Source organism: Scyliorhinus canicula, chromosome 27 (assembly GCF_902713615.1).
Source record: "Scyliorhinus canicula chromosome 27, sScyCan1.1, whole genome shotgun sequence".
NCBI classification, from domain to species: Eukaryota; Metazoa; Chordata; class Chondrichthyes; order Carcharhiniformes; family Scyliorhinidae; genus Scyliorhinus; species Scyliorhinus canicula.
This window is the reverse complement of record NC_052172.1, coordinates 11473643-11617821: the sequence shown is the minus strand read 5'-3', so window position 1 is coordinate 11617821 and position 144179 is coordinate 11473643. Positions and strand designations below refer to the sequence as shown.

The 144179-nt window shown below is 49.2% G+C and overlaps 4 protein-coding genes across 5 annotated transcripts in view; 2 read left to right on the top strand and 2 right to left on the bottom strand.

Annotated features, from left to right (window-relative positions):
- Positions 1-1246, top strand: part of LOC119957827 (basic phospholipase A2 PA-9C-like) — a 39125-nt gene extending 37879 nt beyond the window's left edge. The window contains exon 5 of the mRNA XM_038785962.1: positions 728-1246. Coding sequence (XP_038641890.1) covers positions 728-888 — 161 coding nt within the window. The 3' untranslated portion in view covers positions 889-1246. The remainder of the gene's footprint in view (positions 1-727) is intronic.
- Positions 1247-3803: 2557 nt separating this feature from the next.
- LOC119957705 (eyes absent homolog 4-like) lies at positions 3804-5820 on the top strand. The gene is given in 3 exon segments (XM_038785770.1): positions 3804-3922; positions 4845-5395; positions 5398-5820. Coding segments are annotated over 3 exon segments (921 nt in total). The 3' UTR covers positions 5649-5820.
- Positions 5821-32872: 27052 nt separating this feature from the next.
- On the bottom strand, positions 32873-87809 carry sympk (symplekin). Of its 2 annotated transcripts, none has more exons than XM_038785890.1 (26): positions 87656-87809; positions 83169-83234; positions 81422-81475; positions 80728-80801; positions 80511-80637; positions 76869-77118; positions 73049-73219; positions 67402-67641; positions 62266-62417; positions 54276-54426; positions 53485-53695; positions 52345-52492; positions 49854-50089; positions 48771-48852; positions 48406-48519; positions 46890-47037; positions 46288-46448; positions 45100-45208; positions 43815-43915; positions 42839-42929; positions 42577-42684; positions 41261-41448; positions 40104-40280; positions 37342-37431; positions 34888-35673; positions 32873-34148 (listed from the first exon to the last, which is right to left on the bottom strand). In XM_038785890.1, exons 1-26 carry the CDS (start codon positions 87767-87769, stop codon positions 33843-33845), a joined length of 4455 nt encoding a protein of 1484 aa, XP_038641818.1. In that variant the 5' UTR covers positions 87770-87809; the 3' UTR covers positions 32873-33842. The 2 variants fall into 2 exon arrangements, with proteins under 2 accessions (XP_038641818.1, XP_038641819.1); XM_038785891.1 differs by having other exon boundaries at positions 42577-42681; positions 87656-87769.
- A 25556-nt stretch (positions 87810-113365) lies between these two features.
- On the bottom strand, positions 113366-126990 carry LOC119957997 (basic phospholipase A2 homolog 1-like). The gene is made up of 4 exons (XM_038786247.1): positions 126907-126990; positions 124508-124661; positions 121729-121835; positions 113366-113750 (listed from the first exon to the last, which is right to left on the bottom strand). Exons 1-4 carry the CDS (start codon positions 126986-126988, stop codon positions 113599-113601), a joined length of 495 nt encoding a protein of 164 aa, XP_038642175.1. The 5' UTR covers positions 126989-126990; the 3' UTR covers positions 113366-113598.
- Between the last annotated feature and the right edge of the window lie 17189 nt (positions 126991-144179).

The following is a 144179-nucleotide window of genomic DNA, read 5'->3' as shown; positions in this document are numbered from 1 at the left end:
ACTCCTTCTCCGCATCCAGTGCCGCCACCACCTCCAACTTCCTTCTGCCGGCGGAAGCACCACATTCAAAAGATGCGCACATTCAACGACTTTACGAAAACTGTCCGATCCTGCCCAGTCACCCTCGGGAGGTACTGCTCCAACCTTTGGGGAAGGGAATCTGTTGTCCTTACCCGATCTGGCCCACATGTGACTCCAGACCCACAGTAATGGGGTTGACTCGTGACTGCCCCTCTGAAATGGCCGAGCGGGAGCGAGCCCACTGAGCTCATGGAGGGGCAACAGACTCTGGCCCAGCCAGCGATGCCCATAAAAGAATAAAAATAACTCCTGCAACCTTTATCGGATTGTGCCCTAAAATAGTTTGTTGCATCACACTGCCGATGGCTGCAACAACATGAGGAAGATTCAGCAGAAACCTCCAGAATGAGCAAACCCCCAACATAATATTAAAAACACACAGCTGGGACAACACATGCCTAACATGAGGCAGCCCACAGCATGATGGACCCCAGCTTACAGTATACAGAAACTCTTATTGCATTAGGGGCCGCAGAACATTAAGAGGCCAACACAAAATTAGGGAAAGTCCACAACTTTAGTACTCTAGGGGTCATTCCCCCAAATATTTTGGATCTCCACTTGCTTGATGAACACCCACAGCAATAGTGTATACCAGGTGTACATTATATATATATATATATATTTACAGTCTCCTCTTTTGCAGGTGGGCCCTGGTTATCGTGGTTCCCGTGCAGTAACAAGATGTGTGAATGTGATGTCGCAGCTGCCCTGTGCTTCAGGAAGCACATCGACAAATTCAACCAGACATTTGTGGATTATGACCAGGATCTGTGCCAGACCATTCCAGGCTCCAGCTTGCAATGAGGTGGCGGAGATGTGGCTGAGTCACCCACCCAAGTGGCTCTCCAATGGAATATTCCTGTTCTACAGGATAGGATTCCTGTTGGGTCGTTTCACTGATTATTTGGTCACCGAGTGTCACTGATCTCTAGGTTTTGTTGCTGTTTGACCATTAGCTCATTTAAGGATAAGGTTGAAGTGAAATAAAGCAGAGTGAGCTAGCCTCTCTGCTGCTCTCACTGGTTGGAGCCTGCAATGATGGGAGTGGGAATGTTTGTTAATTACTGATACTGAAAGCGCTCGTCTAAGGTTGTCAGGACAGCAGGGGAGATGAAAAACAACGTGGTCATTTGATGAAATAAAGTAGACTGTTAGTCAGTAAGAAACAAAATGGTCTTTATTTGCATCATCTTCACTATTTAAAATTGTCATTTACATCAACTGGAAACAGGCAGACCCAGTCAAGACCTGTCATTTGAATTTGTTATCCTAAAATTTCATTGCCAATTCCACAGCACACACCATCATTTCACACATATGCATACACACGCATGCACACCCAGATATACACGTTCAAACACACATAGAACTATGTACATACACATAAAAATGCATACATGGCGGCACGTGGTGTAGTGGTTAGTCATGGTGCTCAGGACCCGGGTTCGAATCCTGGCCCTGGGTCACTGCCCGTGTGGATTTTGCACATACACCCCGTGTCTGCGTGGGTTTCACCACCACAACCCAAAGATGTGCAGGTTAGGTGGATTGGCCACGTTAAATTGCCCCATAATTAGAAAAAAAATAATTGGGTACTCGAAAAAATATTTTTAAAAAATGCATACACATGTGCACACAAACACAAAAGCATCTCCTCAAACTCCTGACAAATTCTGAGTTCAGCTCCACACATGACAACATTCCGTATACCAGTGATTATTCTTCACATGAGCTACAAGTCCAGGTTTTCTTTATCAGCTTCTGTTCCTACAGATGGTCAACTTTTCTGAGATCCACTTTCTGCATGTGCTGACTCTCACTGGGGTACAGTTCCTGAAGGTGCTGACTCTCACTGGGGTACAGTTCCTGAAGGTGCTGACTCTCACTGGGGTACAGTTCCTGAAGGTGCTGACTCTCACTGGGGTAAAATTCCTGAAGGTGCTGACTCTCACTGGGGTACTGTTTGTGAAGTGCTGACTCTCACTGGGGTACAGTTCGTGAAGGTGCTGACTTTCACTGATATACATTTCCTGAAGGTGCTTACTCTCACTGATGTATAGTTCCTGAAGGTGCTGACTCTCACTGGGGTATAGTTCCTGAAGGCGCTGATTCTCACTGGGGTACAGTTCCTGAAGGTGCTGACTCTCACTGGGGTACAGTTCCTGAAAATGCTGGCTCTCACTGGTGTACAGTTCCTGAAGTGATAAAGCCGACCGTCTGCCTCGAAAGCAGTGTATGGACGGTCCATATTACCGTCCTGATTTACGGATGGGGAGCTGGTGGTAGGCTGATTTCAGGTCAATTGTTGAGAAGACCTGTTACTGCGCAATCTGATTGACCGTATCAGATATGCGTGGGAGGGGGTACGCGTTGAGCTGCGTGTACCGATTGATGGTCTGGCTGTAGTCCACGACCATTCTGTGTTTCTCCCCAGTTTTAACTATTACCACTTGGGCTCTCCAGGGGCTGTTGCTGGCCTCGATGATACCCTCCTGAAGCAGCTGCTGGACCTCGGACCTGATGAAGGTCTTGTCCTGGGTGCTGTACCGTCTGCTCCTGGTGGCAAAGGGTTTGCAATCCGAAGTTAGATTGGCAAAGAGGGAGGGAGGTGTGGTGATACGCATCACTGTAAATACACAAGGGGTTAATTTAAATACATGTACACTAGCTAGACACTAGAGGGAGCACCAGAGACATGACACACAGACACTCAACCAATAGATCAGTTAGATAGGACACGACCAATGGGCATTCACGATACACACAGAGGTGACATGACCACAGGAGGGCATTACACCAACCCATATATAAAGAACACAACACACATGATCTGCCTCTTTCCAGTGGAGACAGTCAGTGAGTAGAGACACAGGGTTGATTCAATATCAATCCCACCACGTGGATTGTAGCAGACTGGTTAGTCAGTCAGGGTAGCTATGGAAGGATTAACAGTAGTTAATAGAGTAATAGAAGAGTAAATAGTTTAATAAACGTGTTGAAGTTATCTCCACGTCTGAACCTTCCTTTGTCAAGTGCACCACAAGTCGCTTATGCTACGCTTAGAGCATAACAAGACATGGTACCCGGAGTGAACTGTTTCAATCCATATAGCCATACCTCAGCGTACAGTGACAACCAGCAACAATACCCAGGCGAGATGTTTGAGATCCCGGTTCCGCAGCAGCTCCAGTGCCACGGCAATCTCCGCAAAAACTGGCGGGCATTCCGGCAAATGTTTGAAATCTTCCTGGCAGCAGCTGACCTACAAGACGTGGCCAATGCTGAAAAGACAGAGCTTCTGCTCACCATTGCCGGCGCCAGAGCAGAAGAAATCTTTTAAAAATTCAAGTTCCCCAAAAGGCAAACCAGCGGAAAACGGTAAGAGAAGCGCCAGTACTCACCACGAGGCCGAGATCCCGGAGCAGAGAACAATTTTGATCGGCGGCCATCTTTCTAAAGGTACTGCACATGCGTAGTTGCGCGAAAAACGCACAGAACAGGAAGGTCCGTTTGCGCATGCGCGAGAAGCCACCCATGCGCAATCACGAAGACGCCCCCAGTGCAGGAACAGCGATATACGCATGCGCAAACGCTTCCTACATCTGATGTCAAATGCGTCATGATGTCAGAGGCCCAGGACCATGCCCATTTAAAGGGGAAACATCCCAAGTTAAAAATAAAATCTCTTAAAGCCGTAAAACAACCTTCTTTCACCTGGAATGACAGCACAAGGCCTCAAATTCAACCAGGACCTGAAAGAAACCTCCAAAGAACCCTGCAACAAGCAGTTACCTATGCCCAAACCGATGATTCAGACCTTGAATACTTCAACACGACCGTTATATTTTCTCTGGACCTCGCGAGCCCAATGCCAGCTCCGACGCAGTGATGATATGGTCCTAGAGGACTATGACTCGGACGAAGGTTTTTTCATTAGAAATGGTGACCCCCATACTGAATCCAACGCAGACGCGAATTTATTCTTCGGATTTGAGGATCTTCAGCCCAGCATATACGGCTCGTGAGTGCAGGATTATGCTGCGGCCTGAAACCAAGAGACAGAGAGCGGTACAAGCCCACAGTAAGCGGCCTGCTGCCACCGCTAAGGGTTCCCGACTCCACGATAGAAGACATGCAAAACTTCGAAGCGCAGTCCTTGCAGGAACAAGGCCATGCGGGTATAGCAACCTCCTCTGACCAACTAGCAGCAGACGATGCAAGTCTGCCATGCTCAAGTAAACAGCAAGAAGACTATGACAGTCTACCACGCTCCAGTGCACAGCAGGACGACCATGACGGTCTATCATGCTCCAGTGAAGGACAAAGCGACGATGACAGTCCAAGCCCAAATGAAGGACAACAGCAAGACAATGACAGTTCACCCACATTGTTTGCGCCACCAGATGAAGACTCTGACAATTTACCCAGCCCAAGTGAACAACAAGAAGCTACTGAGGCTCTACCCACGGTATGTGAGACGAGTGACGACAGTATCCCACTTCCCATGCAAGATGTGCAAAGTGACAGACCTCAGCTAGTGTGTACAGAGGGACTCGACGATCACTGTGAGACCACTGGTGACTCCGGTGACACCACGATACTTCCAACCTCATTCGCTCGAACCTCTCCACAAGTCAATGCATTCCTGCATGTTCCGACTCCAGACATGCAGCTTTAAGAAATCTCAGCTGACTCCAGTGAACCTGCTAAGACTCCGGACGGGGAGTACCGACAAACCAACACTGACTCAGGTGAAACAGACCAGTCTCCAGATGGGAGCAATCAAACACCGACTCTGATTCACGTAAGCCGGACTTTACTCCAGACAGAGAGTGCCACAACCTCAGTGACGGCACGCTCAGGGTGACAGCAGATGCCAAAACGACAGGAGATGGATCATTTGACAATTACACTGGGTCAGTAATAACAAGTAGTGGCTACAGTCCAAGAGGAATTCACCAATATTCACCACAGCTATATCCTTCGAAGCCATACCCACATATTCTTTCCACACCAGCAGTGCAGTCAATGACAGCTTATGCTGGACAAACCCAGTATTCAGGAATGCAGCAGCCAGCAGTCTATGCAGCATATTCTCAAACAGGCCAGCACTACGGATTTCCCACTAGTGGAATCAAGACCCAAGGAGGACTACCGCAAGCGCAAACTGCACTACAGACTGGATGCCTTAGTTACAGCCCAGGATTTGCTGCACCCCAGCCTGGCCAAACAGCATATTCCTATCAGATGCAAGGTTCTAGTTTCACACCATCACCAGGTATTTATGCGAGCAGCAATTCTGTTTCCAATTCGACAGCTTCAACAGTTCTCATCAGGATTACCCTTCCTACACAGCATTTGGCCGGAACCAGTATGCACAGTATTATCCAACTTCAACATGTGGCACATACATGACCTCGAATGATACTGTTGATGGTACCTCTTCAACGTCAACAACTTATCAGCTACAAGATACCATCCAACATCACCATCACAAACATCGAAAAAAAAAAGGACTCCAAATCAGACAGCAAAGTGATTTGACCACTTCTTGGTTCCTGTGACACAGGGACATTGATGGCATTCACAAGGACATGCCACCATCAAATTCACCAACCCACTCAGAAAGACATTTGACCATGATGATTGATGGATTTTGGACTCACACAAATGATTTGGACTTATTGTTTAATCACTGTTTTCCTGACTTGTACATACCATAACTTATCTGCCTGTTTTTTGTTCAATTTTCTTTACGTGGAATGTTTGTATCGAAAAATTTCAATAAAAATTATTTAAAAAAAAAAAAAAAAAAAATTTTCTTTACGTGTACAGAAAATATGTGACATGTAAAAAAGGGGGGATTGTGGTGATGTGCATCACTGTAAATGCACAAGGGGTTAATGTAAATACATGTAGACTAGATAGACACTAGAGGGAGCACCAGAGACATGACACACAGACACTCAACCAATAGATCTGTTAGATAGGACACGGCCAATGGGCATTCACGATACACACAAGGGTGACACGACCGCAGGAGGGCATTACACCAACCCATATATAAAGAACACAACACACATGATCTGCCTCTTTCCAGTGGAGACAGTCAGTGAGTAGAGACACAGGGTTGATTCAATATCACTCCCACCACGTGGATTGTAGCAGACTGGTTAGTCAGTCTGGGTAGCTATAGAAGGATTAACAGTAGTGTCGAACCCGAGTAATAGACGACTTGCAAGTGGCGGCGTGGGCTGGGCAGCGTTGGCGGGGGTGCTTCTGTTGGCCGCAGAAGTAGCAGCGGGAACCCCCGGGGTGAGCGGATTGGCATGCAGAGCAGGCATATAGGCTAGGCAGGGCCCCAGCTGGGGGGGTCGTTTGCGGGGTCCAGGAGGGATAGGAGGAATGGGCCGCGCAGCGAGAGGGATAGGCCTGAACATTACATGAAGAGACCGTCATGGAGAGCGCTAAAGTTTTTGTCTCCGCTAGGTCGAACGTGGTCCCTTCCAGCAGTCATTGTCGGATGAGGTCCGACTCAATCCCTGTTACGAACGCATCGCGCATGAGGAGATTAGAATGTTCGGTGGCCGTAACAGCCTGACAGTCACAGTCCCGGACGAGTGGGATTAGGGCCCGCCAGAAGTCTTCGATGGACTCACCAGGGAGAGAATAAATTATAGTTTCACAGTCATCATTACTGAGACAAGCTTTCATTTCTCATAATTTCTAAATTATGAACTGAACGTTTAAATTTCACAAGCTGCCGTGCTGGATTTGAACTTGTGTCCCCAGAGCATAGTCTGGGTCTCTGCATTATTAATCCACCTCAACTCTTGATCTTATTTACCCAATGACAATTTGTCTGTGGATCAGGTAATCATCCAGAGATATTTATTTACACACACAGTAATATCTACTCATGCACAAAATACCATAAATTAAACTATCTCTAACGCTGACGCCTATACTTAACTTCGGGTGCCCACTCAGTCAGAGGAACAATGGCCGTTGTTCGGATCTGAGGCTGTTGGGTTCGAAGGTGTAACAGGAGAACAGCTAAGGTCGTCCATCTGATGGCGAGCGTTGATCTTGACTTATTTGCTTCTGGTGCAGCTGGTGGACGGGTCTCTCCGCTTCGAGAGCCGAGTCCAAGAGAGCGATTCTCTCTTGGGGGCTTCTTCTTATACCTGAAGGGGCTTCGCGCGCTTTTGGGCGGGCCTTGAACTTGGCCTCAATTAATTGGGCCGTGTCTTGATCACTCGTATTGATTTTGACCAATAAAGGGGTGGGTGCCCTGATGGCTGGGCGTGTCTTTGGTGGCCGTTGGCCTTGCTTTGTTTTGTCGTTCGGGCGCCGGGATGTCTGCAATAGTATCGGTTACTTGAGTGTCTTTCCTTTGTTCCCGGAGATGGGCCATCAATATGCTAATTGCCTTACAGATTCAGTCTCGTCTGGGAGTTGCCTTCTCAATATGCATACCGGCTCTGTGCCTGCTTGCTTTCTTAAGATTGTCCATATTTCCCTACAGTCATTGCGATCATCCATTTTGTATTCTGGAAGTGACATCCCAGATGGCTACAATAGGCAGAGAGGGTTAATAACTTATAGCGGAAGAATTCAGTTGTTGTTGCATCGATGGGTACCAACCAGTCCTTAGCAGATATGACTAAGAAAGAGGCTCTGAGAATCTCGGAGCTCAATTAAAAAGTGGAACCACAAAGGCAACAGTCCATGAAAATAACGGCGATTGCTCAAAATCCGGAAAATCGTAAAACATGATTCTCTCTGGATCCCTCCAGGGGCTCAAAGGTAAGTGCAGAGCCTGGGGGTCATGAACATGCTCAACTGCCAGGTTGGCACTGTCAGGGACTGACAGATTGCCATTTCTTGGTAATATTCCGCCCTACGACATTGAGTGGCCTGTACATTGCGAAGCTTCAAGTAGATTATCGAGCTCCAAACAATTGTGAATCATCCACGATATTATTGTTGTTGATTCCTTAATGATTTTAAAAGCATTGCGGATTCTAACATCTTTAATCCCACCCATCACATTAGTGTATACATTAGTGTGTTTTCGAGTGTGTGTATCCATGTATGAAATGAAAATCGCTTATTGTCACAAGTAGGCTTCAAATGAAGTTACTGTGAAAAGCCCCTAGTCGCCACATTCTAAACTCCTGTTTGGTGAGGCTGGTACGGGAATTGAACCGTGCTGCTGATCTGCCTTGGTCTGCTTTAAAGTATACTATTTTATTTAGTATACTATTTAGTATACATTGCAGTCCATATTTTATAGAGATAGAGAAATACAGCACAGAACAGGCCCTTCGGCCCACGATGTTGCGCCGAACTTAAGTCCTAGGTTAATCATAGAATTTTGGACAATTTTTCATGGCCAATCCACCCAACCTGCACATCTTTTACACTGTATATCGGTAGTTTTCTCCTCTTTTTCAGCTAAGTCGTGGCTGCCACACTCCAACACAGAATGTGGTAAAAAAGATGTGCAACTGTGATGTTGCAGTTGTCCTGTGCATCAAGTAGCATAGAGACACATTCAACCCAAAGTTTGTAGATTATTACCGAAACCTGTGTAAGACCGTCCCATAGCTCCAGCTCGCAATGAAGCGATGGTGATGTGACCAAGAGTCACACTGACAAGACTATTCCGGGTGTGATTGATAGGTTTTCTCTCTCGCCATCTCACTGATTTCTAATTGCTCGCTGAGTGTCTCTCAGATCTCGCTTTTGTTGCTGTTTTACCTTTAATTCATTTAAAATGTACTTTACAATTCTGGTGAAATAAAATACACTGATTCAAGCGTGCAATGCTGGGAGTGGGTGTGTTTATTAATTATTGATACAGGGGGGCATGTCCAATTAGTTTCTGCACAGACATTATGATCTTTCAGACAGTATGGGATCCTGCTGTTCTCTTTGTACTTCATGGAGCAACACTGACACCTGCTGGTGCAACATCAGCAGCAGCCATCACGACTCTGCTCTCAAATGATGATAGAGGCACCCCTGGTGTCACAGTCTGCCAACTTCATTGAGCCAAATGCTGCAACTCGTGGGATAATTTCTACATTGCCACAATCAGTGTAAATAAAAATTGGGAGAGATATAAAGTGGGCTATCACACCCAGGTCAAAATTAACCCCAGGAAATATTGTTAATCTCTCATTTATTCAAACTCCTGCCCCAAGTTATTGCAATGTGTTAATTCTTTAACAATGTGAGACCAAACTGTGTTCACCACAGGGCTTCCTTACCAGACACTGTTGAATATCATAAAAACATGAGAAATGGGAACAGAAGGAGGCCACTCGGTCCCTCGAGCCTGCTCCGCCATTCAAAACGATTATGGCCGATCCTTGCCTCAATTCCTCTTTTTCACCGGCTCCCCACATCCCTTGATTCTCTGAGTGATCAAAACTCTGTCCATCTCAGCCTTACAACCAATGTGTACAGGAGAGGCACCCAATAATGTCAGGGTGGTGACCTCCTCCCCTGTTGGTCACCCTGCTCCAGGGAGCTGGTTAGTTTACCTCCTGCTGAGGGTCATTTCCTGGACCTTTCCAAACTCTTGCAGAGCTGAGGCTGTGGGTGGGTCAGGTGATTGAGATTCATTTGGAGGGTAAAGACATCTTCCACGTGATGTCAACCTCCCAGCTCCGGAATGTCACCATGGCAGCCGGCTCAGAAAGAGCTTGCTGTTTCTGGGGCCCGTTTAGAAGTTGAAACTATTAGAAATTGGCTTTGCAGAGTGAGATTCTACGCGATTTACCTAATCTCATAAGAGTTCAATCCTGTACAGAACATTCCAGTTTATGAAAAGACACAAATTTCTTACACTTCAATTGGTGCATCGAACAACTTTAGCAAAGTTCCACATTTCGGCCCTGAAACCAACTCACTGTGCAGGGATCCACATTGCTATAAGACAACAACAAAATAATAAGGAAAGCCCTGTACAGAGTGAGCAGGAAGACAATTTAACAAGACGAGGATTCAAAAACCAGAATAACATGCAAAAGAATATTTGTGAATGCAGCGGTAAGTCTCAAAAACATGCAATTTGGTCTAAAAATTCCTTGGGCTGGATTCTCCGATTCTGAGGCTATGTCCTGACACCGCTGGCATGGGGAAGGTGGCGCTTTACGCCTGAAAATCCGGCGCAAAACAGCCACCAATCCTCCTTTTGGGTGGGGGCTAGCATGCCGGCAGTGTAGAGCACCCACTCTAGCTGCTGATATGGCCTGGAGAATTGTCGAGTCCATGCGCACGGCATGGCCTGCAGCAGATACACCATGTAATAAGGTGTCGGCCGCGCGAGGACTCGGCCTGCAAAATAGTGCCCCCCCCCCTTTGACGGGCTCGCAAACTCCAGACCATTCCCCAACACTGCTTCCAGCCTGACAAAGCCCCCCTGCCCGCGGATTGTACCTCCCCTGACTGTGGCGGCGCTGGGCTGAGTCAGCAGCCGCCACGCCAAGTTCCCAATGGATGATAGCACACACGACTGACGCTGTTGGAAATATGGCAGGTCGGGGGCAGATCATTGGGGAGTGGGCCTCAGGCAACATCCTCAGGCTGTCGAAAAGGCATGCCACGGGTCTACTCTGCGAGAATGCTGCGTTGGAGGGGGCAGAGCATCGTGAAAGTGGCACCGCCCCCGATTTGGTCAGAAATGGGTATTCTCCGGCTGATCCCCGAACACGATTCCGCCGACCGGAGAATCCCGCCCCTTGTCTATGTTCCACATCAGGTTCCTCCCAACCCTCTTCAGCTTAAGCTCACAGCATAGCTTTCCATTCCTTTCTCCCTCATGCACTCACTGAGCTTCCCCTCAAAGTCATCAATAATATTCACATCAAACATTCCTTTTGGCAGCGTGTTCACAATCTCACCACCAAACACTCCCAGGACAAGTACACCTTTCCCACGCTGGACTTTGATACAGAGTAAAGGGTTGTGGAGCGAAACCCATGGGAAGAATGTGCAAACTCCACACGGACAGTGACCCAGAGCCGGGATTGAACCTGGGACCGTGGCATCGTGAGACAGCTGTGCTAACCACTGCGCCACCATGCTGCCCTTTACAAAGGACAAATCTTTTTCTTTTCTTTTTCTTATAAATTTAGTGTACCCAATCATTTTTCCAATTAAGGGGCAATTTAGAGTGGCCAATCCACCTAGCTTGCACATTTTTGGGTTGTGGGGGCGAAACCCACGCAGACACGGGGAGAATGTGCATACTCCACACGGACAGTGACCCAGAGCCGGGATCGAACCTGGGACCTCAGCGCCGTGAGGCCGCAGTGCTAACCCACTGCGCCACCGTGCTGCCCCTACAAAGGACAAATCTAATGGCTATGAATTAAAATGCACATACAACAAATATAGAAGATAAACTGATAGTGCAAATAGAAATGAAGGAAAATAAAGAAATTAATAAGTACGATCTAATAGCCATTACAGAAACATGTACTACAAATCTGGACCAGACCCCAATAGTGGCTTGGATACTGGACAGAATCCCCAACATTTAATTTTAATTGATTGTGAGGAAACGATACCTCGCTTCAGGAGTGATTTCACAAACAAATTGGGTTGTGGTATATTAAAACAAACTTTATTACTAACACGGTATTAAAATAGGGCAGCACGGTAGCATGGTGGTTAGCATAAATGCTTCACAGCTCCAGGGTCCCAGGTTCGATTCCCGGCTGGGTCACTGTCTGTGTGGAGTCTGCACGTCCTCCCCGTGTGTGCGTGGGTTTCCTCCGGGTGCTCCGGTTTCCTCCCACAGTCCAAAGATGTGCGGGTTAGGTGGATTGGCCGTGCTAAATTGCCCGAAGTGTCCTAAAAAAAAGTAAGGTTAAGGGGGGGTTGTTGGGTTACGGGTATAGGGTGGATCAGTGGGTTTGAGTAGGGTGATCATTGCTCGGCACAACTTCGAGGGCCGAAGGGCCTGTTCTGTGCTGTACTGTTCTATGTTCTATCACAGCAGAAAATAGCATACAATTGCCCCTAAAACAATGTTAAACAATATAGTGACACATTAACCCTTAACTGCTGTCTTTATTCGCACTCAACCAAAGGCCACCTCAGATTTCAATCCACTTTTAAATAGTTAGCAGACTCAGGAATACGTGATGTACAGAGATGTCTTGGATACTCCGCTTTGAGAAAGACAGATCTTTTGGGATTACTTAAAGATAGAGATCCAATCCCCTGTCCAAATCTCTGGCTCACCTTCCAGCCAGACTAAAACTGAACCTCAACACCTGACTGCTTTAACCCATAGCTCCTCCATTATCTGCATCATCTCACCAAACCTAATACAGTGGGTGCGATTCAGTGGACTCAAGTTGAAGTCCGGAGAACGGCCCGTTTAATGGGGAGTTTCCCGACGGCTGCAGTGCTGAGAAACATCCCTGGTCAACGGCACATTGCTGGTTTTTCTGACCGGGGGGGCGGGGGTTCTTTCCACCCAGGCTGGATTTCCTGCTGTAGATCGGGTTGGCATTTTGGAAAGCTGCCCCAATTCCCACCCCCACATCAGGCTCCCCCTGTTTTCGTGATGCTCCCCTCATCCTGCAACCTTGGAACCTCCTCCCCATTCCCCCTTTACCTGGCAAGGCCCTCACGGGCCAGAACATGGTCACCAACCTGGCACCAAGGCACTGCCAGCCTTGCATCCTGATTGACTTGGCAAGCAGCCAATCGGTGAGTCTGGGATTCTGAGGCATCGCCTGTTCTTGCTTGCAATTGGTGGAGCCATTTGGAACATTCTGGAGGAAAGGCGAGTCAGGTGAAGAACTCCATTTTGTCTGGAATTCTGTGAAGATTCCACCAGGAAGCAGCTTGAAGGCACTCTCTCTCTGCCAGGTGATTTAAGGGGCTCCCAGCCAGACCTGTGAAGTCACTGCTATTTAGAAGACTGCAGACAGCAGTCAGATCCGTGAAGGGAACTACTGGAGTGAAAGTTGGTGAGCACGTCACCAGGTCGATAACAGTTTAATCCTCTGACTGAATGGCTGGTGGAAATCCAAACTGAGGACTCTCTTCATGACACAGCCAGAAACTCTTCAGTGCGATCAGACCAGCAGAAAGGTCCGTCAATTTTCAGGTATAGAACTTCAGTAATATCTCCACCTGGTAGTTGAAGGAAAGAATTGCAATGACCTGAATTTCCTGTGTCAGGCTCAATCTGGTGGTTGAAGGGTAGAATTACACTGGCCAAAATCTTGTGTATTAATCAATTCCCCAGAGGGTCGCATTCGGGGAAGACTGACAACGGCGGAGATCACAACCTCAGCAGAGAAGATCCTCAAATCTCCCCTTTCTCTTAATCCGTTAATATTTTAACTTTTCCTACTCCTTACTGTGTGCTGTCTTGGGGTTGGAACAGGATTGTGGGAATGGGTAGATCATTGTTCTGTCATTGTGTTTTAATAAAAATAATAATCTTTTATTGTCACAAGTATGAAGTTACTGTGAAAAGCCCCTAGTCGCCACATTCTGGAGCCTGTTCGGGTAAGCTGGTATGGGAATTGAACCCGCGGTTCTGGCGTTGTTCTGCATCACAAATCAGCTGTTGAGCCCGCTGAGCTAAACCAGCCCTATGTTCACCTTATACTCTTGTTATAAATAAACTTTTGGTAATGTTTTACTCATAAATGTATGTTAAATGTTATACTTCGGTAGCACAATGTTTAAAACTGTTGTTTCACATCGCCAGGGGTCTGGGTTCGATTCATGGCTTGGGTCACTGTCTTTGCAGAGTCTGCACATTGGGCAGCAGGGTAGCATGGTGGTTAGCATAAATGCTTCACAGCTCCAAGGTCCCAGGTTCGATTCCCGGCTGGGTCACTGTCTGTGTGGAGTCTGCACGTCCTCCCCCTGTGTGCGTGGGTTTCCTCCGGGTGCTCCGGTTTCCTCCCACAGTCCAAAGATGTGCGGGTTAGGTGGATTGGCCATGCTAAATTGCCCGTAGTGTCCTAATAAAAGTAAGGTTAAGGGGGGGGGGGTTGTTGGGTTACAGGTATAGGGTGGATACGTGGGTTTGAGTAGGGTGATCATGGCTCGGCACAACATTGAGGGCCGAAGGGCCTGTTCTGTGCTGTACTGTTCTATGTTCTATTCTCCTCTGGGTGCTCCGGTTACCTTCCACAAGTCCCAAAAGACGAGCTCGCTAGATTGATCGGACATTCTGAATTCTCCCTCAGTGTACCCGAACAGTCGCCAGAGTGCAGCGACTAGGGGATTTTCACTGTAACTTTATTTCAATGTAAGCCTACTTGCGACACTAATAATGATCATTATTATTAAATCTGGTGCCTGTAACTCACTGAAGCAGCCAAGGAATAAAGATCTCAGGAAAACAGACAAATTATTGGTTAATTCACTTGTGTTGGGACTCTGGGATTTGTGGGGCTGGAACTTCCAGGTGCGGAGCTTTGTTAATAGGTGTTTTTTGATTTCCTGGTGCCGCCGCCATCGTTCTTATTGGAGAGGATTTTCGCTTTTTCGGGGTTGGAGGTGGGCAGTACGTCCGGCGTGTTTGAACAGATCTTAGAAGAAGAATTGAGAAGGGGTGAAGGCTAAATGGGTGGAGCATTTCTGAAGAAGGGATGGAGTGATGGGCTGCGGAGGGTAAACGCCACATTGTGTGCGATACTGAGCTTCATCCAGCTGAAGGTAGCATTTCAAGGGCAGCTCACAAGAGCGAGGATGTCTTTTTTTGATGTGGAGATGCCGGCGTTGGACTGGGGTGAGCACAGTAAGAAGTCTTACAACACCAGGTTAAAGTCCAACAGGTTTGTTTCAAACACGAGCTTTCGGAGCGCAGCTCCTTCCTCAGGTGAATGGCGAGGTATGTACCAGAAACATTTATATAGACAAAGTCAGAGATGCTGGACAATGCTTGGAATGCGAGCATTTGCATGTAATCAAATCATTACAGATCCAGGGAGAGGGATAATCACAGGTTAAAGAGGTGTGAATTGTCTCAAGCCAGAACAGTTGGTAGGATTTTGCAAGTCCAGGCCAGGTGGTGGGGGGTGGATGTAATGCAACATGAATCCAAGATCCCGGTTGAGGCTTCCTCGTCACAATGGATGTCTCGGCACTCTACATCAGCATCCCCCATGACGACGGCATTGCTGCAACAGCCTCAGTCCTCAACACTGACAATTGCCAATCTCCAGACGCAATTCTGCAACTCATCCGCTTCATTCTAGATCACAACGTCTTCACCTTCGACAACAAATTCTTCATCCAGATGCAGACAGCCATGAGGACCAAATTTGCACCTCAATATGCCAACATCTTCATGCACAAGTTTGAACAAGACTTCCTCACCACACAGGACCTGCAACCGATGTTATACACCAGATACATCGATGACATTTTTTTCCTTTGGACCCACAGCGAAGAACCACTGAAACGACAACACGATGAGATCAATAAATTCAATCCCACCATGGACTATTCTCCAAATTCTGTTGCATTCTTGGACACACTCATCTCCATCAAGGACGGTCACCTTAGCATTTCGCTTTACCGCAAGCCCACAGACAACCTCACGATGCTCCACTTCTCCAGCTTTCACCCGAAACACATTAAAGAAGCCCTCCCCTATGGACAAGCCCTCCGTATACACAGGATCTGCTCAGACGAGGAGGAGCGTAACAGACACCTACAGATGCTGAAAGGTGCTCTCGTACAAACGTGATATGGCGCTCGACTCATCGATTGACAGTTCCAACACGCCACAGCAAAAAACTGCACCGACCTCCTCAGAAGACAAACATGGGACACCACTGACAGAGTACCCTTCGTCGTCCAGTACTTTCCTGGGGCGGAGAAACTACGACATCTTCTTCGCAGCCTTCAACACATCATCAATGAAGTTGAACATCTTGCCAAGGTCATCCCCACGCCCCCACTACTGGCCTTCAAACAACCGCGCAACCTCAAACAAACCATTGTTTACAGCAAATTACCCAGCCTTCAGAACAGCGACCACGACACCACACAACCCTGCCAGGGCAATCTCTGCAAGACATGGCAGATCATCGACTTGGATACCACCATTACACATGGTAACACCACCCACCAGGTACGCGGCACATATTCGTGCGACTCGACCAATGTAGTCTACCTCTTACACTGCAGGAAAGTATGTCCCGAAGCGTGGTACATTGGCGAGACCATGCAGACACTGCGACAACGAATGAACGGGCATCGTGAGGAGGGGGTTTCTTTTCATTTTGTGGGTTTCACGGGTTGAAAAGTTGTGTTGAGGATTTGTGTGTTGCAATGCTGCATTCCAAGCATTGCCCAGCATCTCTGACTTTGTCTATATAAATGTTTCTGGAACATACCTCGCCATTCACCTGTGGAAGGAGCTGCGCTCCGAAAGCTCGTGTTTGAAACAAACCTGTTGGAATTTAACCTGGAGTTTCTGGAGGTCCTTTTTCAACACCGCGTTAGCGATCCTAAATATTGAATTAGAGCTCGGCCCTTTGGTGGCTATTTGTGGTTTTGGATGTGCCGCAGCTACGGACGAGTGCCAAGGACCTGTCCTTCGCCTCGGTGCTGACGCAGTCGTATTCTGCTGGGCTGCAGGTTGGCAACACCGCCGAGTGCTTCGGCATGGCTGGGGGATTTGATGTGAGTTTTTGCAACTCGAAAAAGTCAAACACACACACCGTCAGGGGGTCGATTGAAGGGTTCAACTGGAGATGGCAGCCGTTTATATTGTATTTCAGAGACTTGGTCTTTTAGCAGTTGAGGAGGGGGTTTCTTTTCATTTTGTGGGTTTCACGGGTTGAAAAGTTGTGTTGGGGATTTGTGTGTTGTGAGGATTTTTTTGTGTTTTGTAATCTTGTATAAAATGTTAAATATTTATTAAAAATATTTTGAAAAAAAACAATTTCACATAACAACATGCCCGTCGCCAATATCCCAAAACTTCTATCATCCCGTGCCAAGCCCATGCTTCTTTAGAAAGGAAATCGCCTCCTCCAGTACATCAAAAAATAGTATTTTCCCTCTTAGCCGTGCCAAGTACACCACTCCAAACTGCACTCGTTTTTATATAGGGCGGCTTTGGCCTTGTTGAACGCGGCCAGTTCTATTCCAGCTCCGTTTCTTTTATGGTGTCAGAGAGAGTTCACACCAAGTTGTATCAAAGAAACTTTAGCTTGTTACAAGGCCACAATACACAGCTCCCATTAAGTCCCAGCCGGGTCTTAACAGGTCAGTGCCAAATTGACTGACCTTATATACAACATAGATTGAGTTTCCCCCACCACCTTAACGAGTGAACTCGTACTCTGCAAGGGAAAGGAGGAAGACAATCATTTCCACCCCATATGTTCTGTGCGGGTTATGGCAGCTCCCACATCTGATAAAACCTGATGGTGTGGACTTGCAATTTGTAGTCGTGATGTTCCTTTGTCATCTCAGGGCCCGCTCTTTTTCTTGACAGGAGTGGGTCGTGGGCGGGTGTCGGGAGGGTCGCGGAGCCGTCTGTCAAGGTGCTCCCGATCGCGAAAATCGGCACGCAACAGCCGGCTTTTAATAATGCCGGCTGCGAGTGGCCTTCAAAATGGCCAGGAACAGATTGAAAAATTTGGCCGCACTGTGCATGCTTGCCCGATCATAGGTGCACATGCACAAAACTATGCGCATGCGCACCGATGATTGGGCACGCATGTGCAGTGCGGCCGCATTTTTAAAAATATGGTCGCAGCCTTTTTTTTTCAAGTTGGGGGGGCGGGGGGGCAAAGGTGACCCAAAACCCTTTCCTCCATTTTTGTCAACAACAAACGAGGTAAGAAAAAATGGAGGGTCGCGCAGGTTGGCCGGGTTGGGTCGTGAAGGTCGGCCGGGTTGGGTCCCGAAGGCCGGCCGGGTTGGGTCGCGAAGGTCAGCCGGGTTGGGTCGCGAAGGTCAGCCGGGTTGGGTCCTGAAGGTCGGCTGGGTTGGGTCGCGAAGGTCGGCCAGTTTGGGTCACGAAAGTTGGCCGGGTTGGGTCCCGAAGGCCGGCCGGGTTGGGTCGCGAAGGTCAGCCGGGTTGGGTCGTGAAGGTCGGCTGGGTTGGGTCGCGAAGGTCGGCCAGTTTGGGTCACGAAAGTCGGCCGGGTTGGGTCCCGAAGGCCGGCCGGGTTGGGTCGCGAAGGTTGGCCGGGTTGGGTCGTGAAGGTCGGCCGGTTGGTAAAAATGAGACCCCGGAAAAAAAGTATGAAAAACAGTTTTAATGAATAACCTCTTGATGCCCAACTTGGGGACATTATAAGGTTTTGCTCTTTGTTTTTCAGCTCCGAAGGGCATTAATTAATCCAAACGCACAGCAACTTTCCCCTTCCATCCCCAATTGCTTGCAGGGTGTTGTCAAACGTTCCCATAGTTTGAAGCCACCCTGGGGCTGAGTGAAGCTGTTGAGGCGAGGCCCACCCCCCTCCTCCCCGCTGAATGTTTTTAAGGCAAAGATAGACGGATTTTTTGAACAGTTGAAGGAATTCAGGGTGACGGTGAGCGGGCGGGTAAGCGGAGCTGAGGTACCCCAAAAAGCTCATCCTTGATCTTATCGGATGGCGGAGCTGGTAGGGCTCGGGAGGCCGGCTCCTGCTCCCAGTTACGTTCTTGTGAGTGCGGCGCAGCCCTTTACCTGCTGGCGGCCAGACACGATCCTCGCCATCTTGAGGGCCGACCTGTGCTCGCCTTCCCGCCTTTTTGCAAACTCAACCGCCAACGGCACGCGGAGAGGCCGCGCGAGGAGGGGGTACGTCATCCGACCCGGGGGGACAACCAATCGGAAGGCGGCGGGGAGGGTTGGGGGCGGGGAAAGGCTCCTGATTGACAGCTCGGGCCGGCGGTGCTGGGATTTGAGGCTTGGCGAAGCTGGAGCGCGGGGCTGGTTGCGCGGACGCCGCGTTCAGCCAGTCCGCCCGGAGAAGCGCCGTGAGGCCCTAGGGGATTCAGTTCACTTTGATTCAGGATCCCCTTTCATGAACCGCATTTTAAATTTATTCCGGGGCTCTATTGACTCAGCTCATCTTGTCCTTTTAAATAGAATTTACACTGCAGAAGAAGGTCATTCGGCCCATCGAGTCTGCACCGGCCCTTGTAAAGAACCCCCTACTTAAACTCCACCCTGTCCACTAACCTCACTGAACCTTTTTTTTGGACACTAAGGGGCAATTTAGCATAGCCAATCCACCTAACCTGCACATCTTTGGACTGTGAGGATACTGGGGCACCCGGAGGAAACCCACGGAGACACGGGGAGAACGTGCAAACTCCGCACAGTCTCCCAAGCCGGGAACTAAACCTGGGACCCTTGTGTTGTGGGGCAACAGTGCTAACTCATGTGCTACAGTGCCGCCCTTTGGTGTTCAAAACCCTGAGGGATCGAGACATAGTAGCAGAAGATACAGATTGAAGGCGATTGACCAAAGACACAATGGCGATATGAGGAGAAACCTGCGCAGCGAGTGGTTAGGATCTGAATTTCTCTCCTGAGAGTGTGGAGGAGGAAGATTTAGGTGAGGCCTTTGAAAAAATTGGATAATTATCTGTTCTGTAACCATTCTGATTCCATGAACATCAATCAGTCCTATCGCTTCAAGGACCACAAAATTCAGCTGGTCAGTGCCCCCCCCCTAAGCACTATGCATGCCTTTGGCAACCTCAACACCCATGCATACAGAGGTGCCAGTATATTCTTGGTGAGGGCATATGCCCACACACAGGGAGCATGTGTTAGAAGAATGCTGAGGATGTAAATCGTGAGATCACCTCAGTATGTTGATTTGATGTCATTTCGGAGCTTGAATCTCCAGCTAATGACCTGTCTTAACCTTCCATAGCTTGAATATGTGTTTAGCGGAAGAGGAAATCCACACCAACACTATTTAATGGGATCACTAACTACTTTCAGGTTAGTTGCTGATTGATTGCGATTGGCTATTGTTGCATTCATAGACACGTTTGGTGGCGAGTACCTCCCCTGACCCAATCCATGCAACCCAACCCGAAACCCTCCTGACGAACCTCCCCCTGACCCAGCCAGACCCCCAAACCCGAACTAGGTTGCAAAGCCCCCTGCCATCTGACTCCCCTACCCTCCCCCCAACATCTCAGCCCCGACCTCTGTTCTCCCCACCCCCTCATCCCCGACCTCCTCCTACCACCCTGCCACCCCACTCGAACACCATCTTCCCGCATACTCCAGTCCACCCACCCAAATCCCATCCACTTGGCTCGGACACATATCGTCTCCCTGAGCTGTCAATTTCACTCGGCCCTTTAAACTTACCTGCTTTACAGTAGTTAAAGTGAGTGTGGACTTCCTGAATCTGACGCTGCTTGATTACACTGATGCCTGCGTGAACTCTTTCAATGCTCCAGCCATTGGAAATTTCAGCGCAGTTTTCAAGAGCAGGTAAGTGCACATTAAAGTCTTGTAATTCTAGCGCCCCAACCTACGACGCAAGTTGGACGTTATGGTCCATGATGTGGGAGTGTTTGATGGAGACAGGGAGCTTCATTCTGTATCTACCTCTGTGCTGTACCTGTCCGGGTGAGTGTTTGTTGCGGGACAGTGTAGATGGTTCTTTACTCTGTATCTAACCCCGTGCTGTACCTGCCTTGGAAATGTTTAATATGATGGATTTAATATGTTTTGCTGCTTATAATCCATCAGTCTCATTGACACAGGAGGCAGCGAATGTTTTCAATATTCAGTTCACTTTACCTCCTCAAGCCCAATGATATTTTCCCAGATATAATTTCTGCTGAATTCACGATTATTCATTTGCGGGTTTTTCTATTTTCAATCCACGTCTTGTTAAATTGTCTACCTGATTCAGAGCTTTCTTGGTATGATGTGTTTTTGGGTTGTCTTCTTGAAACAATATGGATTCCTGGCATTATAATTACCAGAAGAGGCTTGTTTTTCTTCAAAAAGATTGTTCATTGCGCCAATCAAAAATATACAATGGGTGACCTCTATCTGTTTATGTAAGTTCGGAAGAAATGGAAACCACCCATTGGATGACATTGACAGGTAAAATGAGACGATACTTGTGTAAATAAACTCTCCGTGAAGCCAGGATGTGGATGTTTGTGCTGTCTGAGAATCAGCAAGGTTTTTCTTTGGTGCAAAGCAGTGAGAAGACATTCCTTAGAAAAACAGAACTTGCTTCTCTATTGTCCTTATCACTGCCTCCAGATAGAATGCAATTTGTACACAGCAAGATCTCACAATAGCTGTGATATTACAAACAAGTTGCTCTGTTTTACTGATTGTGGTTGAAGGATAAATACACATTGTGCTGCTTGTCACTGACACCCTGGGTTCCAGTGCAGTTCCGGAAGAAACATCCCTCACAATCCTATAAATTGAGCGGGATTTATTCTGTAATTTATAGACATTAGATTTATGGGGGTTACTTGGGAGTTAATAGCAGTGCCTGGGAGTAATTTATTGGATTTACAGGGGCTAATGTATAAGAGATAATGGGAGTTAATTTATCAGGGTTAATGGTGTTAATATATAGGGATTAATGTTGGTAATTTATGGAGGTTAATGGGGATAATTTAGTGGGGATTTTAGCCCCAGACCACATGGGGCCGGAACAGAATCCATCTCTGGATGACAACAAGATTCCGCCAATCGTTGTGCAAGGTCGCAGGCAAGTCATGGCACATTCAACCAAACTTCTCATTGGAGGACTGGGTGCTTTCCTGCACACAGCTCTGGTGGAAAACAAAATTCTCCCACAATGAGATTTGTTAAATGGATTAAACTCCAGCTTCTGACGTGAGGACCCATATGTAAATGAAAATAATTGAGGCTTTTAAAAGGAGATTGGTCTTTTCCATTGTGTACTGCACAATAACGCTGGAGCAGAATCTGCCTGGAATCTTCTGACCAACAAAAGGTGCCGATAAACACCCCGCTATTCAACAGCATTTTACTGTTGTCATGTGAGAATATGTAGAGATGTACCATGCGGATCTAGTGGCACTTGCGAACACTAAAACCCAGTAGAAATTTTAGTTAATACTTCTCGGGTGCAAACAAGAATCGTTTATTGTCTTCTATTTGATCACAATTGAGAATCACTTAAATCTTATTCTCTAATAAGTCCGGCACGCAAAAGGACCCAAAGAGAAGTAATTTGTACACAATTTAACTTTCAAATGATACAGAAATGATTTTCTTGCTTACGGCAAACAGCTTGCATTTACTTCAAGAGTTAGAGTGGAAAAGTGAAAACATGAAAAATAGAGACAGTGAGTAAGTTAGATCAAAGTATAGAATGATCCAGGAAAAAGATGGCTGTACGGACTATCACGGTTATACTAAATCATATCAGTCTTTAGCCATCTATCTACACCCCTATGTAATCCTAATTGGTTTGTGTTAAAATCAAATGAGTTTGATTTGATGGTTAGCTGTCAGTCTTTAATGTGCAACATTAAGAACATAAGAACTAGGGGCAGGAGTAGGCTATATGGCCCCTTGAGCCTGCTCCGTCATTCAATGAGATCATGGCTGATCTTTTGTGGACTCAGCTCCACTTTCCGGCCCGAACACCATAACCCTTAATCCCTTTATTCTTCAAAAAACTATCTATCTTTATCTTAAAAACATTTAATGAAGGAGCCTCAACTGCTTCACTGGGCAAGGAATTCCATAGATTCACAACCCTTCGGGTGAAGAAGTTCCTCCTAAACTCAGTCCTAAATCTACTTCCCCTTATTTTGAGGCTATGCCCCCTAGTTCGGCTTTCACCAGCCAGTGGAAACAACCTGCCCACATCTATCCTATCTATTCCCTTCATAATTTTATATGTTTCTGTAAGATCCCCCCTCATCCTTCTAAATTCCAATGAGTACAATCCCAGTCTACTCAACCTCGCCTCGTAATCCAACCCCATCAGCTCTGGGATTAACCTAGTGAATCTCCTCTGCACACTCTCCAGCGCCAGTACATCCTTTCTCAGGTAAGGAGACGAAAACTGAACACTATACTCCAGGTGCGGCCTCACTAACATCTTATACAATTGCAGCATAACCTCCCTACTCTTGAACTCCATCCCTCTAGCAATGAAGGACAAAATTTCATTTGCTTTCTTAATCACTTGTTGCACTTGTAAACCAACTTTTTGTGACCCATGCACGAGCACACCCAGGTCTCTCTGCACAGCAGCATGTTTTAATATTTTATCATTTAAATAATAATCCCTTTTGCTGTTATTCCTACCAAAATGGATAACCTCACATTTGTCAACATTGTATTCCATCTGCCAGACCCTAGCCCATTCACTTAACCTATCCAAATCCCAATGCAGATTTCTGGGATCCTCTGCACTTTTTGCTTTACCACTCATCTTAGTGTCGTCCGCAAACTTGGACACATTGCACTTGGTCCCCAACTCCAAATCATCTATGTAAATTGTGAACAATTGTGGGCCCAACACTGATCCCTGAGGGACATCTTCATAAATGAATTCTTGTATGTGTTATGGAATGCGATTCTATGCTGTTATCGCGACAGGCGTGAACTGACTTCTTGCTGACTTAGCTGTTATCAACATTGAGAACAATGCCGCCTTGATATTATCACGTTGTTGCTATACTGTTGCCATAGAGCCTGCCCTGTCCTTGGACAATGTCTTATCAAAGTGTTTGTTTTAATCTATCAGGTTCTTCTGTGTTTCTGTTGAATTATGTGTTTTTATGTTGTAGAATTTGTGCTGTGTCGTGCTGTTTTGTAAACTATGTTTTGAGATGACCTGAGGTTATGAGTGAATTTAAAATGGGTATTTAGTAAGACAGGGGCTTAATATTTATCTATCTTTTACCTATTAGGTGTGTTAGAAAACAGTTGGCTTCTACAGAATATCTTTAAGAAATGGGTGTTTTTTAATAGAATAACTGTAGTGGGAGTTTTAAGAAATGGGTGTTTTTTTACTGCAGTGATGTCAGAAAGTGGGTAGAGCTGGGCTGTCTGTCTGCTTTACTTTCGTTTTTGAGCAGGCTGCTATAGAGTGAGGTTTTAGTTTCGTTTTCAGAGAGAAGAACTGCAGTGAAAGCCAACAGATGTGCATGAATCTCTCTGCAAGCTAAAGAGTGATCATTTGGGTGATTTCAAAGGGATAACTGTGGGGAAGATGTGGGAAATGCTGTTACAATCAAACGACATCCATATAGACTTAACCCTTTAAAATTGGCACAGGTTAACAAAGAGATTGAGTATGCTTAAAAATGGCATAATTGAAAGGGGTTGCAGCCAGTGGAGCTCACCCATAGCGATGGTACCTAAACCAGACGGTACCCAACGGTTGTGTGTGGACTACAGAAAGGTTAATGCAGTTACAAGAATGGACTCTTATCCTATCCCACGTTTGGAAGATTGCATTGAGAAAGTGGGACAATCAGCTTTTATTTCCAAATTGAATTTACTTAAAGGTTACTGGCAGGTACCTTTATCCGAAAGGGCGAAGGAGATTTCAGCTTTTGTGACTCCAGATGGTATGTACCAATTCAAAGTTATGCCATTTGGCATGAAAATCGCCCCAGCCACATTTCAATGGTTAACTAACAAAGTCATTTCAGAATTACCCAATTGTGCGGTATACATCGACGATCTGGTAATTTTCAACCAGACATGGAAAGAACATTTAAAACATCTGATGGAGTTATTTGATCGACTTCAGGAGGTGGGTTTGCTGGTAAACCTAGCCAAAGTGAATTTAGAAAAGCCCAAGTCACTTTCCTTGAGGAGTTTCTGATACCCACAAGACGAAGGGAGATGATGTGATTTCTTGGCATGAGTGGATTTGATCATACATTTGTGCAAAATTTTGTAGCGTGGTTGCTCCACTGATGGACTTGCTGAAGAAACGTCAAAAGTTTTAGTGGACAGCGGACTTTCAGCAGGCATTTAATGGCCTGTAAACTGTGATAACCAATGCTCCTGTGTTGGAGAATTACAAGGGACTCTGTGATCAGATTGAACTAAAGTATTTGACTTTAAAGCGAAATGCTGAGGCAGAGAGAAATGGAAGGATCGTGCAGAGACCTTCTTGTTCAAAGAGACTGTCAATCGAGAGGGATTTCAGTTGGAGGAAGAAGAACAAAAATGGACGATATTATTGTACATGTTTGCGTGTTTTTTTTTAAACGAAAAAGTATATTTACTGTGCATTTCTTAAAGGATAGTGAAAAGGTGAAAAATGAAACAATCTTGAAGTTGATCGTTTATTTTTTTTCTTGGGGAGGTGTCATGTGAGAGTACCTTTAAGAAATGGGTGTTTTTTATAGAATAACTGTAATCGGTGTACCTTAAAGAAATGGGTGTTTATTACTGCAGTGATGTCAGAGAGTGGGTGGAGCTGGGCTGTCTGTCTGCTTTACTTTCGTCTTTGAGCAGGCTGCTATAGAGTGAGGTTTAAGTTTCGTTTTCAGAGAAGAGCTGCAGTGAAAGCCAGCAAATGTGCATGGATCTCTCTACAAGTTAAAGTGTGTTCATTTGGGTGATTTCAAATGGATAACTGCTCTCAATAGAGAATTTAAACCTGATCTCTGTGTTAAAAGGGTATTTTGTCTTCTGGATGTTGTTTGGGAATTTATTAAGGATTACTTAGTGTTGTATTCTTTGGGGGTTGAATTTGAACTAATGGTTGCCACAATGTTCACTGTATGTTTTAAAAAGGTTAACTTGAGTTCATAGAATAAACATTGTTTTGCTTTAAAAAATACTTTTGATTTCTGCTGTACCACACAAAGAACAAAAAAGAACAATTAAAAGTACAGCACAGGAATAGGCCCTTCGGCCCTGCAAGCCTGTGCTGACTTAGCTGCCCGTCTAAACTAAAATTTTCTGCACTTCCGGGGTCCATATCCCTCTATTCCCATCCTATTCATGTATTTGTCAAGATGCCCCTTAAATGTCACTATTGTCCCTGCTTCCACCACCTGCTCCGGCAGCGAGTTCCAGGTACCCATTACCCTCTGTGTAAAAAAACTTGCCTCGTACATCTCCTCTAAACCTTGCCCCCTGCACCTTAAACCTATGCCCTCCAGTAATTGACCCATCTACCCTGGGAAAAAGCCTCTGACGATCCACCCTGTCTATGCCCCTTATAATTTTGTAGACCTCTATCAGGTCGCCCCTCACCTCTGTCGTTCCAGTGAGAACAAACTGAGTTTATTCAACCTCTCCTCATAGCTAATGCCCTCCATACCAGGCAACATCCTGGTAAAATCTCTTCTGCACTCCCTCTAAAGCCTCCACATCCTTCTGGTAGTGTGGCGACCAGAATTGAACACTATACTCCAAGTGTGGCCTAACTAAGGTTCTATACAGCTGCAACATGACTTGCCAATTTTTATACTCAATGCCCCGGCCATTGAAGGCAAGCATGACGTATGCCTTCTTGACTACCTTTTCCACCTGTGTTGCCCCTTTCAGTGACCTGTGGACCTGTACACCTAGATCTCTCTGACTGTCAATATTCTTGAGGGTCCTACCATTCACTGTACATTCCCTACCTGCATTAGACCTTCCAAAATGCATTACCTCACATTTGTCCGGATTAAACTCCATCTGCCATCTCTCCGCCCAAGTCTCCAAACGATCTAAATCCTGCTGTATCCTCTGACAGTCCTCATCGCTATCTACAATTCCACCAACCTTTGTGTCGTCTGCAAACTTAATCAGACTAGTTACATTTTCCTCCAAATCATTTATATATACTACGAAAAGCAAAGGTCCCAGCACTGAACCCTGCGGAACACCACTAATCACAGCCCTCCAATCAGAAAAGCACCTTTCCATTGCTACTCTCTGCCTTCTATGACCTAGCCAGTTCTGTATCCGTTTTGCCAGCTCACCCCTGATCCCGTGTGACTTCACCTTTTGTACCAGTCTGCCATGAGGGACCTTATCAAAGGCCTTACTGAAGTCTATATAGGCAGCATCCACTGCCCTACCTGCATCAATCACCTGTAGAGTGGGCCATGTGCCCCCCATACCACAATCTATTAAAAGTTGTGGGTCAGGTGAACCTCATGATACACTTTGGGGTTCTCTAAACCCTGGCCCATAACACTGTTTCTCCCTGACGAGGCCTCACACAGAGTGATTTCTTGCTGCCAAGCTGAAACTCACCAGAAGGAAAGGCTCCACACAGATTAGGGTGCCGTTTTGACCCTTGGTTCTCACCGATGCTCCTCCGCCATGATGTACCAACTCCAGCTCCACGTTGCCTGGGAGGCTGTTTGGAATTCCTGGCAAGAAATATTGAGCTTGGTTCAGAATAAGTAAATATGAGTGGAGTGGCAATGCGGTGACCGCCATTTCTCAGACGATTCGGTCCATTGAAATAAAAGTCTGTCTCTCATAATCGCTGTCTTCAATAATTGGGAGTCTTTATAGGATTAACCAATTCTGACTGGACTTATCCGGATTTCATCACCTCCTACCCTCAACTGCACCTCCCCCAGACTCCTGCCATTGGCCACTCAATATGCGCATCATCTCAGAGCTTTGTGATTTGTTTGCGTAATAAACCTGAGACCCACAGGAATGACCCAACTGACTCCCTGTGGGACTTGTGCAATGCAGCTCCCCGCTGAGAGGCGGAGACCTGGCAGCTGGAGCCCATGAATTTTGTACTTAGATTGGGACCGGGCGGATCGAGTCTCAGATGGGATGTACGTGCTATGTCATGTTGCGGCTGTTCTCCATGTTTGGTGTGGGCAACGTTCCATGTTTGTCGTGGACATGATGTTATTTTTTTAAAATATAAATATATTTATCAGAGGTGTTCCATTTTTAAAAATAACATAACAAATCCTCAGGATTGGAGAACAACAATGCAGTTGGTTCAACTTAATCATTGAACTAGAATTATTCTCTGATGATTCTAACTTGGTGCCTCCATGTGTGTACTAATTGAGCTCCCAATGCGGTGGGGAATCCAGAATTGACCAAAAATGGGATCCGTTGGGCACTGGATTCTACAGGCCCGCATGATTCTCCAGCTCTTTGGGCAGAATTCACTTGGGCTGAATTTGGTGCAGGTATGTTTGACCATGGCTCTGGTGCAGTGGATCTTGCTGTGGGTCAAGGGAATAGCTGTTTAAGAGAGTTTCCCCCAAAGTCCATCAAGGTACCCCCCCTCCCCACATGCAAATCCTGACGCACCCACCCAAACCCCCATAAGAGATCCCCACCTGTGGATACCCATTAGAGACCCCCACCCGAATGTCACCATAAGAAAGACCCCTACCAGAAAGCCCCCCCATGAGAGACCCCCATTACAGAGACCACCATCAGAAACACCCCCCATAAGAGAGGCCCCCATCAAAGACCAGTACAGAGACCCTTGCCTGAAAGCTGTCCAGAATGATAGACCACATCAAAGGCAACTAAGTGCTTCCTACACAGAAAGAGGAAGTGAGAGCACTTAACTGCTTTGGATGTGGTCCAATTACTGTCAATCATCGCCAGATGTTTAGAAACATTGTGGTTAGTTTCACAGCTGAGGTCCATTCTAGCTGGAAGGGAAATTAAATTAAACAATCCAGACAACTGGCTGTGAAAAAGCTGTCAATCACAGCCTATTAAAACCAATTCCTATTGAAAGCCTTGCAGAAAAAGATCTGAGGGGGTTTAAACCCAGCTGATGTGCTTTTTGCTTTCTAATATATAGCAATGAGCATATTGTACCCTGCTGCATGCCCCTCACCACAAGACATGAAAGGAAAAGGCTGCTCATTCAAAACCTCGCACTGCCTCCCAGACATCCAGGCCAAGAAGGTACATCCCAAGCAAAGGGCAGTGACAGAACGCTGCCCTCAGTACAAGACATGGCTTGGCATTGTACACTCGTATGCAGGAGCCAGTAAACCAAGGATACCTACACCATACCAAGACTCGCTACACAACCAACTTACTTCTCTTCAGCCACATTATGGGGAAGGGTGCCCTACTCCACCACCCAATATAACCTCCAGCCCTGTTGACACTGGAAGGTTTACACCATCCTCCACTGAGATAACCCCACCAACGAGCAGAAAAATTGTCAAAATACTTAGAATGGGTACTATTCTCGCCTGCTCGCACCCCCTCCCCCCCCCCCCCCCCCGGACACGGTAGGGAACACCTCGAGGTACATCACATCGTCTGTATCAGCGACCGACTCACCCAAGCAAGTAACCCCATGAAAAGAGGAACACCAGGATTAACTAAATAACATCAGACCAGGCCCAGTGCTGTACATCGCAAAAAGGACACCAAGGCTGAACAGCAAAACCTCACCTGAAACAGGACACTCTCCCTTTTAATGTAAAAAAAACTTTATTTTTATTAGAAAAGAAAACAATGAAATACACCTGATGATTCTAACAGTTGACCTATTGCCAGGATTCTTAACTGGAACAAGGGAATAACCGACTCAAGTCACTATTGAGATCACTACTTCATAAGCACCCCAAGGAAGCAGTTTTATATGTGGATAGATTATGTTTTCTCCACTAAGTATAAACACACGCACCATAGACGAGGCAAGTTGCTGTTTCATGAAGAATCCACAGCTTGTAACATCTCAAGAGAATTAAGCAATGTTTGACATGGTTTGGCAGAACAACCTGTTCAGTTTGTACCAGTGGAGCCAAAACCACCTGAACCTCGTTCGGGTTAGGTGGAGGTTATGTTGAGTAGTGGAGTAGGTCATCCTTCCCCAGGTTGTCTCCTTTTGGGGCTCCAGGTCTGCTCCTCTTCTCGTGATAGGGTTCCACTGGGGAGGTAGTAACCTGTGGGCTTCAAGGCCCGAGTGAGAGTTTGAGTGCTGTAGATCAGCACTGTTGGAGATTTTCTTTGGTTGGAGGATAGGTTGAGTGGAGGAGTTTGGCACCCTCTTCCAAGTTGTCTCAGGGACTTCGAGATTGCTGTCCTCCTTGAGGCCTGTGCCGCCAAAGGGAGAGTGTCCTGCCCCTCCCCTCTCTCTCCCTCCCGGGACCATGCCGTGTTCTGAAGCCTCCAGCCCCGCCGCGGCCCCGGGCCGAGAAGCCGCGGCTCCGCTTCGCCCGGCTGAGTGAAAACGCGCGAACACCGACCCGGGGCTCGGAGCGGGTGGCCGGCTTCGACCGTTACAGCGCCTACAACTATGTGGTCCCCGCACAGGATAAAGTTATTGTGAAGACCGACATTCAGATTGCAGTTCCCTCTGGATTCTACAGCTGAGTGGCTCCAAGATCTGAATTGGCAGCAAAATACTTCATTGATGTCGGAGCTGGTGTTATTGATGAGGTTACAGAGGAAATGTTGGTGTGATTCTCTTTAACTTTGGCAAGGAACCGTTTGAAGTTAAAAAGGGCGATCGAATAGCGCAACTGATCTGTGAACGTATCTGCTACCCCCTATCGAATCAAGTGACCACTGACTCTACCCATGCATAGAACCCCTACAATGCAGGAGCCCAATTGAGACTGCACCAACCCTCTGAAAGAGCACCCTACCAGGTCCACTCTATCATCCTAGCCACGTAACCTAACCTGCACATCTTTGGACTGTGGGAGGAAACCGGAGAACCCAGAGGAAACCCATGCAAGATATGCGGTGAACATGCCAACTCCACACAGTCACCCAAGGCTGGAATCGAATCCGGGACCCTGCCATTGTGAGGCAGCAGTGCTGATCACTGTGCCAACGTGCAGCCAAGTAAATATTGAAGACCAACCCATGGAAGACTTGCCAATTAAAATATTAACCAACCACACCCAGGCATGCACCATTATACATTTCCCCTGACTGCAACAACACCAGAGACGCCAACCACAAAGAAGAATCATAACAAACCCAGTCTTTACTAGCATTCATGATCTGTCCAGACGTTTATAGGAGATAAGCAATGATTCCATAATCCTAAATTAACATAGAAAGAAAACACATGGTTCTAACTGGGGGCTTTCCTCACCCACAATGAGGATTTACATGGCCATACCACCCATCGCCATACCAAACTATCCTCTCGTCACTAATGTGGCGCTACTCATCCTCTCCATGAATTAAGTGACGGGTACCAAAAACATACGCCTGCTTTGTAAATGCAAGGATTAAAGAACATAAAAAAAACAAAACTAGGTAAATACTGAAATCTCATGTCACCGTAACAGTATAACAGGCAGCAACTGCCTCGGTGCTCATTTATCGTACATCCTTGTGAGGTTAGGTGGATTGGCTATGCTAAAATTAGCCCTTAGTATCCAAAGATATGCAGGTTAGATGGCTTGGCAATGCTAAATTGTTCCTTAGCGTCCAAAGATGTGGTCAGGTGGATTGGCCATCCTAAATTGCCCCTCAGTGTCCAAATAGGTTGTTAGGTTGAATTACAGGTGGGGTTATGGGGATAGGGTGGGGCGAACAAGCCGAGGTAGCCTTCCAGAGGGTGGGCGCAGACCTGATGGGCCAAATGGCCTCCTTCTTCACTGTAGGGATTCAATAGACTTCGGGGAGATGTAAGACACAAGGTGGAGAGTTTTGGATAACCTCAGGTCCTGGGGATTTAAAAAAATAAATTTAGAATACCCAATTATTTTTTTCAATTAAGAGGCAACCCACGCAGACAGGGAGAAAATGTGCAAACTCCATACAGACCAAGCCCTGGGTTTTTTTGAATTTTAGACCCTTAAGTTTTTAATAGTTTTTCTCTGCTGCTACTAATTACTTTAAGTTTCTTGCTCTTGTTAGCCCCTTGTTACACTCTATTTATCGCATGAATTTTGTGCCTTCCACTGTGAAGACAGAAACCAAATATTTGTTCAGTGTCTCGACCATTTCTTCACTCCCCATAATTTTCCCTAACTTTGCCTCTTAAGGACCAACTCTTACTTTAGCTACTCTCTTTCTTTTTATGTATTTGGAAAGGTTCTTAATTTGTTTTGATATTTCCCGACTAGATTACTCTCATACACTATTTTTCCGTATCAATTTTCTGATGGCCTTTTAGAGGTTTCTAAACACTCCAGGATCCTCAGGCTCAGTAGTAATTGTTGCAACATGGTAAGCCTCTTCTTTTAACCTAGTACAATTCACAATTTCCTCAGTAAACCATGGATGGATGTTTTTTGTTTATTTTGCTTCTTCGTGGGTGTAATTTTGTTTTACATTTTGGATTGTTTCTTTAAATGAATCCGACTGTTTATTCATCCCCATACCTTTTAGTCTATTTAACCAATCCACCTGAGTCACCTCTCCCCTCATACTGTTTTGACAAACAGTCATCCAGATCCGAAACATCAGCTCTCTCATCTATGCACAGATACTGTCAGACCTGCTGTGATTGCCTGGTAATTTCTGTTTTTGCTCCCCTCATACCGATGTAATTGGCTTTAGGTTTTCCAAATTGAGTGTTTTTTAAAAAAAAACATCTTATCCCCATTACCCACACCTGCTTTACCATCCATCCCTCACACTCTTCACCTTCCTTCCCTCGCACACCCTTCGCCCTCCTTCCCTCACATCTCCTTTGCCCTCCATCCCTTACATACCCTTAATCATCCTTTTCACACGCCTTTCACCCTCCTTCCCTCCCACCCCTTAACCCTCCTTCCCTCACACCCCCCTTCCCTCTTGGGAAGGAGAGGGGAGGCCTGGGGGGAGGGGGCGGAGGCGATGCCAGGGATCAGCAATCCGACATCACCATTCTGACATACAGCCCACACATATTTAAATTCGGACACTGACTTCCATTTGGAAATTCGAACACTCCAATCTTTTATTCATTTCACATTCTTACAGCTTCAGATGTAAAGTTTGACAGCACACTGGTCTCGCTCCACAGAGAATTGACAGAAACTGAAACCAGCCTCCCCCCAATTTTTAATATTTTTAAATAAAAAACAAAATGTTTTCACTTGAGTTTAAAAGGAACCAAGACTCTTCACAAACATTTTAGGATCGAACTGCAACAGGTTTTAGCTAAATTGGTTACAAATGCACATGGAATATAACCAGCTCCAGAGTGGGCAGAACACAAATTGATCAGGCTGAACATAACAGGAGGAATTCGGAAGCAGTTGGTGTGCATGTTTAATCCAGAATTGACCCCGACTCCCAAGACCCACGAGGATCAGTTCTGCATTTTGCACCGGTGTAGAATCGGCTTGGTGGGATCACCCACATCGAGTCGACTGGAATCCCCTGGGATTAGAGCCAGTCCAACATTTCAAAGAAAGCTTATGCTCACGATCGGTCTCAAAGGGCATCGAGAGTGAACTGGGTGATGGCAGTCGAAAGGTTGTGGGTTCAAGCCCCCATTCCGGAGGTCTCGAACCTGTAATCAGAACACTTAGGTGCAGTGACGAGGGAGTGTTGCAGTGTTAAAGAAGCCTGTCCCGTTGATGTGAACAATTTCAGACCATCTAAAGAGGAACAGTACTGGAAGACGATCCTTCCTCAATCAACACCATCAAAACAGACAGACATTTATTTAACTGCTGCCGTTTGGACCTAGCTGTTTTTTAAAAATAAAAACTTAAATTGGTCCTTGCATTGATTAAAGTCTGGGAAAATGAAGATTCACTAAGATCACAGGTTTCAATTGCCTCAAAGTGTGGGGTTTAACTGTCTCAGCCAATATTTGGTGCTATCAATAAACAAGCTGAGACGAGGCAACTATGTAAACACTAATGGTTGAAATTTCTGGTCAATTTCTTCAGCTGCTTTTCCGCAAAGCAGATTTGCGTTTGGTGATGGGCAGCTGGGCATCATTTTCAACTGCCTGCTCCTCGGAGTCCTCGCCAACCTTCTCCTCAGACACCTCACCCTCAATGCCTTGCTCCATCTGCTCCTCTGGCAGGTTAGCCGACTGATCGGTGCCTGGCACTGGCTTGTCCGCCGGCACTGGCTCATCCCGGACCAGAATCACCTGCTCGGTGATGTCCCCGTGGTCTCGTGCCACCAGATGTCCCACTTCGTGGAGTACTGGCTGGTGACTGGTGCGCTCTCCTGTGACCGAATCCTGTTTTGGAAGCAAAGAACAGCGTCACCAAGTTGTGAAAGTCAACTCCCTGCTCCCCGATCGTAACTCAAGTGCCACCCGCAGTCCCTGGGCACATCCCAGGCAACAAACTCTTCCCCCCCCCCCGCCCCAGGAAATAACCCAGGCAACATCCCAGTACGGAAGGTATAAAGTTGCCCCAGACTGAGCTGCGAAAGCACAAGGGGGTCAAACAGTATTTCCTAGAGGTGCACTAAAACAAAGCAGACTGAGCTGCCCTTTTGATAAGACTGCGGTCTGCATCCCTGGAATCAAGCTGACCATCATTGTCTGCCTGTGCTGGAATGTGCTAAAATTATTTCATGGGAAGTGGACATCACTGGCAAAGCCATTAGTTTCCCACCCTAGTTGACCTTGAACTGAGTGGTTCACGCGGCTATTTCAGAGGAATATTTTAGAGTCAACCACATTGCTGTATGACTGGAGTCACATTCGGCCAGAATGGCCCAGGACAGCAGATTTCACTAAAGGGACATTAGTGAACCAGATGGGACCATTGATAATGGTTTTATGGTGATTACACTTTTAGTTTCAGATTAAAAAAAAATTTAATTCATGTTTCACCAGCTGCCATGGTAGGATTTAAACCTGGGACCCCAGAGCATTGCAGTGGGTCTCTGGATTACTTGTCATGTGACAATACCACACAACCACCTTTCCTAAGTGCTGTTATCTGAACTACAATCTGTCCTTCACGTACAGTATCCATGATGACCATCCCGTGGGATGTCTCATCCAAAGCCATCGGTCCTTCCTCCTCGTCCTTCACATTGATGATGATTGTCGGGTTCTCGGTCTCTCTGCTAACAGCTAGATCTGAAACACTGCAGCTGACGTCCATTGGTTCATCCTTTTGTGCTATCGCAGAGGTTGTGATTATTTGACTTGGGACTGCCTGGCTGAGGGAGGTCAAAATGGCCTGGGTGGGAGACTTGGAGACAGCTTGGCTTAGGGGGGCTGAAATAGACTGGGTGGGAGACTTAGAAGCAGACTGGCTGGAGGTCCCTGGGGAAATTAGGCTCGGGGGGGCCGGCACAGTCTGGAGAGGGGGAGCCGGTACCGTCTGGAGAGGGGGGGCAGGGACTGTCTGGAGAGGTGGGGCAGGGACCGTCTGGAGAGGTGGGGCAGGGACCGTCTGGAGAGGTGGGGCAGGGACCGTCTGGAGAGGTGGGGCAGGGACAGTCTGGAGAGGGGGGGCTGGAACAGTCTGGAGAGGGGGGGCCGGGACAGCCTGGAGAGGGGGGGCTGGGACAGTGTGAAGTGGGGGGGCCGGGACAGTCTGGAAAGGGGGTTCTGGGACAGTCCGGAGAGGTGATTCTGTGACAGTCCTGAGAGGGGGGGCTGGGACAGTCTGAGAAGCCAGCTGCTGCTGTTGTTTGAGTTTCTGTTCCTCCTCCAGTTTTCTCTTCAAGGCCTTCTCTTGTGCTAGGCGCATGGTGATCAGATCCTTCTGTGTATGAACAATGGTCAGATGCTGCACTTCCTCCTGTAACACAGCAAGTAAAAGCCCAAAATCAGGACATTCATGAATCAATTGGGTTTTAACGACAATGAGGAAAATGTCACTATTTTATTTCCTGCCTTCAACACACAATAGTTCAGGTCTTTTTCAATTCATAACTTGTCATAGTGAGGTTTTAACTCAACCTCTGGGCCACACTATATGTTGTCCTGGCTTAATGTAGGACACACTGTGTCAGATGCTTCGGAGTTCAATTCCCACCCCAGAGACTAGAGCATAAAATCTTAACTGACCTTCAGTGCAGTACTGATGGAATGCTACACAGCCAGAGGCACTGTCCTTCAATGAGACATTATATATAGACACATTAGTCGATGATAACTGCAACTGCACTCCAGAAGTAATTCACTAGTTGTGAAATATATTTGGCTGTCTTGAGAAAATAATATGGTCAAAATTAAAAGTTCTTCAACAACCAGAATGGAACATTCCAGCTTCTCACACTGCCGAGTGTGAAATCTTAACTGCCCCTCACGCCCAGAGCGTGAAGTATCACAGTCCCTCATACACAACGCATGAAAACTCTGAATCTGATGGCATGTAAAAAATGTTACAGCCTCTTGTACGCCTCACCGCGTCAGGGACCCGGGTTCAATTCCAGCCTTGGGCGACTGTGTGGAATTTGCACATTCTCTCAGGGTCTGCATGGGTTTCCTCTGGGTGCCCCATTTTCCTCCCACAGTCCAAAGATGTGCAGGTATGGGGAACTGGCCATGATAAATTGCCCCTTGGTGTCCAAAAAAGATTAGGTGGGGTGATGGGCCCAGATAGGGTGCTTTTTCAGAGGGTCAGGGCAGACTCGATGGGCTTAATGGCCTCCTCCTCCACTGTAGGGATTCTGTAAGTGTGAAACGTGTTGCCAGAAACATTAACTGATAAATAACCATTTAAAATTAGGTGGAATTAAAAGAGCAGCAGAAGTGGCTGAATTTGTAAACGTTAGTTGTGACTGAATTATTTTGAAAAGAATAATTCAGTCTAAACCGCATCACAGAACAAACTGAAGGAAGTGTTTTTGTCTCGGACTCCAATTCTTTCCATGACCAGGGACCTTTGAGTAGGTGGCCTTGTGACACACTGGGTAGCGACCCTGCCTCTGAGTCAGACCTGCCGGCCAAGAATGTTGTGTACATAACGCGGCCAAAGACAGAGCATCAACATATAAATCCTTCTAACACACACCAATGGCAAGCAGGAGAGATTCCTGGTCAGCATGTGATGGAAAGCGGTGCCACTACCGTCACTATCCTTAGTAGGGGTGGATTTGTGACCTGCCGCCTTGCCCTACCCCTGGGGAAGATAACTGTCCTGTGGGTTAGATCTCAAGATGATGATGATAATAATGGATACCCAACTCTGCTCAGCCTATTTCCGTAGTCACCCTTTCAAAGTAACCGCACTGGTATTCAATTTCCAACTATTTCAACAAACACTGACCCTCAGCCATCTTGTCTGAAACTTTGGAAAAATTATAAAATACCAAGGGATTCAAGTGCCATACTGTCCCTACATTCCGTCTGAACAGCGCATTACTATTCATGGGAATTGACAAATTTAGGATGATATATCCAGTTTCATTTAATTATTTTAGGAAAGTTAGGCCAAGTTAATAAATCTTTGTCCAGCACATACCTCATTCATTGGCTTAGGCTCCATTGTCTCCATGTCTGGCTTTGAGTTGACCTCCAGCACAGTCATTATCGACTTCGGAATGTGATTTTGCTGGAAATGAAGGATAAAAGGAGTGAAAAGTGGCTTCTTCAACAGCAGCAGCCTGTGTAACCGACAAACACTGCCACCGAAACCTGGGGCTTGTCCCTAGCAGCTGATCAGTTCAAATTGGCAGCAGTGATATCATTGGTCTTGTGTTTCTGCCTATCCTCCATGTTACTCAACAATTAGACCCCCGTCCTGACCATATTTGCTGAATCTCTGTCTACAATGAAGTTTGTTAACGCAAGCACTCCCCCACTGCATCAACCAGTTTGCTCCTCCCCAACCAAAGAAAGACCCGGCCCCGCCCCAGGAAAACTCTCAACCTGCAAACTCGAATCATTCACTTCTAAATGAACCAGCTAGGGGGTGGGAGAACCCCATAGATTACATGCCCCAAGGAATGCATTCATTCACCTAAGCCCTCCTTACTCCAGGGCATTACACTATTTCAGAGTTCCTCTGCGAAGCACCGAGAGGGTTTTCATGTTCAGATTTCTCTACCAAATATGTATTGTTTAATGCATTGAAGAGTAACTTAGGTGCGGAAAAAGAGACAGGGTAAAGGCTGTTTTTGGAATTGGCCCTTTGTAGGTGGTGATGAAATCTGGGTTCTGTGCTGTGATTCATTAGCCTGTACATTTCAGTAAGATTACTGTGGTTTTCTAATGATGCCACACTGGAGGATGAAGCAAACGCCTCAAAATATTCAGATCTCCAAGATGCAGCAACGGGTCAAGGCTTAGAGAGCACCACCCTATCAATGTCTATCACCGAGGGGGCAAGGGCACTTGCTCACTTTCTCTTCCCGCTCTCTCACCATCCTGACTTGGAAATACATTGCCATTGATTTACATCGCGGCGAGGTCAAAATCCTAACAGCACTGCAGGAGCACCTTCGACACACGGAGTGCCGTAGTTTGAAGCAACGGCTCACCAATATCTTCTCAGGAGCAATGAGGGATGAGCAGCGAATGCTAGCCTCAGCCTCCATTCTAAGAGTGAATAATTGGAAAATCACCCAGAAAAAATACAAGCGGTTGCAACATTAAAATATTAGTGAAGAGTGGGTGTGGGAGCAGATAGGTGGCAAGTGCACTTCCAGAAATTGAATATATAATTGGTCTTTAACCCAGTTAGTTGATCCTGTGTTATGAAGGAGCTGCCAACCACACTTGATGCAACTCTTTTGGAGTTGTTGACTAATCATAGCAACTAATTAATCCAAACTGAATCCAAACATGACATGAAGTAAACCGCAGCAATAGACTGCTTAAGTCTAAAATCACAGTTTCTCTTCCAAGCACACTACCCCACCACAGATCACATCTCAAATTGTTCAAGTGCCAGTCAATGAAATAGGAATAGCACATTTTAGGAAAACAAGAGGAAGAGGAATTATTCCCTGCACAGTACAGAGCAGAGAGAGATGCAAGGGTGCAGGTACATCAATCTTTAAAGTGAGGAGTAAATCCATGGTAAATGTCACTCTGGATTTTATGCATAGAGAGTTCCAAATATAAAAACAAGGGAGTTATTCTGAATGTGCAGAAGGGTATTGGTTCAGTTATTGCATATTAGTCTGGGTATAACATTATAGGAAGGATACTGCCTTGAAAAATAATGTTGTTTATCCCACTTGTAAGAGGCAAGTCTTGGTTGTGGGGCATGAAACTTTTAAAATGTTCACATTTTGAGAGGATAAATAGCAAGATATGGTTTGCATGCTTGGCAGACCAGTAACATGGCAGTATATTCTGAAGATTATGGATGGAAAACGAGACAGAAGTCAGAGACTATGTTTTTTAAAAAAAAAAAGGATTATTCAACTTGAAATGCTTTGGCCCAAGTGAGGAATTAGGTCAACTAAAAAAGGGAATTCTATTTTCTTCTTCTTCGAATTCTAAGGAATGTGGAAAGAACAGGGAAACAATTAGATAAATAGCTCCAAATGAAAAGCAAACGGCTATATGGGTGCGATCGGCCAACTGTGCTGCAACTTCTATGACCTAATTCAAGCTGCAATGGAGAATTGGTCCTCAGATGGCATTGCCAACGGCTCCGTGCAGAAGGCAGCAAACGCCCTTGAGAGGGTGCAGAACAGATTTACCAGAATAGTTCCACGGATGAGGGGATTTTAGCTACAAGGTTAAGGTTGGAGAAGTTGGGGGTTGTTATCTTTGGAGCAAAGTAGGTTCAGAGGTGAACAAGATTATGACAGCTTTGGGTAAGATTGACAAGGAAAAGTTGCTCCCATTAACTGATGGTACAAGGATGAGTGGGGACACAGATTTAAGGTTTTGTGCAAGAAATACAGGGATGAGGCGAGAAACATTTTATTAAAAAATGCAATGTATAGCAATGGCCTGGAACCCAAAACCAAGAGGGTGGAGGACGAAGAGAGAATCAATAATACTAAAAGTGAATTGGATGGAGAGGGGAAAGCATCTGCAGGGCAATGGGACTGACTGGATTGCTCAATAGAGAGCCAGCACAGACTTGGGTAGGCCAGATAGCTGCCTTTTGTGTTGTAATGGCTATAACCATCAACGGGGATGCAATGTGACATTCCAAGACATCACTGTTGAATGGACAGGGGAAACCTGATGGTGAATACTGTAGACAGGTGAGAACTTGATTAAGCAGGAAGGATGTACATTCTGCCCACAGCAACCACATACCTGGTGTGGTGTGAAAGATCTCACATGCGTCAAGAGTGGTTCACGGAGCTCCGGACATTTCTCAAAAACATTAGCGAGTTGAGTGGGTGGGAGTTGCAGCAGCACCTGGAAGGACTGAGGTTTTGTTCGCTGGCAGCATTTAATGAAGCCTTCCCATACCTTGGGATATTTCCAAACCTGCAGCACCATAATCAAGAGAACCTTGTTATAGAGAGGCCCGTGAAGAGACAGCACCAGAAACATTGGAAATTATAATCAGAGTTTGCTAAATTGTACTGTTACCTTATCAGCTAGCTCACCAACGAGCCAGAAAAGTTATCAGGTTACATGCAGAGTGAGAATCGCTCTAACCCACCACATCAAATGCTCCAAGGTTACATAGGTTGGATACAAAGTACATCCCTTGCGTACTTCCCCAAACACTGCCAGAGATGCAGCACAGGCTAGATTGCAAGTAAAACGGTCTATACATTGGGCTATCAAACATTCCCAGGGCACGTTAATCTAAGTCTTGGTCCCAGAGATGATAGCAGAGAGTACTACCCAATGCCTTTTTATGCAGTCCTCGCTGATAATTCTTACCTAGACATCCTGCCACCATTCTAACTTGGAAACATTTTGATGCTTCTTCACTGTTGCTGGGTCAGATGCCCTACGTAACAACACTGTGGGAGTGATTTCACTACACTGACATCAGAGGTTCAGGAAGAATACTCACTAGCATTGTTGAAAGCGCAGTGAAACACTGGCCCGACCAGTGACTCTCGTATTCTGAGACTAAACGAACAATACTTTCACATGGTGACACTTCGTCACAAGAGACAATTGACTAACTCTTCCGTCAATCTTAACTTGAAACTGTGCTGCTGTGACTTGGATTGATTTTGCGTTCATAACATGTCTGATGTAACTATCTTCCATTCACTACACTTTTTTGGAAGTGGTACTGTAATTCATAAATACTCTCTTTATACAGACCCAGCTTGCTGTGGTTTGTAGAGTCTCTGGTTAAATAGACTGCTTGCTGTGTGCCCTGCCACAAGTCCTGTCACCCACCCGCCCCCACCCAGCTCCAACTCATTGATCGACATATTCACTCCATTTAGAAACAGGACATTCAGCATCACTGCCACATAGCTTTCTTTCCTTCTCATTACCTGTTTCATTATGAGTCGGGACAGGATGTTCATGACAAAACCCCCAAGCCGAGGGTACATCGTAAGCGACTGAATCACTGTCCGCATCAGCAGCATGGGGAGCGGACTCTGCTCCATCAGCTGCTGCATCACAACAGCAAGGACCTCCGATGTGTACACATTCCTCTCCGCGAAGCACAGGTTTGTAGCTTTAAAAAAAAAATGCCAGCCAGTCAGATCAACTTCAAGGAACCAATGTTTCAACAAGGCGCATTTAATCTGCACCTTTTATCATAATAAAGCAACTCAAAGTGCTTCACAGAACTTGAGACCGAACCATGGTAAGGAGATATTACCCTAGGCAACTAAATGCTTGGTTAAAGATTTGAGGAAGCGTCTTAAAAGGAGGACAGAGAGGCAGGAGAATTTGTGGGGAGAATTCAAAAATGTCAACATACCATTGAAGCCACATTTATCGATCTAATGCAAACTCATTGAAACGCTTTGAAATACTAAGGAAGGACATGGTAAGCTATTAGATAAATTTAAGCCCCATAAGAGGAGAAGTGGGTCCAATTGGATAGTCTTCCCAAAGAGCTGGTACAGGCATGATGAACCAAATGGATTCCTCCTCATTCCACAATCTTCAGAGTAGCCCCTCCCCCACCCACGAAGAAGCGGTCATCTGCTTAAGCTGCATGGAACACAACCTGTCCAACTCTCTGCTCAACTGGCTAGCAACTTGAAATGCAGAATGTTCTTTGAAATACAATAAAAGCATTCAACCGATCACATAGATGAGGTGGCCGTTGATTTTCATAAAGGTCTGCTGACTGCCCATAAAAGCCAAATCTGTCAAAATCTCAACCTGTGCTCCTCCACATTTACATCAAAGAGAAACATTGTCACCCAATTTGAGATTTCTCTCAGATCTCCAACCTCTCACACACACTTACTCCCATGAACAAATGTTCTGATTTTCAACCCATCCTGAAGATACCAGGTGCTCTTTCTTGTGTGGAATTCAAGACCTGCCCATCCCCATCCCAAGCTTGCTCTTCCCCTCCCCTGTGGAGTTCCACCCTCCATCTCAGAATTGTTCCTCCTACAATTCTCAGACTTTGAAAAGCCAATCTAACAACCACCCCTCTGATTAACGTTTCCTCCCATGTCCACATCCAACCCAGTGGGCCTTGAACCACCAATACAGGCCTCCCAGATTCCTTCCTGGGGGCTCTGCAGTCAGAGCCGTGGGGTTGAGGAGTGTGTGTGTGTGGGGGGGGGGGGGGGGGGGGGGGAGGATGTGAGGGAGGTTGGTTACTGTAGATATCTGTTACCTTTAATTATTGACTTCATGTCACATTTTGTTGAGTCAATATTGTGCAGCGCTATCAGCAGGTCACCTGGGGTCAGAGGTGAAATTGCCGCCGACACACCCTCACCTACTGAGAGAAAATAAATATCTCATTGCAAGTATGCCCAGTTTTTGAAATACTGAAATAATGAGAACCTCCCTCCCAGTAACATCCCATTATCGCCACCAGGTAGTATTCTCCTGTGGCCACCTGCAAATCCATTGTAAATGGCACCACAACTCACCGTGTGTGGTCCCCAGGAGCCGGTTAAAAACCTCCTTCACCACAATGGGATTGAGTTTAATCAATTTGGGCAGTGCCTGGATTACCTCTTTCTGTGGAAGAGAGTCAAGATGCTAATTAACCTGAAGTTTAAACATTATACAGGAGCACAATGAAAGAAAGTTTACATTGCAGCCCTGCTGCTCCATCAGTTTTATATAAAGAGGGACTTTGCCTTTCCTCCCACTGTTTTGTTGAGGGGTTGCAAGTGGAGTAAGCTTACTTCAGCCTCTGCTTAAAAGTTTAGTGGCTACATACATCACCCAGTGTGGTGCTTCACCACATAAACCAAGGAGGGCCAGGTCCCAGTTTATCAAAATAATTATTTCCAGTCAGGTAGTAGCAGGCCCTGCCAGTTTGACCATGCCATTGGGTTAAGGAGTTGGGTCATATCAACCAGGATTCCTTCCCTTGATCAGCACCAGGTGCCTCCTGTTTGAAAGATGCGTGCGAGGACAGGATCAGGCTCATGGTGTGAGATTCTCCACCTCTTCCTTCCCCTCACTGCCCCTGCTGTTGGCGTTATTTTGCACCCCACACCAGCCAAAGAAGCTAAGTTGCCCCATCACAAAGTCAGGGACTGGAATCTCATTCAGCCCCATCATACCGAGTCTAGAACAGGAATCACCCCCCAATCCTTTCACACTTTGTCAGGTGTGGAAATTTTCCCTCCTCACAACCTGTCAGTGTCAGGGATGGGATTCTCCCCCCTCCCCATCGCATCTCCCCTCACACCCTCCTCCCTCCACACACAACCACTCCATATCCCACCATGGGCCAGAGTCTTTCCCCCACCCAACATCTAATTTCTCCTCGCTACCCAACTCCCCTTGACCATAGCCCATCAGATACAACTCCCCTCTCCTACTCCTGACCACCCCTTCCCTCAACATGATGACATCAGCAGCAGATATTACCACAATGACATGATTCATTACCTTCTCAAGGCCGTTAAGCACGGGGATCAGGAAGCGGACGTCTGGGACCCTCTTATGGTAGAGATCACGGACTCGTTTTACCAGCTCGGGTGATGGAGGAACTGGAAACACAGCGGCATTATTTGATAACAGGCGGGGCTCTTAAAGCAGAATTTTAACCAATGGCTATTCGCAACTCAGACACTGAAGCAGTCCACTGCAAGTGCATTAAAACCTGGACTGACTTGGGCTGACAAGTGGCAAGTAACATTTGCAACGCACAAGTGCCAGGCAATGACCATCTCCAATAAGGGAAAATCAAACGATCGCCCCTTGACATTCATTGGCATTACCATTACTGAAACCCTCACAATCAACATCCTGGGGGGTTACCATTGACCAGAAACTGAACTGGACTAGCCACATAAAAACTGTGGCTACAAGAGCAGATCAGAGGCGAGAAATCTTGTGGTGAGTAACTTATCTCCCGACTCCCCAAAGTCTGTTCACAACCAACAAGGCACAAGTCAGGAGTGTGATGGAATACTCTCTACTTTCCTGGATGAGTGCAGCTCCAACAACACTAAAGAAGCTCAACACCATCCAGGACAAACTGCCCTGCTCGATCGGCACCGCTTCCATAAACATTTGCTCCCTCCACCACCAACGCAGTGGCAGCAGTGTGTACCACCTACAAGATACACTGCAGGAATTCACCAAGGCTCCTTCGGCAGCACCTTCCAAACTCAAGGCCGCTACCATCTAGAAGGACAAGGGCAGCAGACCCATGGGAACACCGCCACCGTTAACTTTCCCTCCAAGTCACTCACCATCCTGACTTGGAAATATATTGCTGCTCCTGCACTGTCGCTGGGTCCTGGAACTCCCTAACAGCACCGTGGGTATACTACAACAGATGAACTGTAGCAGTTCAAGGCGGCAGCTTACCACCATCTTCTCAAGGGGCATTAGGGATGGGCAACAATTGCTGGGCCTAGCCAGCGAAGCCCACATCCGGTAAAATTAATTTTAAAAAAGGACACGCATGTCGGAAGGGGAAAGAGTTCCTTTATGAGAATCCTGTTGCGCACTTGGGTACATTGCCTGATGGGGTTTAGGCAATGGGTCTGGTATCAGACAGATTCTCGGTGCTCTACAGCTCAAAATGTTCTCTGGACAGAAGGGAGATGACAGAATATTTCATCAGCGCATTGTTAAAACACGAGAGAGAAAAAGGGAGCTGCATCCTGTGGACAAGGTTTTTAAAACCAAAAGAGGTGGAGAGCAACATAAACCCCAAGATTACCTTTGTCCGTTAAGATGTGTAGGCAACGAGTCACAAGGGTTTCTGCTCCTTTTGGACAGTTCTCCACCAGCAGGAGAAGCTCAGGCGAGTTCATCCCCATCCCTCGGATCTGAAGTAACGCAAAACAGGTTACAGCGCAAACACACACCACATGGACACATGCTCTTCGCAAGACTTTTTCCTGCATCACACCATCAGCTCCACCACTGACTGCCAATCCTGCCGCATAACCCAATCCAGGAAACATGGGGCAGGACCAACAGGCAGGGATCAAGAGACTCAGGAAAGGGCCTGGCGAAACCTTCGGGCCAGCCATGCAACCCTCCCTAACAGCACTGTGTGCACCTACACCACATGGACTGCAGCGGTTCAAAAAGGCTCACCACCACCTTTGAGGGTAATTAGGGATGGGCAATAAATGCTGGCCTAGTCAGTGACGCCCACATCCTGTAAATGAATAAATAATTTAAAAAATAGTTCCACATATAAAAAGAATATGACGTCTTTCACAACCCGAGGACACCTCAAAGGTACTTGACAGCCAATTAAGGTGTTATGGGTTCAAATTCCACTCGAGAGACTGGAAAACAATTTCAGCTGTCAGAACTTCTTCATGTGGGAAATTTAAAAATGCTGCCAATTACTACACAGCCAGATCCAACAAACATCAACAAGATTACATTTTCTTTTAATAAATTCAAACAAAATTTTCAATATTACAAAAATAACCCCCAACACATCCCCTCCGGTCCCCTAACAAGGCTGAAGCCTTAGGTGGCACTAGAGACCTCTACCAAGCAAGAGTCGCCTCCGAGCGATTAGCAAGGTGAAGGCCAAGACATGTGCCTTCGTCCTCACCTGCAACACTGGCGAGTCTGACACCCAGTGCTGGCCACCTGCAACGCGATTTTAAGCAGATAATCAGTTTTAATGATGTCTATCAAGGTATAAATCCTTGCCAGGCCACTGAGGAGAACTCCCAGTTCTTTGAAATAGTGCCATGGAAACTTATGGCCATCTCGTGAGGGGCAGACAGTGCAGCACCTCCTCAGAACGGCACTGGGAATGTTGACCTAGTTTGTATGTTCAAGCATCTGGAGGGGGAAACTAAGCCAGCAATCTTGTAACTGAGAGATAAGAGTACTGCCCACTGAGCAACAGCTGACACCTCAGGGGCCTTGTACTCACCGGCTGCTCGATGACACGCAACACAGTGCGCTTAATATCAGCGATGGCCTCTGTGTAAACAGCAGCGAGTTCGTGAATGAGTTTGTGGTTCTGGGGAAGCAGCGCAAGGTACAGGTACAGACACTGTTTCACAGTTTCCTCCGTCCAAGGGGCTGCCACCTCTGTCAGTCAAAAGAATTACAAAGATATTCAACAGAGAAGTTACAGATTCTGTTCAGACATAGTCCAACCCAGGCAACTGATCCAGACCCTGCCTCGACACCCCTTCAACCCTGACAGCTGACCCACACACAACATTTAGACACTCTCACTCAGCTAGCTGACCTCCGCTTCTACAGATGGCACACCAACAACTCCCACTCATGGCACACGACAAAATAATTAAATCAAACCCAATTCTGTTCGCCAAAACCCTATCCAGAGAAACCAATGTCGAGATAGCCAATCCACACTCTGTCCATACTTAGCACACCCAGGCACCCACCTCACACCCAACCAGGCTGCTATACAATACGCCTGACAGACAATAGGCACAACCCCAAAAATCCCCATTCAGCGACCCTACATTCTGAAGGCTGCACATCTGCATAGTGAGCTCTTACCTGTGTCTTTGTCAGCACCAAAGAGGACGGAGGGCGGGTTGGGATGAACCAGAAGCTGCAAGTAATTCAGGGCAAACTTCTCGATATACTCACGAAGCTGCTCCTTGTCGTACATTCTTTTAACAAACATCAGCGCCTGCGAGCGAACCTGGTGATAAAAGGAACCGGACGGTGAGAATCTTGGTGGGAGGCGCCGAGTGCCTACTTTAGATGCCCACAACTTGTATTGCAGTGATTTTCCAATGGGTAAATGGACCGCCTGCCGTAATACAGAATCCTATAGATCAGGAGGGTCCCAGCTGCCATAAGACAGAGGAGCAGAATTTGGCCATTCTGCCCATCGAGTCTGCTCTGGCATTCAATCATGGCTGATATTTTCTCATCCCCATTCTCCTGCCTTCTCCCCATAACCCTTGATCCCCTTATTAATCAAGCACCTATCTCCGTCTTAAAGACACTGCCCGCTTGTGGCGCTGTCAATCTCTGGTGATGCAGCAGTTATGGCTACAACAGGGCTCTGCCTTCCTGGTTAGTGAGAAACAGATAGAAAGAGCATGCAATTACACTCTGCCTTTCACAACCTTCGGGATGTGCCAAAGCATTTTCAGAGCGGAGCCGCTGTTCTAATGCTGCAAAATATACTCAGCACGATCACACAAGCAGTATGGGGACAACAATAAGATAACTGGGTTGCTTTTTCAATGGCAGTTGTGGGATTAAATACTGGCCAGGCAATGCAAGAAAGACACCCTGCTTTTCTTCAAGGAAGTAGCATTGCATCTTTAGCATCCGTATCAAAGGAATGACAGGGCCTCAATTTAACTGACAGATGCACATCCGACAGTGCAACACTCCCACACTATTGCACTTTAGAATTAACTTGATTTTTGTCCTCAAAGCTCTGAATTGGGACCCGAAAAACAAAACCTTCTGATTCAGAGGCAAGCGTAAGCCACAGCTCTGGTGCAAATCAGGCCCGGGTTCTCTCATTCAAAGGTCCTGTATTAGTCAAATGGAGACAGTGCAACAGCCAAAGGGTGAACAACTGGCCTCAGTACTCTTTGGGTTAGGAAGAAGTACATTAGCCAAGATTTATGCTCCATTGTTCTCCCAATGCCAAGCGGTTTAGCTCAGTTGGCTACACAGCTGGTTTGTGATACACGGCGAGACCAGCAGCGCGGGTTCAATTTCTGTATCGGTTGAGGTTATCCATGAAGAACCCGCCTTCTCACCCTTGCCTGAGGTATGGTGATCCTCAGGTTAAATCACCACCAGCCAGCTCTCCCCCTCAAAGGGGAAAGCAGCCTATGGTCATCTGGGACTATTGAGGCTTTACCCTACCGATAAGTTCGCATAGGTGGTTATTGGGAGGGAGTCCATGGAACCTCCACCCAGCGAGAGACAGAGCATGAGGAGTGAAGTGTGGGAGAGAAAGGAGGGATAACAGATATGGAGATTAGTTTTGGAAGTGGGAAGGAGTCTCATCCAGGGAGATGGGGGCATTTTGTATCTTCACCTTATCCTTCTCGTGAGAGCTCAAATCAAGTAGCACGTGAAGGTACTGCAGCTGTTTTGAGGGTCGTTTGAAGATCAGATCCCGGACTGTTGACATTCCCAGGTAGATGCGAGTCTGCGAGAAAGACAAGACGTCAACATCAGAGCTCTTAATATAATATAGAAACAGAAAATGCTGGTCTGGCAGCATTTCTGGTGAGAGAAACCGAGTTAACATTGAGTTTGTATGACCGTTCTTCAGAGCTGAAGAGAGGGAGAAATGTGGTGAACTTTATTCTGTTTAATACCAGTGTGTTTAATGTGATTAAAGGATAAATTAAGCCAGACTGCACTGGAATGGATCCATGTCAATAGCGTGATGCATACCTCATCCTCACAATATCTGCGGATCACCTCTAACGCACTGTCAGTTATGGATGGAGCCTCCAGGACCAGCTTGGTAAACAGTCTAATAAAGAAAGATGCACAGTCAACAAAAATATCATTGATAAATTACAGCAGAAAAATCCCACTTGCAGGAACTGGAAGGATGCACCAATACTTGTTTCTTTCAAAGTGTCTGCTGGTGCACAAACAGCACAGGACCACAACACTGGTTAAAAGTATCTTGTATTGGCATAGCACAATTATCACAGTAAACTGGCCTCAAGACACTTCATGGGAGTAATATCCCAAAAGGTTTGATACCGAGTCACATAAGGGGATAAAGCTGACCCAAAGCTCGGTTGAGGGGCTAAATTTTGGGTTGTCCCAAAGAGGGGGGGGGGGGGGGGGGGGGGGGAAAGAACAGACAGAGAGATCCAGGAAGGGAATGCCAGACTTTAGGGCCCAGGGAGCTGAAGGCACGGCTGGTACGAGCTGTGATATGGGCAACAGTGTTATCGATGAGCTTAACTATTCAGAGGTGGGAGGCTAGCAAGGAGAGCATTAACTGTTCCCCTCCTACAAACTCACTGAACTGAGGGAAAATCAAGTACAACCCAACTTCCTAATCACCAAAATCATAATTTTTCTAAAGTTCACTTCCGAGTGAAGCCACGGGCTCTACTCAGGCCAGCATCCCCAGTTCTCATCTGGACAAAGGGCAGATTACTTCCATTGTCTATTTAAAACAGAGTGCCCAAAGGCTCACAGGATATAAGCAGTGTCTGCTGTACCCATGAGCCATACACACCACAAGGGCCCCGGAATCCATCCCCAATATCCATCAGCTTGACCAATGGAAAGCTTCGGGATAGCAATTGAACAGGACTGAACAGCGATACAGCCCACAACCTAATAACCCGCTGATGCTTGCTGTCCAGACTCAACCAAGAATGGTAACTTGAGCAAACACTACAGAACATTACCTCAGCACCTCAGGACTTGAGGAGCAGAGAAAGCGGAAAAAGCAACTAGCGGGTTTTTAGTACCAGACGATGAGTGGATTCCACCAATATAGTTACTGACCCGTCCTTTTGGTCTGGTTTCTCCTGCAGCCCCGACAGTAAGCTGGTCAGACACTCATCGTAGTTCTTCAGACTGCCACTGGGCCACTGACCGAGATACAGGTTGTACTCCTGGTACAGCCAGGCAAAAGCAAGGTCGACACGGCTCCGCATGTCCTCCAGGATAAAGTCCATCATCTTGCCTTTCATCTTCCCATCAAACTGCGTCACAAGGCGTGCCAGAATCTTCACACGAATCTGGATTCGAAAAGGTCAACACATTGCAAAGTAACAGTCATGCATCTGGCCGGGGTGGGGGGGGGGGGGGGGGGGGGGGGGGGTGGTGTAATTTATTGTCAAACTGAGTATTTCTAGCTAAACAACTGCTGCTGCCCATCACTCCCAATGTTGCAAGTTACCAGCCAAGTTATGTGGTCCAACAAGGCCAGCGATTTAGCAGGCAGGGTCCTCACTCTAGCCTCCTTGGGAGTGGTAAAGTCCATTAAAATGATGCTCTGTAGCTCCACCAGGGAGGCTGGTGGAATTTAAACTCATTGAATAAAAATCTGAAGCTAGTCTCAGCAATAGTGTCCGTGAAGCTATCTTTGAGGGTTGTGAAAATCCTAATGTCCCCTTTAGGGAAATAAATCTGCCGTCCTTATCGGGTCTGGCCTACATATGACTTCAGACCCACACCGATGTGGCTGACCCTCAACTGCCTCTTTAAAATGGCCCAGCAAGAAACTCAGTTCGAGGATAATAAAGGATAGGCAATGCTGCTCTTGCCCAATGAACCAATGCAATTCATGTGGTGTAGTCGCTCCCACATCCCATGAAATCATTATCATAAATTAAGTTTGGGGATCCGATGACCAGTGTACAAGTGAACTGTGCCTTTTGAATTGCACAGCCCAGAATAATCCCTGCAGTCTTATAGCCAGTGGTTCCAATTGTACATCCTAGTATAATTTAGTGGCTAGTCATATGAAAACATCTTGGATAAATAGGAACACACAGCAATAACATGTACCAGTACAGCAAACCGTTATTATTCCAAACAGTGTTGTAGTTTTTAACAAAGCAGACTTGGGGTATAACAGCAACAAAGTCTTTAATTGCTTTTTCACTCTTTCACAGGTTGTACAAGTTGCTGGCTAGGCCATAATATATTCTCCACCCCAAATCTCCCTTGAGAATATGGTGGTGAGCTGCATTCTTGAACCAATGTAATTCATGTGGTGTAGTCACTCCCACAGTGCTGTTTAGGGGCAGGAGTTCTAGGTTTTTGACCCAGCAACAGTGAAGGAATGGCAGATATATTTCAAGTCAGGATGGTGTGTGGCTTGGAGGGGAATTTGCAGGTGGTGGTGCCCCATTCACCTAATGCCCTTGTCCTTCCAGGTGGTAGAGGTTGTGTGTTTGGAAGGTGCTGTTGAAGGAGCCCTGGTGAATTCCTGCAGGGCATCCTGTAGATGGTAGACATGGCTGCCGCTGTGCGTGGGTGGTGGAGAGAGTGAATGCTGAAGTTGGTGGATGGGGTGCCAATCAAGTAGGCTGCTGTGTCTTGCATGGTGCCTAGGTTCTTAAGTGTTGTTGGAGCTGCATTCTTCCAGGCTATTGGAGAGTATTCTACCATAATCCTGAATTTCGTCTTGGAGTCAGAAGATGAGGTGCTCGCCACAGAATTCCTAGTCTCTGACCTGCACGCACTGTCACCGTATTTATATGGCTGGCCCAGTTTAGTTGCTGGAAAATGGTATCCCCCTCCATAATACAGATAGTGGGGGATTCAGGGATGGTAATGCCATTGAATGTTAAGGGGCGATGGTTGGCTTCTCTTTTATTGGATATGGTCATTGCTTGGCACTTGTTTGGCGCAAATCTTACTTGCTATGTATCAATCCAAGCCCGAGTGTTGTCCAGATCTGGCTTGATACGGAAGTCTACAATTGTTGCAATTACATAATCTTGCTAACTGTAAGACCACACTTAAGTACTGTGCACAGTTTTGGTCTCCCTGCCCACTGAAGGATATACTTCAAGAGGGAGTGCTTTGAAGAGAGAGGAGTAGCATGGGCCCAGATTCTGCAGTTTTGAAGAATGAGAGGCGATTTTATTGAATGGTATAAAATTCTTTGCTGGTTTGGTAGGTGTCAGCCTAGAGGCTGTTTTCATTGGCTGGAAAATTGAAAACTAGGGTGCAGTCTAAGGAGAAGGGGTCGATCATTTTGGACCCGAGGTGAGAAGAAACATCTTCATTCAGATGGCTGTGAATATTTGCAGTATTCTAGCTCAAAGGCAGAGGTGCTCAGTTGTTGAGTATATTCAATATTGGGAGCAATAGATTTTTGGACAGGATGGGGAAAAGTGGAATTAAGCCAATTTATTGACTGGCACAGTAGGCTCAAGAGGGATGCACGGTCTTGCTCTTCATCCTAACATTATCACCCCTTTCCCCAACAACACAGAAGCAGAAAGGGGCTGAGGCCACAAAGAGAAGAAATACACAGTACCGGTCCAGCTCCGCCTCGCGCCACTGCTTTCTCCGCTTTGAGGATGCGCTGCACAGCTCCAAGCTTCAGCTTGTCTATCTTATCCGCAGGCAGCTGCTGAACAACGTCTCCCAGTCGGAAAACCTTCTTCCGTCCACTCTGCCCTGGCCTGAAATCGACATATATCCAATCAGCTGGAAAGGTCCCATGCCCAGGTACTGGTGAAAACATACATAGAATTTACAGTGCAGAAAGAGGCCATTTGGCCCATTGAGTCTGCACCGACCCTTGGAACGACCACTCCACTTAAGCCCACATTTAACCCTATCCCCGTAACCCAGTAACCGCTCCTGGCCTTTTTGGACACTATGGGGCAATTTATCATGGCTAATCCACCGAACCTGCACATCTTGGACTGTGGTAGGAAACCGGAGCACCCGGATAAAATGCACAAAGACACAGGGAGAACGTGCAGACTCTGCACAGACAGTGTCCCAAGCTGGGAATCGAACCTGGGACCCTGCAGCCATGAAGCCACAGTGTTAAACACTGTGCTACCGTGCCGCATTAGGTAACTTGCCTAGCGATTGCAAAACGCTTCCGCTCACAGCGGAATCATGTTACTTAGGACAGTGTTCAGTTAGCTGATTTTTGCCAGAGCTGCAGGTGGCCTCAATGTCCCGTGACTCGTAACTGGGGAAAGAAAGTATGCCCCGATAACACTACCAATAGATTGGAGGCTCGCGGCTGAAGGCCATACCGATAGTATTACAAATGCACAAGAGCCTTCCAAGGCCTCGGCCTACCCTATCCTTAACTTCAGTCTTACAACTTTCAGAAATCTCTCTGCTCCACCTTGGATGGCCATCCTTTCAGTTGCCTGGAGTTTTCAGCTCTGATATTCCCTCCCTAAACCTCTTCCCCTCCAGGTTGCTCCTACCTCTTGGACCAAGCTTTTAGTCGCCTTGTCTGAGAGTCAAATGGTGCCTTATAACATTCTCCTGAAGCACCCCTGGGACGTTCCACTACTTTAAAAGGCGCTATCTAAAAGCATGCTATTGTTGGGCTTGTCTGTAGGACACATCCCAATTCATAGTCAAGTTCCTGCGCAACCCACTAGATTGAATGTCCACTTCTCAATTTGGCGCACTGACCACCTACCTTGGCTGGTTTGACTGCAAAATGGGTTCCACCCGACGCTTCGCTTGCATCTCCTCTTCCTTTGTGGGTTGTGTAAAAGGTGCTCCAAGAACAGAGATAGCTTGGCCTTGCCTCAGTGTGGAGTAGCGTCGTTTGATAACCAGCCCGTCACTTTTAACATCCTTCCCGTGTTTCAGGTCATCATCTGACTGGAGCTTCATCTGGTCAACTCCTGAGGGAAAAGCAAGCGGACAATGAGAACAGCCACCTCCTCGAATTCCAAATCCACCCGTAAAACTGTCACCTACCCGCCACAATGAATCCAGCCAGCGCTGCTACAAAATTCTGGCAGTTTCTACTGCTCGCCCAGACTTGAGCACAAAATCCAAGTTGCATTCCAGTGAAGCAATGGCAGAGAGTGCTGTGCTGTCAGACATGCGACCTTGCAAGTAAAGTCACCATAGTCCCAGATGACCAGAGGTTGCTTTCCACTTTCAGGGGGAGAGCTGACTGGTGGTGATTTAACCGGATGATCACCACACCTCAGACAAAAGGCAGGGCCCTTCATGGATAACCTCAGTTGGTACGGGAATTGAACTCACAATGGCGGCCTTGCTCTGCATCGCAAACCAGCTGTGCAGCCAGCTGAGTTAAAGCATCCCCCTTAGAGGTTCCATCTATCCTCTGTGGATGTTAAATGTCCCACTGCATTACATCAAACAGCAGGAGGATTCTCCCTGGTTAAAAGGATTCTCCCTGGTGTCCTGGCCAATATTTAACTCTCAAACCCAACATCACTAAAGGCAGATTACCTGGTCCAAGACCTGCTGATGTCATCTGCGTGGCCATGAGTCGGGCCAAGTGTTTAATCTGAGCGTCAGTCCCTGCTGACTCCACTGGTGTGTAGGTGGCCTGGAAGGAGGCCGGCATCACATCTGGGAGGTACACCATGCTGATCAAAACCTGAAAGATAGATGGGGTAAGCTCATGCACAGCCATCAATATGATCGGTCAAGCACCTGAAAAACCTGCAGCCCCACAAGGATATTGCAGAGATTCCAACAGAAACAGTCCATTCGGCTCAACTAAATCCGCGCTGGTATTGCCCTCTACACAAGTAGTACGCACAATTAGCGGCAGAGGCTGCAGATGGAGTTTGGGTTGCTATTTACGGGAAGATGATGGGGCAGTTGAGAAAGACGAGGGGGGCGGTGTACTAATATGGGGACAAGGCTAGTAGGATGCTAGCGCACCAGCTAAGGAAACGGGAAGCGGCACGGGAGATTGGGGAAAATGAAGGACAGAGGGAGGAATACGATCTTGGACCTGGTGGGGGTGAACGGGGTGTTTAGGAACTTTTATTGCAGGTTATATGAGTCGGAACGCCCAGCCGGGGTGGAGGAGATGAGGTGGTTTTTGGAGGGGCTGGAGGGTGGAAGAACAGCTGGCTTAGGGGCCCCAATTGGGCTGGTATGTAGCCTGGTTTAGCACAGGGCTAAATCACTTGCTTTTAAAGCAGACCAAGGCAGGCCACCAGCACGGTTCAATTCCCGTATCAGCCTCCCGAACAGGGGCCAGAATGTGGCGACTAGGTGCTTTTCACAGTAACTTCATTTGAAGCCTACTTGTGACAATAAGCGATTTTCATTTCATTTCAAATGGTGGAGGGGCTGGAGGCGATGCAGTTGGGTGATGCAGTCGGGCCAGACGGGTACACAGTGGATTCTTTTTAAAATATAAATTTAGAGTACCCAATTATTTTTTCCAATTAAGGGGCAATTTAGTGTGGCCAATCCACCTAACCTGCACATCTTTGGGTTGTGCGGGTGAAACCCACGCAAACATGGGGAGAATGTGCAAACTCCACATGGACAGTGAACCAGCCTCGGGATCGAACCTGGGACCTCGGCGCCCTGAGGCAGCAGTGCTAACCACTGCACCACTGTGCTGCCCCAACACAGTGGAGTTCTATAAAAAGTTTTCAGGAGTTCTGGGGCCCCTGCTGGTAAGGGCATTTAATGAGGCTAGGGAGCGGGGTTACTCCCCCTCGACTATGTAACAGGCCTTGATTTCTCTCACCCTGAAGTGGGAAAAGGACCCGAAACAATGCGGGTCGTAAAGGCCATTCTCCTTTCTAAACGTCGATGCCAAGCAATTGGCCAAGATCTTTGCCTTGAGAATAGAGGATTGTGTGCCGGGGTGATGGGGGAGGACCTGGTGGTGTTTCTAAGGGGAGGCATTTAGTGGCGAACATTAGAAGGCTGTTAAATGTGATTATGATGCCCACCGAGGGAAGGGAGGTGGAGGTCACAATGGATGCGGAGAAGGCCTCTGATCGGGTGGGGTGGGGCGGTTTGGGCAGGGTTTTGTGGACTGGGTCCGGTTGCTGTATCAGGCACCAGCGGTGAGCATGCGGACGAACCGAGTGAGCTTGGATTATTGTAGGCTGCACCGGGGGACGAGGCGGGGATGTCCACTCTCCCCACTGCTGTTTGCCTTGGCCATAGAGCAATTGGCGATGGCATTGAGAGTATCAAAGAACTGGCAAGGGATAGTGCGGGGGGTGGAGCACAGGGTCTCGCTGTACGCGGACGACCTACTTTTGTATATTTATGACCCGCTAGGGGGATTGGAGAGATTATGGGGAACCTAGGGGAATTCGGCCAGTTTTCGGGGTACAAATTGAATTTAAGCAAGAGTGAGGTCTTTGTGATTCAAGCAAGGGGACCAGAGAGGCGATTGGGGAAGATGCCGTTTAAGGTGGTAGGAGGGAGCATCAGTATTTTGTTATCCAGGTGCCGCGTGAGTTGGAACAGCTACACAAGTTGAATTTGGCTCGGTTGGTGAAGCAGATGAAGCGGGACTTCAGAAGATGGGATATAGAACATAGAACCTACAGTGCAGAAGGAGGCCAATCAGTCCATCGAGTCTGCACCGACCCAGTTACGCCCTTACTTCCACCCTATCCCCGAAACCCAATAACCCTGCCTAACCTTTTTGGACACCAAGGGCAATTTATCATGGCAATCCACCTAACCTGCACGTCTTTGGACTGTGGGAGGAAACCGGAGCACCCGGAGAAAAACCACGCACACACGAGAGAACGTGCAGACTCCGCACAGTGACCCAGCGGGGAATCGAACCTGGAACCTTGGTGCTGTGAAGCCACAGTGCTATCCTCTTGTACTACCATGCTGTCTTATATGCTCCCGTTGTCACTGGTGGGGAGGGTGCAGACGGTAAAGATGACAGTTCCCCAAGGCTTTTGTTTGTATTTCAGTGCCTGCCTATTTTTACCCCAAGGCTTTCTTTAAGAGGGTGAATGCAGTGATCTCTGAGCATGTGTTGTCGTGTAAGACCCCGCGGGTAAAAAAGGCATTGCTGGAGCTGGGTCGAGGGTGGGGTGGGGGACTGGCCCTACCGAATTTCAGAAACTACTACTGGGCGGCGAACATAGCAATGGTTAGGAAGTGGGGGAGGGGTCGGTGTGGGAGCAGATGGGGACGGCCTCATGTAGGGGCACTGGTAACATCACCTCTGCCATTCTCGATGGCTTGGTACTCCACAAGCCGGGTGGTAGTGGCTGCCTTCAGTGTGGGGACTGTGGCGGAAGCATATAGGAGTGGAGGGGTGTCGGTATGGACACCTATTTGTAGCAACTACTGGTTTGCACCGGGGGGGGGGGCGCTTATGGAGGTGGCAACGAGCTGGGATCGAGCGGTTTGGGGATCCGTTTATCGACGGCAGCTTTCTGTGCTTGTTGGATTTTGAGGAGGAGCTTGAGCTGCCTGGTGGGAATGGGTTCTGCTACCTGAAGACGAGGGACTTTGCGCGGAGGCAGTTTTCGACCTTTGCGCACCTGCCACCCCAGGGGGTACAGGACAAGGAGTGGGGGAGGGGAATGTCTCGGAAATTTATAAAGAGCTCATGGAATGGGAGGGGGCCCCCAATAGGGGGGGGTGTAGCAAAAGTGGGAAGAAGAATTGGGCAGGGAATTGGAGGTGGGGTGGTGGGAGGATGCCCTGAGTAGAGACAATGTGTCCTCGTCGTGTGCCAGGCTTAGCCTGATGCAATTTAAAGTGGTCAATAGAGCGCATATGACTGTGGCCCCAATGAGCAGGCTCTTTGAAGGGGTGGAGGATAAGTGTGGGCGGTGTGCGGGAGGGCCCTCAAATGATGTCCACATGTTTTAGGCATGTCCGAGGCTTAGGGGATTTTGACAGGGATTTGCCGATGCCATGTCAAAAGTATTGAAGGTACGGGTGGTTCCGAGACCAGAGGTGGCAATTTTTGGAGTGTTGGAAGACCCGGGAGTCCAGGGGGCGAGAGAGGCTGATAATTTGGCCTTTGCCTCCCTGGTAGCCCGGAGACGGATCCTATTGGTGTGGAGTGATCCCCAAAATCGGGGGTATGGGTTAGTGACATGGCCGGATTTCTCAGGCTTGCGATGATCAAGTTCGCCCTGATGGGATCGTTGCTGGAGTTCGCCAGAGGTGGCAACCGTTTATCGAATTCTTTGGGGAAAATTAAGCTGTCAGCAGAAAAGGGAGTGGGGGTAAAGGGAAAGAGGGAGGCGTGGGGAATTGCGTATGTGAGCCATGTTGGCTGTGTGTTATTTGCTTTGTTTTTTCCTCTTGAAGATTGTTTAAATTATATACGCCTTAATAAAATATTTTCCAAAAAAAAAGTAATACGCCCAATCGAACGTTCTTGCTCCATCCACATTCCCTTCCTCCATCAACCTGAATTTACCCAGCCTCTTTAACATAGAGCAAAATCCGGCCACAATCATGCACCGAGGACGCGGGTTCGATCCCGTCTCCAGGTCACTGTCCGTGTGGAGTTTGCATTCTCCCCATGTCTGCATGGATCTCACCCCACAACCCAAAGATGTGCAGGGTAGGACAATTGGCCATGCCAAATTGCCCCTTAATTGGATAAAAGAATTGGGTCCTCTAAAAAAATAATTAAATAACAGAGCAAAATCCCTATTGAAATCGGGAAATGATATCTGCTTGAATCACTAACTCCGGAGGTACATTTCACAGCATCTCAACAACGTGTAAAAAGATTTCTCCACATTTATTTCCCAAATCTCATTTTGGTAGGAATAACAGTAAACGGGATTATTATTTAAATGATAATATTAAAGCATGCTGCTGTGCAGAGAGACCTGGGTGTGCTAGTGCATGAGTCACAAAAATTTGGTTGACAAGTGCAACCGGTGATTAAGAAGGCAAATGGAATTTTGTCCTTCATTGCTAGAGGGATGGAGTTTAAGACGAGGGAGGTTATGCTGCAATTGGATAAGGTGTTAGTGAGGCCACGACCGGAGTATTGTGTTCAGTTTTGGTCTCCTTACTTGAGAAAGGACATACTGGCACTGGAGGATGTGCAGAGGAGATTCACTAGGTTAATCCCAGACCTGAAAGGGTTGGATTACGAGGAGAGGTTGAGTAGACTGGGACTGTACTCTTTGGAATTTAGAAGGATGAGGGGGGATCTTATAGAAACATTTAAAATTATGAAGGGAATAGATAGGATAGATGTGGGCAGGTTGTTTCCACTGGCGGGTGAAAGCAGAACTAGGGGGCATAGCCTCAAAATAAGGGGAAGTAGATTGAGGACTAAGTTTGGAGGACCTTCTTCACCCAATGGGTTGTGAATCTATGGAATTCCTTGCCCAGTGAAGCAGTAGAGGCTCCTTCATTAAATGTTTTTAAGATAAAGATAGATAGTTTTTTGAAGAATAAAGGGATTAAGGGTTATGGCGTTCGGGCTCCGCGGAAATTGGAGCTGAGTCCACAAAAGATCAGCCATGATCTCATTGAATGGTGGAGCAGGTTCAAGGGGACAGATGGCCTACTCCTGCTCCTAGTTCTTATGGTTTATCTTGTACCTCATCTTAAGCACCTGAGCCACTGGAACAGTCTGTCGCATCAGATTCTGTGCCATTCCTTATTTTTAAACATCTCTGTTAAATCATCCTTCGATTTCAATAAAAAGCGTTTCAGAGTTTTTACTTGCATTTTCTTATCTTCATACATGGCAGCACCTTAATGAGTTCCATGCTAAGCTAACAAGTCTCAACATTCTTCCTGCAGCTGTAAATCGCTGTGAGCATTTAAAATTTGGTGTTTTTGCATTTGTCCTGATGAATGCAAGACAAAAAGCTTCGGCAACATGTCTCACTTAAATATTTTGCAATTTCCTTGTTAAAAAGATTACAAAATGTACTCTCCCAAAGATGTTAAAACTACCCTATGAAAATTCTACATTGCTCCCTAGTCCTTAACCACTAAATAGACCCCCAAAATATATTTCCTAGGGCTTTAACTATTTTCTTTTAATTCATTCATGGGATGTGGCTGTCGCTGGCTGGGCCAGCATTTATTTCGCATTCCTAATTACCTTTGAACTGAGTGGCTTGCTAGACCATTTCAGAGGGCAATTAAGAGTCAATCAACTCTTCCCAAAAATGGATTGGTGAACCACGATCACCATGACTGGCTTCCAATTCCAGATTTTATCAATGGAATTTAAATTCCACCAGCTGCCATGGTGGGATTTGAACCCCACAGAATAAGTCTGGGCCTCTGGATTACTCAACCAGTGACACCACCGTCTCCCCTTAACAAGTGCCCGCACAGCAGTAAGGCGGAGGAAGCAATGGGAGGTACGTTGGCACATTGGTTAGCACTGCTGCCTCACAGAAGCAGGGACCCGGGTTTGATTCAGGCCTTGGATGACTATGTGGAATTTGAACATTCTCCCCATGTCTGTGTGAGTTTCCTCCGCGTGCTCCAGTTTCCTTCCAAGATGTGCCGGTTAGGTGGGTTACGGGTAGGGTGGGAGAGGTGGGTCTGGGTGGGGTGCTCTTGCCGAGGGTCTGGGCAGGCCTCCTTCTGCACTGTAGAGGCATTGATTCCATGGACATTTGACGTAGACTAGAATAAATCTGGCTTTGCAGTTCCGTTCAGTCTTCTGGAGCAAGGCTCAGGCGAGCTTTTCTAACAATCAACAACAGTCAAAATTACTTTTAATTCCAGATTCAAAATTCACCATCCGCCATCTGGGATTGGAACCCGGGTTCTCAGAGCATTACCCTGGGTCTCTGAATTGCTAGTCCAATGACAATCCCTGATTCTTCCCTCAATTCCTACAGGTTCCTTACGTGTAATCTATCAGTGTCTGGCACCCTGTCCCTTCAGCTTAACCAACTTGATGCTTTAATTTATTAAAATCCTCTCGCTTTAACCAATTCAGGGACCAACTCCTCCCTGATATCCTTTTCTTTGGCACACAAGAGTTGGAGACTGTAATGGTGAGGGGGTCTCAGGGTCATAAGAACAGGATGAAGCCATGATCACCCCATTCATTGAGGTCATGACTGCACTGAAATTCATACCCACTGTTGCCCTATTTCCCTGAAAGGCTTTGCTTAACAAGAACCCAACAATCTCAGCTTTAACACAAATAACTGTCACATTTAACACCCCCCACCATTGTATGGTTATGACTGCCTGGGCTACGGCATGGTCAATTCCAGCCCCCCATAACCCAGAGTCACAAAACAATTGACTTAACCAATAATTCTTAGAAAAATACCCAAAGTCTTTGGCTCTTGGCTGTCCAATAATTAAAGTCACCAGGTTTGTAAATTTAAACACAATTAAATTCATTAATAATTGTAATTGAATACGCAGCAAAGACAACAGAGAGAGAGAGGATCCAATCACCACCTGTTACCAAGCAGAATACGGCCTTTTGGCCACCAGCCAACCAACTGAACAGAGCCCCACCCCATCTCTTAGGTGTGACAGAGTCTGAGTCCTGGTGTTCAAAAACCAGCACCATATACTTTGTTGCAACTTTTTAAATTCCTCATTCTCACTGCTGCTCGACTTAATGATACATGTCCATTAAGCATCCACGGCTCAAAATGGTAACGGTATCAAAAAAGAAAGGGGAAATAAGGGAATCAATAGGAAGGACCCTTACAGTATGATGACACGTTTCTTAACTTCAATCCAAAAGGGCTCCAAGTTTTAGGTGATACTCCCTCGCCCGAGACTTCCCAGCCAGCGGAAATAGTTTCTACCTACTCATAATGCCGTGAAAATTTCAGTCAAATCACCTCATAAAATCTTACATTACAAGGCATACAACTCACATTTATGCAATCTCTCTTTTTAGCTTCATCCTTGGTAACAAAATCTACAATAAAAGCCAGGCTGGGAATCTAGAACATGGGGATAGTCTCAGGCTGAGAGGGGTGATTTTTTTTAGGAGTGAGATGAGGAGAGATTTCTTCACTTAAAGTCTTTGGAATTCTGTACCCCAGAGGGTTGAGGATGCTCCATCATTGAATCTATTTAAGGGTGGGATATATTTTTAGGGTCTCAGGAAATTGAGGGATATAGGGAGCAGGTGGGAAAGTGGAGTTGAAGCCCAAGATCAGCTATGATCATATTGAATGACGGAGCCGATTCAATGATCTACTCTTATTTCTCATGTTCTAATGGATTGGATGTCTGTCCTCCTCTGTGACTATTCTGTAAATATAGCCTATTCTAGTCAGAGCACTGCCATATTTTAACAGCTCCCAAGTTCAGAGCCGCACAGTATGAACCACATGGCATAAAGCAACATAAATACAGGGCACCCTTTCCGACAAAGATTCCATTGAAGAGAACACTAGAAGGCTTGAGAGTAGGTTAGTTCATGCAACACTCCAAGAGGCCAAACAACTCCGGACGAGCAGTGTTTCAGTTACGATGGTTTGGTTAACCGAGAACTCACCAGGTTCGCCACATTCTCCGGCATCAGCAGCGGCATTAGAAACTGGGCAGTGACATCAATGGCAGATTGCGTGCTCTGGGACGAAGATGGTTTAGAAGTGGAAGCTGCTGCTTGCTCAATATCCTTGTCTTCATCATCGTCGCCCAGTGGCTCTGTCAGGAAAACAGACATCAGACACAGAACTTAACCATCCAGACAAAAAGCAAGAGTCAGTCATGGCTCAGTGGTTAGTACTTTTCACCCATGAGGCTATAGGTTGTGGGTTTAATTCCCACTCCAGAGACGAAAGCATATAATCGAGACTCCAGTGGTCCAAGGCTACGGACCAAATGCCAGAAAATGAGATTAGAACAGATAGGTGCTTGATGACTGGCACAGACACAATGGGACGAATGACCTCTTTCTCTGCTGTAAAGCTCCAAGACTCTGTAACATTGAGGAACTGTACCATATCTTTCAATTAGGCACTTAACATTAATTTCAACAATTTCAGACCACAATCCCTGTGTCTATTTTGTTTTCCTTTGTCTTTACAGGTTTCAGTTTCATTCTGGTTTCTGCTTTTGCATGGCAGCTGTTCATTATTCTGCTCTTCACACCTCCTCCAGACCCATCGTTCGTTTCTTTACTTGTCCCATTTCCAATCCCTTTGGTCCTGGACCAGCAACTCTTTTGTCATTTAATCTCTCCTGTTTTCTACATATCCTGCCTCTTGTTCTTTCTTTTTCTGCCCTTCCACTTGCTTAAACCCGTTTACATTTCTAACTTCCCCCAGATCTGACCAAAGGTCCGAAACATCAACATTTGTTTTTCTCTCCTTACAGATGCTGCTAGACCCGCTGAGCATTTCCAGTTTTTATTTCAGCTCTGCAGCATTTTGCTTTTGTATTAGACTCAGCTAAAAGTTTAAAACCAGAAACTGAAAATTCAAACAGCAAAGTGTTGAAAAAACTCAGCAGGTCAAGTAGCATCTGCGGCGAGAGAAACAGAGTTAACATTTGATGTCTGATGTGGAACATGTTGGACTCGAAACGTTAACTCCGTTTCGTGGAGGAGGGTAAAAGGGGCAATATATGAACATGGGGAGAAAGCTAGCAGGTTGCTGGCACATCAGCTGAGCAAACAATAGGCGGCGAGAGAAATAGAGAACAGAAAGGATTTGAAGGGGAAGACGGTGACGGACCCGGGGGGGCGGTGAATGAAGTGTTTCGGGAATTTTATAGCCAGCTATATGAGTTGGAACCCCTGGATGGGGAGGAGGGCATGAATCAATTCCTGGGGAGGCTAGAGTTCCCAAAGGTAAATGAGGAGCTGATGGAGGCCCTGGGGGTGGCCGATTGGGTTTGGGGAGGTGATAGATGGACTGGGGTGCGACGCAGTCCATCACACAAACCTGCCTCCCATCCATTGACTCCATTTACACCTCCCGCTGCCTGGGGAAAGCGGGCAGCATAATCAAAGACCCCTCCCATCCGCCTTACTCACTCTTCCAACTTCTTCCATCAGGCAGGAGATACAGAAGTCTGAGAACACGCACGAACAGACTCAAAAACAGCTTCAAGCATGCCGTATGCCCCACTGTTACCAGACTCCTAAATGACCTTCTTATGGACTGACCTCATTAACACTACACCGAATATGCTTCATCCGATGCCGGCGCTTATGTAGTTACATTGTATACCTTGTGTTGCCCTATTATGTATTTTCTTTTATTCCCTTTTCTTCCCATGTACTTAATGATCTGTTGAGCTGCTCGCAGAAAAATACTTTTCACTGTACCTGGTACACGTGGCAATAAACAAATCCAATCCAATCCAATTGGGTAAAGCCCCAGGACCTGATGGGTTCCCAGTGGAATTTTATAAGAAGTTCTCTGTGTTACGGGGGCTGCTCCTGGTTGAGGCTTTCAACGAGTCCAAGGAGCTGGGAGTACTCCCCCCAACGTTATCACAGGCATCAATTTCTCTCATGCTGAAGTGTGACAAGGATTCGGAGAGCTGTGGATCATACAGGCCAATCTCCCTCTTGAATGTAGATGCCAAATTATTGGCAAAGATCCTGGCAACTCGAACAGAGGATTGTGTCCCAGAGATAATTGGGGAGGACCAGACAGGATTTGTAAAGGACAGGCACCTGACATCCAATATTAGGTGCCTTCTTAATGTAATTATAACGCCAGCGGAGGGCCGCGAGGCTGAGGTGGTAGTTGCCATGGACGCGGAGAAGGCTGTCGACCGAGTGGAGTGGAAATATCTATGGGATATTTTAGGCAGGTTTGCGTTTGGGCTGGGATTTGTGGAGTGGGTCCGTCTACTGTACCAGGCCCCGGTGGCAAATGTAAGAACTAACCGAGTTCGGTCAGAATACTTCAGTCTTTGTCGGGGGACAAGGCAGGGATGCCCGCTCTCCCCATTACTGTTTGCCATGGCCATTGAACCCATAGCAATGGCTCTGAGAGCAACTAATACATGCAGGGGAATAGTGGGGGCGGGGGGGAGGAAAGAGGGTTGGAGCACAGGGGCTCTCTCTATGCCAGGGGTGGGCAAACTTTTCCGTGCAAGGGCCGCATTCAGAAATTCACAATTCACAAAGGGCCGCATAGTATATTAAGTAAAATAATTACTTCACCCGGTTATGATTGTGGGCGCCTCATATAGAACATAGAACAGTACAGCACAGAACAGGCCCTTCGGCCCTCGACGTTGTGCCAAGCAATGATCACCCTACTCAAGTCAACGTATCCACCCTATACCAGTAAGTAACCCAACAGCCCCCCCACCCATTAACCTTTAAAAAAAAATTAAAAAAAAAAAAAAAAAAAAATTAAAAAAAAAAATAAATTTTTTTTTTTTTTTTTTAATGACTTGGTGGGCCGCAGAAATACCTTTGGCGGGCCGCATGCGGCCCGCGGGCCGTAGTTTGCCCACCCCTGCTCTATGCAGACGATTTGCTTTATATCACAGACCTGGTTTTGGGAGGGGGGGGATGACCAAAATCAAAGAACAAAGAAAAGTACAGCATAAGAACATGCACTTCGGCCCTCCAAGCCTGCGCCGACCATGCTGCCCCTCTAAACTAAAATCTTCTACACTTCCGGGGTCCATCCTCTTCATATATTTGTAAAGGTACCCCTTAAACATCACTATTGTCCCTGCTTCCCCCACCTCCTTCTGCAGAGAGTTCTGTGTAAAAAAACTTGCCTCGCACATTTCCTCTAAACCTTGCCCCTCGCACCTTAAACCTATGCCCCCTAGTAATTGACCCATCTACCCTGGGAAAAAGTCTTTGACTATCCACTCTGTCTACGCCACTCATAATTTTGGAGACCTCTATCAGGTCACCCCTCAACCTTCTTCGTTCCAGTGAGAACAAACCAAGTTTATTCAATCTCTCCTCATAGCTAATGCCCTCCATACCAGGCAACATCCTGGTAAATCTCTTCTGCACCCTCTCTAAAGCCTCCACATCCTTCTGGTAGTGTGGCAACCAGAATTGAACACTATACTTCAAGTGTGGCCTAACTAAGGTCCTATACAGCTGCACCATGACTTGCCAATTTTTATACTCAATTCCCCGGCCAATGAAGGCAAGCATGCCGTATGCCTTATTGACTACCTTCTCCACATGTGTTGCCCCTTTCAGTGACCTGTGAACCATAACACCAAGATCTCTCTGACTGTCAATACTCCTGAGGGTTCTGCCATTCGCTGTATATTCCCTACCTGCATTAGACCTTCCAAAATGCATCACCTCACATTTGTCCGAATTAAACTCCATCTGCCATCTCGCCGCCCAAGTCTCCAAACGATCTAAATCCTGCTTTATCCTCTGACAGTCCTCATCGCTATCCGCAATTCCACCAACCATTGCGTCGTCTGCAAACTTACTAATCAGACCAGTAACATTTTCCTCCAAATCATTTATATATACTACGAACAGCAACGGTCCCAGCACTGAACCCAGCGGAACACCACTAATCACAGCCCTCCAATCAGAAAAGCAGCCTTCCATTGCTACTCTCTGCCTTCTATGACCTAGCCAGTTCTATATCCATCCTGCCAGCTCACCTCTGATCCCGTGTGACATCACCTTTTGTACCAGTCCGCCATGAGGTACCTTATCAAAGGCCTTACTGAAGTCCATATAGACACCATCCACTGCCCTACCTGCATCAATCGTTTTTGTGACCTCGTCAAAAAACTCTATCAAGTTAGTGAGACACGACCACCTCTTCACAAAACCATGCTGCCTCACACTAATACGACTCCTTGCTTCCAAATGGGAGTAGATCCTGTCTTGAAGAATTTTAGATCTCCATGCTGGATGCTCTGCAGTATTTTGCTTTTAACCGCAAAATTATGCTCAGATCTCAAGGGTGGTGGATGAAAAAGGACAACGACAAAAAAGGTACTTTGTTTTCCAAACCCTCATAGAAAGAAAGTGATCTGATTTAGGGAATTGGATCTGATTCACAGAAAAATAGTGCAGAAGAGGCTCTTTGGCCCATCGAGTCTGCATCTAACCTGCCTACCTAATCCCATTTGCAAGCATTTGGCCCATAGCCTTGAATGTTACGACTTGCTAAGTACTCATCCAAGTATTTTTTAATGGATGTGAGGCAATCTGCCTCTATCGTCCTCCCAGGCAGTGCATCTCAGACCGTCACCACACTCTGGGTAAAAAGGTTTTTCCTTAAATCCCCCCTAAATCTCCTGCCGCTCACCTTGAACCTGTGTCCCCTCGCAACTAACCATTCAACAAAGGGGAACAGATGCTCCCTATCCACCTTGTCCATGCCCCTCATAATCTTGTACATCTCGTTCAGGTCACTCCTCCATCTTCTCTGCTCCAGCAAAAATAACTCAAGCCTATCCAACCTCTCTTCATAACTTAAATCTTCCATCCCAGGCAACATCCTGGTGAATTATCTCTACACCCGCTCCAAGTGAAATCACATCCATCCTATAATGTGACGACCAGAATTACATACAGAATTGCACGAGGCCATGGCCTCAACAAAGTTCACTGCAACTTCAAGGTGACCTCCCTGCTTTTGTAATCATATCTAACAATCATAATCACAATGACTCAACAAGAATCAACTTCCTATTATAGGATGCACCAATGCCCTCTTACCGATTTTGATTTTCTTCATGCCCTGGTCAGTCTCCTCTCGGTGCCGTTTCCTCACATCCTTCAGGTTCGGCATGTTGCGGGCAATCTCCTGCTGCTGTGTGCCGAGGTCGAGGAGCAGAGTGGTGATTTGGGCATGGAACTCGAAGGAGGACGGATGCTTTAGCACGCTCAGCAGGTGCAGCTTCAAGTTCTTCCGCACACTGCTGACCTGGGACTTGGCCAGTGTTGGGGGCAGATTTGCTGAAATCAAGAAAAACAGGACGTGTAAAAAGATGGCAGCTACTTGGGCTGATAAGAGACCCAGCTATTCCTCACAGCCAGGAGATTCTAGCTCACCGGATAAGCTTTGAGCAACTGCACTGGCTCATCTTCTAGGCCAATGGTTCTCAAACTATTTTGGTTGAAGGACCTCTTTACAAATGGATGAGCAAGTGGACATTGTGTCCAAGTTATAATATTCAATGTGACAATGCTGAATGGAAAGACTGTTTTTTTAACAAAAACAGTTTTTTCCCGTAAGGTGAGTGTGCCTACTTCCGGTGGCGGCGATGTCCGAGTGAGCCGCACATTCGGTGGGCTCTCACTCCGGCCGGCTGGAACAGCTGTTTCCCCGCGATAGCGGGACTACGGAGGCGGCAGAAAGGCTGCCTGGAACAGAGGAGGAGAGCGGGCTGCAGATGATGTAAGTGTGGGAGGCCAGCAGGTGAGGAAGAAGGAGAGAGAGAGAGAAGGAGGAAGCTGACCTGCAGGGTAAGATGGCGGACCCACGGACCTTCCTTCCTCCAGGACAAAGGGAAAAAGAAAAAGTTTGGAGTTGCTGAGGAGGGACAGCTTGGACCCACTTCAGATGCCCAGGAGGTAAAATTGAAGGAGCTGGGCGAAGGAAAGCGGCAGCGGAGGCGCTGAGGAGCGGGCTGCGGCATATGGAACAGCGGGATTCCAGAAGGCAGAAGAAGAAGGAGAAAAAGGGACAGAGACAAGGACCGGAAGAAAATTACCTGGGACCTAAGATGGCGGACACACGGAACCCGGACTCAGCAATCCAGCTGGCGCTGGATAACATGCTCCAGGTAATGAAGTCCAGTTTTGAAGCGCTGAAGCGGGACAGCTTGGACCCAATCCAGAAAGCGGTGGATCAGCTGAACCAGAGGCTGGACGCCCAGGATGTTAAAGTTAAGGAGCTGGGAGAAGCGGTGGAGAAGCAGGCGGATGCGCAAACGGTTGCAGCGCTAGAAGTGGACGGCCTGAAAGAGCGGCAGAGAAGACTGCTGGACAGAGTGGAGGAGCTGGAGAATAGAGTCCGCAGGAACAATCTGAGGATGGTCGGCCTCCCGGAGGGGGCGGAGGGAGCTGATGCTGCAGCGTTTGTAGCAGACCTGCTGAAGCAGCTGATGGGGGCCGAAGCCTTTCCGCGACCGCTGGAGCTGGAGGGGGCACACAGGGTGCAGGCAAGGCAGGGGCGGCTGGGCGGACCCCCCCGCCCGATGGTGATTAGGTTCCACAGGTTCGTGGACAAGGAGCGGGTGCTGCAGTGGGCAAAGAGCGCCAGGAGCAGCACGTGGAATAACAGTGTGCTCCGCATCTATCAGGACCTAAGCCAGGAGGTGGCTCGGCGGCGAGCAGCCTTTAAGAATGTCAAGGAGGTGCTGTTCAAGAAGCACGTGAAGTTTGGTCTGCTGTTCCCAGCTCGGCTATGGGTCACGCACCAGGGTCAACACCACTACTTTTCCGAGCCCGAAGAAGCGATGGATTTTGTGAGGGACCTGGGGCTGGTCCCGAAAGGAGGCCCCAAGGACGCGAGTTAGGGCCCGAGGATTTCTGTGGGGAGGAACGCCGAATGTGCCTGGACTGCTGCTCAACGGTTTGCTGGGCCAATGGGGCCAAGTGGAACATTTGAGACTCTTTCCTTTGTTCATGGACATTTATGTGCTTTTTCTCTTTTTTCTATGTTTTTCCCCCTTTTTTTTTCTGTTTGGGCTTTTTGTGCAGCTCGCGGAAGACACTGGAGCCGGCTTGCCCCAGTGGGTGGGGAGGAGGGCGGGGAAACAAGGGGAATGGGACAGGAAGGCGCCGGAGTGTTGAGTCACCGGGCTAGCAGATTGGCTAGTCAAGGAAGTCAGATGGGGGGGAAAGCTATAGCCAGTAGATGGCAGGGGTGGGGGTATCGGGAGATGGGGTTAGGGGAGGGGGGGGTTGTTCTGCTGACGGGAGAGGGACTTGAAATAGGCACTGGAAAGGAGGTCGAGGGTGGAGGCAGCTATAGGGCGGGCCAGGAAGGGCGCGACGCACGGGTCAGGGGCCGGCCCGAGAAAGGCTATGGCTGACCGGCGGGGTGGGGGGGGTGGGATGTGCCCCCCGACCAGGCTGATCACCTGGAACGTCAAGGGACTGAATGGGCCGGTTAAGAGGGCGCGGGTGTTCGCGCACTTGCGGGCCCTGAGGGCGGACGTAATTATGTTGCAGGAGACACATCTGAAAGTGTCAGACCAGACCAGGCTAAGGAAGGGCTGGATTAGCCAGGTCTTCCACTCGGACTTGGACTCGAAGTCCAGAGGGGTGGCAATCATGATCAACAAGCGTGTGCAATTTGAGGCAGAGGGCATATCCGCAGACAGGGGGGGCAGATACCTGATGGTACGGGGCAGGCTGGAGGGGAGAAGAGTGGTGCTGGTGAATATATATGCCCCGAACTGGGATGACGTGGACTTCATTAAAAGAGTGCTGGGGAAGATCCCGGACTTGGATTCTCGCAGGCTAATAATGGGAGGGGACTTTAACATGGTCCTTGACCCGACTTTGGATCGGTCGTGTCCCAGAACGGGTAGACTCTCAGCAATGGCAAGGGAGCTGAAAGGGTTTATGGAGCAAATGGGGGCAGTGGACCCCTGGAGGGAGGGACAGCCAACAGGAAGGGGCTACTCGTTTTACTCGCACGTCCACAAAGTATATTCCAGGATAGATTTCTTTGTGCTAAGCAGGGACTGTAGGGGGGAGGTAAAGAACACGGAATACTCAGCAATTACCATTTCAGACCATGCCCCGCATTGGGTGGACCTGCAGTTAGGGGGAGCGAGTTATCAACGCCCGCAATGGAGGCTAGATGTGGGATTGCTGTCGGAGGAGGGGATCTGCGAGAGGCTTCGGAAATGTATAAAAAATTACCTGCAGGTGAATGACACTGGGGAGGTCTCAGCGGCGACCGTGTGGGAGGCGCTAAAGGCAGTAGTGCGGGGGGAGCTGATTTCAATTGGGGCCCATAGAGCCAAGGCAGACCGGGCAGAGATGGATAGATTGGTCAGGGAAATGGGCCGGATAGATGAAGAGCACGCGGAGTCCCCGGGGGAGGTTTTACTCAGGGAGAGGCAGAGGCTACAGGCGGAACTGGGGGCACTATCCACGAGCAGGGCCGTGGAACAGCTTAGGAAGGCGAGGGGAGTGGTGTACGAGTATGGGGAAAAGGCTAGCAGACTGTTAGTGCAGCAACTTAGGAGGAGGGAGGCGGCCAGGGAAATAGGTAAATGGAGGAAGGGCTGTGGGCAGAGGCCCTGAGTAGGGTAAACTCGACCGCGACATGTGCAAGGCTCGGGCTGATCCAATTTAAGGTCGTTCACCGGGCCCATATGACGGTGGCTCGGATGAGCAAATTTTTCGGGATAGAGGACAAATGCGCTAGGTGCGCGGGAGGACCAGCGAACCATGTGCACATGTTTTGGGCATGCCCCGAGCTGAGGGGGTACTGGGAGGGATTTGCGGGGGTCATGTCCCAGGTGCTAAAAACAAGGGTGGTGATGAGTCCAGGGGTGGCAATTTTTGGGGTTTCGGAAGACCCGGGCGTCCAGGGGGAGAAAGCGGCCGATGTGCTGGCCTTTGCTTCCCTGATAGCCCGGCGACGAATATTATTGGCGTGGAGGGACTCAAAGCCCCCGAAGACTGAGTGGTGGCTTGCGGACATGTCAAGTTTCCTGGGGATGGAAAAAATTAAGTTCGCCTTGAGGGGATCTGTGCAGGGGTTCACCCGGAGGTGGCAACCATTTATTGACTTCTTTGCGGGAGAGTGAGCGTCAGCAGGGGGGTGGGGGGAGGGGGGGGGGGGGTAGAGTAGAGTAGGAGGGAAAATATGGCGGGTAGTACGGGTGGGAGGGGAGCGGGCTTGTGCAATACGGTACGATGGAAGTATTGAAAGTACGTGGATGTTTGCACATTTTTGCCTTTTTTTTGCTTCCTTTCTGATGATGTCTGTAACTGTTTATAAAGCCAAAAACTACCTCAATAAAATTGTTTATTAAAAAAAAAAGGTGAGTGTGCCTGTGCATTGCCCCTTCGTGGCAGAGGCCCCGAGACAGGAGGAGCTCGAGGACACCACATTGAAAGGAACAGGAAAGCAGCTAAAGGGAGTAGGAACTAGTGGGAGCAACAGTCCAGGGAAGTGGTTAGCCCAGGTAGTGTGTGTGAGAGATAGAGAGAGGGAGAAGGAAAATCTGGAGCCCTGGGTAGAGGATGGGGGCACAGGGAGGCAGCAAGAGACTCTTGCGAACAGGAGTTCTGAGGGTTCTCAGAGGAAGAGTAGGAGCACTATGGAAGCACAAGAACATAGGGACCGAAGCGGGAGTAGACCATACAGCCTGTCAAGCCTGCTTTGCCATTCAATACGATCTTAGCTGATCTTGGGCTTCGACTCCATTTTTCTGTCCATTATCCCTTAATTTCCTGAGACACCAAAAGTCTGTACCTCCCAGTCTTAAATATATTCAACGATGAAGCACCCACAACCATTTGAGATAGAGAATTCCAAAGATTTATAGAGAGGAAAAATTTCTCACTGTCTCAGTCCTAAATGATCATTCCCTTATCCCTAGCCTGCTGCCCCCTCAATCCCCAATTAGTGGAATCAATCTCGCGATGTCTACCTTGGCAAGGCCCGTCAGACGCAGAGCATTGAGAGATTAGCTGGAGCAGGGGGAGTGAACTACATTATCTGTGGAAAGACCTCACCCCGGGTTGTCGCTCACTTGTTTTCTCTTGACCATTGTGCCTTGGGCGGAAGCCTATCTGCAAAGCCAGTCTTGCATCGCAGACTGAGGTCTCCGATGACCCCCGCTTGAGCATGACATGCGAATCCACGAGCCCAGTCAGCACCAAATCTGAATCCACTGGAGTTGGTTCAGAGGCAGCTGGCAAAGATTAGAGTTGGGCAGGTGGCCGAGGGACTAAAACACATCAAAAGTTCCTAACTAGTGATTCATGAGGTGGTGTAAATGCAGAGAGAAATAGCATTCGAGAACAGACATGAGCAAAATTAACAAAAACAAAACTATTTGCTGACTTTGAAATGAAAATCCATGAAAGCCTAGAAAGTTTGAACCTGCATTTTTGTTACCTTTCTCCGATAAACAAGAGCAGGGGTGTTCTCTCCTGTGTCCTGGTCAATATTAATCCCTCAAAAAACATCACTCAAAAATAAATGGTCTAGTCGTTAACATGTTGCTGTTTGTGGGAGAATGTTGGGTGCAAATTGGCTTCCATGTTGCCCACAATACAATAGTGACTTCATTTCAAGTGACTTCATTGGTTATAAAGTGCCTTGGGATGTCCCAAGATCATGAAAGGCATATACAATTTGAGTCTTTCTTTCTGTCAATGACCTCACCATGAAGGGTCTCGTATGCTTGGATGACCTCGGACATGTACATGGGGCGTTGTCGAGCGATGGTTGCCAAAGAGCCCAGCGCAGCAGTCAGGTTGATACTGGAAATGGCGGGATGTACCATGAATTTCAGGAGTTGTTCCAGTGCTATTTTACCCTCTTCTTGAAGACTGCCTAGAAAAGATGACGACAAAAGTATCAGCAATAGTATCTTCCTCAGCAGACAGACCCAGGGTTGGTTGGGAGGCGTGTCATATCATAGAACTGTTACAGCACAGGAGGAGGGCACGTTATAACTCATCCACCAAAGGAGGAATCTGGAGCCTGTCGTTCCTTAATATAGTTTATTCACATGTTGCGTATGCGTTAATTCAGAGAACACAGGTACAGACTCTGTTTTCCTACCACCACACAGGTGCAAACCAGTCCCAGCATATACATCAGAATAATGCCCTAACCTTTCCCCCGATTAGTAACAGCTGCTCTCATTTACAATGAAAGCATGCACTTCATTGTGACAGGAATGGACCACTAACAGGTCATTCAGCCCATCATGCGTACACCAGCTCTCCAAATGAGCAAATCACCTATTGCCATTCTCCTGCCTTCCCCTCATAACCCTGCATATCATACGCATATTTCATTTTACAGAGAACCATGGGTAAGAAAGTAAGAATTTTAAAAAATGTACATTTATGGTCTTCATGAGTAGCCGGTGACCTAGTGCATTGTCACTGGACAGGAATCCAGAGACCCAGGCTAATGCTCCGGGGACCTGGGTTCGAATCCCACCATGCAGATGGTAGAGTTTTAATTCAATTCAAATCTGGAATTATAAGTCTAACAATGACCATGATAACTATTGTCGATTGTTGCAAAAACCCATCGGGTTCACTGATGTCCTTTAGGGAAGAAAACTTGTCATCCTTACCCAGTCTGGCCCTAGTTTTAGTCTTTATAAGTATCACAAGTAGGCTTACATTAAGTCTGTAATGATGTCACTGCGAAAATTCCCAAGTCACCACACTCCGGTGCCTGTTCGGGTACACCGAGGAAGAATTCAGAATGTCCAATTCACCTAACAAGCACGTCTTTCGGGACTTGTGGGAGGAAGCCGGAGCGTCCGGAGGAAACCCACAGACACGGGGAGAACATGCAGACTCCGCACAGACAGTGACCCAAGCAGGGAATCGAACCTGGGACCCAGGCGATGTGAAGCAACAGTGCTATCCACTGTGCCGTCCTGCCGCCTACATGTGACTCCTGACCCACAGCAATGTAGTTGACTTATAAAATGGCGTGCACTGCAGCACTCAGTTCAGGGCAATTAGAGACGGGCAATAAATGCTGGCGCATCCAGCGATGCCCACATACTCTGGACTAAATTTTTAAGAATTCAAGGAGATTGAAGAGTAACTGAAAAGTTACCTGAAGGTGAAAGGGCAGATGGGTGGAAGAAAAAGTGGGATTAACTGAACAGCTTCTCCCAAGAATCGGCAGGGGTATGATGATGCTGAACAGCCTCCTTCTGAACTGTAAGAGTTTATTCTATGAATGTTCTTTTGTCAAACCAATTTTTATAAGAAAAATAAATTTACGTATGACTTGGAAAAAGCAAATAAACGGGGTACAGCAACGAAGGGAACTGGGGAATTAAAAAACATAAATGATGCAAAGGTGCATTTCAGTTAATAAGGCTCAAGCACAGGGATTTCAAACTCAGGGTCGCCACCCACAAGTGAATCGTGGGCAGGTTTCAGGAGGGTCGTGGCATTCCTGAACGCGGGAGGAACGCGCGACTGCCACAGCCAGCTTTTAAAAATGCCGGCAGCGATGGACCTTTGAGATTGCCATCCATCTCGTGCATACGTGCGCAGGGCCGGAGCTCAGTGGGATATATAGCCTCGTGGCATCAGCGCACCGCCCAGGGCCAGTTCTTTCAGAAAATGACCGAGTCCTCCCACCGAGAGCGGAGGCAGAGGACAGATCAGGCGTCCCGTGCGCTGACGTCACGAGTTCTGGGCACGAGAGCGATTCCTCCATTGTGCAGCTGCCTGCAGTGCTGGTGAGAACTCCTGGGCCGCTGGTTATCAACCCACGAAGAAGCTGAAAACAGGAACAAAGCAAAAGCTTCATAAAGATGATTAATTGATGCACTGCAAATCAGGATTGAAAGTTAATGTGTGTTATATGCAGGGTTGTACTGTCAAATGAAAGTTTAAAACCCTCAAATCTTCAAAGATATTTGAAGACTAAACACGGCGAGTTCGAGGAAAAACAAATTTTTTTTCAACGAATGCAGTGAAATCTTAAATAATCAGCGGAAGTCATTATCAGAAATGTAGCATTGAATAACAAAACAAGTAACATCAGGCTCATCTATCACATTAAAGGCAAGTAAAAATGGTGTGTTACAAATGTCGGCCAGCCTGGGTCACGAAGGTTGGCTGGTATGGGCCCCCAAGGATGGCCAGTTAGCACAAATCAGTTCTGGGCAAAAAAAGTATGAAAAACACTTGTCTAACAAAAACAAACTGAGCAATAGGGCTTATTCCAATAGGGATAAAATAAAATAGGCTCTGCCTAACATGCACCAAATCTTGGTTAGCCCACAGTATGTGTATCTTTCTGGTTTCCCATATTATAAAAAGGATATAGAAATATTGGGAAAGTATAAAGAAGCATTTACAAGGATAATCCAGAACTGTGAGTTTATACCTATCTGAAAGGATGAACAGACTGGGTCTCTTTTCTCTTGAAAGGCAAAGGCCGAGGGGTGACCTGCAGAGAGGTCTTTAAAGTTAGGAAATGTTTTCAAAAGATAGGAATAAGAGAGCAAGTTTTCACTTGCAGGAGAGAGCAAAACTAGATGTCATAAATGTAACATACAGACAGTCCTCGACTTGACGACATTTGCGTTAGGACGAAGGCGCTTACGTTTATAAATGGACAGACACCTTGTTTCGACTTTCCCATGTTGGTTTTGACTTTGTCATCACGCCAATGTCATTCATACATTGACATTCAGTTGCTGTTCCGATGCATTTTTGCAGCATTTGGTGCCTTTGTTTTTCCAAACTTACAATTTTCGCTGCCCAGAATGGCGGCAGAAAAAGGTAAATCCTGTCTATAATTGGTGGAGGACAACATTCAGGGATACTTCAGTGAAAAAAAGTGTTATCCTTGGTTCAGAAAAAAAACCATTTAGAATTGTTCTTATGGAAAATTCAGTTCTGGATACGGCTGAAGACACAGTTCTCAGAAACAAACTGTGCCGCAAGTCCGAGGACTGCCTGTAATCAAGAGACCAAATAGGGACTTCAGAAACTTCCGTACTCAGGTGGCAATGAGAATGTGGAACTCGCTATCACCGAGAACAGTTGAGTTGGATAGTTCAGATGCATTTAAAGAGAAGCAGTTAAGCAAATTAAGGAGAGGGAATAAACGGTTACGTTGACAGTGTTTGTTAAGGGAGGACAGAAAGAGACTCAAGTGGAGTATAAATGCAGTGTGGACTGTCTGAACTGATAGCCAATTTCTGTGCTCCAAACTCTACATAATCCACATAACCTCCACTTATTAATACCATCGGCACTCACTCGAATTCTAAATCATGCTTAGCCAGCAGGCCGTCAACCCACTACTGTGCTCAGCTCGACAAAGTAGAATTAATATGCCACTGAGCACCCATCCATTGAAACTGGGTCTTGCATCCACACCAACAATTTTAAGAATAGATGGTTTGAATCCATAGTGATATCATTACCCACTTCTTGAATGGCTGCTTTATTAGCAGTAACAACTTGTCCTGCAGCATACCCACCGGCATTGATGTAAGAGTGATCCTTCACAATGCGATCCAGGCTAATATCATTCTCCTGCCGCTTGGGGACCTCTGAATCTGGGGTGCGAGATGACAGTGTGATAATCAAGCTCTCGATGAATTTGATGGCATGAGTGCGGATCCCATCGTTGTCAGAGTCCAGCATCAACACGATGTCATCCTGCATGTTACTAACCATGTCCCAGCAGGCCTCCTGCATTTCACTGATAACCCTCGACTTCACCATCCACTGGAGAAAAGAACCACAGGTTAAAATCTCAGCAGAAAAGAAAACACACAGGATATCTGCACATCTGATGTGTTACAGTTCATTCGACGTTCGAGTTGCTCTGGCAACCTGCACTTTTCCACTCGCTTCGTTGTCTGACGCTATCGATAGTGAGGGTTCAACATCCTTTCCGTCACATGGCCGAACAGGAATTTCTCCCACTCTTACCACCTGCCATTGGCGAGTGTGCACAGACAGTGACCCAAGCCAGGAATCAAACCGAGGCGCTGTGACGCAAGTGTTAAGTAACCACCATGCTACCGTTTTCCTGCTCTCCGCTGGCAGCCCCCACAATCACTTGCCTCCTCCTCCCCACACACAAATGCGTGCACTCCACACTCCAATCCGCACTGCCCACCCACCTGTGCCCTCACCCCTCCTCCTCCCCCGTGCAGGCTGCTGCCATGCGCGCTGCCCACCCACCCGCATTCCTCCTCCTCCCCATTACAACACTCAAGCTCCCCCCCACCCCCCCCCCCCCCCCCCCCCCCCCCCCCCCCCCCCCCCCCCAAAGCCCAAACGCGCTTCTCCACCCCCCTACGGCACCCACAGTCCCCTCCTGCGCACATTTGCTGGTTCCCACCTCGTCTCACTACTTACCGCCCCACACCACTTGTGCTTCCCCCCAATACTTGCTCCCTCCTCTCCATAGACGTGGGAAATTGCTCTGCATTTCCCCACACGTGCCTGACCGCACTCGCACCTCAACCCCACAGGAGTGCCGCACTCCAACATCACCCTCCACAGGAGCACCTGCACCCCACCTCACACAGGAGCACCCGCACACCCTCCACCTCCCAGAGGAGCGCCCGCACTCCCTCCACCCCCCACAGGAGTGCCTGCACTCCTCACAGGATCACCCGCACTCCCTCCACCCCCCACAGGAGCGCCCACACTCCCTCCACAGGAGCACCCGCACTCCCCCCGCTTTGAATGCACAAGGCTGTGCCTTGCGCAGGAGGAGGTGGAGGTGGAGGAGGTGGAGGTGGAGGAGGTGGAGTTGACCCTGCTCAGTGCCTCGCTCCAGTCCCCACCCCTGGAATGTAAGGGGTGTGCTATTTCCCTCATGGCTGCCTGCTTTCTCAGCTGGTGAGCCAGTAGGCAGCCAGCCCTGTCCACATGTTGATAGAAGGTTCCCCCTGTCTGGCGGAGTTGGTGCACTGCTTTCCTGGTGGATAGCAGATTAAAGTCCATTTGTAGCTTTTTCCTCTCCGCCAGCAGCTCTACAGTCTGCCCTCAAAGTACCTTGTCGACCTCCAAGGTGGAGTCGACCAGCTGCTGCCTGGCTGCCCTCTCTTCCCTACTCTGCATACCTTGCATTCTATCATCTCTCCTCTAATCACGACCTTCAGTGCCTCCCAAAACGTGGAGGGCGAGACGTTTCCCCGTTCTGGATATTTTCACCGGGCCGTTAAGTCCCCTTACTTAGGGGCAGCACGGTAGTTAGCACAAATGCTTTACAGCTCCAGGGTCCCAGGTTCGATTCCCGGCTGGGTCACTGTCTGTGCGGAGTCTGCACGTCCTCCCCGTGTGTGCGTGGGTTCCCTCCGGGTGCTCCGGTTTCCTCCCACAGTCCAAAGATGTGCGGGTTAGGTGGACTGGCCATGCTAAATTGCCCGTAGTGTCCTAAAAAGGAAGGGGGGGGGGGGGGGGGTTGTTGGGTTACGGGCATAGGGTGGATACGTGGGTTTGGGTAGGGTGATCATTGCTCGGCACAACAGCGAGGGCCGAAGGGCCTGTTCTGTGCTGTACTGTTCTATTCCAGGTGACTATCCTGGTATGGGGTTTCTGAAACCCCCTGGTCCTGCAGGATCACCCATACTTACCTCGTCTTTCCATGCTTGCCCTGCTCGCTATTACGGTGGCTCCCCTCCCTGTGCTGATCTAGTCCTGGCCCCATGCTGCCTACCTGCCTTCATCCCCTCCCTCACCCCCTTACTTGCTTCCCCTATCCTCGCTCCCTTCCCCATTTCCCATCTTCAAACTGAAAACGAGACAGCATAGTCCCGTGCAAAAGCATAGTCCACATTACAGTCATTGTCTTCGGTCCGTCCACTTTCTTTTCCTTTCTTCTACTTTTCTCCCCCCCTGCTGCCTTCACCGCTGATACGTCTGTTCTTCCTCCAAGTTGTTCGGCAGGGTGCAAAAGTAACGTTCCTTCCCTTGGTATGTTACCCAGAGTCTGGCTGCGAACCAGCATGCTGAATCTCATCCCTTTTTTGTGGAGCGCTGATTTAGCTCTATTAAATTCGGCCCTCTTTTTTCCCCAGGTCCATCCCAATGTCTTATAGACCCTGATTCTGTGCCCTTCCCACGGGCACGACTTTGTCTGTCGGCCCACCTCAGGATCTTTTCCTGGTGTTGACACCGGTGTAGGTTTGCAATTATCGCTCTCGACTGCTCCCCAGTTTTGGGTTTAGGCCGGAGCCACCTGTGTGCTCTGTCGAGTTCTGGGGGTTTGGAAAGCTTTCCCTCCCAACTAAATTGCCCAGCATTTGGGCGATGTAGCCTATTGGTCCCTTTCCTCAATCGCGGCTGGCAGACCCACGATGTGGATATTTTGCCGCCTGGACCTGTTGTCCTTGTCCTTTAAGTTCTCCTGGGCTGCCACCAACCTCTTCACCTCGGCCTCCAATCACTCTGGTCCATCGATGCCTTCGCCAGGTACAGGATTGTCTTCTCCTGGGCCTCCACCTCCGTACCAGGGCATCTATCGTGCACTGAAGGGCAGCTATCGTTTCCATCACTACCTCCGACACCACCATCTGTACCTCCATTTTGATCACTTCCTTCATAGCGATCAGTTCCTTTTTTAAATGCTCCTCCACCCATCTCCGTGTTTGGGGGGGGGGGTACATGCCATTGTCCGCACCTGCTCCGCCGTTCGAGACGCCCATCTCCCCCTCTCCTGGTTCACCTGGGCCTCCGCCCTGCCTCGTGGGGCCGCTAGTCCACCCGCCCGTTTGCTCCGCTTCTGCCTTCTCGTCGTCCCTTCGAGCTGCTGTTTGCCGGCATCTTTCTTCCCCCTCGTCGCTGTTCGTGCCTTTTATGTTTGGGGGAGTCTTGGATGGCTTTTTGGGCCAAATTCACTATGTTGGGTCCAACTGGGAGGAGAGCCACCTGATGTGCATCCGCTCAGCACATCATCACCACCAGAAGTCTCAACTTCGCAAAATTTGCTCGTTGGCCCCTTGATTGAAAAATATATAGGAAATGTGCCTCTCCTCCCAAGCAAAAGTGCTGGACAAGCCTGGTGTAGACCTTTCCAGAGGGTGCAACTTCAGTCTGGGAGCTGAAACCTGGGATGTTAAAAACACTGCCCTCTCGCAGTCAGGGAAACTCATATCACCTACCTGGAGAGCCACCTTGTATAGCTGCGTCATGGTCAGGATAACCTTCTTCACCACGTTGACATTCTCATCCTTCAGCAGCATGTTGAGGTTTGCGATGAGTTTCGGCAGCAGCTCATTATCCCGCTTACTAAGACGGGGCAAATTAAGAAATGATGTGGAGAATAATGCAAAAAAAGTGTTCCAAAGTGGAAAAAGGCAATCGAAAAGGAAAACTAACCTTGCCTCCTCCATGAACCCAATCACAAACTTACGAACATCGACAGATTTATCCGACTGAAATGCAATGATTTCCTGCGAAGAATGAGATTGGTCAGTTTCCTGTATTACAACGGTTCAAAATTACTCAATTGGCTGTAAAGTGTTTTGGGACAGCCCAGTGTCATGAGGGCACTTTAAAAATACAAAACTTATTTCTGCCCAAACGGCAATCTGGAGATAGGGAATGGATTAAATAGTTTATTGAGTTAGCGGCATGATACTTGATTTAGCTATCGGTCGTGGCTCAGTGGGTAAAACTCAAGAGTCTGAGCGCTTACGGTCCACTTCCAGACACTCCACAAAATCCAGGCTGGCTCTCCCAGGGAGTACCATTGAATCAAGACCCCTCATCGTATGCCCCCTCCCTTGCTACCCACTCTCATTCACTGACTGTAAAGGGAACTGGGCACCCTGAGGCCATGAATGGCACTATATGCAAGTCCTGCATTGAAAACCAGCTCTCTCTGCTGGGATGGTTCACAGTTTAAGACACCCAATCCCGGCAGGTCAAAGGATGGCTACTTTAATAATCAGGAGTGAATTCAACTCCACGCACCAGATATGGATATTCACAATGGACTCAACTCCCATGGTTATGTTCAAACATCACAGTTGTTAATGTGCATTGAGGATGCACTCTACCAGTTACTCACATCTAGAAAGTTGTCGAGGAGTGTGGGATCCTTATTCAAAATCAGCTCCTGAACCTGTGGAAGAGACAAACAGAGACTGAAATAAAGTACAGAATCCGCAATGTTACCTTCAAACAGTGGAGGACATGGGGATAACCTTAGAATCCCTACAGCATAAGAGGTGGTCATTCTACCCAACCTGCACATCTTTAGGCTGTGGGAGGAGACTGGAGCACCAGGAGGAAATCCATGCAGACACGAGAAGAACAGACAAATTCTACACAGTCATCCGAGGTCTGAATTGAACCTGGGTCCCTGGTGCACGGAGGCAACAGTGCTAACCATTGTGTCTCTCGCACCGCAATCCCTAACCGAGCTATTGAACCCACCTAACTTTGAGTACACTGAACCATTCTGTTTCTAACAGGATAGAGAGACACCATGACATAGCAGTAAAGTCGCTAGACAGGTAATTCAGAGCCCCAGGTTAATGCTCTGGGCGACAGGGGTTCAAATCCCACCACGCCGTTTGGCGGAATTTAAATTTAATCCATAAACTCTGGAAATGAGAGCTAGCCTCAGCAATGGCGACCATAAAAACCCAACTGGTTCACTTATGCCTTTGAGGGATGGAAATCTGTTATGTATGTGACTCCAGATGCAAGCAATGTGGTTGGCTCTTACCTGTCCTCTGAAATGGCCTAACTAAAACCACTAGGTTTAAGGGTTAGCAATGATCAACTAACTAGGTTCAGCAATGGTCAACAAATGATGGCCTTGTCCAGCAACACCCACATTGTTTCAAAGAATTTTAAAAAAGGATAGTGACACTACAGAAGGTGGAGAACATTCACCAGAATGATGCCTGAACAGATAAGGCAAGTTCGAATAGACTAGATTCTTCTTGTAGAAAACACAAGAGGGTGACCTAGATGTCGAGGTGTTGCTGAAAAAGACATGCTGTCAAAGTTTTTAGTCTTGCACTCTTCAGATTCACAAGAGTACCAATAGTAAACATAACAATTTATACTGCATGAAAAGCATTGGTAGAGGCGTTGCCATGGAGAATGCACCAGGGGACAGTTAACTGCCAAGCTTTTATTCATATTCAAGTCAGGCAGGATGACTGAGATTGTTGATGGCATTGCCATGGGGAATGAACCAGGGAATGGAAGTTCTTCACACTTCCATGGTTTCGTTGAAAAGGAACAATGTGTGGACATGCTCCTTCTGTCTGCAAAGGCCAGGGCTCTGCTTGTATGAATTAATACGTTAGAAGCCACATATATTCACCCACATGCCCTACAAGGGAAGAATTACCCACACGAGACCAGCTCCTACACGCGTCGGCATGAGCATGTGCAACTGCAATATAGTTTTATGAGCAAGATTTATGATACGGTTACAATATACAATAACACGATCAACTTTTTGATGCATGGGGCTGAAAACAAAAAGGAACCAACTAAACATGGAACCTGACACGCACTCCCGCTTGGAACAGGGCATCACCGCGTTGCTGCCTCAAAAACAGAGTTATTTTTTCCATTCATCAGAGTTAGTTTATTTTTTCAGTGGGAAGCAGTTGGGTAGGACCGTTAGCGATGGTCCATGTGGTCTTTTCCCCCCACTTAAATGGGGCAAAAGACTTGGAGAACCCTTGTCATAAAGCACATCGGCCAACTAACCACGAGCAACATTACAGGCACACTAAAATAGGTTAAAATAAAAATCTGCGGCTCACACCAGCTCCAAATGCATCACTGACCTGTTTGAGAACACTGATCTTGTTATCAGTAGCGATGAGTGCCGCTTGATTCAACAGATCCACCACCTGCAACACAAAATGAACCAGGTATTCAACAGTCAGTCTCCACAAATGACAGCATTCTAAAAATACTTCATATCATTACAATTCGTGCAGGACAGGTTGCAGAAACGTGGTCTGTACTTCGACATTGGGGCTCATCTAATTGTGTTTAAAATCATTAAACATAGAACATACACTGCAGAAGGAGGCCATTCAGCCCTCACTTCCACCCTATCCCCATAACCCTTCCTAACCTTTTTGGTCACCAAGGGCAATTTATCATGGCCAATCCACCTAACCTGCACGGACTGTGGGAGGAAACCGGAGCACCCGGAGGAAACCCACGCACACACGGGAGGACGTGCAGACTCCGTACAGACAGTGACCCAGCCGGGAATCGAACCTGGGACCCTGGAGCTGTGAAGCATTTATGCTAAACACCATGCTACCGTGCTGCCCTACATGGTTTGCTGGGCTCCCTGAGCACTGAATACACATGTCCTCGGTCCCAAAAAACCGGCTCATCCTTGTCCCGGTCATATGAGCTCTATGCAGTACCTTAAACTGTATGAGGCTTAGCCTCGCACACGAAGAGGAGAGTTCACCCTTTCTAGGGCATCGCCCACGTCCCCTCCTCAATCTCCTCACCCAGCTCCTCCTCCCATTTATCTTTCAGCTCCTCCACCGAGGCCTCGTCTACCTCCTGCATCACCTGGTACACTTCCGAGATCCTCCCCTCTCCAACCCATACCCCCGAGAGCACCCTGTCATGGACCCCACGCGATGGCAGCAGGGGGAACCCCGCCACCTGCCGCTTGACAAACGCCCTTACTTGCATGCACCTAAAGGCGTTCCCCGGGGGGAGCCTGAACTTCCCTTCCAGCTCACCCAGGCTCGCAAACTTCCTGTCTATGAACAGGTCCCCCAGCCCCCTGACACTTGCCCTGTGCCAACTCAGGAACCCGCCATCAATTCTCCCCGGAACAAACCGGTGGTTCCCCCGTATCGGGGACCCCATCGAGGCCCCCACCTCCCCCCTGTGCCGCCTCCATTGCCCCCAAATCTTGAGGGTAGCTGCCACCACCGGGTTCGTGGTATACCTTGTCGGAGGGAGCTGCAGCGGCGCCGTTGCAAGCGCCTCCAGGCTCGTACCCATACAGGATGCCATCTCCAGCCTCTTCCATGCCGCCCTCTCCCCGTCCATTACCCACTTACGCACCATCGCTGCGTTGGCAGCCCAATAATACCCACAGAGGTTGGGCAACGCCATCCCCCCCCCTCCCCCCCAATCCCTGCCCCGCTCCAAGAACACCCGTCTCACCCTTGGAGTCCCGTGTGCCCACACAAACCCCGTAATGCTCCTGTTAACCCGAGAATTAGGCCATTTGGCCCATCAAGTCTGCTCTGCCATTCAATCATTGATGATATGTTTCTCAACCCCATTCTCCTACCTTCTCCCCATAACCCCCTGATCAAGAACCTATCTATCTCGGGCAGCACGGTGGTGCAGTGGTTAACACTGCTGCCTCACGTCGCCGAGGTCCCAGGTTCGATCCCGGCTCTGGGTAACTGTCTGTGTGGAGTTTGCACATTCTCTCCACGTTTCGAGTGGGTTTCGCCCCCACAACCAAAAGATGTGCATGGTAGGTGGATTGGCCATGCTAAACTGTCCCTTAATTGGAAAAAATTAATTGCATACTCTAAATTTTTTTTAAAAGAATCTATCTGTGTCTTAAAGACACTCCGTGACTTGGCCTCCATAGCCTTCTATGGCAATGAATTCCACTGATTCACCACCCTCTGGCTGAAGAAATTCCTCCTCATCTCTGTTTTAAAGGATCATCCCTTCAGTCTAACGCTGTGCCATCGGGTTTTAGTTTCTCCTACTAGTGGAAACATCCTATCCACGCTCACGCCATCTAGGCCTCAGTACAGTATTCTGTTGTTTCAATTAGATTCCCCCCCTCATCCTTCTAAACTCCATTGAGTGCAGACCCAGAGATCACAGCAGCTCCGTATGACAAGTCCTTCATTCCGGGGATTATTCTTATGAACCTCCTCTGGACCTTCTCCAAGGCCAGTACATCGTTCCTTAGATACGGGAACCCAAAACTGCTCACAATATTCCAAATGGGGTCTGACCAGAGCCTTATACAGCCACAAGAGCACATCCCTGCACTTGTATTTTAGCCCCCTCGACAGGAATGATATTACATTTACCTTCCTGACTACCAACTGAACCTGCATGTGAACCTTGAGAATCCTGAACTAGAACTCCCAAGTCCCTTTGTGCTTCTGATTTCTGAAGCCTTTTCCCATTTAGAAAAATAGTCTATGCCTCTATTCTTCCTACCAAAGTGCACAACCTCACACTTTTCTACATTGTATTCCATCTGCCACTTCTTTGCCCACTCTCCTGGTCTGTCCAGGTCCACCTGCAACCTCTGCTTCCTCAACACACAGGTCACCCATTTAAGACAGAGATGAAGAAGAATTTTGTCTCTCAGAGGGTAGTGAATCTGTGGAATTCTTTACTGCAGAGAACTGTAGAGGCTGGGTTGTTAAGTTTCTTTGAGGGTGAGATAGACAGATTTTTAAACAGCAAGGGAATCAAGGGTTATGGGGATAAGGTGGGAAAGTTGAGTTGAGGATGATCAGATCAAGCCATGATCTTATTGAATGATGGGCTGAATGGTCCCCTCACTCCCAGCCCACATCTCTCAGGTTTTTCTCCTCCCCCCCCCCCCCTCCTTTTCTTCATCGCCACCACCCGTTACCTTGTCAAGAACACGCTTACAAGCAGACATCGTCTGCAGGATGGATGGAAAACCTTTCAACCTCAACTGGTTGAAATCCAAGGAGAAAGCAACGCTGACAACACGAGTGGATGACAGTGCCATTTCCACTCTCTAAGAAGAGAGAATTTCTAAGCCATATTTGATACCTTCGCAGAAGCATACCAAAGATTTGGTCTCAACCTCGAAAGACACACATCCTTTGCCAACCCGGCCCAGGGCAAGATCTGGTCTCTACCTCGATTAGGATTTATGGAGAAACTTTTGAAAAAGGTGGAACATTTATAATAGCTGGGGAGCCACCTCGAAGCCTGACATCGATGTGGAGAGCCAACATCGCAAGTGACTCCTTCGGATTCCTAAGGACGAGGGTCTCTGACGCCCGCGCCATCCGTGTTGACAGCAAGATCCTTTTGTGCAAGGCAGACATCCTCCCAACTCTTCTATCCAGCACGGAAGCTTGGACCAAGTACAGACGCTACCTCAAGGTCCTGTAGAGGTACCATCAACGCTGACTGAGATGGATTCCCCACATCAGCTGGGAGGACAGGTGTACTAACATCAGTGTTCTTGAAGGTGCCAAGGGCACCAGCATCGACGCCATGATCAAGTAAAACCAACTCCACTGGCCAGCCATGTGCTTAGATTGCCAAGTTCCCGTCTTCCAAAGCAAACCTTCTTTGCCCAGCTCAAAGAAGGCTCCCAAACAAGTAGGAATATGAAAGAACTTCAAAAAACACCCTGAATAAATGCAACATTGACGTCACCGCCTTGGAGAACTTTGCTCTGAAGAGACCTACTTGGAGGAACCTTCTGATTAAAGGGACACAGTTCTTCGAGGGCACCCAATGGCAAATGGAAGCTTGGAAAGCTAGCCCGAGAAAGGATTACCAGCGACCTAGAGTCCAAGGACCGATCCCACTTCCCGGAAACACCTGCCAGGTGTGCGGTAGAAGATGCGGATCTAGGATCGGGCTCATCAGCCATGCAAGAACCCACAACCAGGAAAACAGTTTATTTGGTGGACAATCTCACAGGTCAGCAAGTGACCACCAAAGAAGTTATCCCTCCCTCTTCCCCCATACCCTTCACCCCATATCCTGCACTCTTGCCCCGTACCACCGCCCTTCCCCATACACCCCCACTCTTCCCCGTACCCACCCCCCACTCTTCCCCCGTACCCCCCCACTCTTCCCCCGTACCAACCCCCCCCACTCTTCCCCGTACCAACCCCCCCCACTCTTCCCCTGTACCAACCCTCCGCCCACACTTCCCCCGTACCAACCCCCCCACTCTTCCCCCGTACCAACCCTCCGCCCACACTTCCCCCGTACCAACCCTCCCCCCACACTTCCCCCGTACCAACCCTCCCCCCACTCTTCCCCCGTACCCCGCCCCCACTCTACCCCCGCCCCCACTCTTCCCCCGTACCCCGCCCCCACTCTACCCCCGCCCCCACTCTTCCCCCGCCCCCACTCTTCCCCGTTCCCCGACCCCCACTCTTCCCCGTACCCCGACCCCCACTCTTCCCCGTACCCCGACCCCCACTCTTCCCCGTACCCCGACCCCCACTCTTCCCCGTACCCCGACCCCCACTCTTCCCCGTACCCCGACCCCCACTCTTCCCCCGTACCCCTCAATAACCCTCACCCGCTCGCTGGTTGTCAGGCTCTCCATCGCGTTATTCTCCTCCTCATTGAAGTACTGCGTAGCAAGGCAGCGGCGGGAGGAGCCGCTTTCCGCGGCCGGCAGAGTCGCCGCCATTTCCGAGCCTGACTCCCGAAGGCTCCACTCACAGCAACAGCACTACGCATGTGCGGGGTCAGGGTGCGCGGTCCCACTGCGCATGCGAGAGTCAGGCTGCGCGGTCTCACTGCGCATGTGGAGGGGGTCGGTGTGCGGAGACACACTGCGCATGTGCGGGAGTCAACGACAACCCACTTTACAGCCACCATTTTTCAGCCAATGTTAGTTACTCCATCTTTTATTCTTTCATGGTATGCTGGCCCTATTGCTGGTTGCTTGTGAACTGAGTGACTCGCTCGGTCACTTTGTGGGAGGGAGCATTGCTGTGAAGGTCTGGAGCCACATGGAGGCCAGACCTAGTAAGGATGGCAGATTTCCTTCCCTAAAGGTGTTGAGATGCCGGCGTTGGACTGACGTGAGCACAGTAAGAGGTCTTACAACACCACGTTAAAGTCTAACAGGTTTGTTTCAAATCACTAGCTTTCGGAGCACTGCTCCCTCCTCAGGTGAATGAAGCGGTAGGTTCCAGAAACATATATATATATAGACAAAGTCAAAGATGCAAGACCATACTTTGAATGCGAGCATTTGCAGGTAATTAAGTCTTTACAGAGCTAGAGAGAGGGGTAACCCCAGGTTAAAGAGGTGTGAATTGTCACAAGCCAGGACAGTTGGTAGGATTTTGCAAGCCCAGGCCAGATGGTGGGGAGTGAATGTGATGCGACATGAATCCAAGGTCCAGGGTGGGGCCGTACTCGTGTGCAGAACTTGGCTATAAGTTTCTGCTCGGCGATTCTGCGTTGTCGTGCGTCCTGAAGGCCGCCTTGGAGAACGCTTATCCAAAGATCAGAGGCTGAATGCCCTTGACTGCTGAAGTGTTCCCCGACTGGAAGGGAACATTCCTGTCTGGCGATTGTTGCACGATGTCCATTTATCCGTTGTCGCAGCATCTGCATGGTCTCGCCAATGTACCATGCTTCGGGACATCCTTTCCTGCAGTATATGAGGTAGACAATGTTGGCCGAGTCGCATGAGTATGTACCGCGTACCTGGTGGGTGGTGTTCTCACGTGTAATGGTGGTACCCATGTCGATGATGTGGCACGTCTTGCAGAGATTGCCATGGCAGGGTTGCGTGATGTTGTGGTCATTGTTCTGAAGGCTGGGTAGTTTACTGCAAACAATGGTTTGTTTGAGGTTGCGCGGTTGTTTGAAGGCAAGTAGTGGGGGTGTGGGATGACCTTGGCAAGATGTTCGTCTTCATCGATTACGTGTTGAAGGTTGCAAAGAAGATGTCGTAGTTTCTCCGCACCGGGGAAGTACTGGACGACGAAGGGTACTCTGTCGGTTGTGTCCCGTGTTTGTCTTCTGAGGAGGTTGGTGCGTTTTTTTGCTGTGGCGTGTTGGAACTGTTGATCGATGAGTCAAGCGCCATATCCCATTCGTACGAGGGCATCTTTCAGCGTCTGTAGATGTCTGTAATGCTCCTCTTCGTCTGAGCAGATCCTGTGTATACGGAGGGCTTGTCCATAGGGGATGGACCCTAAACACATTAAAGAAGCCATCCCCTTTGGAGAAGCCCTCCGTATCTTTATAATAATAATCTTTATTAGTCTCACAAGTATGCTTACATGGAGACTGCAATGAAGTTACTGTGAAAATCCCCAGAGTCGCCACACTCTGGCACCTGTTCGTGTACAATGAGGCAGAATTCAGAATGTCCAAATCACCTAACAGCATGGCTTTCAGGACTTGTGGGAGGAAACAGGAGCATCCAGAGAAAAACCACATAGACACAGGGAGAACGTGCAGACTCCACACATACAGTGACCCTAGCTGGAAATTGAACCCGGGTTCCTGGAGCTGTGAAGCAACTGTACTACCGTACCACCAATTTTGCTGGGGCTCCTTGATGCCATACTCGGTCAAATGGTGCCATGATATCAAGGGTAGCCACTCTCACCTCGCCTGTGGCATTCAGTTCTTTTGTCCATGTTTGGACCAAGGCTGTAATGAATTCAAGAGCTGAGTGACCCTGGTGGAATCCAAACTGAGCATCCGTGAGCAGGTTATAACAATAATAATAATCTTTATTGTCACAAGCAGGCTTACATTAACACTGCAATGAAGTTACTGTGAAAAGTCCCTCGTTGCCATATTCCAGTGCCTGTTCGGGTACAGAGGGAGAATCCAGAATATCCAATTCCCCTAACAGCATGTCTTTCGGGACTTAAGTGCAGCTTAATAGCACTGTTGGTGACTCCTTCCATTACTTTGCTGATGATGGAGAGTAGGCTGATTGGGCGGTAATTGGCTGGGTTTGATTTGTCGTGTTTCTCGTGTACAGGACACACCTGGGCAGTTTTTCACATTGCTAGGTAGATGCCAGTGTTGCAACTGCTTGTTCCAACACAGTAATAAAATACCTTTGACATAATGCAAGAAAATAGCTACAATTACTGCTTAAACAATTCTTTTCAACACAGTGACACGATAATCCGTAACTGCTGTCTTTATTTCTACTCGCACAACAAAACCATGTCAGATGCCAATTGTAGGATATCTTATTTTATCTTCTAATAAGAGTTTATTATCCGGTTGATTGGAGGTGTTGAAACTATTATTTAATACACTTGCATATGAACTAAATCAAAACTTAGAAACAAAATACCAAACAATACTTGAGTTGGTCAAACACATGGCAAAGGAAATTATTAAACATAAAAGCATAAATAAATCATTTTAAAAATAAACAAATGTGATGATTAAATAATTCAGGAAGGCAGGAACTCAGGAGGCCGACCTCGGTCACGAGGTCTTACTTTAAGGGAATCCTTATTGATGGTATAATCCCTCATTTACTCTCATTGGTTTCTAATTTTGAGCTGAGACCTCCTGATTTGTTCAAATAGATGTCTGTCACTTAGAGGATGGTTTATTAATCAAACATTGGCCATGACTTGAGATTGATTGGTGTTCATCAGGGATAATTCAGTGTCTAGGTTTCTCATGCCACTGCTGGCCAGAGAACTTGCTGTAACTAATTAGTTGATACATACTTACTGCTAAATGAATTGTTATATGAAACATTAGTTGAAACAATGTCTTGCGTTTTGACAGACATGAAAATAGAGTTCAATATTTAATTCATTATCTGAAACAATGACTATCTTTTCACAGTCATGGCATTTTGAATAATTCCACTCTTTAGCCATGCATTCAATTAGCACCGAAAAACAACAATAAATCAATAATCTATCACCAATCTAGTTTTAAATACAGTTAGCCTTCAGGAATACCTGCTGTACAGAGATGCCTTGAATACTCCATTTTGAGAACGAGAGATCTTTTGAGACAGCTGAAAAGAAAGGGACCTGACACCCTGTCAGAATAATGCAGAATCTGTGGCTGTATTTCTTCAGAACCCTTCTCAGCTCACCTTCCAGCCACTGGGTAAACCTGAACCTCAACACCTGATTGCTTCAACCTCTGGCTCCTCCCATTAACCACATCATCTCACTAAACTGAACACAATGTCTCCAATGATCTACTCCGCAGGGAACCCTCTTTAATATAAATAAAAGACAATTAGCCCAAACTTTTATGATGCTTTAATTGCATCTCTGGCTCCAAAAGGCCTAGCTGTCTGGCAAACCAGCCTTTTAAAAAACATGACTGCAGCAATCACACACCAACCCAGGCTTTTAACCCTTACTGTACCAAATTCATATCATACAACATATCTGAAATTCCTACATTCATCACAAAAGTATGACTCTGGCTAGCAGAGGGTTTCCTCCTGATTCCCATTGGCTCCAGATTTGCTCCATCTCCTTGATGCAATTCTTGGTCAAATGCTGCATGATTTGTCACTGACACCTCAGCCCTGGAGTTAAGCCCATTTGTCCATGTTTGAACCAAGGCTAGACCAAGGTCAGGAGCTGGTGGAACCTACACTGGCTAGTGAGCAGGTTATTGCTGAGTAAGTGCCACTTGATAGCACTGTTAATGACACCTATCATTTTACTGATGATCAACAGTATACAGATGGGGTGATAATTGGCTGGGTTGGATTTATCCTGCATTTAGTGATTACGGCAGACCTGGGCAATTTTCCACATTGCGGGTAGATACATGTGGTGTAACTGCTCAAACAGTTTGGCTGGGGGTACAAAAAGTTCTTGAGTTCAAGTCCTCAGTACTATTGCTGGAATATTATCAGAGCCCATAACCTTTGCAGTATCTAATGCCTTCAGCCGTTTCTTGATATCACATGGAGTGAATTGAATTGGCTGAAGACTAACATCTGGGGACATGCTGGGAACCTCTGCAGAAGGCCACGATGAATCTTTCACTCGGCACTTCTGGCTGAAGATTGTCGTGAATGCTTCAGAAGCCTTATCCTTTACACAGATGTTCAGGGCTTCCCTACCATTGAGGGTGGGGATATTTGTGGAGCCTCCTCCTCCACTGAGTTGTTTAATTGTCCACCATCATCCACGTATGGATGTGGCACGACTGAAGTGCTTAGATCTGATCATTGGTTGTGGAATTGCTTAGCTCTGCCTATCACTTGCTGCTGTTCGGGTCCCAGACCAGACCCCAACATTTGTTAGAATAGAATCATAGAATAGCAGACAAGAACCCCAAACACTTTTTAAAAATTTGTCAAATTGAGGAAAAGATACAACCCCTCAGGAGCAATGACTCTGACCAACGGGTATCTTTTATGTCAAAACACACTTTAATTTAAACACAGAATTAACCACATTAACATAAAAAACAGCTTTTCAATTATTAGTTAAACAGTTCTTAACCACAAGGAAAAACTTAGGTTTCTGCCTTACACTTTCACTATAAATATTCCAACTAAGCAACTCTAGTACAATTACAATGCCACTTATAAATAAAGGCCACAGAACATGTTTACTTGCTTATCTGTGTGGAGACTTATTGGAGAGGGATCCTTTCAAGACCAACCTGAAAATCCTTGTCTTGTCAGAGGCTTCTGGTCAACCTGACCGCATTTGGCAAAACTGCTGTTCACCTTAAAGCCCTATAAACAGACTGCAAAACTACAGACAGACCTGGCTTCTCCAATTCATGACATAATCTATATCGCACTGTGATGTTCCATCACATGCTCAGTTAGGACTAAATACAATCCCTCATAAATTATCTACTCTTGAGGGAGTGTCCAGAAATCATAACAATGTTGCATTAGGCCCTCTATAGGTAAACAAGTACATGGTTTGAATCAATCATGACCTCACCTTTTATGACCTCTTAATTACAGCTGTAGCAGACATACAATCTGGATACCTTAACTAGATCCTTTAATAATATTACTGCACAAATTGAGTATACTCGGTTAACATGCAGGGCATCGTCAGTGTGCAAAATTTTCCCTCACACCATGGAAAATTTGTTGCAGGGACTGCCCAAAGTTGCCATTTATTTAGATGATGTCCTGATTACCAGTTCCACGGAAGAGGAACACATAGCCGACTTGGAAGAAGTGCTATAAAGATTCTTGAGCGCTGGCGTGTGCTTGAAAAGGGAAAGGTGTACATTCCAGGCCAACGTGGTGACCTATTTGGGCTACAGGGTCAATGCAAAAAGGTTGCACCCGGTGAGAGAGAAGATAAAAGCCATCAGAGAAGCGCCCACCCTGAAAAACACCACAAAGTTGAAAAGTTGAAGTCCTTCTTGGGGATGATTAACTATTAGGGTAGATTCCTTTCCAATCTGGCCACCCTGTTTGCGCCATTGCATGCTTTGTTGAAGAAGCACCAGAAATGATTTTGCAAAGTACCCCAGAAGGAGGCCTTCAATCAAGGGAAGCAGTGTCTTCAGTCCACTAGTTTACTGATTCAGTTTGATCCTCGAAAATAACTTGTCCTCACCTGCAACGCATATCCATATGGAATTGGAGCCGTTCTTTCTCATCGATTGTCCAATGGAACAGAGAGGCTCATCGCTTGCAAATCCCGAACCCTCTCCGGGGCCGAGAAAAAGTACTCTCAAATTGAAAAGGAGGCGTTGCCGGTTGTGTCCAGCATTTAAAAATTCCACCAATATGTCAATGGACAGCATTTCACGTTGGCAACAGATCACAAACCCTTGTTGGGATTATTCAAGGCATACCGCCCAAATAGAAGGCGGGGCATTGCTACTGCCAGCCTATGAATACACTTTGGAGCATCGGCCTGGGGCCCAGATATGCCACACTGATGCCTTAAGCCGTCTCCTGTAACCCATTAGCTCCAATTCCCCACTGGCACCTGAGGAGGTTGTGATTACTTTAAACTTCCGGGAAGCATTACTGGTGTCTGCAATACAATTCAGGAAGTGGACACAAAAAGACTCTATCCTGTCAAAAATGACTTTGAACAGTGGTTTGACTGGTCCTGTTTTGGAAACGGGCATATTAAAATGAAGGTGTTGGCACAGAGCTACATGTGGTAGCCTGGCATCAATGCCAACATTACTAACATGGTCGAACATTGCGAACAGTGTCAAGAACAGCGGAATTTGTCTGCTTCCGCTCCTCTGAACCCCTGGGAATGGTCCGGTAGGCCTTGTGTGAGGAAAGCGTCGACTTTGTGAGACCTTTTCATGGCGAGGAGACCATGTTCCTTTAGTTGTAAGATGCCCGGTAGATGCCCACTCGAAATGGATGGACGTGTACCCGATGAAGACCACTACACCTTTTGTGACCATTGAACGGTTGTGCCAGTGTTTTTGTGTCCATGGTGTACCGAAGACCCCTTTTTGGATAATAGTACCGCGTTTACCAGTATTTCAGCAGTTTATGTCTTTCTATGGGATCAGGCATTTAAAATCAGCACCATACCAACCATCGTCAAATGAGTCGCCGGAACGGGCTTTCAGACTTTCAAAGCCGGAATGAGGAAACAGTCGCCGGTTTCCTTGGATACAAGATTTCACGTTTTTTGTTGTCATATAGGATTACTCCACATTCCACGGCGGGAGTTGTCCCAGTGGAGCTGCTGATGGTCCGTTGTTTGAAGAACCGACTGAGCCTGATCTTCTCGAATTTGGCAGGGAGCTTGGAGCCCAGGCAAGGTCTCCAAAAAAGGAGCCATGATTCATCGAGGGTAGAGAGAGCATTTGAAATAAATGACCCGGTTTTCGTAAGGAACTTTGAAATTGACTTCGCTGGGTCTCGGGTTTGATGTCACCAAGACAGGCCCAGTTGGTGTTTGTTGTTGATGTTGGTGTTTTTCCCACTGGAGACGCCGATAATGTTGCTCTGTTTTGGTCTCAACAGCGTCGCCAATACTGTGGGTATTTCCATTTATCTTAGTGAACCACAAGCCTTCCCTTATATCGATCAAATGACCACACAACCAGTTAGTTAGTTCAAAATATGGTTTATTTACATACACAAGAGTTTTCTCAACATGCAAACACAATATCTACTACGAGTTAAACTACACCTATCAGCTACAATAACCTATACTTAAATTCAGGGTGACCGGCACTGTGCAAATGGATAAGGCCTTTATCTGGATTTCACTTGGTTGGCTTGAAGAAAGTGGCTCTGTCTCTGCTGAGCTCATCTATCAGGGAGCAATTGTTGGTCTTGAACTTAGCTGGCTGTTCCTGCTGCAATTGGGTTGGCACAGGCTGGATCCAAAAGGGACAGACACATGGCTGCATCCTCTTTTAGCCCCCTGGGGTTTCGCGCTCTTTGGGGCGGTCCTTAACCTTGGACCCAATAGTTCGACAGGGCTCTGATCACTATCTTTGATTTCGGCCAATAAAGGGTCGGGTGCCTTGGTAGCTGGGCGGGTCCTTAGCGGTCATTGACCTTGGCAGTTGTGCTTTCTGAGTGAGGGAGTGGCGCCGATCAGTCTGTGGCTGTACCGGTTGCTTGATTGGAGTTGTATTGTCCTGGGAAAATGGACCATTAAAATGCAAACGAGCGGGGGTTTCGATCCAGTCTGGTTACCTGTGTTTTAGATAACATAGGTTGTGTATCTGTCTGAGTCCTGGGTTGGCCATAATTCCCATGGTCCTTTGCAGGTGGCCATCTTAGATGGTTCCAATGGGGTGCGGGTCTAGGATGAGGTCCTGTGGAAGTATTTGGATCATTTAAGAAGAAGAGAGCCTTCACTAGAGGGGTTGGCTTCTTCAACATCTAACCTACCCAAGATCAGTATCAATCAGGGGCTTGAAGTGGCCATACAGGCTGTCATGAGTCTAGAAGTTGTGGTCACTGAGCAAGGAGATGCGGAGGCCAAGGAGCCATCAGTACCCACAGAAGCAATTGGATAGACCGGCCCAAGCAAGATAACTCCCAAAGGAGAACTCCAACTAGCGATACCATCGTTCCCAAGGCGAATGGAGCCCCCCCCCCCCCCCCCCCCCGATAGACTGAACTATTGACACCAAGATCTCCAGTACCTGGGGGAGGTACGAGTGGACCTCAGGGCAAAATTCAGGGGTCGCATGACCTCCCCGACCGAGGCCTTGACAAATCTCGGTAGCAAAGCGGCGTGATTCCAACAAACTGGGGACCTTCAAAATCTGTAGACCAGATCCAGTCGAGAGGAGTTGGAGTCATTGGCTGGTATTGTAATGTTCCTGTATATTTTCTATAAATAGCTTTTGCCTCAAAATAAACTGTCTGTTGCTGTTATCCGCTGATGGTCGCGTGGAGTTCCAGTTATTACATTGGCAACGAGGTAAAAAGACCCGATTTTGGGACAAGCACGGTAGGTTTTCCAGGCCCGGGCACCCAGAGTTCCCTTCGTTAACGTCTGCGGAATGGGGTGCAGACCATGCCACTGGAGACGGACACTTGGAGCAGGCTCAGGTGTCCTGTCAAAAGGTCATCAACTGGACCATTGGATGTTGGGACCCCCATCCGAAGCCTCATTGCCAGAACTTCTGAAAAGGAGCAAAGGGAGGGGGGGATATGGGCGGCACAGTAGCACAGTTGCTTCACAGCTCCAGGATCCCAGGTTTGATTCCTGGCTTGGGTCACTGTCTGTGCGGAGTCTGCATGTTCTCCCCTTGTCTGCGTGGGTTTACTCCGGGTGGTCCGGTTTCCTCCCACAGCCCAAAGATGTGCAGGTTAGTTGGATTGGCCATGCTAAATTGCCCTTACTGTCTAAAAAAGTTAGGTGAGGTTGCTGAGTTGTGGGGATAGGGTGCAGGTCTGGGCTTAGGTAGCTTGCTCTTTAAAAGGTCCGGGGTGGACTCGATGGGCTGAATGACCTCCTTCTGCACTTAAATTCTATGATTCTATATAAGTATCCGCCCAAGGCACCTCAAGACTCGACGTGGAAGGGGACCTTGACCATCTGGAAAACCAACCAGAAGGAAGGGAAAGGAAGTTGCCAGCAAGACCCACCTTCGTGACGATGGACCTGAGAGACTTGGGAATAATAATAATCTTTCTTATTGTCACAAGTAGGCTTACATTAACACTGCAATGAAGTTACTGTGAAAATCCCCTAGTCGCCACAGTCTGGCGCCTGATCGGGTACAGAAGGGGAATTGAGAATGTACAATTTTCCTGACAAGCACGTCTTTCAGGACTTGTGGGAGGAAACCGGAGCACCCTGAGGAAACCCACACAGACATGGGCAGAACATGCAGAATCTACAAAGACAGTGATCCAAGCAAGTGGGAATCGAACCCAGGACCCCTGCACTGTGAAGCAATACTGCTAACCAAGTTCAATCAAGCTGTTTTTATGGGTAACATAACCGAATCCTGGGTATTTCTTGCATTTTGTGGGTTAATTTAAGGGTTAACATTTGTTGTTTAATAAAGTTTGTTGAATTGTGATGTGCTTTGTTCTCTTTATTAAAAACACTTAGGTAAAACTTTTGATTAAATACTGATCAAAGTATTTCTGAATTGGCCAGATACAACACCTCTTAATATAAATAAAAGTCCATTAGCCCAAACCTTTACGATGCTTTAATTGCACCTCTGTCTCCAAAAGGCCTCGTTGTCTTTCAAACCAGGATTCTTAAAATCATGACTGCAGCATTCACATACAGTCCCAGACTTTGAACATTTACTGCACCAAATACATGTAATACAATATGTCTGAAATTCCTACATTTATCACAATCTGTTCAAAGTCAATCCCGTTTAGCATGGTGGTACTGCCACACAACATGATGGAGGGTATTCTCAAAGTGATTTCATAGATTTCATAGAATTTGCAGTGCAGAAGGATGCCATTCAGCCCATCGAGTCTGCACCGGCCCTTGGAACGGGCATCCTACCCAAACCCATACACCCACCTTATCCCCATAACCCAATAACCCCACCCAACCTTTTTGGACACCAAGGATAATTTAGCAAGGCCAATCTACCTAACCTGCATATATTTGGACTCTAGGAGGAAACTGGAGCACCCGGAGGAAACCCACGCACACATGGAGAGAATGTGCAGACTCCGCACAGACAGTGACCCAAGCCAGGAATCGAACCTGGGACCCTGGAGCTGTGAAGCAACTGTGCTAACCACTATGCTACCGTCTTTGTTTCCACAAGCACTATGTGGTGATCACTCCTCCCGATTCTGTCTTGGACAGATGCATCTGTGGCAGGCAGATTGGATTTGATGAGGTCAAGTATGTTTTTCCCTTTTGTAGGTCCCCTCACCACCTGCTGCATTCAAGACTAGCAGCTATGTCCTTTGGGACCCGACCAGCTCAGTTTGAGGTGGTGCTCCCAAGCAACTCTTGGTGATGGTTATTGAAGTCCCCCAACTGCGCTCTTGCCATCCTCCATGCTTCTTCCAACTGGTGTTCAACATGGAGGAGTACTGACTCAGCATCTGAGGGAGGCAATGTGGTAATCAGCAGGAGGTTTCATGCCCATGTTTGACCTGATGCCATGGGCCTTCATGGGTTCCAGAGTCAATGTTGAAGACTTTGAGGACAACTGTCTCCTGACTGTATATCACTGTGCTGCCAGCTCTGCTGGGTCTGTCCTGCCTGTGCGATAGGACAAAACCAGGTGTGGTAATTGTGGTGGCTGGGACATTATCTGAATGGTAGAATTCTGTGAGTATGACTACATAAGTCAGTTTCTTCATTAGTCTGTGAGACAGCTTTCCCAATCTTAGCACATGCTCCCAGATGTTAGTGAGGGTTGTCGCCATTCCCAGTCAAAAAAAGGTCTGTTTCATTCCGTGTCAAATATTTGGTACAGGTGAGTGGCTAGATACGCCATCACAGAGCACAGTTAAGAATCAACCACATTGCTGTGGGTCTGGAGTCACATGTAGGCCAGGTAAGGTATGAGTGAACAAGATGTTTTTTTCAACAATCGACAACGGTTTCATGGCAATCATTGGACCGGGATTCCCCAAACCTTTCAGGCCACAGAAACTTTTTGATGACCCAAGTCTGCTGACAGAACTCTTTAGAAACATTCCAATTGTGTTGAAGAGTTTAACCACAAAACATTTATTGTTTTTGTGCAATAGTTACAAACATACAAAAATTTTACAGAAGTTGTTTCTATTTCTGTTAGGTGTACATTTATTGCAATTAAAAAGTACTTTAGTCTTAACTAATTGTCATTTTAATGGGGGAGGGGTGAGTGATGCTCCTTTGGCTCAGTTTGTTAACGGGAGGGCAGCTGTAGGAAAGCTGGACTCTCAGTTCGGACCAATACACACACTCTCACTACTCAAAAACATTTATCACACAGATGCATACTCTTGCTCTCCCCTCTCTCACCCACTCATCTGTGTGATGCATCACAAGGTCTAATATTTGCTGCCTCTTGAGGTTGAAGCTGAAACAAAGAAGGCTGGAACCTCTGTGAGGTACAGTAGAATATCTGGGATCAGTAACAACCAACACCTTCAGAAACAGTACACCAGTGAGAGTCAGCACCTTCAGGAACTGTGCCTGAGTAAGAGTCAGCACCTTCAGGAACTGTGCCTGATTAAGAGTCAGCACCTTCAGGAACTGTACCACAGTGAGTGTCAGGGCCTTCAGGAACTGTACCCCAGTGAGAGTCAGCACCTTCAGGAACTGTACCTCAGTGAGAGTCAGCACCTTCAGGAATTGTATCCCAGTGAAAGTCAGCACCTTCAGGAACTGTACCCCAGTGAGAGGCAGAACCTTCAGGAACTGTAACCCAGTGAGAGTCAGCACCTTCAGGAACCATACCCCAATGAGAGTCAGCACCTTCAGGAACTGTATCCCAATGAGAGGCAGCACCTTCAGGAACTGTACCCCAATGAGAGTCAGCACCTTCAGGAACTGTACCCCAGTGAGAGTCAGCACTTTCAGGAACTGTACCCCAGTGAGAGTCAGCACCTTCAGAAACTGCACTCCACTGAGAGTCAGCACCTTCAGAAACTGTACCCCACTGAGAGCATCTTCAGAAAATGTATCCCAGTGAAAGTCAGCACCTTCAGGAACTGCATCCCAGTGACAGTCAGAAGTGGCCGAGGAGAGACGTGTCCCCGAACAGAATCAGCGCCTAACAGTGCAAGCCTGCCCGACCGAGACACCCCCCGCAAGCCTGCCCGACCGAGCCCCCCCCCCCCCCCCCCCCCCCCACCCAGCAGAACGTGGGTGGCAGAAGAGGAGCAGCAGCCCGGACCGCAAAGCTAGAGACTCAAGCGCACGGGTGCAGAGCCAGCTGGGCCAACGAGCAGAAGAGAAAGAGAGAGACCCCCACCAAATGGTCTGGCAAAAACCATGTGGTGAGCGGCGAGACAAAGAGGGACTCCGGTCCGCACCAGGAAACATCTCTCCTAAATCCCCCTGACCCAGTGAGAAGGAAGGTAAAAAAAAAAGAGACGAAGAAGGGGGAAAAATAAAAGTAAGTAAATAAATAAATAAAGAGACAAGGAAAGAGAGAAAGGAAGGAAGGGAGGAAGGTAACAAACAATAAACACCTCACCCCCCAACAAAAAAAAGGGAAACACGAAGCCCAAGACGGACCCAACGAGAGCAGAGGAGCGGGGGAAGTGAGAGCAACCCCAGGGGAAGGAACAGCAGCGGGGAAAGACAGACAGATGGCTGGAGGAAAGAAAAACACCAAGGTGAAGGGACAGCGAGACGCAAGCAGCCGCAGCAGCGAGGGTAAGGCGCATGAGCGGCGGACGCCTAGGCAGACGGCCCCACAAGACGAGGCGGAGGTACAGGCGAGCCTGAAAGGGAAAACGATGGTGGACCAAGCAGCGGAACGTGAGCAGGATGCAGCGACCAGCATAAAGGAGGCGCTCTGGTCGGAGCTTCAAGCAATGATGAAGGAGACGACGCTCAAAATGCAGCAGACCATTAAAGGCCTGGAAAGGGAAGTGAAGGCGCAGAAAAAAACCGATTCTGGAGTTGGAGAGGGCCGCCTTGGCCAGAGCGACAGGGTGATAACCCTAGAAGCCGAGGTCAAAAGATTAGTAACGGCCCAGGGGAGCCTAAGAGGGATAGTGGAGGACCAGGAAAATAGGTCCAGACGGAAGAACATTAAAATAGTGGGTCTGCCAGAGGGGATAGAGGGCTAGAGACCCAACAGGCTACATCACTCAAATGATGGACAAGCTAGTGGGAAAGGAGGTATTCACAAACCCACCGGAAATAGACAGGGTGCACAGCTCGCTCCGACACAAGCCCAAAGCCAGGAATCAGCCCAGAGCAATTACTGCGAAGATGCACCGGTTCCAAGACCGGGAGAGAATCCTAAAGTGGGCCTGGCAAACGAAACAGAGCACGTAGGAAGGGAAGATCATAAGGCTGAATCAGGACATTGGGGCGGACCTGGCCAAAAAAAGGGCTGAATTCAATAAGGCGAAATCAGCATTGCACAAAAGCAAGGTAAAATTTGGGATGTTATTTCCGGCCAAACTCTGGGTAACATTTGAGGGGAAAGAGCTGTATTTTAACAACCCAGCGGCGGCTGATGAGTTTGTTAGAGTGAACAAGCTTGGGGTGGAGCACACGCAACCGCAATGAAAGACACGGGGACAGAAAAGGAAGGGGAAACCAGAACAAAGAGCGGAGGACACCGCAAACAAAGACAATGGGCTCATGAGCTGTGCACATGTGTGTTATGCCTTGCGCGGGACTGTGCTGTCTTGTCTCATAGCTTGTCTCCTCCCTCAATGCAATGGGGGGGGGGGGGGGAGTGGAGCGAGGGAAATGAGGGTGAGAAAAGCAACCAGGAGGGCGAGACATGGGCCAGTAGGAGAAATGTTAAACAGGGTCAGAACTGGGCAAAAACTGGGAGGAGGGTGATGCGGCTATCAATTCACGCGAGACAGAGAGTTGAAGTGAACAGTGGCTTTAATCGACTAGAACAGTGCCTGCCTGCAACTGCTCTGCTAGTGAGAGCCGCCTACAGGGCAGCTGCTCTTTATACCTCCCCTCAAGGGCCGGAGCCAGGGGCAGAGCCCACAAGGGCACCAACATGATACATTCTGTGAAATATCGTACAATGGTCCATAGGTGGAGCCCACATGGGCAACAGCGTGATACAGTGTAATACATGGTGAATAGTTCACATTCACCCCCTGTTAAAAAATTGAAGTCCGACAGGGGTGAAGGGTTCACAGGTTCAGTCTGTCCGGCGCCCTGATCGTGCGCTGTGATCGCCGGAGCTCTGGTATCGCAGCTGGCCCGGGTGTTGAACTCATCCGTACGGGCATGGGTGGTGAACTCGCCGGTGCGGGCACAGACGTGGACTCTGGGAGCGTGTCTTCTGCAGCTTCGATCCTGTAGGTCGGTGAAGGGGGGAGGGAGTACAGGAGGGGGTGCGGGGGCCATGTAGTGGCGGGGGCGCTGGTTGGCGTAGGTTGGGGGGGGGGTGGGTTGGGGTGGTGGTGGTAGTGGAACCTGCTTGTGCCAGGTCCCGTAGGGAAACCGTATCCTGTCGGCCGTCGGGGTGTTCTACGTATGCATACTGGGGGTCGGACTTATGGCTCATGACGTGTTTACGGAGTAGGACGGGCCCCGGTGTCTTCAGCCAGGCTGGAAGCGAGACCCCGGAGGTGGATTTCCTGGGGAAAACAAACAGGTGGTCATGAGGGGTCTCGTTCGTGGCCATGCAAAAGAGGGACCTAATGGAGTGGGGCGCGTTGGGGAGGATCTCCTGCCAGTGGGAAACGGGGAGATTCCTAGACCGTAGGGCAGGAGGACAGCCTTCCAGACCGTCACGTTCTCCCTCTCCACCTGTCCGTTTCCCCAGGGGTTATAACTGGTAGTCCTGCTCGAGGCGATGCCCTTACCGAGCAGGTACTGATGCAGTTTATCGCTCATAAATGAGGAGCCCTGGTCACTGTGACGTAAGTGGGGAAACCGAACAAGGTGAAGACACTATGCAGGACCTTAATGACGGTGGCCGCAGTCATATCGGGGCAGGGGATTGCAAAGGGGAAGCGGGAGAACTCGTCAACGATATTGAGAAAATACGCGTTGTGGTTGGTGGAGGGGAGGGGCCCTTTGAAATCGATACTGAGGCGCTGAAAGGGCCAGGATGCCTTTACCAGGTGGGCCTTATCTGGTCGATAGAAGTGCGGCTTGCACTCCGCTCAGATTTGGCAGTCCCTGGTCATGGCCCTGACCTCCTCGGTGGAGTAGGGCAGGTTGCGGGCCTTGATGTAGTGGAGAAGCCGGGTGACCCCTGGGTGGCAGAGGTCATAATGGATGGCCCAGAGTCGGTAATCTTGCGTGCTGGTGCACGTGCCGCGGGACAGGGCATCTGGGGGCTCATTGAGCTTCCCAGGACGATATACTATATCGTAATTATAGGTGGAGAGTTTGATTCTCCGCCTCAAGATCTTATCGTTCTTGATCTTGCCCCGTTGTGTATTATCAAACATGAAGGCTCCCGACCGTTGGTCGGTGACGAGTGTAAACCTCCTACCAGCGAGGTAGTGCCTCCAGTGCCGCACAGCTTCCACGATGGCTTGGGCTTCTTTTTCGACTGAGGCGTGTCGGATTTCTGAGGCGTTTAGGGTACGGGAAAAAAATACTACTGGCCTGCCCGCCTGGTTAAGGGTGGCGGCGAGGGCGACTTCTGACACGTCGCTCTCCACCTGGAAGGGGACGGACTCGTCCACCGCGCATATCGCAGCTTTGGCAATATTTGCCTTCATGAGGCTGAAGGCCTGGCGGGCCTCAGCCGCCAGTGGGAAGGTGGTAGCTTTGATCAGTGGGCGGGCTTTGTTCGCATAGTTGGGGACCCGCTGGGCGTAATACAAAAAGAACTCGAGGCACCTTTTCAAGGCCTTGGGGCAGTGGGGAATCGGGCGTTGCAGGAGGGGGCGCATACGGTCGGGGTCGGGTCCTAGAGCTCCGTTTTCCACGACGTAGCCGAGGATAGCTAGTCTGGTTGTGCGGAAAACGCATTTCTCCTTGTTATAAGTGAGGTTGAGGGCTTGGGCAGTTTGGAGAAATGTCTGGAGTTTGGCGTCGTGGTCCTGCTGGTCGTGGCCGCAAATGGTGATGTTGTCCAAGTACAGAAATGTGGCACGCAGGCTGTCTTGGTCCACCATTCGGTCCATCGTTCTTTGGAAGACCGAGACCTCGTTTGTGATGCCGAAGGGAACCTGGAGGAAGTGGCAGAGGCGGCCGTCCGCCTCAAAGGCCGTGTAGTGGCGGTCCTCCAGACAGACTGGGAGCTGGTGGTATGCAGATTTCAGATCCACTGTGGAGAACATCCAGTAGTGTGTGTGGTAGTCGGTATTAGGGGTCTTATGGTACCTAGGTTGATGCTGTAAGACCATGGGTGTGGGAGATACCTGAGACAGCAAGATCATTGGTGAAGCCTGCCTGCTGGTTCTGCCCAGTAAGGCGGAGTATAAGAGTTTGTCTCTCCCTAGCTGCTGCATTCTGTACCTGCGCTGCTGGGGGAAACATCTAGTCCAATAAAGCCTTCAATTGTCATCCAATCTCGCTTCTGGAGTCATTGATTGAGCATCAATTAATTGGACTAGATTTTAAAGAATGGAGCTCCGAATCAAGCCGGATTCTGCAACTCAGCCCCCATTCGGCAAACACAGCGGCAACCTTCAAACACTGGCTGGCGTTCTTCAACGGGTACCTCAGGACGGCCACGACGACACCCACGGAGGACCAGAAAATGCAAGTTCTCCACCCGAGGGTGAGCCCAGAGATCTACACGCTCATCGAGGATGCGGACGATTTCGAGGCCACGCTGGCCCTGTTGAAAGGACACTACATTTACCCAGCAAATCAGGTTTACGCCCGACACCTGCTAGCTAGGCTAAAAGGCCACCAACATGATACATTCTGTGTAATATCGTACAATGGTCCATAGGTGGAGCCCACATGGGCAACAGCGTGATATAGTGTAATATAGTGGTGAATGGTTAGTACAATACGTTCACCACAGAGGGCCACCGTACTTGCGAGGAGGGCTAGCATGGGTGGGCAGGAAGGAAGGAGGACCGCAGCGCCCCTCACAGGGGAGGGGGAGCATCTGGCACAAGGAGGGGAGGGGGGGCAGAAGGTGGGGGGAGAACACGGGGGAGGACAAAGGGACATGGGCTGAGGGGGGGGGAGAGGAGTCTGGGGGAGAATGCAGAACAAAAGAGAAGCAAAGAGAAGGGTGCGTTAGTGAAGCAGTACAGACATAGGCCTTGGCAGGCATGGAGCAGGGCAAGGAACCAAGAGGGCGCCGCAAACAACCACTCGAGAGGGCGTCAGGGCGGAGGGAGACACTCGAGCGCAGGGGCGTCCCCGTGTGGCGTACACACAGCTGGTGGCCACATTGGGTACCCCTTGGACAAAGGGAAACCCCTGAGCGCTGGGGCCCGACCCCATGGTGAGAGCCAACCCTGACCATTTTGGACGGCCCCCTAGCAAAGGGAAACCCCGGAGTGCAGGGTCGCATCCACCAGGTAAGTATGGGTGATCCCACAGGACCAGGGGGGTCAGAAACCCCCCACCAGGATTGTTACCTAGAATGTAAGGGGACTCAACGGCCCAGTGAAAAGATCCAGAGTGTTCGCCCAACTAAGAAGCCGAAAAGCCGACATAACCTACCTACAAGAGACGCTCCTGAGGGAGAAGGACCGACTGCTGGTAAGGAAGGGCTGGGTGTGACAGACGTACCACTCACGCTACGGGACGGGGACTTGGGGGGGTAGCAATATTAATTTGCAAAAGGACGAGGTTTACGTGAAGCAAGACAGTTACGGACCCAGGGGGAAGGTACGTCATGGTCAGCGGTGTCCTGGAAGGGGCACCTGTCGTTCTGGTAAATGTGTACGCTTCCAACTGGGACGACTCAGAATTCATAAAGAAATCCATGGCGGAAATCCCCGACCTTGACACACACTGACTGATTATGGGGGGCGACTTTAACTGCGTGCTGGACCCACTGACCGACCGATCAAACCTCAGAATGGGGAAAACGTCTGGCATGGCTAGGGAGCTAGGGGCCTTCATAGAACAGATGGGGGTGGAGGACCCATGGAGGTTCCTGTACCCGGGAGAAAAGGAGTTCTCGTTCTTTTCGCAGGTGCACAAGGTGTACACCCGTATCGTCTTCTTTGCAGTGGGGAAATCGGTGCTTCCAGGGATCACGGGAACGGTCTACTCCACGATTGCTATCTCCGACCACGCTCCACATTATATGGATGTGAGGTTGGAGACAGGCCAGGCCCAGCACCCCACATGGAGGCTGGACATGGACCTCCTAGCCGACAAGGCTTTCTGCCAAAATATATCGCAGGCCATAGGTGACTACGTTAGTAACAACCAAAACGGGGAGGTCTCACCTTTCACGTTTTGGGAGGCACTGAAGGCCGTGATCAGAGGAGAGATCATAGCCTACAGGGCAAGTAGAGAAAGGGAAGAGAGGGTGGCCAAGCGACAGCTAGTGGACTCCATTATGGAAGTCGATAGAAAGTACTCTGAGGCCCCGACCATAGAGCTGCTAGCGGAGAGGAAAAAGCTGCAAATGGACCTTAACCTGCTATCCACTAGGAAAGCAGTGTACCAACTCCGCCAGACACTGGGGGACCTTCTATGAACATAGAGACAAGGCTGGCTGCCTATTGGCTCACCAGCTGAGAAAGCAGGGAGCCACGAGGGAAATAGCGCAGGTTACGAATAGCAAAGGCAGACTGGTAACAGACCAAAGGAGGTCAATCGGGCATTCGAGACCTTTTAACGGAGACTGTACACCCCACCAGTTCCCCCGGCCCTCGCAGAAGCCCCTCCAGCCAGCAGCACGGCTCCCACCCGACTGTGGCGTCGCTGCACACAGTCTGCAGCCGCCACATCGGGTTCCTGACCGCTGAGACCACACGTCAACCGCGTGGACGGGAACCTGGCCCATCGAGCACGGAGCATTGGGGGAGGGCCTTCAGGTGACGTGCTAACGCCATTCCAACATTGGTCCTGCAATACATAATACAGCATGCATGGTTAGATACGCAGTCGGGGCTGAGGGGGTGGCGGGAGGGGGGCAGGAGTGGGGAGTGCTGGCGGGGGGGGAAGGAGGGTTGAGAGGAGGGGGGCAGGAGCAGAGTGGGCTGGCAGGGGGGAAGGGGATGGGGAAGGGGGGATGAGAGGAGGGGGCAGGAGTGGGGGGGGGCAGGCATGGGGGACCTCACTTGGTGGTGAGCTCCCGATCTCTGCATCCGCAACCTCCCGGTCCTTGGGTCCATCTGCGAGGTCCAGGGCCCTCTGTTCATGAACGGTGAGGGGCCGCAATTCAGGTGGACCCCCTCCGGTCCTGGCATGCTCCCGGTTTTTATAGGTGCGCTTCTCTTGGCAGGGGGGGAGTCGGGGATGGAAAGAGAAAAGAGAGAAAGATCATTGTTAGGTGGACATATACTTGCAGCCCAGCGGTTGGGTGTATGTTGGCATTGGTTCAGAGGCCATCCTGCCAATGCAGCTTGCATGGGTGGGTGCAGCCATGTGGGTCTCAGCTAGGGCTGTACTGCCCATCATGCGGATGGAGGTGGGCAGTGCCACATGTGTGGGGGCTTGCGGGGTTGGTGCCATGGGCACAGGAGGATGTACTCACCCTGGCTGCCCTGACTAGGTCATTGACCTTCTTGTGGCACTGGCTGCTTGTCCTGAGGGTTATGCCCACGGCGCTGAAATCTTCTCCCACCTCTCTCCGCAGGCGCTGGCTGGTGTTGGCAGCGACCCTATGGCTGTGTCTGGGGTACAGGGCCTCCCTCCTCCGCTGCACGGTGTCCCGGTCCTGGAACCTCGACGCTGCGCGGTAGACGGCCACCTTCCCATGTTGCACTGTTTCTCCGCTGATGGCATCCATTTAACAGCGCGTCTGTGACGCCGTTCCGGGTCACGCCATCGCGCTTCTCGTGCTGGCCCCTTCTGTGGAGCAGAATATGCGCACTTTTGCTGGCCTTGACACCTGAGTCGTTCATGCCGCTTTTGACGCAGGCGTCAGAACTTGGCCACGGGATTGGAGAATCCCGACCCATATCTCTCCCAATTATTATTCATACTGATTGCAGCATAGAACATAGAACAGTACAGCACAGAACAGGCCCTTCGGCCCTCGATGTTGTGCCGAGCAATGATCACCCTACTCAAACCCACATATCCACCCTATACCCGTAACCCAACAACCCCCCCTTAACCTTACTTTTTAGGACACTACGGGCAATTTAGCCTGGCCAATCCACCTAACCCGCACATCTTTGGACTGTGGGAGGAAACCGGAGCACCCGGAGGAAACCCACGCACACACGGGGAGGACGTGCAGACTCCGCACAGACAGTGACCCAGCCGGGAACCGAACCTGGGACCCTGGAGCTGTGAAGCATTTATGCTAACCACCATGCTACCATACTGCCCACCATGCTAACCACCATGCTACCGGGGGAAGCAATGCCGCAATTACCCCACGAGTTGCAGCATTTGGCTCAATGACGTTGGCAGTTTCAGACTGTGACACCAGGGGTGCCTCTATCATCACTGGATAAAAGCAAATTACTGCGGATACTGGAATCTGAAACAAAAGAGGAAAATCTCAGCAGGTTGGCAGCATCTGTAGGGAGAGAAAAGAGCTGAAGTTTCAAGTCCGTTGACTCTTTATCAAAGCTAACAGATAGAGAAAGTGGGAAATATTTATACCGTGGAGCGAGAATGAAAGATGAGTCATAGCCACAGAAACCCAGGGAAACCGGGTGCTAATGGCCACATAAACCCAGGGGAAGAGTGCTAATGGCAGTCCCCAGAGAGAACAAAAGATGTGAAAGGTCAAACAGCAGGGAAACTAACATCAGAGGGTGAACTGTAGATGTGGGGTAAGGGAAGGGGGAAGCAAAGAGGAGAAAGGTGAAGGAAAGGTGGATAGGATTGGGGGGGAGGAATTAAATATATATTAAGAAAGAAAGAAATGGTAAAAGACAGTTAAAATGAAATGGGATGAAAACAAATGGGTCGAGGTGGAGTAGAGATGATCATCTGAAGTTGTTGAATTCGATGTTCAGGCCGGAAGGCCAAACCGGAAGATGAGATACCATCATTTGAGAGCAGAGACGTGATGGCTGCTGCTGCTGTTACACCAGCAGGTGGCAGTGTCGCACCACAAAGTACAAAGAGAACAGCAGGATCCCATACTGTCTGTGAAAGATCAGAATGCCTGTGCAGAAACTAATTGGACATGCCCCCTGTATCAATAATGAATAAACACTCCCACTCCCAGCATTGCATGCTTCTATCAGTGTATTTTATTTCACCAGAATTGTAAGGTATATTTTAAATGAATTAAAGGTAAAACAGCATCAAAAGCGAGATCTGAGAGACACTCGTGAGCAATCAGAAATCAGTGAGATGGCGATTGAGAAATCCCAACAATCACACGCGGAATATTCTATTGGAGAGATTCTTGTCAGTGTGACTCTCGGTCACATCACCATCGCTTCATTGCGAGCTGGAGCTATGGGATGTTTGTAGCCGGTGAGAAAGAGGAATTGTGGCAAGGATTGGCTACAATCATTTCGAATGGAGGAACAGGCCCGATGGGCAGAATGGTCTACTCCTTGTGATGAAGGTAGGAATTTCTGATATCTTCCGTTATAGGTATTTTGTGCAGTACAGGTTAAAAGCTTGGGTTAGAGTGTTGCAGTAGTGTTTTTAAAGAGTCCTCATTTGAAAGATTGGCAGCCTGGGTGTGCTTAAGGCATTCATATGGGCTTGGGCTGATACAGTTCTGTTTGGGCGGGGGGGGGGGGGGGGGGGTTCCGTGCAGATTTAATTAGATTTCAGCTTGTTAGGATGATGTAATTAGAACAAAGAAAAGTACAGCACAGGAACAGGCCTTTCGACCCACCCAGCCTGCGCCGAACGTGCTGCCCGTCTAAACTAAAATCTTCTACACTTCCGGGGTCCGTATCCCTCTATTCCTATCCTATTCATGTATTTGTCAAAATGCCCTCTTATATGTTACTATTATCCCTGCTTCCACCACCTCCTCTGGCAGCGGGTTCCAGGCACCCACTACCCTCTGTGTAAAAAACTTGCCTCGTACATCTCCTCTAAACCTTGCCCCTCGCACCTCAAACCGATGCCCCCTAGTAACTGACCCCTCTACCCTGGGAGAAAGTCTCTGACTATCCACTCTGTCTAAGCCCCTCATAATTTTGTGGACCTCTATCAGGTCGCCCCTCAACCTCCGTCGTTCCATTGAGAACAAACCGAGTTTATTCAACCTCTCCTCATAGCTAATGCCCTCCATACCAGGCAACATCCTGGTAAATCTCTTCTGCACCCTCTCTAAAGCCTCCACATCCTTCTGGTAGTGTGGCAACCAGAATGAACACTATACTCCAAGTGCGGCCTAATTAAGGTTCGATACAGCTGCAACATGACTTGCCAATTCTTATACTCAGTGCCCCGGCCAATGAAGGCAAGAATGCCGTATGCCTTCTTGACTACCTTCTCCACCTGTGTTGCCCCTTTCAGTGACCTGTGGACCTGTACCCCTATATCTCTCTGACTATCAATACTCATGAGGGTTCTACCATTCACTGTATATTCCCTACCTGTAATAGACCTTCCAAAATGCATTACCTCACAATTGTCCAGATTAACTCCATCTGCCATCTCTCCGCCCAAGTCTCCAAATAATCTAAATCCTGCTGTATGCTCTGACAGTCCTCATCGCTGTATACAATTCCACCAACCTTTGTGCCGTCCGTAAACTTACTAATCAGAGAGTTACATTTTCCTCCAAATCATTTATATATACTACGAACAGCAAAGGTCCCAACACTGATCCCTGCAGAACAACACTAGTCACAGCCCCCCAATCAGAAAAGCTCCCTTTTATCGCTACTCTTTGCCTTCCATGACCTAGCCAGTTCTGTATCCATCTTGCCAGCTTCACCTTTTGTACCAGTCTGCCATGAGGGACCTTATCAAAGGCCTTACTGAAGTCCATATAGACAAAATCCACTGCCCTATCTGCATCAATCATCTTTGTTATTGAAAACTCTTATCAAGTTAGTGAGACACGACCTCCCTTTCACAAAACCGTGCTGCCTCTCGCTAATACGTCCACTTGCTTCCAAATGGGATGAATACTTTGCATCAGTATTCACCAAAGAGAAGGGATTGGTGATGTTGAGCCTGGAGAAGGGTGTGCAGAAGTCAAGCATGTCAGTTCAGTCTAGGTTCGCAGTTTCTTTCCCAGCAGTTCAGAAGGGTGTAACTAGGAGGTGAGCTGAAACAACCTGAAGCAGCTTTTGAATAAATGGATCCAGAATTTCTGCATGGTTCTGACAGGAGTCAGACCTTTTGTTTAAAGCAGTGGCATTAGATATCTCTTTATCATAGAATTCATAGAATTTACAGTGCAGAAGGAGGCCATTCGGCCCAACGAGTCTGCACCGGCTCTTGGAAAGAGCACCCAACCCAAGCCCACACCCTCACCCTATCCCCATAACTCTGTGAGGCCACCGAACACTAAGGGCAAATTTGGACACTAAGGGCAATTTACATGGCCAATCCACCTAACCTGCATATCTTTGGACTGTGGGGGAAACCGGAGCACCCGGAGGAAACCCACGCACACACGGGGAGAACGTGTAGACTCCGCACAAACAGTGACTCAAGCCGGGAATCGAACCTGGGACCCTGGAGCTGTTAAGCAATTGTGCTAACCACTATGCTACCGTGCCACTATGCTACCATATATCAAACATATATCTCTGTTAAGCAGGTGTCCCTGAGGGATAACTATATTTTTTCAGTGAAATGAGAGCTGAGATGTTTTTGTTGTTGTTTGAGTGACAATAAAGATAGCAGTTAAGGCTAACTGCATTCACTGTGTTGATTAGCATTGTTAAAGGGGTCATTGTAGCTTTTTCTGGTGTGATGTTAAAAATGTTTTCAAACTGTGTTGGTAATAAAGTTTGTTTTCATATACAATGGGCGGGATTCTCCGATTGCCGACGCTGAAATCGCGTTCAGCGATGGGCCAGAGAATCCCTTTTTACGCCGAAATTGGGGGATGTGCTGCCTTAAAAACGGCGTTTTAGAAGAATAGGCTGCACATCGTTGGGACGGCCTCAGGACGTCACCTGAGGCCCTCCCCCGATGCTTCGACCCCGATGAGCCGACTTCCTGACGGCATCGGTCGTGTGTCGTCTCAACTTTCATAAACCTGGAGTAGCGGCTGCGGACTGTGTCCAGCAGCCACAATCATGGAGGGGGAGCCGTTCCGCTGGCGGGGGTGGGCGGAATGTGGCGGAGGCTGGGGGGGCTTGCGAGGAATGATCCGGTGGTGGCAAGGCGGGTTTCAGGAGGGCGGTTTTTGGCGCGCAGCCGGTGCCATGTTGTACAGCCCGGCCGCCGCCTTCCACCACCGTGCGCATGCGCGGCCTTGGACCGGGCCATTCTGTGTCCATATCAGCAGGTTAAACCCCCCCCCCCCTCCCCCCCCCACCTGATGGAGCATTGGTACGAAGGTGGTGCCGACGTTGTGGTGCTAAGACCAGATGCATAGTTGCAGAATCAGAGAATCTAGCCCCAGATCTCCAATTCTTTGAGAAATCACAGCTGGAGCGAGGGATCCTTTCCTTACAAAATTAAAATAAAATATTGGTGTTTCTGTCCAGTATCCGAGCCGCTGTTGGGGTCTGGTCCAGGATCGTAATATCCTGCTCCCCTTTCTCACATTTTTATGATATTCAACAGAATCTCTGTAAGAAGGTTCCTGTAGTGAACACAATTTGATCTCACATTGCTAAAGAATTAACCACTTTGCAATAACTTGGGGCAGGAGTCTGAATGAATGAGAGATTGAACAATATTTACTGGGGGTAATTTTGACCCAGATGTGATAGCCCACTTTATATCTCTCCCAAGTTTTATTTACACTGATTGCAGCAATGTCGAAATTACCACATGAGTTGCAGCATTTGGCTCAATGAAGTTGGTAGTTTCAGACTGTGACACCAGGGGTGCCTCTGTCATCATTTGAGAGCAGAGACGTGAAGTGACCAGCAGGTGTCAGTGTCGCACCACAAAGTACAAAGAGAACAGCAGGATCCCATACTGTCTGTGAACGATCATAATGTCTGTGCAGAAACTAACTGGACATGCCCCCCTGTATCAATAATGAATAAACACTCCCACTCCCAGCATTGCATGCTTAAATCAGTGTATTTTATTTCACCAGAATTGTAAAGTACATTTTAAATGAATTAAAGGTAAAATAGCAACAAAAGCGAGATCTGAGAGACACTCAGTAAGCAATTAGAAATCAATGAGACGGCGAGAGAAAAATCCCAACAATCACACCCGGAATATTCTATTGGAGAGATTCGTGTCAGTGTGTCTCTCGGTTACATCACCATCGCTTCATTGCGAGCTGGAGCTATGGGACGGTCTTACACAGGCTTTGGTCATAATGCACAAACTCTCTATTGAATGTGTGGCTCTTCTCCTTGAAGCACAGGGCAGCTTGAACGTCACATAGGCACGCCTTCGTACTACACTCTGGTTTGACATACGGCACGAACAATCGACCTGAGAAAGAGGAGAGAACAACCAAATATACACAGTATAAAATATGCACTGTGGTGTATACATGGAAACACACACTTGAAAATACACACTAATGTGGTGCGAGGTGTTAAAGCCAACAACGATCATATTGTGGGTGATTCACAATGGTTGTGGGCTTGATAATATACTTGAAGCTTCCTAATGTACGATGCACCTATGTTGTAGGGCAGAATTGTAACAAGAAATGGCAACATGTTAGTCTCTGGCAATTGGGTGTGTCCCACCTCCTTCCCCACCCCCAGTGTCCATACTGCTTCTGAGCCCCAGGGGGGATCCCCTTGACTGCCTCACCCTTGGCCAGACATGAAGTAAATTGCGCCGGTGCTGGGTCACGACTGTGAGGCGGAGGGGGGTGTAACTGATGGATCATCACATGATAATGTATTCAAATGAAGTTCTCTGGCTCCCGCAGTGCGATCCTCACTGTTCTACTGAAGAGGGGAATTCTCAGTGGATTCTGTCATGTGATGTGTGCTGCATTCCTTTAATGTATTGGGGGTCCCTAACATTGTTGGGGGGGGTGACATAATGAGAGTCACACCACAGCGAGAAGCAGCAAACTCTCAAAACTTGATATCACCACGAATGTTCCCCAGGAACTGCGGCTCAGGGTGAATGAGCTGGACTCGGAGCTTCAGACAGGGCAATGGCATCAGGGAGAGATAATGTTCCCTGGACACGTTGTCGCACCCCTTAGCTTAGCTTAGCTTAGCTACTTCATTTGGTTTGTGATCAGGGACGGACAGTATGACTACACGTGAGGATCCAGGAGGTAGTAATGGAAGACACTCAGCACTTACACTTGTCCGAGAGATTTGGAAAAAAAGTCTGGGGCATTTGAAGGATGTCAAAAACTGGAAGAACCCAGGGAAAAAGGGAGTGAGCGAAAGTCCATCGTCAAATGTGGTGAAGAGCTCAACGGGAGAAAAGATGGTGGGAGAGCTTGCCGGGTGGGGCCTTGCCAATCACAATATAAAAGATGGCCAAAGTGATGGCCAGGGAGTTTGAGCGGATGTTTTCAAAACCCTTTGACAGGCATCCGACAGAGATGGTGACCTCGCTCAAGGAGTGGGCGGGTGGGACTCTTACCCCGGTGAAAAAGGCGTCGGCGAAGATTTTGGCAGTGTGGAAGCAAAGAGAGAAGATGAAGGGGGTGGAGGAGGCATTGTCACAGCACAGTGAACAGTTCACCTCAATGGGTGAGGAGCCTGCAGAGTGTGGTGGAGAACAACAGAGGGCTGAGAGGCGATGTAGAGCATATGGGGAACAGGTCACAAAGGAGACCTTGAAGATCGTGGGTGTGTATAGACTACTTTGCTGAGATGTTTGTGAAGTTGATGGAGCACTAGGAGGACCCCTCCCACTACAAATTGTATATGACTCACTGGTCACTCTGGCTGAAACAAAAAACGAATGAACCACCGAGAGCTGTGATCGTCTGATTTCACAATTATCAGGTAAAGGAGAAGGTGCCGAAATGGGCGAAGCTGAAGTGGGAGGTGGAGTGGGATGGTAATGGTATACGTATATATCAGGATCCCAGGGTGGAGCTGGTGAGGAAACGGGCGGCCTTTGGTTGGGCTGGGGTGGCATTGTATCTAAGCAACGTGCGGTTTGGTGTGATCGACCTTTGGCAAGGCGGAGAGTCACACATAATGGCAGGGACTGCTACTTCGAGACAGTGACGGAGGCAGTTGTGAAGGCAGAAGACCTGGGACTTAACTGAGTTTGGACTTTGATGCTTTTTGTTCTGGTTTTTCCTTTATGGTCTTTTCCATTCTGGATGTTTATCTTTACTTCTTTTGTGTAAGAGGTGTTTGGGCTGGGGTGCTTTAGGAAGGATGGTTGGGATTTGTGGTTTGTTGGGTGCAGGGTGTTGGGAGTTTGGAGAGGTTGGGTGAGGGGGAATTTGGTGTTGGTGTGTTTTTCTGGTGTGGGGACGGGGCTCTGGCAGGGGCTTCCACGCAAGCAAACACAATGTTGGCTAGTAAACGGCAACGAGGTTGGGGGGGGGGGGGGGTGGTGTGGTATGCGGTCATTGGAACCTGTCTGGGCAGGTTTCAGTTGACCTGGGAGGTGTGAATGGTGGGGGGATGGGGACGACACTGGGTGAGGTGTTTTCAAGAGGTTGTGGTTGGGGGAATTCTGGGAAGGGGAGGGGTGGGAGGAGTGCGATGGTGATCAAGGTTAGGGCTGGGTCTCGCCAGTTAGCCGGGGCCTGAGGGGATGATTATGATGGGTAGGAAAGGCGAGGGTGGGTTGTGAGACCCCCGGTCAGAGTGGTGACGTGGAATGTGTGAGGGTTGGGGGTAGGGGCGAAGAGAATGTGAGTATTTCTGCACTTGAAGGGCCTGAAAGCGGACGTGATGCTGTTACAGGAAAGTCATCAGAGGGTGAAGGACCAGGTGTTTAACTTGGGCTTCAACAGCAGACCCTGGGGGTTAGCGATACTGGTGGGCAAACAAGTGAGCTTCCAGGTGGAGAAGGTGGTGGCTGACCAGTGGGGGTGGGTACGTGTTAGTAACGGGTGCATTGGAAGGGAGGCTGGTCGTGCTGGTTAGCGTTTTTGCCCCAAACTGGGACGAAGCTCAGTTTGTGAAGAAAAGGTTGACCGCCATTCCCAAGGAGAGGGCGGGAACAGAGGAACCAATAGGGTGGAAGAAGTGCAGGCAGCGATAGGGAAGATGCAGTCGGATAAGGCGCCAGGGCCGGATGGGTTCCCGGTGGAATTTTATAAAAAGATGTAAGGATAAGTTGGCACTGCTGATGGTAAAAATATTTGAGGATGTGATGGTTAGGCGAGTATTGCCGGAGATGATGGGTCGGGCATCCACCTCACTATTACTTAAAAAAAGAGAAGGATGCGGTAGACTGTGTGTCATACAGGTCAATTTCTCTACTGAATGTGGATGCTAAGATATTGGCAAAGGTGTTGGCATTAAGGTTGGAGAAGTGTCTCCCGAAGGTGAAGGCAGGCAGCTCTCGTCGAATGTGGGGAAGCCGCTGCTTTCTCTGGCCGTGGGGAGGGTTTTGGTGGCATTGGATGCGGAGATGGCGTTTGACAGAGTGGAGTGGAGTTATAGAAATTTGAGATTGGGCCTAAATTTGTGGCGTGGGTGAATTTGCTGTATTGCTGAAATTGCTGTATAAGGATCTGACAGCATGTGTAAAAACAAACTATATGAATTCGGGATACTTTCCACTATTTTGGGGAACGAGGCAGGGATGCCAGGTTCAATTCCGGCCTCGGGTGACTGTGTGGAATTTGCACTTTCTCCCCGTGTCTGCGTGGGTTTCCTCCGGGTGCTCCGGTTTTCTCCCACGGTCCAAAGATGTGCAGGTTTAGTGGATTGGCTGTGATAAATTGCTCCCTAGTGTCCAAAATGTTAGGTGGTGTTACTGGGTTACAGTGATAAGGTGGAGGCATGGGCTTGGGTGCTCTTTCCAAGGGCCAGTGCAGACTCGATGGGCCGAATGGCCTCCTTCTGCACTGTAAATTCTATGATAGCAAAAGTTTCTGCAAATATATAAAACGAAGGGGCAGCACGGTGGCGCAGTGGGTAGCACTGCAGTCACGGGGCCGAGGTCCCAGGTTCAATCCCAGCTCTGGGTCACTGTCCGTGTGGAGTTTGCACATTCTCCCCGTGTTTCCGTGGGTTTCACCCCCACAACCCAAAGATGTGCAGGCTAGGTAGATTGGGCCACACTAAATTGCCCCTTAATTGGAAAAAATAAATTGGGTACACTAAATTTTTTTTTAAATGTATAAAACGAAAAAGGGTGGCTAAGGTAAACATTGGTCCTTTAGAGGATGGGAAGGGGGATTTAATAATGGGAAATGAGGAAATGGCTGAGGCATTGAACAGGTGTTTTGTGGCGGTTTTCACAGTGGAAGACGCAAATCACTTGCCAATAATGGATGGCAAGGAAGCTATGGCAGGTGAGGATCATTAACACAAAGGAGGTAGTGTTGGGCAAACTAATGGGGTTAAAGATAGACAAGTCTCCTGGCCCTGATGGAATGCATCCCAGGGTACTAAAAGAGGTAGTGAGGAAATAGCAAATGCGCTTGTGGTAATTTACCAAATTTGGCTGGACTCTGGGGCAGTTCCGTAAGATTGAAAAACAGCAAATGTGATGCCACTATTTAAAAAAGTAGATGGATGAAAATCGCTTAGTGTCACGAGTAGGCTTCAATGAAGTTACTGTGAAAAGCCCCTAGTCGCCACATTCCGGCGCCTGTCCAGGGAGGCTGGTACGGGAATCGAACCGTGCTGCCGGCCTGCTTGGTCTGCTTTCAAAGCCAGCGATTTAGCCCAGTGAGCTAAACCCTAAAAGGCAAGTAACTGTAGGCCGGTTAGCTTAACTTCTGTAGTGGGCAAAATGCTGGAATCTATCATCAAGGAAGAAATAGCGAGACATATGGATAGAAATTGTCCCATTGGGCAGATGCAGCATGGGTTCATGAAAGGCAGGTCACGTTTAACTAATTTACTGGAATTCTTTGAGGACATTACGAGTGCAGTGGACAATGGGGTATCGGTGGATATGGTGTATCTGGATTTCCAGACGGCATTCAACAAGGTGCCACACAAAGGGCTGCTGCATAAGATAAAGACGCACGGTGTTACTGGTAATGCATTGGCATGGATAGAGGATTAGGTAACTAACAGAAAGCAAAGAGTTGGGATAAATAGGAGTTTTTCTGGTCTCCGATCAGTGGCTCGGGATCACTGTTGGCATCGTAATTGTTTACAATTTACAAAGATGATTTGGAGTTGGGGTCCAAGTTTAATGTGTCAAAGGTCGCAGATGACACTTAGATCAGTGTAGAGCAAAGTATGCAGAGGACACTGAAAGTCTGCAGAACGATATAGATAGTTTAAGTGAGTGGGCAAGGGTCTGGCAGATAGAGTTCAATATTGGTAAATGTGAGATCATCCATTTTGGTAGGAATAACAGCAAAATGGACTATTATTTAATTACAGCATGCTGCTGTGCAGAGGGACCTGGGTGTCCTGGTGCATGAATCACAAAAGGTTGGTTTACAGGTGCAGCAGGTAATTAAGAAGGCAAATGGAATGCTGTCCTTCATTGCTAGAGGGATGGAGTTTAATAACAGACAAATGGTATGTTGGCCTTCACAGATACAGGGGGCTGGATTCTCCGATTCTGGGGCTATGTCCCCATGCCGGCGTGGGAACAGTGGCGTTTCAGGCCAGAGAAACTGCTGCAATATGGCCACCATGATCAGGGTATTGAACTTGATGATCAGCCATGGTCAGAATCAGTGATAGAGCAAGCTCAAAGGGCCGAATGGCCTCTCCTACTTCTATTTGCTATGTATGTTTCCCCAGGGTGGGGCAGGGACTCGGGCCCGACCTACTCAACAGCGCATGGGAAGAGGGGGCAGAGGTGGTCAGTGCTGCCAGCCTCACTAGAAGGGCCAGAACCAGTGCCACAAGTCGATGAATATCTGCTCACTGCGTCCTGTAAATGTTCAGAGAGCCTCTGGTCATCTGGGAACCACCCTGGCTGCCCCTCTGGATACCCTCTGACCTCAGCTGACCCATCAACGGGATTGGCGTGGCCAAGTTCAATCAGTGTCCACCAGGTGCTGCCACTCCTCGGTTCACTCATCAGAATCCCAGCCCCACTGCAGAGGAAGCCGAGGAATAGCAGAGCTCACCACAAACAAAGGGCACATGCACCGTGGCTGCGGGCACCCTCCCTGGCACACTGCCCCTCTCAGGGCAGAGGCCTCACCAGTGATACCATCAGCTAGCCCACCCGCCTCAGGACCACCAACCGTCTCCAAGCCCCGATGTCCACTGCGCCCCTTCTCCCCTTCACCTTGCCGCTGGTCAGGGTGTCATCAGTTACGTGTCACATCCAGGACCCACATCCCACTGCAGCTAATCTTCCAGCAGACACTCTTTTCCCTCACTCACCTCCATCTCTAGGACCTGCCCACACACAGGCATGGAGGTGATTGGTGACACACGGCAACCTTCTTCAACGTAAAACCAGTTTCCACCTGCTGGCGGGATAACCACGGCCCAACCTGTGAGGAAACCCACTGGGGGAAACAGGACAGGGGCTACAGAGCCTGACACGGTTGGCAGCAGCCACTGGTCCCCCTGTTGACAGGGATGGGAGATCAGGATAGAGGCTCCCACATCACAGGCCCGGTGCCACTCACTGATGAGGATAGGGGTGCAGTGCGGATGACAACATATCGAGGGGTGAGAGGTGGGGTTGGGAGGGAACATGTTGAGGATGGCGCTGAAGTACAACTCAGGGTGACCATGTGACCTGTTCGCTTTGGATGGAATACTAATCTTGCTGACTTCTCTTTTCCCCCCTGCAGAGAATGAATTTTGGAGTACAGCCAGCATTGCTCACTCTCTACGTGGCCACAGCTGCCGTTGTGGATGCACAGAGGCTTGAGAGCCACATCCATGTTGAGGGATGGGGGACCCTGGTGAGGTCTCTGCCCGGGCAGAGACCCCAGGAGGGCTCCAAAAGCCACGGTGCAGGTGTCCTTTGGTTGGGGTGAGCTTGGATGATCACCTTCTTCCGCTACAGTGCAGCAGCGCTTCTGAAGAGTGTCAACACCTGTTGGCTACCTGATTGAACTTGGCCACGCCCATCCCCTTGTTGATATAGCTGGGGTATGAGGGTGTCCAGAGCCCTCTGTCTCTATGTCCACCCAGGGACCTGGGTCGGTGGCCAGCAAGGTGGCTGGGTTGGCAGGTCTTGCATTGCAGGTGGGAAGAGTGGACCTGCAATAGACTTTGGGGGCATCTCCCTGAGCGGTCAGGACCTGCACCAATTCCTGTCCACGTGATTCCCAGCTCAGAGGACTGGAGAATCAGCGTGACCAGGAGAATATGGGGCTGGATTCTCCGATTTACAGACTAAGAGCTGACGGCAGCGTGGGAACAGTGGCATTTTACGCCAGAAATAATGGTGTAATAGCTGCACTGTTCCTCTGCCCGGTGGGGGCTAGCAGCCATGCAGCTTTACCTGTGGACATGGCCGGAGAATGGCGCGCGGAACTGAGCTGCCAGATTGTGCCCCCCTGTAACCAGTCCCCCCAGCCCTCGGCAAAGTTCCCCCGGCCAGCAGCACGGCTCCCCCCCATCCCATCCCCCCCCGAGATTGTGCCAGCAATGGACACAGTCCGCAAGCTGCCACGCGGGGTCCACGAAAAAAAATACTGTAAGTGTTCCGCGGCCATTGGGAGGGGGGGGGGGTGAAGCATCGGAGGTGGGACTCAATGACGTCCTGAGACCATCCCTACGGCGTGTGGCGTATTCCCTGAATACACCACTTTTGAGGGGCGGAGAAACGCAAAAGCGGCACCACCCCCGATTTCGGTGCAAACGGGGATTCTCCGTTCGGTTTCCGAATGTGATTTCAGCGTTGGTGACCGTAGAATCCCGCCCATGGTGCCCAGCCCGGTAATAGGATGCAAATGGACCTTAATGACTCGTTTGCATTATCCCTCGAGAGCCGGTGCCGATTCTGTTTTCCGCTGAACACTGGATTCTGTGCCGCCTGTGCCAGTAGCTCAGTTCCTGATGCCGCAGAGAATCCAGCCCATAATCTCCCAAACGGAGAATTCTGGTCCTGGGCTCTTGAACATTCCCAATTTTAATCGGTTCACCATTGGTGGCCGTGTCTTCAGGTGTCTGGGCCCCAAGCTCCGAAATTCCCTCCCTCCACCTTTGCTTCTCTATTGAGACATTCCTTAAAGCATCTTTAACAAAAGCTTTTGGTCAGTCACTTTGAATGTTTCATTACTCTGAAGGTACCACATAAATATAGGTTGTTGTTGTACTTTACTGATGTTGAACTATTGAGGGAAGGGAGAGGACAGGGAGTCAGTGCAACTTCCCGAGGTCAACATTAAATTTGTTTGATGTTTTCTTACCACACCTGGGAAATCCATTATCACACTCTGAACTATACCATGATTCCTCGAGGGTACAGCCCATTTTTTTGCCTTCGTCATAACAGCCTTCGTGCGCTTTACAGCATCTGAGTGGGGTGACAAACAGGAGATATCATTTCAGATGTAGGTTTTCACGGAGAGACTGAAACTCAGTCAGGTGCTTAATGATTCCAAACAAGCCTCAGATTGGGTTCCCAACTCTGAAGAATGGTTCTGGAGTTTTCAGGAACTAAAGATTAATCCTCCGGGAACTCATTTCACATAACTGAAGGGATAAGGTCATTGCTACACTTTAACAACATGGTGTTCTCCTATTTTGTTTCAAAGCATTTGTTCATTGGCGATAAGCTGGTGGTGGGAGGAAAAAGCTGTTTCTGATAAACCACCCAATCAGATGACAAAGGGCTTGGTTTTCCGATTACCAAAATTGCGTTCAGTGATCGGCCAGAGAATCCATTTTTGGATTTGGATTCTGTTTATTGTCACGTGTACTGAGGTGCAGTGAAAAGTATTTTTCTGCGAGCAGCTCAACAGATCATTAAATACATGAACTGAAAAGGAAATAAAAGAAAATACATAATAGGGCAAAACAAGGTACACAATGTAACTAGATAACACCGGCATCGGGTGAAGCATACAGGGATGCAGAGTTAATGAAGTCAGTCCATAAGTGGGTCATTTAGGAGTCTGGTAACAGCGGGAAAGAAGCTGTTTTTGAGTCTGTTCGTGCGTGCTCTCAGACTTCTGTATCTCCTGCCCGATGAAAGACGTTGGAAGAGTGAGTAAGCCGGTGGGAGGGGTCTTTGATTATGTTGCCCGCTTTCCCCAGGCAGCTGCGGACTGTGTCTAGCACCGCCACAGTTGGAGGTGGAGCGGTGGGAAGCCGTTCTGCTGACAGGAAGGGCTTCAGCGGGGGCTGGGTAGACTGGTGGGGGTTGGTCAAGGGGTGGTGAGGAGGGTTATAGGGGGGAAGTTTTTGGCAGGCCGGGTCTGCACGCGGCCGGCGCCATGCTGTATGGCCATTCTGTGGCCGTACCTGCATCTAAAGCTGGGAGCTTTATGCGACGTGGCTGCTAGCCCCCCACCAGGTGGAGGATCGGAGCGGGGGTGGCGCTACTGTCTGGTCATAAGACCAGATGGATCGCAGAGTCGTACAATCCAGCCCGTAGCGTCTGTTCACTTTCCAATTGGTTTGGAAAGTTAGGGCACCCCTATAACTTATCCCCAGTAACATTTGTAAAATAATCACAGTGCACCCTATAAATTAACCCCCATAAACCTCATGAATTGACCCAGAAATCCTGATAAATTAACCCCATAACTCCAAAAGGTACACCCAGTAACTCCAAAAATTACCCCCAGTAACTCCAATAATTTACCCCAGTAACTCCTATAAATTTCCCTAGGTAATTCCTATAAATTATCCTCTGTAACTCCCGTAAATTTCCCCAGTAACCACTCTAAATTTCCCCCAGTAACCCTTGTAAATTACCCCAGTAGCTCCTATAAATTACCCCCAGTAAGTCCTACAAAATACCCCCAGTAACTCCTGTAAATTACCCCCAGTAACCCCTATAAATTACCCCCAGTAACCCCTATAAATTACCCCCTGTAACCCCTATAAATTACCACCAGTAACCCCTATAAATTACCCACAGTAACTCCTATAAATGACCCCCAGCAACTCCTATAAATTAACCTCAGTAACTCCTATAAATTACCCCCAGCAACTCCGATAAATTACCCCCAGTAACTCCTATAAATTATCCCCAGTAACTCCTATAAATTACCCCAGTAACTCCTATAAATTACCCCCAGTAACTCCTATAAATTACCCCCAGTAACCCCCATAAATTACCCACAGTAACTCCTACAAATTACCCCAGCAACTCCTAGAAATTAACCCCGTAAACCCTAGAAATTACCCCCAGTTACTCATGTAAATTACCCCAGTAACCCCTATAAATTAACCCAGTAACTCCTATAAAATACCCCCAGCAACTCCTATAAATTACCCCCAGTAAACCCTATAAATTACCCCCAGTAACCCCGATAAATTACCACCAGTAATTCCTATAAATTGTCCCAAGGAGTCGCAATTCGTTATCCCAATAACCCCAATAAATTAACCACAATCACTCAATAAATTACTGAATAAATGACGCTGGAACCCAGGATATCAGTGACAAACAGCACAAGGTTCATTTATCCCTCAACTAACATCAGTTAAATAGATAAACCTGGTCAATATATATATATTTTTAAAAATAGCTTTATTCTCCTCCTTTTTCACATTTTCTCCCGAATTTACACCCACCAACAATAAACAATAATCAGCAACAGATATGTCAATCCACATAACAATAACAACGATCCCAACCTCCCACCAATCCAACCTGGTCAATATTAAGAAGTTTTCTTCAGAGCTGCGCTCCGAAAGCTAGTGATTCGAAACAAACCTGCTGGACTTAAACCTGGTGTTGTAAGACTTCTTACTGTGCCCACCACAGTCCAACGCCGGCATCTCCACATCATGCCTGGTCAGTATATCACTGCTATTGTGGGATCTTGCTGTGTACAAATTGCATTCTCCCTGGAGTCAGTGATAAGGACTATAGAGAAGCAGGTTCTGCCTGTCTACGGAATGTCTTCTCTCTGCTTTGTACAAGAGCAAACCTTGCTGATTCTCAGCCAGCGCAAACACCCACAACTTGGCTTCATGGAAAGAGTTTTTTACACAAGTATCGTCTCATTTTACCTGTCAAAGTCATCCAGTGGCTGGTTTCCATTTCCTCTGTGGCCACAGACACAACCATAGTCAAGGTGTGGCTCGTCCCGAAAACCTGGATTGGCGCAGAAAACAACGGTTCTGTAGTTTATCGATTCTGCTCTCTGAGCAGGGATCCAAATTGCTACGAGAGGAAAACAAAATAAATCATTGTATCAGGAAAGCCCTGGTACAGAGCGAGCAGAAAGACAATTTAACAACACGCCGATTTAGAAAGCAGAAGAACCTTCAAAAACAATTTGTGGATTTAGCAGAAATTTCAACTCAGAAACACAGGACGGGATTCGCCAATAATGGGGCTATGTCCCGACTCCAGTGTCAAAACGCGGTTCTTTCACTCAGGACTTTACTGAAGAAAGTGCAGAGTGACTCTCCTACCTGAAGGGGGCTAGCACGGCCCCGGAGCGCTCCTCGCAGCTATGGTTGCTGATACGGGGCCCTGCACTTCTGGTCGGGAGTCCGCGCATATGCACGGCGGTGGCCTTTGGTGGTCACCCTGTGCGACATAGCGGACTCACACTGCGGACCGGCCCCTGCGGATTGGTGGCCCCCCGATAGCTAGCCTGGCCGTCCATGAGGCCCCACCCCCCGCCGGTGGTGGATCCCCCCCACCTCCACCAGGGAGGCCGCGGACTGACTCCGCAGACGCCACTGGTTGTTCCCGACAGGCAAAATGTAGTTAGATCAACGCCGTCGGGAACTCGGCCAGTTGTCATCGGAGAATCACTGCGGGGGCCTCTGTTAATGGCCCTCTACCCGCGCCGACCACAATTTTGGCAAGGAGGCTCAGAGAATCCCGCCCAGAGCATTCAGCCCAACAATTCCATGGGCTGGATTCTCCGTCACCCGCCACCAGTAGCGGGATTCCTGATCCAGCGGAGAATCGAGCACTGGTCTAAGAGCGAGATCAGCGCGCGATGTTCCAGTCCCCGTCCGTAGTGGCAGTGAGCTACACGCACTGTGCTGGCGGGTGGATGCAAATGGGTCATGAACATCCAGTAGAACTTGATTAACGGGCTGAAACCAGGGTCTGGATTCTCCGGTCACGGATACCGAAAGTGCGTTCGGCGACAGGCCGGAGAATCCAAATTCCCCACAGAATCGGGGGCAGCGCCGCTTCTGCGATGCACCGTCCCATCTGCGGTTACGCCGCGCCACGTATCCACGGCGTCAAGCCATTGCCTGAAGCTCACCCCCCGACACTCCACCCCTGTCCGTCCAAGTTCCTGACGGCTTGGGTCGCGTGTGGTCTCAGTCCAGAGCCGCCACAGTCGGGGGAGGGCCGATCCGCGGGTGGGACATTATTCGGGTCTAGGGGGACTGTGGTGGGGCAGTCCGGGGGGACGCAAGCCAGCCGAAGGGGGACTATTTCGCGGGCCAGGTCCGCGAACGGCATCTGCCATGAAGCACAGCGCAGCGCTGCAGGCCACTGCCGTGCGCATGTGCAGCTACGGGCCTGCCAATTCTCCAGGCCATATCGGCAGCAAGGGCTGGGTGCTCTACGCTGCCACCCTGTTAGCCCCCAGCAAAATGGGGAATCGGTGGCCGTGTTGCGCCAGTTTTCCCACCGTTCCCACGCCAGCGTGGGGACATAGTCTCCAAATCGGAGGATCCAGCCCCCAATTTTTCAGACCTCCATGATGCTCCAGGCCTCTCAGCCTTTGTTTGTTTTTTTAAATAACTTGAGAGTACCCAATTTTTTTCCCTATTAAGGGGCACTTTATAACAATCAGAAATCTTTATTAGTGTCACACGTATGCTTACAGCAATGAAGTTACTGTGAAAAGCCCCTAGTCGCCACATTCCATTGCCTGTTCGGGTACACAGAGGGAGAATTCAGAATGTCTAATTTACCTAACAAGCACATCTTTCGGGATTTGTGGGAGGAAACCTGAGCACCCGGAGGAAACCCACACAGACACGGGGAGAATGTGCAAACTCTGCATAGAAAGTGACCCAAGCCAGGAATTGAACATAGGTCCTTGGCGCTGTGAAGCAACAGTGCTCCCGTGCTACCCATTTAGCCTGGCCGATTCAACTAATCTGCACATCTTTGGGTTCTGGGGTGAGATACACGAAGACAATGCGGTAAATATATAATGTACATGACCCCCAAAGTCCTTGGAGGGCCCCAGCCCCCCACAGCGCAAATCTCCGAGGACAGGTATAGCATAGGGTTTGATACAGAGTAAAGCTCCCTCTGCACTGTCCCCATCAAACACTCCCAGGACAGGTATTCACATTTCTTTTAACTTCTTTGTCATTGACAACTACTCTGTTCTGAATTGTCCCCAGTTTTGGGTGCTGCCTCACTTGCTGTTCCCATCACTCCGACAGCGCATCCTTGAGGTCTCCAGTTGATCACTTACCAAAGAGCACGACGAGGATCGCAGTGAGTTTTGCGGACTCCATGACTTCTTGTTTCATTCGAGTGATCGATGTTTGTCTCATCGTGGATCTGCCTCTTTTATTCAGCTATTGGGGTGGTTACACCCAGATGAGCTCAGCAAATGCAAATACGGTGGAACGTAGAAACCTTGGGCGGGATTCACTCATACCCGGCAGAGCGGGCGGTCACAGCAGGACGGAGTAGCGTGAACCACTCTGGCGTCCGGAATCCTCCACATTTTGGGACTAGGCCCGCCCTGGAATGGTTGGCACGTGCCGACTGGCGTGGAAGGCCTTTGGTGCCACGCCAGCCGGGGCCGAAGGGACTCCACCGGCCGGTGCGGGTCCGCGCATGCAAGGGAGCGTCAAGCGGCTGCTGACATCATCCCCGCACATGCGCAGGGGGGGGTTCACATACGCGCCGGCCATGGCAGAGGCTGACATGGTCGGCGCGTAGGAAAAGAGTGCCCCCTCAGCAAAGGCCCGCCCGCGGATCGGTGGGCCCCGAGCGTGGGCCAGGCCATCGTGGGGGCACCCCCGGGCCAGATCACCCCGCGCCTCCCCCAGGCCCGCCTGCACCGCCAGGTCCCGCTGGTAAGGGACCTAGTTCAATGTACGCCGGTGGGACTGGCTTAGAACCAGCGGGACTTCGGCCCATCATGGGTAGGAGAATCACAGGGGGGGGGGTCGCCGACCGGCGTGGCGTGATTCCCGTCCCCGCCGAATCTCCGGGGCCGGAGAACTCGGCGGCCGGAGGGGGCGGGATTCATGCTGCCCCCCCGGCGATTCCTAGGGGCGGGATTCTCCGACCCGGCGGAGACCCACGGTTCGATCTGCTGGCCATATTACACTCGTGCTCAGGCATAATGAGGCCGGTGAATAGCGGGAGAGGCCAAAAACGAGATCCGCACCAGGCGTCAGACAGTTTGCGATGCAGCCAGCACACGACCGTAGGTGAAATCGGGATCTCTAGCAGCAGGGGGGTCTTGCCATAGAGAGGCGAGAAACCAATCATTACCACATACACCCCATTTCCATACAATGAATGAGAGCGACCCTCTATCCAACGGCCCACCCGTCATTCATCGGCCTCCCCAGCAAGTGCTCACGCTGGCGCCGATTATTACTCCTGCTGTAAAATGTGAACCTGGGGGAATGCCTTCTGTGGGGAGCAGAGGAGGCGAGTAGCAATATCTGCTCACTGCCAAGAGCCCGGATGTGCTGGGCGTGCCACCCCAATGCTCGGCGGGTTGTGGGGGCCCCTCCGCAGGTATGAAAACCATGGAAGGGTGGGGTAGGAGGCATTGGGGTGGGGGGGGGGGGGGGGGCGGTGGGGGGGGGATCCCTTGCGGCACCACCATGCGAACTGGATCCCAACCCTATTTCTGGAGGCACCCCTTGTCCATGTCCGTCAGCCCCACCGATCACCCATAACCGACTGCTGAGGCCTCTGGCTAAAGGCTATCTCGAATATGGAATTGGCAAAGAACAAAGAAATGTACAGCACAGAAACAGGTTCTTCGGCCCTCCAAGCCTGTGCTGACCATGCTGCCCGTCTAAACTAAAATCTTCTACACTTCCTGGGTCCGTATCCCTCTATTCCCATCCTAGTCATGTATTTGTCAAGATGCCCCTTAACTGTCACTATCGTCCCTGCTTCCACCACCTCCTCTGGCAGCGAGTTCCAGACACCCACTACCCTCTGTGTAAAAAACATGCCTCGTACATCTCCTCTGAACCTTGCCCCTCGCACCTTAAACCTATGCCCCCTAGTAATTGACCTCTCTACCCTGGGAAAAAGCCGCTGACTATCTGCTCTGCAAGAAGGCTTACATACCAGGTTAAAGTCCAACAGGTTTGTTTCAAACACGAGCTTTCGGAGCACTGCTCCTTCCTCAGGTGAGGACGTAGGTCATTCACCTGAGGAAGGAGCAGTGCTCCGAAAGCTCGTGTTTGAAACAAACCTGTTGGACTTTAACCTGGTGTTGTAAGCCTTCTCACTGTGCTCACACCAGTCTAACGCCGGCATCTCCACATCATGGCTCTGTCTATGCCCCTCATAATTTTGTAGACCTCTATCAGGTCGTCACTCAACCTCCGTCGTTCCAGTGAGAACAAACTGAGTTTATTCAACCGCTCCTCATAGCTAATGCCCTCCAGACCAGGCAACATCCTGGTAAATCTCTTCTACACCCTCTCTAAAGCCTCCACAGCCTTCTGGTAGTGTGGCGACCAGAATTGAACACTATCCTCCAAGTGTGGCCTAACTAAGGTTCTATACAGCTGCAACATGCTATGGATCTCCTGGAGTGACGCTGACATCTCTATTTGAATGTCCCAGCTGCACTGTATCAACTCCGGGTAACCCACATGCAGAGGCTCAGCATCAACCCAGCTGGGTCCTGGGATCAAGCAGCCCTCTGACTGCTGTCTAGCCTGGGGGTTCCTGCCTCCACCTAATGTACATCAGCAGCAGTGTGATGTTCACCAGATTGTGCCCCAGGAGTCTGACCCCTAACACGTCCCACTGAGATGTGTGTATCTGCGCTGGTGGAGGATGGGGATGACAGCTGTGCCGTGGCCACTGTGGCATCCTTGGAGCTCTCCTCTGAGGTGTTCTCCTTGGAGTCAGAAGAGGGTGCTGCCTGGATGGGCTGGTGCCGTTGGCTGGAGGACCTGCAGGAGAATGGGCATGTGGTCAGTGCGAGGGATTGGCCTGTCGGTAAGGCAATCACAACTCACGTTTGACAGGTCCTCCGGTTGGGGCCCAGTGGTTCCTCACCTCTGCAACATCCGCCAGCCTCCGCTCTGGTGATCGCCCTGTCCTCGGCCACACCGGTCACCTCGCCGCCCGCCACGTGCGATCCACGGGCCCGATCGGCATCTCCGGGCTCGGACAACTCAGCGGAGAAATTCGAATTAGACTATGAACTCAGAGGGCAGTCATCATGGGGCCACTCCAGCACAGCTGATCGAGCCGCCGACTACCCGCAACTCAGCGCGGTCACCCTGGACCAATCACGACCAAAGAATCTACGAAACTCGATGGCAGAGGTCCATATCAATGGGTACAAAACGCCATGCCTCTTCGACTCCGGGAGCACAGAGAGCTTCATACATCCAGACCTGGTAAGACGCTGTTCGCTCCCCGTTTTCCCCGCGCAGCAAACTATCGCGCTCGCTTCAGGCTCCCACTTGGTCCAGATCCAGGGGCGCACCGCCGCGACACTCACAATCCGAGGCACTAGTTACTCGAAATTCAAACTCTACGTTTTGCCAGAACTCTGCGCGCCACTCTTATTAGGCCTAGACGTCCAATGCAACCTCAAGAGCCTCACCCTCAGCTTCAGAGGGCCCCTGCCCCCACTCACGATCTGCAGCCTCCCTACGCTGCAAATTCTCCCCCCTCCTCTCTTTGCCAATCTCACTAAGGACTGTAAACCCGTAGCCACTCGTAGCAGGCGGCATAGCCTGCAGGATAGGGTATTTGTCAGAGCAGAGGTCCGAAGGCTACTCAGTGAGGGGGTTATAGAGGCCAGCAATAGTCCCTGGAGAGCTCAGGTGGTGGTCGTTAAGACCGGGAAAAAAGTCCGTATGGTGGTCGACTACAGTCAGACTATAAATAGATTTACGCTCCTCAACGCTGTCCAAAGATGTGCGGGTTAGGTGGATTGGCCATGCTAAATTGCCCGTAGTGTCCTAATAGGAAGGTTAGGGGGGGGGAGTTGTTGGGTTACGGGTATAGGGTGGATACATGGGTTTGAGTAGGGTGATCATTGCTCGGCACAACATCGAGGGCCGAAGGGCCTGTTCTGTGCTGTACTGTTCTATGTTCTATGTTCAACGCGTATCCTCTCCCCAGGATTGCAGACATGGTAAACCAGATCGCCCAGTACCGGCTCTTTTCCACGGTGGATCTGAAGTCTGCATACCACCAGCTCCCAATCCGCCCGGAGGACCGCCACTACACGGCATTCGAGGCCGATGGCCGCCTCTTCCATTTCCTCCGGGTCCCTTTCGGTGTCACTAATGGGGTCTCGGTGTTCCAACGAGCAATGGACCGAATGGTGGACCAGTACGGGCTGCGGGCCACGTTTCCGTACTTGGACAATGTCACCATCTGCGGCTATGACCAGCAGGACCACGACGCCAACCTCCACCGTTTTCTCCAGACGGCACAGAAACTGAACCTCACGTACAACAAGGAGAAATGCGTTTTCCGCACATCCAGACTAGCCATCCTTGGCTATGTCGTGGGAAACGGAGTCCTAGGGCCCCGACCCGGACCGTATGCGCCCCCTCTTAGAACTCCCTCCCCCTCATTGTCCCAAGGCCCTCAAACGGTGCTTGGGATTTTTTTCCTACTACGCCCAGTGGGTCCCTCAATATGCGGACAAAGCCCGCCCACTCTTTAGGACCACACGATTTCCCCTCTCAGCCGAGGCACGCCAGGCCTTCGACGGCATCAAGAAGGACATCCCAAAGCGGCCATGCGGGCGGTGGATGAATCCACCCCATTCCAGGTAGAGAGCGACGCCTCAGAGGTAGCTCTAGCAGCCATGTTAAATCAGGCAGGGAGACCAGTTGCATTTTTCTCCCGTACCCTCTCCGCTTCAGAACTCCGACACTCTTCAGTCGAGAAAGAAGCACAAGCCATTGTGGAGGCTATTCGTTACTGGAGGCACTACCTCGCAGGTAGGAGGTTCACCCTCATCACCGACCAAAGATCGGTTGCCTTCATGTTCGACAACTCGCAAAGGGGCAAAATAAAAAACGATAAAATTCTGCGGTGGAGGATCGAACTCTCCACCTACATTAACGATATCAAATATCGACCCGGGAAGCTCAACGAGCCTCCGGATGCCCTATCCCGCGGGACATGCACCAGCGCGCAGATCGACCGATTAAAAGTCATCCACAATGACCTCTGCCACCATGGGGGTCACCCGGCTCGCCCACTACATCAGGGCCTGAAACCTGCCTTTCTCCAACGAGGAAGTAAAAGTGGTCACCAGGGACTGCCCGATCTGTGCGGAGTGCAAACCGCACTTCTATAGGCCAGACAGGGCCCACATGGTCAAGGCTTCTAGGCCCTTTGAACGCCTCGCGATTGATTTCAAAGGGCCACTTCCCTCAACTAACAAGAACGTTTACTTCTTAAACGTCGTAGACGAGTTCTCCCGTTTCCCATTCGCTATCCTGTGCCCCGACATGACCTCCCACACAGTCATTAGGGCCCTGCATAGCATCTTCACCCTGTTTGGTTTCCCCAGCTACGTACACAGCGACCGGGGTTCGTCCTTCATGAGCGACGAGCTGCGTCAGTACCTGCTCGAAAAGGGCATTGCCTCGAGAAGGACTACCAGCTACAACCCCAGGGGGAACGGGCAGGTGGAAAGGGAGAACGCGACTGTCTGGAAGACCGTCCTACTGACCCTCCGGTCTAGAAAGCTCCAAGTCTCCCAGTGGCAGGAAGTCCTCCCAGACGCGCTCCACGCTATTAGGTCCCTTTTGTGTACGGCGACCAACCAGACCCTTCACGAGAGGCTCTTCATTTTTTCCAGGGGCACTACCACGGGGGTCTCACTTCTGGCATGGCTGAGGACACCGGGCCCTGTACTTCTGAGGAAACATGTCAGGGCGCACAAAACCGACCCCCTTGTTGAGAAGGTGCGCCTGCTCCACTCCAACCCCCAGTACGCATTCGTCGAGTTCCCTGACGGCCATCAGGACACTGTATCCCTCCAGGATCTGGCACCCGCCGGATCCAGCGCCCCCTCTACCCCCACAGAAGGACCTCTCACCCTACACCCCATGCTGCCGCCCCCTTGCGCTCCCGAGCCCACGAGCTCGCTCCACCAGTTCCGCGCCCCCGCGCCGGCCAGCCCCCAGCGCCCCAGTCCCCGGTCGAACCAGGAGAGTATGAAGCTCGGATACAACCCTCCCTGGAGTCCCCCATCGTACCCAAGCACACAACACCCATCCAGCCACCGCAAGAGGCTGCAACCCCGGTGCTCTGCAGATCTCAGCGGACAATTCGACCGCCGGACAGACTGACTTTATAGACTAGACCACCACCCCCGCCGGACTTGATTTTTTTGCAGTGGGTGAATGTGGTGAATGTAATATAGATGTATATATGTTAATTCACACTGTCTTTGTAAGTGCAGTAGCGCTATCCTACCACTAGGGGGAGTAGCGCTGGGAGCACTCAGGAACTTGTACTGGGCTCCACCCTTGGCTCCGCCCACGACTCCTCCCCCTAGTGCAGCTGTATAAATACCCGTGTCCAGAGTCAACCTGAGTTCACTACGAGTTCATCGACAGGTAACAGGCTGGCTCTGAAGTAAGTCGATTAAAGCCTAGATTCACATCGGAAACACGTGTCTGGTGAATTGATGGTTCCATCACACACCACCATAGCAAACACGTAGCCCCCCCCCGCCCCGGCTCGGGTTGCTGCTGAAATTGACCACTCCCTCTAATGCGCCGCCAGGAAGTCTAGAAACGGCTGCCACCAGCGGAAGAACCCTTGCACTGACCCCCTCAGGGCGAACTTGACCCTCTCCAGTTTAATGAACCCAGCCATGTCGTTGATCCAGGATTCCGCACTCGGGGGCTTCGCATCCTTCCACTGTAAAAGAATCCTGCGCCGGGCTACCAGGAACGCAAATGCCAGAATACCGGCCTCTTTTGCCTCCTGTACTCCTGGCTCCAATGCTACCCCGAAAATTGTGAGACCCCAGCCCGGCTCCACCCTGGAGCCAACCACCCTTGACAAGGTCCCAGCAACCCCCCTCCAAAAGCCCTCCAACGCCGGACACGCCCAGAACATGTGGGTGTGAATTGCTGGGCTCCCCGAACACCTGCCACACCTGTCCTCTCCCCCAAAGAACCGGCTCAGCCTGGTCCCAGTCATATGCTCCCTATGCAGCACCTTTAGTTGGATTAAATTAAGCCGTGCGCAAGAGGAGGTGGAATTCACCCTCTCCAGAGCATTGCCCACGTCCCCTCATCAATCCCCTCCCCCAGCTCCTCCTCCCACTTCACTTTCAGCTCTTCCACCGAGGCCTCCTCCCCCTCCTGCATCACTTGTTAGATTGCCAAAATCCTCCCCTCACCGACCCACGTCCCCGAGAGCACCCTGTCCTGAACCCCCCCTTGGCGGCAACAGTGGAAACTCCGCCACCTGCCGCCTAACAAACGCCCTAATCTGCATATACCTGAAGGTATTCCCTGGGGGGAGACCCCATCTCCCCTCCAACTCCTCTAAGGTTGCAAACGTCCCTTTGAGAAAGAGGTCCCCTATCCGCCTGATACCTACCCTGTGCCAGCTCAAAAACCCTCCGTCCATCCTCCCTGGTACAAACCGGTGGTTCCCCCGTATCGGGGACCAAACTGAAGCCTTCACCTCCCCCCTATGCCGCCTCCACTGCCCCCAGATTTTGAGGGTAGCCACCACTACTGGACTCGTAGAATACCTTGCTGGGGGGAGCGGCAACGGCACTGTCACAGTCACCAGCGCCTCTAAGCTCGTGCCCACACAGGACGCCGCCTCCAACCTCTTCCATGCCGCCCCCTCCCCCTCCATCACCCACCTACGTATCATTCCCACGTTCGCAGCCCACAGGTTGGGCAGCGCCAACCCACCCACTACCCTGCCACGCTCCAAGAATACCCTCCTCACCCTTGGGGTCTTCTGCGCCCACACAAACCCCGTGATACTCCTCCTGACCCTCCTGAAAAAAAGCCTTCGGGATCATGATGGGTAGACACTGGAAGAGGAACAGGAACCTCGGGAGCACCGTCATTTTGACAGACTGGACCCTGCCCGCTAGGGAGAGTGGCAACACATCCCACCTCCTAAACTCCTCCTCCATCTGCTCCACCAGCTTCGTAAAGTTCAGCCTATGCAGGGCACCCCAACTCCTGGCTATCTGGACCCCCAGGTATCTAAAGCTCCTCTCTGCCCTTTTCAATGGAAGCTCCCATATCTCTCTCTCCTGGTCCCCCAAATGCACCACGAACAGCTCACTCTTCCCCACGTTGAGCTTATACCCATAGAAGTCCCTGAACTCCCCAGAATCCTCATCACCTCCGGCATTCCCCCCCCCCCCCCCCCCCCCCCCCCCCCGCTGGATCTGCAACATACAACAATAAATTGTTTGCGTACAGCGACAGCCGGTGCTCTTCCCCCCCGCACTATCCCCCTCCAGTTCCTCGATTCCCTCAGCTCCATGGCCAGGGGTTCGATCGCCAACGCAAACAGCAGTGGAGACAGGGGGCACCCCTGCCTCGTCCCCCCCCCGGTGCAACCGAAAGTTCTCCGACCTCCTCCCATTCATCACCACACTCGCCACCGGGGCATCATACAACAGCCTCACCCACCTAATAAATCCCTCACCAAACCCGAACCTCCTCAAAACCTCCCACAGGTATCTCCACTCCACCCTGTCAAAGGCCTTCACCGCATCCATCAACGCCACTATCTCCGCCTCCCCAGCCCACCGCCGGCATCATTATGACATTGAGCAACCGCCGCACATTAACTTTCAACTGCCTCCCCTTCACAAAACCCGTTTGATCCTCGTGAATAACCTGCGGCACCACATCCTTCACCCTCCTGGCCAATATCTTGGCCAGCAGTTTCGCATCCACATTGAGGAGCGAAATCGGCCTGTATGACCCACACTGGAGGGGGTCCTTATCTCGCTTCAGAATCACTGAGATTAACGCCCTGGACATTGTCGGGGGCAAAGCCCCCTCCTCCGTTGCCTCATTCAAGGTCCTCACTAGCAGCAGGCCCAGCAGGTCTGAAAACGTCTTATAAAATTTGACCGGGAACCCATAGGGCCCCGGTGCCTTCCCTGACTGCATGCTCCGCATCGCATTGACCAGCTCCTCCAGCTCAACTGGTGCCCCCAGACCCTCCACCTGCTCCTGCCCCACTCTCGGGAACTCCAGCTTGTCCAAAAAGCGGTCCATTCCTCCCTCCTCCCTAGGGGGCACTGACCGGTATAACTCCTCATAGAAGATCCTAAACACTCCGTTAATGCCCCTCGCACACCGCACCAGACTCCCTCCTCCATCCCTGACTCCCCCTATCTCCCTCGCCGCCTCCCGCTTCCGAGCTGGTGCCCCAGCATCCGACTTGCCTTCTCCCCGTATTCGTATACAGCCCCCTGTGCCCTCCTCCACTGCGCCTCCGCTTTCCTGGTGGTCAATATATCAAACTCCGCTTGGAGACTACGACGCTCCCTCAATAGCCCTTCTTCCGGGAACTCCGCGTACCTCCTGTCCACACTCACTATCTCTTCCATCAGCCTCTCCCTCTCCCTTTTCTCGCCCCTCTCCCTATGTGCTCTGATGGAAATCAGCTCCCCCCTAACCACCGCCTTCAGCGCCTCCCAGACCGCCACCACCTGCACCTCCCCATTATCTTCATTTCTAAATACCTCTCTATGCACCTCCGGACCCGCCTGCATACCTCCTCGTCCGACAGCAGCCCCACCTCTAATCTCCACATCGGCCGCTGGTCCCTCCCCTCCCCCAGCTCTAGGTTCACCCAATGCGGGGCGTGATCCGAGATGGCTACCACCCTCGGAATCAACGCCCTGCTAAAGACAAAAAAGTAAATCAGGGAGTAAGCCTTATGGACATGGGAGAAGAACGAGAATTCCCTACCCCCGGCTTCAAAAACCTCCAAGGATCCACCCCTCCCATCTGGTCCATGAACCCCCTCAGCACTGTGGCCGCCGCCGGCCTCTTACCCGTCCTGGACCTAGAGCGATCCAGTGCTGGGTCCAGCACTGTATTGAAATCTCCTCCCATTATCAAGCCCCCCGTCTCAAGGTCTGGACTTCGGCTCAGCATGCGCCGCATAGAGCCTGCATCGTCCCAATATGGGGCGTACAGATTAAACAGCACCACCCGCTCCCCCTGGAGCCTACCGCTCACCATCACATATCTGCCACAACTATCCGCCACCACACTCGACGCCACAAACGACATACTCTTCCCCACCAAGATCGCCACCCCCTGGTTCCTCGCGTCCAGCCCCGAATGGAACACTTGCCCAACCCACCCCTTTCTCAACCTTACCTGATCCGCCACCCTAAGGTGTGTCTCCTGGAGCATAGCCACATCCGCCCCAGCCCCTTCAAATGCACAACCACCCGGGACCGCTTGACCGGCCCATTCAGCCCCCTTACATTCCATGTGACCAGCCGAATCGGTGGGCTATTCACCCTCCCTCTCCGCCGGTCAGCCATACCTCTTCCTCGGCCAACCACGTGCCCGCAGTCCCCGCACGGCCCATTCCCCACAGTGGCAGATCCTCATCCCAACCCCTCCTAATACCATCAGCTTCCCTTTGACCCTTCCAACAGCAACCCGGTACCCCCCTACTCCCCCCCCCCCCCCCCCCCAGCTAGGGCCCCCCTAGCTGCGTTGCCCCTCTCATTGTACTTCCATAAGTCAGCCGACTCCTGCTGACCCCGGCTGCTCCCGCCATCCCAACGACCCCCCCCGGTGTAACCCAACCACCATTCCCCCTGACCGGCACAGTCCCCTCCCATTCCGACTCCAGCGCGGGAAAAAGCCCGCGCCTCTAGCTTAAACCCGCCCCTTGACCCAAAACGCGGGAAAAGAAGGCCCGCGCCACAACGGGCCTACAAAACATCCCGCAAGCATTCCCACAAGAAAGAAAAAACAATAACCAACAGAAAAGAGCAAGGGAGAACAGAGCCTCCGAACACTATACATCAGTCCCCAACCCCCCCCGTCAATCCTCAGTCCGAGTCCAGCTGCTCTGCCTGGACAAAGGCCCAGGCCTCTTCCGGGGAGTCAAAGTAATACTGGCGGTCTTTATAAGTGACCCAGAGGCGCGCCGGCTGTAACAGGCCAAACTTCACCCCTCTCTTGTGCAGCACTGCCTTCGACCGGTTATAACCAGCCCTCTTTTTCGCCACCTCCGCACTCCAGTCTGGTAAATTCGGACCTCTGCATCCTCCCACCTGCTGCTCCTCTCCTTCTTAGCCCACCTCAGCACACATTCTTAGTCGACGAAGTAGTGGAACCGCACCAGCACCGCCCTTGGCGGCTCGTTCAGCTTGGGCCTTCTCACCAACACTCGATGGGCCCCTTCCAGTTCCAAGGGTCCTTAGAAGGACCCCGCTCCCATTAGCGAGTTCAGCACTGTGACCACGTAGGCCCCCAAGTCCAATCCCTCCAGCCCCTCCGGGAGGCCCAGGATCTGCAAATTCTTCCGCCGCGAGCGGTTCTCCATTTCCTCCAGCCTCGCCTACCATTTCTTGTGGAGCGCCTCGTGTGACTCCACCTTCACTGCCAGGCCTAGGATTTCGTCCTCATTCTCCGAGGCCTTTTGCTGGACCTCGCGGATCTCTGCCCCCTGGGCCGACTGAGTCGCCGTGAGCTCATCAAGTGAGGCCTTTAGAGGTTCAGCAGCTCAGCTTTCAGCTCCCTGAAGCATCGATGGAGCAGCTCCTGCTGCTCCTGCGGCCACTGCTGCCACGCTGCCGGTTCCCCGCCCGCCGCCATCTTGGCCTTCCTCCCTCGCACCTTTCTCTGCTCCAAAGCCGATTTTTTGACCGCCCTGCTGCTGGTCCAGTCCATCCACCGGCAGAGAGGCGCAGCTGATGTCTTCCCACACCGGGAAAAATCCGACCAGCGCTGTTACGGGCCCTCAAAAGAGCCCAAAAGTCCGAAAATAGCGGGAGCTTCCGAACGTGCGGCTTAGCTCCGCATCACTGCAACCGGAAGTCCGAGAACATGCAGACTCCACACAGACAGTGACCCAAGCAGGGAAGAGATGGAGGCTGGCAGCTTGCTAATAAAACCTGTATCATCCCAGTTTGGAGCAGAGACATTAACCAGAACCACTGAGGTGCCCACCAAAACCCAAAAACAGTAACATGTCTACTATTGGGGTCAGCCAAGATTGTAGCGGCAGAAAAATTTACCTTTTTATTAATTAAAACTGCCGCATCCTGGACTCTACCATCAAAACCCGAATGAAAACATGTCCACCCAACCCTTCCGCAACCTTGTTGACTTACAGCAAATGGGTCCCAAGCCCCATATGCTGTAAGTCAGTAAGAAACAAATTACCAGCAATTTGCATATTAACCATTTAAAATGATCATTTTCATAATATGGAAACAGGCAGACCCAGAGAAGGCTTGTCATTTGAATTTCTTATCCCAAAATGTTATTGCCAATTCTCCAGAAAACGCCATCAATTCATGCATGTGTATAAACACACATGCACACCCAGACATACACATGTTTGGACACGTACACACATACAAGCTGATAATTTCTCAGTTCAGCTCCACACATGACAACATTCCTAATGCCAGTGATCATTCTTCACAAGCGCTACAAGTCCAGGTTTTCTTTATCAGCTTCTGTTCCTACAGATGGTGACCTTTTCTGAGATATACTTTCTGAAGGTGCTGACTCTCACTGGGGTACAGTTCCTGAAGGTGCTGATTCTCACTGGGGTACAGTTCCTGAAGGTGCTGACTCTCATTGGAGTACATTTCCTGAAGGTGCTGATTCTCACTGGGGTACAGTTCCTGAAGGTGCTGATTCTCACTGGGGTACAGTTCCTGAAGGTGCCGACTCTCACTGGGGTACAGTTTCCTGAAGGTGCTGATTCTCACTGGGGTACAGTCCCTGAAGGTGCTGATTCTCACTGGGGTACAATTCCTGAAGGTGCTGACTCTCACTGGAGTACAGTCCATGAAGGTGCTGATTCTCACTGGGGTACAGTCCCTGAAGGTGCTGACTCTCACTGGGGTACAGTTCCTGAAGGTGCTGACTCTCACTGGAGTACATTTCCTGAAGGTGCTGATTCTCACTGGGGTACAGTCCCTGAAGGTGCTGACTCTCACTGGGGTACAGTGGATATTCAGAGACTTTTTCCCAGGGTAGAGGGGTCAATTATTAGCGGGCATAGGTTTAAGGTGTGAGGGACAAGGTTCAGAGGAGGTGTCCGAGGTAAGTTTTTTTACAGAGGGTAGTGGGTGCCTGGAACTCACTGCCGGAGGAGGTGGTGGAAACAGGGACAATAGTGGTGTTTAAGGGGCATCTTGACAAATACATGAATAGGATGGGAATAGAGGGATATGGACCCTGGAAGTGGAGAAGATTTTAATTTAGACGAGCAGCAAAGGTCGACGCAGGCTTGGAGGGCCGAAGGGCCTGATCCTATGCTGTACTTTTCTTTGTTCTTTGTTCTCCCATGACCACCAGGTATACTCGCGTATTGACTTTTTTGTGGTGGATAGGTCTCTCCTTGCTTTGGTGGAGGGGACGGGCTACTCGACCATTGTGATTTCAGACCATGCCCCACATTTTGTTGATTTGGCTCCAGAGTCAGGTCTCTCCCAGCGTCCGCCGTGGAAATTGGATACGGCATTATTAACGGACAAGAGAGTTTGTGAACGCATGTCCACCGCCATTGGGGAATATATTTAAATGTAATAAAAGTGAGTCTTTCTCATCTTCTACGCAGTGGGATATCCTTAAGGTGGTTTTCGAGGAAGATAATTTCCAACAAAGTGCTCATGGAAAGGAAAGAAAGGGCGGAGTGGCGGAGGAGCTGGTGAAGAGGAGAGCCGGGTACAACCGGGTAAAGGCTGCTGTCTTCAAGAAGGGAGTGAAGTTTGGAGTTTTGTGCCTGGCCAGCTTGTGGATGATTTATCAGAAGAAAGAGTTTTATTTTGTCTCGTCGGAGGAGACGATGGACTTTATGAGAGACCATGCACTGGGAGGAGTCTGGGGACACTGAACTTTGGAGAGGAGTTTTGGGTTTGTGGTGAAATGCTTGGAGGGGGTATTTTGGGTAGGTTTCAATGGGGTAGCTGTGATAGTGAGTGTGTTATTTTGTTTATCTTTGTTTGTTGGGGTCTGGGGGGTGTGGGTAGATTGGAGGGGAATAGGGAGGTTACAGGCCTTGGGCGAGGGCCACTATGATAGCTAGGTGGGCTAGTTAATGGAAGTGAAGGGGAAGTTTCCAGGAGGAAGGTGTGGGCGGGGGATAGGGTTGGTTCTTTGTTTGCGGAGGAGGAGGGGGAGGGTGGATTGCTGACATGGGTGTGGCTGATGTGGCACAGTTGGGAAGGGAGCAATGGCTTTGGGCATCCAAAGGTGGGCTTGAAGGGGAGTGTGGCGCAGGCCGGGGCTGGCCCAGGAAGGGGTTTGGCTGGTTCATCAGGGGAGAGGGGTGGGAAGCCCCCAAACCAGGCTGTTCGTGTGGAATGTGCGAGGAATGAATGGGCCAGTTAAACGGTTGCCTGTGTCCACATACCTGAGGAGTCTAAAGACGGACGTATTGTTTCTGCAGGAGATACACTGTAGTTGGAGTATTAGACGAGGCTGAGGAACGGATGGGTGGGGCAGGTGTTTCACTCTGGGCTGGATGTAAAGACTGTGGTAGTATGACTAAGGGTATTATGGTACCTTAGAAGTGAGCTGCTATTGGTGCAGAGGACTCGCTGCCCATTGGCCCGGGTAAGTCATGTGCCTCTCAGACGATTGGCTGAGAGGTAGGTAGCTCCGCCTACAAGGCGCGATATAAGAACCTGTGCTTCCCGGCAGTCGGCCATTCTTGTGTAAGTCTACTGCCGGGCACACATCTTGTGCGTTAAAGCCTATCGTTTGGATCTCATCTTCGTCTCGTGTCCAATTGATGGTGCATCAAAGACCAGGGGGTTGGTGGTGTTGATCAACAAGAGGGTGGTGTTTGAGGTGGGGAGCATTGAGGCCAATCTGGGGGGTAGGTATGTCGTGGTTAGTGGGAAGCTGGAGGGGATGCTGGTGGTCCTGACAATTTATATGCCCCGAATTAGGATGATGTGGATTTTGTGAGGTGGGTGTTGGGGAGGATTCTGGATTCCGAGCCTGGATCGGTCGAGCCGGAAGTCGTTGAGGAGGACGGCAGTGAGGGGGTTCGTGGAGCTCATGGGGGGCAGACCCATAGAGATTTGGACGTACCCCAAACATGTGAACATAGTTCGCGGGCCTCCCCACTCACTGCCCGCACCTGTCCTCCACCCCCTCAAAGAACATACTCATCCTCTCCACCGTCATATGTGCCCTATGTACTACCTTAAACTGGATAAGGCTAAGCCTAGCGCACGACGAAGGTGCATTCAACCTCCTCAGAGTCTCCTCCCACAACTCAGCCTCCATTTCTCGGACACCTTACCTTCACCGACTCCAGCCTTCGATACCATCTTATCCTGTAGTCCCAGGGCGGCAGATCGGGAAAGGACGGCACCTGCTTCCTCATATAGTCCCATACCTGTAAGTATCGGAATCCGTTCCCACTGGGCAGCTCGTATTCCTCAAAACCCAAAAAGCTTCCCCCAAAAACAGGCCCCAACCCACTCGAACCCTGCCCGTCGCCACCTCCGAAACCCCACATCCAACCCTCTCCGGCATAAATCTATGATTATCACAAATCGGTGCCCACACTTGTGGTGGTACAACCACTGTAGAGATGTGTGCTTGCAGTAGGGGGATGTATGGCCATACCTGTAATACAGGTTTCTCCGGTGAGCCCCTGCAGGCTAGCTCCGCCCACAGGGAGCTTGTGTATAAATATGCGCTAGCTTCACTGAGATGCTATTCCACAGCTGCCGCCGGAGGAATAGCATCTCACAGCAATAAAGCCTCTCTTGTATTTCACTCGAGTCTTTGTGTACAATTGTTAGCGCCACAACACTGAGGCGCCTTCCAACCTCAAATGCTGCCGTCACTGTCCTCACACCCGCAGGGTTGCCTCCATCACCGGGCATGTGGAGTACCTAGCTGGCAAGAACAGCAGAGCCGCCCCCAACAATGCCCCTAAACACATACCCCTGAAAGAGGCCGCCTCCATCTGCTCACAAGCTGACCCTTCCCCCACTACCCACCTCCTTACCATAGCAAAATACTCTGCCCAATAATAATCATTATATTTGGAAAGGCCAGTCCGCACCCCCTCGCCCCCCCCCATCCTTGTTCCAACAACACCTGCTTTACCCGTGGGAATTTCCCCGCCAACCCAAATACCGAGATCAAAACATTAGCTTTTCTGAAAAATGATTTTGGGATGAAGATCGGGGGAGGTCTGAAAAACAAATAACAGCTTTGGGAGCACTGTCATTTTCACTGTCTGCACCTGCCCCGCCAATGATAGAGGGAGCACATCACACTTCACCCCCCCCCCACCCCCCCCACTGGCACGATCCCTCTCCAACTTCTTGACGCTCTAAGTGCCATTGTTAGTGGCTCTATTGCCAAGGCAAAAAGCAATGGGGAGAGTGGGCACCCCTGCCTTGCCCCACGGTGTAGCCCAAAGTACCCTGAGCTCACCCAATTCATCCGTACGCTTGCTACCAGCACCCTGTACAATAAACCAGTCCAGTCCACAAACACCTACTCGAACCTTCCCATCACTCTCTACAAGTACTCCCACTCCACCCGATCGAACGCCTTCTCTGCATCCATTGCAACAGCCACCTCTACATCCTGTCCCTCCGGGGGCATCATAATCACATTCAGTAATCTCCTGACATTCGCTGACAGTTGCCTCCCGTCTGATCTTCCCCTATCACCCCGGCGCACAGTTTTCAATTCGTGAGGCCAAGACCTTTTCCAGTAATTTGGCATCAACATTTAGCATTGATATCGGGCAATAGGACCCACACTCCAGGTCTTTATCCTTCTTTAATATTAGGCATATGGAAGCCTGCAATTGCGTAGGGAGAGCTCCCCCTTATCCCTTGCCTCATTATATGCTCTTACCAGCAGGGGCCCCAAATGTCCAGAAAACTTCTTATAAAATTCTACAGGGAACCCATCCGGGCCCTGGCCTTCCCTGCCTGCGTCGCTCCCATACCCTCCATCATCTCCACCAGTCCAATAGGGGCCCCCAGCCTCTCCATCAGGTTCTCTTCCACCTTGGGGAACTCCAACCCATCTTGGAATTGCCGCATTCCCTCCCCCGCCCTGTTGGCCAGGGTCTCTGATTCGTAGAGCCTCTTAAAAAACTCCTCAAAAACCCCATTCACCTCCACCGGGTCCAGTACCACTCTTCCCCTTTCGATCTCCCTTGCCGCCTCCTACTTCCAACGATGGTGAGCCAATTAACCATTTTACTCGTCTTCTCCCCATACTCGTACACTGCCCCTCTGGGCCTCCGCAACTGCCTCACTGCCTTCCCCATGGACACCAACCCAAA

Coding starts and splice junctions, on each gene's coding strand:
- sympk (XM_038785890.1), bottom strand. CDS start 87,769: ATGGCGGCGACTCTGCCGGCCGCGGAAAGCGGCTCCTCCCGCCGCTGC. Junction 45,209..46,287: donor TGCGTGTCATCGAGCAGCCG/GTGAGTACAAGG, acceptor GCGTTACTTCAG/ATCCGAGGGATGGGGATGAA. Junction 35,674..37,341: donor AGCCTAAGCCAATGAATGAG/GTATGTGCTGGA, acceptor GCTGTGTTACAG/GAGGAAGTGCAGCATCTGAC.
- LOC119957997 (XM_038786247.1), bottom strand. CDS start 126,988: ATGAGACAAACATCGATCACTCGAATGAAACAAGAAGTCATGGAGTCC. Junction 124,662..126,906: donor GATCCTCGTCGTGCTCTTTG/GTAAGTGATCAA, acceptor TTCCTCTCGTAG/CAATTTGGATCCCTGCTCAG. Junction 113,751..121,728: donor TAATGGATTTCCCAGGTGTG/GTAAGAAAACAT, acceptor CCTCTTTCTCAG/GTCGATTGTTCGTGCCGTAT.